General features: G+C 51.0%; 6 protein-coding genes, 1 long non-coding RNA gene and 2 pseudogenes across 16 annotated transcripts; 4 read left to right on the top strand and 5 right to left on the bottom strand.

Moving 5' to 3' along the window:
* Positions 1-4,496: 4,496 nt before the first annotated feature.
* Positions 4,497-12,355, top strand: REPIN1 (replication initiator 1). Its single transcript, XM_084860062.1, has 4 exons — positions 4,497-5,306; positions 6,795-6,921; positions 7,903-8,004; positions 8,574-12,355. Exons 1-4 carry the CDS (start codon positions 5,283-5,285, stop codon positions 10,046-10,048), a joined length of 1,728 nt encoding a protein of 575 aa, XP_084716188.1. The 5' UTR covers positions 4,497-5,282; the 3' UTR covers positions 10,049-12,355.
* Positions 12,356-12,920: 565 nt separating this feature from the next.
* On the top strand, positions 12,921-22,029 carry ZNF775 (zinc finger protein 775). Of its 2 annotated transcripts, none has more exons than XM_084860069.1 (4): positions 12,921-13,043; positions 15,254-15,318; positions 17,740-17,838; positions 19,686-22,029. In XM_084860069.1, the coding sequence occupies exons 3-4, from the start codon at positions 17,745-17,747 to the stop codon at positions 21,362-21,364; spliced, it is 1,773 nt and encodes a 590-aa protein (XP_084716195.1). In that variant the 5' UTR covers positions 12,921-13,043; positions 15,254-15,318; positions 17,740-17,744; the 3' UTR covers positions 21,365-22,029. The 2 variants fall into 2 exon arrangements, with proteins under 2 accessions (XP_084716195.1, XP_084716196.1); XM_084860070.1 differs by lacking the exon at positions 12,921-13,043 and adding an exon at positions 13,361-14,011.
* A 4,829-nt stretch (positions 22,030-26,858) lies between these two features.
* On the bottom strand, positions 26,859-36,578 carry LOC146345346 (uncharacterized). 2 transcript variants are annotated; one of them, XR_014792546.1, is made up of 4 exons: positions 36,457-36,578; positions 35,205-35,391; positions 29,917-30,019; positions 26,859-28,148 (listed from the first exon to the last, which is right to left on the bottom strand). It is a non-coding gene; the product is annotated as an uncharacterized LOC146345346 (long non-coding RNA). The 2 variants fall into 2 exon arrangements; XR_014792547.1 differs by having other exon boundaries at positions 36,444-36,578.
* LOC146345347 (uncharacterized) lies at positions 36,039-64,313 on the top strand. 7 transcript variants are annotated; one of them, XR_014792533.1, is made up of 5 exons: positions 36,039-36,142; positions 43,091-45,449; positions 48,100-48,157; positions 62,330-62,543; positions 64,263-64,313. XR_014792533.1 is itself a non-coding variant. In XM_084860110.1 (2 exons), the coding sequence occupies exon 2, from the start codon at positions 43,105-43,107 to the stop codon at positions 43,999-44,001; it is 897 nt and encodes a 298-aa protein (XP_084716236.1). In that variant the 5' UTR covers positions 36,398-36,871; positions 43,091-43,104; the 3' UTR covers positions 44,002-48,066. The 7 variants fall into 7 exon arrangements, 2 of the variants coding, with proteins under 2 accessions (XP_084716236.1, XP_084716235.1); XR_014792532.1 differs by lacking the exon at positions 64,263-64,313 and having other exon boundaries at positions 62,330-62,636; XR_014792534.1 differs by lacking the exons at positions 62,330-62,543; positions 64,263-64,313 and adding an exon at positions 58,503-58,526.
* LOC146345348 (GTPase IMAP family member 1-like) lies at positions 52,386-57,871 on the bottom strand (annotated as a pseudogene).
* LOC146345349 (GTPase IMAP family member 2-like) lies at positions 62,939-94,740 on the bottom strand. 2 transcript variants are annotated; one of them, XM_084860136.1, is made up of 3 exons: positions 81,843-82,540; positions 74,123-74,265; positions 62,939-63,022 (listed from the first exon to the last, which is right to left on the bottom strand). In XM_084860136.1, exons 1-2 carry the CDS (start codon positions 82,468-82,470, stop codon positions 74,207-74,209), a joined length of 687 nt encoding a protein of 228 aa, XP_084716262.1. In that variant the 5' UTR covers positions 82,471-82,540; the 3' UTR covers positions 62,939-63,022; positions 74,123-74,206. The 2 variants fall into 2 exon arrangements, with proteins under 2 accessions (XP_084716262.1, XP_084716261.1); XM_084860135.1 differs by lacking the exons at positions 62,939-63,022; positions 74,123-74,265 and adding exons at positions 86,248-86,310; positions 94,635-94,740 and having other exon boundaries at positions 81,103-82,773.
* LOC146345350 (GTPase IMAP family member 1-like) lies at positions 63,886-64,731 on the bottom strand (annotated as a pseudogene).
* LOC146345351 (GTPase IMAP family member 1-like) lies at positions 68,005-68,397 on the bottom strand. The gene has a single exon (XM_084859844.1). It carries the CDS (start codon positions 68,395-68,397, stop codon positions 68,005-68,007), a length of 393 nt encoding a protein of 130 aa, XP_084715970.1.
* Positions 94,741-101,297: 6,557 nt separating the features above from the next.
* On the top strand, positions 101,298-102,591 carry LOC146345352 (GTPase IMAP family member 7-like). The gene is given in 3 exon segments (XM_084859845.1): positions 101,298-102,122; positions 102,365-102,464; positions 102,467-102,591. Coding segments are annotated over 3 exon segments (711 nt in total). The 5' UTR covers positions 101,298-101,636.
* Positions 102,592-135,155: the final 32,564 nt, after the last annotated feature.

Here is a 135,155-nt window from a genome sequence, read left to right on the forward strand (position 1 = left end):
ATTATTGTAGGTGGAGAGTTTCTGTTTTACTTTGTTCTGTGATTTGGGAAGGGACTGGGTGGAAGCTGAAAAGCGCTGAGATGCTGTTGGGGACTGTTTGAGAGTGGGATGTGTACAACTAGAATAGGGTCAAAGCATTTGGGGAAACTGCCTCCTCTCTTTGCCATCATGGAGCAGCTTAGTGCCTGATGTCCTCTTGCCCACCAAAGTTTTCAGTTGGGTGCAGAAGTTCACAGTAGTCAAATCCACAAAGTTCTGCTTTGTCAGGAGCAATGGTGTGCAGCTGAAGCAGAGTTCCACCTCGAGCCAAAATTGCCTTGCTGGATCAGACCAAGGTCCAGCACTCTGCTTCCAGTAGCGAGTGGCCAGTCAGTTGCTTGCAATCTGGGCATACGATGGTGATGTCCATTCCCTGTGGTACTCCCCCCCCCCCCCGCACCGCCTGGATCTAGTATTGCCTCTGCTCACAGAGGTTCAATTTAGCTGAATCTCCTCTATTAATTTGTCTGAGGCTTTGAAAACAGGCATCTATGTTAGTGGCCATCGCAACATCCTACACTATGGCAATGAAACACATAAGTGAATAATCCATTGTGTGCTGAAATGTTTTTGTTCATCCTGGACCCACTGCCAACAAGTTCTATTGGAGCTGCTTGATCCATCAGGATTTCAGCTGGACTGTTAGGGCTTGGGAGATCTCTGCCCTCTCGTGGTAACCATTTGTGGCCTGGCGATTACTTTGCCAAGAGTATCTGGCAGTGTTTGTTGAAGAACTGAGATGTGCACACTGCAGATGGAACATGGTTGCAGGATGGACAGCCAGATGGGAGAGACTGGTGTGCCCACCAGCAGCAGTTGGTGGAAGACTTTTCTGTAGTGTTGCCAGGAGGCCCCCAAGCCCTACCCTGTGCCTGCACCCCTCTTCTCTCCACTTTTTCCATGAGCTGCCTCCTAAAGACATGTTGGTAACTTCATCCCCATTAACCCAGACTGGCCCCATAGGGCTATTCCAGATGTATTATTATAATGATAATTATTATGTTTTATTATTTTCTGAGCTATGTTTGTTTGCAATAAAGGCTTTCTTACAGTTAGTGGAATGTGTATTCTGCTTGTGTGGGAAATGCGTGGTTTCATGGATGGGTGCCTCACAGAGATGGCATCCCTGGAACCCCAGAGGGGTTGAGCTGGATGGCGTAGGAAATGGATTATAGGATCTTCCACTGCCACATGGAGCTTAGATTAATCAACACAGACTGGAGGCAGCTAATGTAGATAATGAAATGGAAGTCTTGACTGCCCAGAGAGCTTCAGCTATAGGGCGGTAAATTGAGTTCTGTGTGGGTTGCCACACATAAGCTGTTTTTGACTTGATGGGTTGTTGTGAGACCGGGAGGGCGGATTATTTTTCTTCCTGGTGGACCCCTTCTTTGCAAGGGTGCCCCAGGAAAATAATTTCTGATAAGCGGCCACCAGTCACATGAACCTCCTGATGCACCCCAGTCTGTCCAGCTGCTTGGGGGGGCGGGGTTCTGAGCCTTATTGCCAAAGACCCCTCCCTACAGCCCTAGGAAAATAACAGAAAGGTGCTTTGGATTTTCTTTCCCAAAGCCCAGAAGCACAGAACTTAACAAAACCCTCCTAAAAATCCTAAAACACAAGTGGTAGCTTTGTAACACAGCTAAATGTCCATATATAAAAAGGGAGTTTATGTAGAGGGGGGAAGCAAGGAGAAACGCACACAAACACAGAAATCCAAATCAAAAAGCCAGTCCAACTTCCCTTGTCATGTCACTTACTTGACAAGAGATTTGGGTGGGGATGTCGGAGGAATCCACAGCAGAACCAAATGAGGTCAGATTTTCATGAATCTGACCCATGGATTCTGCAGCAGACCGGCTTCTCCCGTGTTGGGCAGACTTGTGGACTGGCCTTCTAACTTTCCTGAATTTTGTGCAAAATTCTTCATAGAAAAATATGCAAAAGTTTTTAAGGCCCAAAATGTGCCTTTTCCCCATAGGCTAAAACGTGAAAATGCGCATCTGGGGGCGGGGTTGCATGTGTGAAATTGCACAAATGTGCATTTTCAGAAACAAAAAGATTCTGTCCATGGGCGGACAGTGGAATGAAAAGCGCCTGATAATGTGCAGACTGGATTTTACACAATCCATACATCCCTAGTCTTTGGTCCCAGAGCATATGCAGAGTTTGTTGTGGAGAAGATGATGGGGTCTTGGTCTCCAGTTAGATGATATATGTGTAAAGCTCTGGAAGACTGAGGGGGACAAACCTATGGAGATGGTTGGCAACCTCTGAAGTCAGAGGCTGCTGAGTATCCAGTGCAGGGTGGCTGGAGCATGGAGGTGATCCTCGCCTCCATGCTCCATTCCACCCTGCATTTTTGCTAGAAAGGCAATTTTGCCTGTCTAGCCCCGGTGCTTCTGAGAGAGAGAAGCAGGCTGGGGTGAGCATGGGAAACTGCGTAATGCAGCTTCCCTGGTCTCCTTCCCTCCCCTGGGACCACCCCCTTTTCCCTGTCTCCATGCTCTGTAGCCAGAACCACGCTGGCTACAAGGGGGAGAGTGGGGAGTGTGGTTTCTGGGCTCTGAGGTTGGAGCCCTGTTTCTCACCTCAGATCCCAGAAACCTAACAATCCTATGTCCCCCTGGATGCTGTCAAGGGGGCATAGGATTGCCGTTTGAATAAATCTTTTCTTTTATGGGGATCTCAGTTCAGTACAAGCCAGCCAGAGACTGGTGTTTGGTCTATCTAATAATGCGATATCCTCCAGTTCTGATGTTGGTGGTCTAGCCAGCAGATCAGAAAATTACTTAGTGGCTGGACATCTTTTTAATGACTGTAAGCTTACATAAAAGCCCAAGAAAGTTGGAACCAATCAGCCTATTGAAAAATGGGATTATGGTTTTAGTTGCATTTTGGGAGAACAAAAAAGTGAGCTAAGGCTAGATAAATCCCCGGCAGGGTGCCAACTGACCAGATGCTCTAGGGGGCACTGTGGACCTATGCAAGATGGCTACAGTACCGTACGGTCTAGCGTCATTTCACAGCACTTTCTTTACAGTGCACCAAGATGCATCTTTATCCCAAACGATCCCATCTCCCGCCGCCCCCAATCAGTTCACTGGATCCACATCCCCTACTTGTTCCATTACGTGGTCCACTTGGTGCTGTAAAAGGACAATTCCCCGATGAGGAAAGATCGCCACATTGTGGCTTTGTAGTTTAGAAAAACAGGTGAGTAAGAGGTGGGGGACATGCTAGAAGGGTACAATTACGCACCGTGTCGAGAAAGCGGATAGGGAGAGTTTCTTCCTCTCGCGGTACTAGAACACGGTCATGCAATGAAAATGAATGGTGGGAGATTCAGGCCAGACCCCCAAATACGTCACACAGCGAAGAATTAAACTTCGAAATGTGTTGCTGCCAGGTTTGACAGCCGCAGCTTGAGTGGCTCTAAACAGGGATTAGAGACATCTTGGAAGAGGAGGCTAGCAACGGCTACTCCCTCTGATGGCTGCATAGCTCCTCCGGCACCAGAGGCAGCATGCCTCTGAAAGCCCGTCGCTGAGGGTCACCAGCTGCCAGGAGCTATTGCCATCCCCGCCTGCTTGTGAGTTTCCCGCAGGCAGCTTGTCGGCCCCCGTGGGAACAGAACGCTGGGCTAGATAAGCTGGTCCGGTCCAGCTTGGCTCGTGGGACTGCACAAAGAGCCCAGGCGGTCTGCGGGGCGGCAGTATTCGCAGGGCTCCCGTGCAACGTGACAGCCGTGCCCCTGAGCCCCTCCCCGAGCCCCTCGGATGCTGGGCTGCGGCGCTTTGTTAATACGCCGCTAGCGATCTGACGGCTGCGCCCAACCTCTTCTGCAGCCTTGCGAGGGATCCTGGTTTTTCCCCTCGCTGTGCAGTGCAGCCGCATGCGGCGGGAGGAAGTGGCCAATGCTTTTCGATGGTCCTTTCTGCATGCCTTGCTTAAGGCAGATCTGGTGCCACAGCCCCAGGTGATTGAACTGGGAAAGGTCCAGAGCTGCTGAGACACGGATCTTGGCAGTTGAGCCTGGTCCTTCTGGTGTTGATTGTTTTCTGGCCGTTTCTGGGTGTGTCTTGAAAAGGTGAGTCGACACAGGCCTGGCCCAGTTGGTGTTTTCCCCAAGGCCATCCATCACGGGGAAAGTCATACCGCATTTCTCCCCACCCCCATTGCGATGTGATCTCTGCATGGGAATATTAATAACATAAAATGTGAACCACCCTTCACACAGGGAATATCCTTGACCGGGGGTGGGGGGGCCTAGTTGTAAAGTAAAAAAGGCGAAGTATAAAGGTTGAAAGGGAGTCTTCTCTTTCAACAGTACACAGATGGGGTAGCTTTGCCGCGCCTTTATGGAGGGAAAACCCTGCGCGGAAGAAGCCTGGGGCTGTACGGCTGGTCAGGGATTCGAACTTGGCTCTCCGCGGCCCCAGAGCGGGGCGCACTGATCCCTGCGCCCCCCCGCCCGCTCCAGCCATTTCTTGGCCCAGCAGTCGACGGGTTGCCGAGGCCGCCGGCCAGAGCGCCTTCGTGCAGCTCCACTTGAGGGATCCGCGAGCGGGCCGGGCCGGGCCGGGCCGGGCCGGGCGGCCGGCCGCACTTCCATTCCGCAGCCGAGCCAGGAAGGCGGCCGCCCGGCCTCGAGGCGCGCTCTCCCGGGCCAGCGCCAGCTTCGTCAGCTGCCTTTCTCGTGGCTGAGCGTGGAAGCAGCAGCAGCGGCCCCCGCGGATCTGCACCGCCCGACGGGCCGCTCCTCTGCAGCCGGGCGGGCTGGATTTCCTCACCCTTCCGGGCGGAGAACGCGCGCCGGCCGGAGGCGCGGCGCCCGAGGGTCCGGCCGGGGCCTGCGCGGAGCGAGCGGCGTGCCCGGCGCCGGGAGGCTCGCGCTGCAGCGGCTGCCGTCGCCTCTGCGCGGCAGAACTACAGTTCCCAGTGTGCAGCGTTGGAGCGTAAATCTTCAAAGGCTAACAAAAGAGCAGCCGGCTAACCTGACAGGCGACGGGCGAGAGGAGCAGCCGCCGCCGCCGCGCCGCGCCGCGCCGCCGGGCTGGCCGCGACCCGCTCGCCTCCGCGGGTCGGCCGCGGAGAACTGCTCCTCCCGGACCGGTCCGGCAGCTGCCAGCGAGAGGGCCGCGGCCGAGGCGCACCGCGAGAGGACCCCCGCCCGCCCCGCGGCGAGAAGCCCGAGCGGGGCGCTGGATCCCCCGCGCGCGCTCTCCCGGGGCGAGGGAGAGATGGCCGGAGGCGGGCTCGCCCAGGTAGGCCCTCGGCGCCGCCGCGGAGCCTGCAGCCGCTCGGCCCGGCGGGCGGCTCGAGGCATAGCCTGCCCGCCCCCGCCAGGGCTCAGGGTGGGCGAGAAGACCCTCCGCAGGACGGAACGGCGCCCTGCAGCGCCGGAGGAGGAGACGGGACACGGCCGGCGCAGAGCACCCGGGGCGCCCGCGCGCCGGGGCCTCTCCGCCCGCCCGCCGGCCGGGAGAGGAGCCCCGAGCCTGCCGCGGAGCGCGGCTCCTGGCCCTGCCGGGGCGTGCCGGGAAGCGCGACCATCTCCTGTCTCCCGGCTTCCTGCGTGTCGCCGGGAGACGACTCCCGGCCGCGCGCAAGGCGCTCCCGCCCCGGGCAAAGCCGCTGGGGAGCCTCGAGTGGCCCGCGGGCCCGGCCCGGCCCGGCCCGGCGTCGCCCTGCGCGAGCCCCGCGGAGACGCGCGCGGAGCGGCCGCCTTATTATCGGCCGGCGGGCGGGCATCCAGGCCGAGCGAGGCGCCCCGGGCGCGGGGGGGGGGGGGGGCGGCTCTCGAAGCAGGAAAGGCCGCTCGGCGTCAGTCACCTGGAACCTCGGCGCTCGCCTCCCGTCTGTGACCCGCCACTGCCCAGCACCTCCCAGCACTGCTGCGCGTGGCCGGGCCGGGCCGGGCCGGGCCGGCGCAGAAGCAACCAGGAAAAGCCGGGCGGGGGGGGGGGGGGAGGCATCCGTGCGGGAAGCCAGGAAAGCCGAAGACCCCGGCAGGCCGGAGGGACGCGTGAACTCCCAGAGCCCAGCACCGTTGCTCTGGAGGAAGGGCTCCTTCAGCAGCCTTATTCCGCACACCGCCTCAGCCGGCTCCAGCGCGGCGTCCTCCCAGTGTGTTGGGCTGCTACTCCCACCATCCCCAGCCAGCGTGGCTAATGGGAACTGTAGTCTGACACATCTGGAGGGCGCCAGGTTGTGGAAGGCTGGACTTGCTGAGGAAGGCATGGTCTCTTTTTCCTGGAGGAAGGAGAAGCAGCTGGCCGGGCAGTTCTTTTAGTGGCAGAAGGGAGAGGGTTATGAAGCCCCTTCCCCTGCAAGGGTCTCCCACTGCATCCGCAGCAGCTGCATCCCGCTCGTTTAAAAAGTCACGGAAGGGGCCGCCTGGCAACGGAGCGCCAGTGGAGCACGGGGCTGTGGCGCAGCGCTAGACGGCCCCAGGGCCGTCCGCGGGCCAGGCTGTGAAAAAGCCTGGCCCGCGACCCCGCGGAGCTGCTGCTGGCTGGCAGTAGTCTGACTCTGCACAGGGCAGCTCCCCACATTCCAGAGCGCGGCGCTGGGCGGCCTGTCCCTCAGCGACAAGGCCCCCGTGGGAGGTCAAGGCACAGCATCTGTGTGGCCGCTGGGCGCCAGTGCCTGGCGGGAGAGGGCCACCCCCCTTCCAGGGGCCCTTGAGGGGTGGGGCGACTGCTGCAGCTGCAGAGACGGGAGGTGCTCAGAGGGGCTGCTCCTCGTTGCAGGTGCCTGTGGCCTTTGAGGACGTGGCGGTCTACTTCTCGCCTGAGGAGTGGGCGGAGCTAGCGGAATGGCAGAAGGAGCTTTACCAAGACGTAATGGCGGAGAATTATGAGCTGGTCTCCTCGCTGGGTAACGTCACACATACCGGCTTCCGATTTCCTCTTGGGGCACCTGGCGCTGCACTAGGGCGCATGGAATCTCAAGGCGGTTCAGTATTTGACATATGGTGTTGTGACCCACCCTGAGTCCTGAGGAAGGGGCAAGTTAGAAATCCACAGAAGCAGAAAGAAACAGGAGGGCGCTGAAGTCCATCTAAGGCAATTTGCTGCTCCCCCTGCAACAACAGCGATGGGAGAGAAGGACCCCTTCTCCTCTCCAGATTAATGCACCTTGGCCAGATGTTCAATTGCCAAAATCAGATGCGTATAAGATGCTTTCGGCAAGGCCAGCTTAGTCAAGCAAGCCACAGGCTATGTGGAAAAGCAGAAAATGCGTGCGTGTGTGTGTGTACATGGGCATAGATGCACATGAGGGGGAAAGTCACTACTCTAAGCTGTCCTGGGGAGAGCTTGCTTCCGGCTTCACATGATGGCTACAAGGGGCAACCATCGAGAGTCACCATTTTGGCCCTGGCCAGGGGGCCAGTCCAGTGGGTGTTCTGTCCTATTTCTTGGGACCCTTTGGGCCAGTGGCAATTGCAGTTGTTTTACCCAGGCTGCCCTGAGGCACCCTGCAGGACTCCTTGGAATGCACCTGTAGCCCGGCCAGCCCCAGGAATTCAGCCATCTTTCTGCAGCTGTGCTGGTATGACCTGGATGGACCCAACCACACAGTCGACTCAGTTGTGTGCCTTGCCAGGGGTTCTGCGGGGACCTCCTGCATTGCGTGGTGGCGGTGCTGCTGGCTCAGGTACCAAAATGTCCTGGATCGGCTTCCCATCCAGTAGTGCTGCCGTGGGTCACGTGATCGCACATGGGGCCATCAGCGGTTGTCCCCTAGGGCAGGACCAAGAGGGGCAGAATGTGCCGGGACAGTGCTTCTCACCGCCACAGTCGGACTCGCTCCCTCTTGTCCCCTAATGTGCCCATGCGCCGCTTCTTTCCCTTGCAGAATGCCTGCTCTCCATCCCTGAACTTCTCTCCCGGCTGGCGCGAGGGGAGACGCCACATGCTGCAGCAACCCTGTGCCCTCCAGGGAGCAGCAACTCCCAAGGTAAAGGGGGGGGGGTGTCTCTGGGACCATCAGGATGGGGCTGCTCTCTCTCAGGTCAGCACTTGGCCCGGGGGTGGGGCACTCATGCATGCCTGACTGTAACTTGGCTCGTGCTCTTCCTCGAGGCCTCTTCACGGGGCTCAAAGAGGGAGAGCTGGCATCGGCTGGGAAGGAGACCCCCAGATCACTGACAGGATGGTGTGGGGAGATGGCCTCGCTGGGACAGGGTGGGGTCTATTCCTGAGCAGATCCCCTAGGCAGAGAGAAAAGGGGCCCAGCGTGCAGGCCGTGGCTCGGTGGCTGAGAGGCCATCTCTTTTCTGGAACAGATCAAATTGCAGGGTGGGGGGCTCATGTCATTTAAAAGGGTGGCCCCCACTGCCACTGCACGCAGCAGCAGAGTTGAGGGCACGGAGGAGGAAGAGGCAGGCGCTGCAGGCGCAAGGCAGGGAAGCCCAGAGGCTGGCCTGGCCCTGAGGTGGCAGGTGAGGAGCGGGGCCTTCTTCCGTGCCAGCGGCCTCCTCCGACGGGCGCAGGCTCACGCTTTGCTTTTCTGTTATCTCCACACAGTCGACGGGGTTGTGAGTGAGAAGCCGGACGAACAGAGGCCCGATGCTCTGCCGTGTTCTGGAGCTGGCTCTGACCCGCTGAGGAAGACACGCCCCCGCCATCCCCGGGCAGCCGGGAAGGGGCACAAGAGGCTGGTCTCGCAGGCCCGGCGGAGGCCAGCGGGGGCAGGCCAGGCCCCCCAGGATGGTGCCCAGGCGCCACGGCCCCAGAAAAGGGAGAAGTCTTACAAGTGCCCCAAGTGCCAGCGGAGGTTCCTGGGCCGCGTGGCCTTGACTGCCCACCGGCGCCTGCACGTGCGGAAGTGGCCCCGGGTCTGCCCCCAGGGCGCGGTGCGCCCCTCCCACACACCGGACCTCGCGGTGCCGCAGGAGGGCCAGCTGGGCACCAGCGCCAGCCCTTTCCCCGGCAGCCAGGGCGAGGGGACGCTGCCCTTCTGGCCCGAGATGGCGCTGCACCAGCAGGCCCCCCCGGCCCACAGCTTCAACCCCTGGTCCCTCGGCTACGGGCTCCAGCCCCCCTTGCCCGGCCACCAGGCTCCGGGGCTGCACGGCAACGGGGAGTTCATCTGTGACCAGTGCGGCTGGAGCTTCCACGGCTGGGAGGAGCTGGTCACCCACCAGATGGCCCACATGGCCGCCGAAGGGATTGCCGGCTCCGTGCCCAAGGCAGGGGCCCTGGCCCAGCTGGCCGCCGACCGGCCATACGCCTGCAACCAGTGCGGCAAGAGCTTCCGGCACAAGCCCAACCTCCTGGCCCACCGGCAAGTGCACACGGGCGAGCGGCGGTACCAGTGCCAGGAGTGCGGGAAGTCCTTCGGCAGCAAGGCCTACCTGGCCTCCCACCAGCACATCCACACCGGGGAGAAGCCCTACGTCTGCGGCCAGTGCGGCAAGAGCTTCCGGCACAAGCCCAACCTCATCTCCCACCAGAAGATCCACACGCGGGAGCCGCTTCCGCCGAGCCTCCCGCTGGACGCCTTCAATGGCGGGGAGGCCTTCCCGAGCCCGCGCCCGCTGGCAGAGCCCCTGGGCCTGGAGGCCTTCCAGCCCCACCGGCCCCCGGCAGACCCCCGCCTGCCTTGCGCCCAGGGCGACAGCCCTCTCCCCCCGCTGCCCGGCCTCCTGCCCGCCCCCCCGCCCCCGCTGGCCGTCGACCGGCCCTTTGTCTGCCCCGTCTGCGCCAAGCAGTTCCGCTGCAAGCCCTACCTGGTGGCCCACATCCGCATCCACACGGGCGAGAAGCCCTACGCCTGCAGCCGCTGCCCCAAGCGCTTCTCCCAGAAGTCCAACCTGGTCTCCCATGAGCGCCTGCACACGGGCGAGAAGCCCTACGCCTGCCCCCTCTGCCCCCGGGTCTTCAGCCAAGGCTCCAACATGCGTGCCCACCAGCGCAGCCACCGGAACGTCACGCCGGCTGAGGCGGAGGGCTGCCTGCGCCAGAGCTGCACGGCCCGACAGACTCAGCAGCCCAACTAGGGCCTGGGCTTCCTCGGCAGGCGGCTGTCCGCTAGCCGAGCCGCACTGTGGCCTCTTCCCCTCCCCTTGCCCCTCCTGGCTTCCACGCTTCCTGAGGGCCAGGCATGTGCGCAGCATCAGGAGCTGTGCCGGAGTCTTCCCCCACCCCAAATACCGCTACGCTCCCTTTCACGGCCCTCGACATTTCTGCAGCTGTTCCAACGGAATGGGGCTCCTCCACACCTCCCCATTAGCAGTGGAATTTTGCCTTGACAGAACTAGCAGTGTGGCTGCGAACTGGATGGAGCAGGGCGAAGGACGCCAGGGCGGCGGATCAGGGGCTGGACGCCTCATTCAAAGCAAGGTTCGGCTTCTTAAGCGACTTCTGTCCCAGGGCTCCGGCCCACCTGGAAATTTTATCTGCCGTTCCCCTGTGTGTGGGGAGAGGCTGTGGCCATGCGGCCGTGAAGGAAATGCACCCTGCACATGTTCAGAAGTATTTCTTCCTTATTGTCACTACACATTTCAACCATGGCATTATAACAGCTTCTGAGGCAGGGGTGTTGCTAGGCCTGGCCCAGGGGGCCTGAGCCCTGGACCTATCCCCTAGGGCCTCGGATCTTTTTCCACAGAGCCCTGTACGTCTGTTGGTGCCACCAGAAGGGTTTTTTTTCTCAGCTTAATTGCCATGCAGGTGGCGATTTTCAAGGGGGACCGTAACTCAGGAGGGAGGGTTAACTCTCAGCTTCCTACATACTGTATCACCTTCCCCCCTCCTCTCCTCCCCCCACCCTTCTCCTGCATGGCAATTCAGCTTAGATTGTTTTGGGATGATGTGGCTCAAGGTGCAAATGAATGGAATAATGTCTTTTTTTTAAGATGATTTCCATGAGACTGGGTTGGCTTTGCCTCCTGTGACATGTAAATACATCTTAGTCATTTCTAAATTTGCATATGTGCAATAATTGCATCATTATTGCATCATTGCATAAATTAGCCCCTGCAGATGCTATGCAGGTCTGTGTGCTATGGGCAAGAGCCTCAAATCTTTTAAGTGCCTAGCAATGCCCCTGTGCTGGGGCTAAGCCCTCCTGGCCCTGGGGTGGGAACATAGCCAAGCGGGCAAGGGCCCGTCATTCCTGGGCAGAGCCTAGGCTTTGCATGCACAGCCCCCCAGGTTCACTCCCTGGCATCGCCAGTTAAGGGGAGTTTAACCCGGAGAGGCAACAGTGCTGGGTGGACAGCTAGAGGGTCCGACTCACAGAAGGGCATTTTCATCTGCTCAGCGTCTTTTGCAGGAGCCGTGAGGCCAGAACTCCTGCGGCTGGCATGCAAGAGAATCGGCCTGTATGCCACCTCTTAAAAGCAGTCCCTTCGCTACTCTTCTGCAAACGGGGGCCAGTGGACATTTTCATGCATGGGACATGGCAGAATTTGGGACAAAGAGAGAGGAAGCAAGAGAAGGACTCTGACCCCACAAATTATACCGCATGATAGATTTATTTTTTTTAATCATCATAGAATCACCAACTGGTCCCTTTTTCATGACTTTCATCTGTAGAACAATTCCACACAGAATTGGGCAAGACATCTTTGGGAACTGCAGCTTTTTAAAAAAAAGAAAACAAGCTGCTAGTCCTTGTTGTCGAGACCAATTTGCACACGTGTCAGTGGTGTCTGCACAAGGTTTGGGGATGTGGTGAGGAGCTACTGGGTCTTCTTGCATGGTGCCCTGTTGCCCCCTCCTGCCCCCTCGTCCTGCTTCCCTACCTCTGGCCTCACCACTCCTCCCTCTCCTCCATTTACCTACTTCTGCTGCTGCACCACTGCATGCAAACGGTTCAGTAAATTCGCATACACCTGTTTAATTTGGCACTATTTATATCAAGGGCAGAATTTGGACGGGCGATTGTTTTTGGTGAGGACGTGTGAAAAGGAGATCGGATCATCAGCTCCTAATGCGAATTTAAAGAATTACAGCAAGGAAACCACACTGTTCTTTCTAGATGCCTTGCTTTGGACACAAGGAAGTTCCACTTTTCATTTCAATCAATTTCCTATTGTATACTCTTTTAAATAAATAAAGCAGTAGATGTTACTTTTGGAAACCCAGCTTTTTGCGGTGTTGCCAGTTGACCTCCAGCCACGGTTCAGCGTTCCTTGAGTTATGGAAATGCTCCCCACGCACCCCTGGGTGGTGACAGAAAACTGCTTTCAATGTGAGAAATAAAAACAAACGGGAGGTAACGGGAGCTTCGAGTCTCGCCAAAACCTTCACCAGACCCCTTTGTCCCCCACTGGCCAATACAAGCCGTGCGCCAGGGAGGTGCCAAACACCTGCGCGTGAACTGGCTCACGCCCAATGGGACAAACGTCCTCCGCGTTAGTAAAGGCGGGCTCGCGATTCCCGCGACGGGCCTCCAGGCGAGCGAATTCCGCGCAGCGCAGGCGTCGCCCCTAACAGGCCTCGCGGCCGGGCTCGCGCAGCCGCAAGCCCGGCCAGGGCGAGCGCGGGCTGGGCCGCGGGCCGCGCCGCCAACCACGGCTTGTGCCCACGGCGCCCCGGGAAGAGGCCGCGGGTCGTCGCTGGCTCGCGAACTGCGGGAAGCTCGCGTGTCGGCGCGGCCCGCGGCTCGGCGGCTCCGAGGGCGGAGGGCGGCGCCCGGGGCGGCCCCGCCGCGTCGCGCGCAGGGGCCGCCGGGAAACGCCGGGCGGGGGCGGGCGGGGCCCGCTTCGCGCGCAGGCCGCGCTGCTGCTCGGCGCCGCCCCCGGCCGGGCCCGCTCCCTCCGCGCGCGGGGGGCCCGCCCCGCCCCGCGCGGCCCGCCGCAGCCAATGGCGGGCGCCCTCGCGCCCCGGCGCCCCGCCCCGCGCCCCCTTTCGGCGGCCGAGCCCGCCCGCCGCGGCCCCGCTCCCTGGCGGATCGCCAGGCGCGCCGGCCAATCGCGGCGCCGGAGCTGCCGGGGGGCGCCGTCGCCCCGCCGTGCGCGCCGAGGGGCGCGGGGCTCCGGCCGCCAGGTAGGGCGCGGCGCGGCCGGCGGGGCGGGGCGCCGGGGGAGGCGGCCGTCTTGGGCCGCGCGGCGTCCCCGGGCGGGCGCCCGGCCCCCCCGGCCCCGCGGGCTTCTGGGCAGCCCGCGGCCTGGGCCCTCCAGAGGCGCGGGGCTCCGGCTCCGGCCCCGGCCGGCCCACCTGGCGTCGGCCTGCAGCGCCGGTTCCCGGCGGGCTGCGGGGGTGTCGCCCAGCGCCGGCGGCGGCGCCGGGTCGGGGGGTGCCGCCGCAGCCTGGAGATCGGGAAGGGCGTCGCGTGGCGGGCCGGTGTTGTCGAGTGTGGGTTGCCGGGGGGGGGGGGGCGTCTCCAGCTAGGAAGGGGTTAACCGATGGGGTTCAGTGAAGAAAAGCGGCTCCCCTCTGCTAAGGAAGTGTCTTGCCTTCAGAGCTGGGGATGATGGGACGTGTGTCTCTGTGTGCCCTCTTCCTAGTGCTGCCAACTTTTCTCCGCCCCTGGCAGGGGCCGGCAGCTGCCAGCAGAAGTCTAGCAGCTCAGGCTTTTCCCATGGCTGCAGCGCCATGCTGGGGAAAGTTGCCAACTCTTTCTCGCCTGCCCTGGGTGGTTTCTCCTCAGCAGGGTTGTGAGAATCTGCATGGAAATAATGGATGTTGTGCCTGCGGTTATAGAAGCGCCTCAATTAGGGTTGCCGCGTTCTTTCTTTTAAACAGTTGAGATGGGCCTTAGGAGTTTAGCAGCTGCATCGTGAGGAGAAACTGGACAGGTGGAGTTCTTTCTAGTGGGAGGAAACCTGCACCTGTTATGCTTACCAAGTGGCAAGATTTTTGCCCTCCTAGGCAGCTGCAAAAGTAGAGGATGCAAAGCCAGAAAGAAACACACTCATTCGAGTCCCTTTGCTGACTGAGGGTGCATCACACGTCAGCAGTTTAGGGCCGGCCAGCACCGTCTGTGTGCTCAGGCTGCCTGCGGGAAGCGGCGGGTGAGTTTTTAGTGCAGTGTGAATGCTTCTGTGCGCTGCGAACAAGAGCACACGTCTGCTGCTGTGCTGCTGAGTGCAGAGGTCCCCCTTAATAAGAGGCACATGAGAGGGGCTGTAGGGCAGGAGTGGAGAATGGCCTCCAGATGTTGTTGGACTGCAACTCCCATCAGCCCTCACAATTAGCTGTGGTGGCTAGGGCTAATGGGAGTTGCGGCCCAGCAACATCTGGAGGTCCCCAAGTTGGCCAGTCCTGCCATCTTTGTGCTGGTCTTCCATCCACCACCAACAAGCTGCAGCCTGGCCCCAGCTTCTGCCTCCCCTCACCCGTTTAGGGCCTGCCTGCTGTCTGCCATCACCGCCCTGGGTAGGCCTGTGGAAGGCCAGATGTCAGATTTCATAGCAGGCCCCAACAGTCTCCAGGGAGAGAGAAAGGAGCGTTCCTCCACAAAGGGAGTGCATTCTGGACATGTCCTGGGATGCTGCGCCTTAGGTTCTTTTGTAAATCAAAAGTAAAGCAACTGTTTGCTGGTGGAAGCTCTGCACGCGTTCAGAGGCATTCAGCCTGAGACGTCAGAATTCTTGAAAACAAAAGTTGGTAGCCCAGAGGTGGAAGAAGGCAAAGAATCATCAGTGCGGGCCATCAGTGTGTGTGTGTGTGTATATATATGAGAGTGTGAGTGAGTGAGTGGTATGCCTAAAGCTCTGGCCAAGAGTGGATACTTCAGATGAGTCCCTGGGAGGCGCGCAGGAACTGATTTTGGCCTGCAGCGGCTTTCTAGCTTGGACATATTTACCTTCCTACCTAGAATTCCTTAGGTTTGGGGTTCCTTCCCATGGGCAGCTGGTTGGCAGAATGCTCAGCTAGGTCAACTTCGGTTCTTCTGATGTTCTTAAGAGTGCTGGCCGGGGGCTGGCTAGCTCATCCTGCAATCCCTTTAAACCTTCTGCTGCACTGAGGGCCAGGAAACAATGGGGGGATCACCCCCCCCCCCGCGCTTCTGCCTGAGGTGGGGATCGCGATCCACTCTAGCAATGAGAACTGGGAGCCAGGAGTTGGTAGCCGTCATGCTGGAGGAGGCTGTGTGACCTTGTCTCTATAGCGGGAGAGGTCATGTCTAACTTCCGTGCGAGTCAGACAGATGTGTGAGCCCCAAGTTGCCAGTTCTGGACCCAGGGCTCCTCTGCCTTTTCAGGTTAGTGCCAAAGGGAAAATGTGACTGGACTCTGTTTTTCTCTCCACAGGGCAGAAGTGATGTGAGAACCTGCAACCGGTGGAGTTCTTCCCTTCTGTGGAACTCTTTTAAGAGGTGACTATTGCTGTCATGCTGGCACATATGGGGCAGATGGTTTCTCCCAGAGAGGAGGCAGTTGCACTTCCTTGCAAATGCCGTCTTGAGACCATCCAGGGAATAAAACACACTAAACACATTCTCTTTAAAATAGATTTCATTTGTTTCAACAATCGCACATAAATTCCGAACATTGCAACAAAACATTTCTGCTCATCTGTGAGGGGTGGAATGAGTCTAATGTTGAATGGGAAATTCTGGAACTTAATCTGATATATTTAATTTATTTTCTATTTTTAATTTTTTGAGCATTTATATATTTTTAAATTTTTGTTGTGTTATGTTTTAATGAAGATTTTGTTTTTAGCCTGTATTTTCATGTTAGCTGCCTTGAATGCCATTTTTGGGAGGAAAGATGGGATAAAAATTGTTGTTGTTCAGTCGTTCAGTCGTGTCCGACTCTTCGTGACCCCATGGACAATAGCACGCCAGGCCTTCCTGTCCTCTCTCTCTCCCGGAGCGTGCTCAAGTTCATATTCATTGCATCGGTGATGCTATCTAGCCATCTCATCCTCTGCCGTCCCCTTCTCCTTTTGCCTTCAGTCTTTCCCAGCATCAGGGTCTTTTCCAGAGAGTTTTCTCTTCGCATTAGGTTGCCAAAATATTTGAGCTTCAGCTTCAGTCTCTGTCCTTCCAATGAGCACTCAGTGTTGATTTCCTTTAGGATTGACTGATTTGACCTCCTTGCAGTCCAGGGGACTCGTAAGAGTCTTCTCCAGCACCACAGTTCGAAAGCGTCAATCCTTCGGCGCTCAGCCTTCCTTATAGTCCAGCTCTCACAGCCATACATTACTACTGGGAAAACCATAGCTTTGAGTAGACGGACCTTTGTCGGCAAGGTGATGTCTCTGCTTCTTACTATGCTGTCTAGGTTGGCCATAGCTTTCCTCCCAAGGAGCAAGCGTCTTTTAATTTCATGGCTACAGTCACCGTCTGTGGTGATCTTGGAGCCCAAGAAAGTAAAATCTGTTTAAATAAATATATATTTTTAAGTGTTGTGTTTTTAATTTACTTGTTTTATGTGGTGTTTTAATGACGATTGTGTTCTTAGTCTGTATTTTCTTGTTAGCTGCCCACCATTTTTTGGGAGAAAGGTGGAATGTAAAGTACATACATAGACACATACGTGAACATATTACGCAGGTACCGATCTGGGCACAGGATGGAAGCCAGCCCCTGCCCGCAGACTTGCAGTCTTTCTATGGTGGCGCAGCAAAGACATCACGGAGGCGAGCCTCCCCTCCCCTCCCCTCCCCTCCCGGATGCTGCCCTTCCCACTGAGGCAGCCCTGTGAGAAAAGCCCCACCTGCTAGAATTCCTGCCCTGTGAGTTGCACACCTCGGCAAGGGTTGCTCCTTGACCCTGGCAGGGCTCCCGTGTCTTTTTAACAGCTGCATGGGGAGCAAAATCCCGGGGGCGGGGTGGGGAAGGTCTTCCCACCACGACCTCTCCATGCTGGGAAATGTGGCTGTACCTGCTGAATTTCTGCCAGTTCTGAAACTGTTGAAGGCCCAGAGGTGGAGGTCGTGGGAAGGTGGCAGCTGCAGTTTCTGGACCAACAACAGGTGGGCTAATGCCACCAGCTGCTCTCATCTGAGCCAGGAGCCTTTGTGGGCTAGTGCAGGGGGCGACGGTGGCTGCGTGAGCCTTGGGTCAGGAAGGGGTAAATGGAGTGGAAATGGCAGTCTGTAGTTCTTGGAAATCTCTCTGTCTTTGTGGTGGGTCAAGTGCAGCTGGCAAGCATCCAACAGGTGAGGCGTTCCATACCACTGTGGGGGTGGGGGAATGAACTTTCTCAGCAACAATATATTGTTCCCTGTTGTAATGCAAAGTATTTTGGGTTGGCTGGGTCTTGAATGGGTGATTAAGACCCATTTGCTTTTCAAAAGACCTGCTCCTGGTGGAGATGAAAACTGCTAGGTTTGTTGTGGGTCAACACAGCTGCCTGCCATTTTTTACTCTCCTTTGGGGGGGTGGCTGTGGGGGCTGTCCTGACGAGTGCCTGCAGATAAAAATTGACCACTACACCATCAGTGGCTAGGACAGAATTGGGTGGAGGACCCCTTACTTATTTATTTCGTTTCTATACCGCCCAGTAGCTGACACTCTGGGCGGTTCACAAAGTTAAAACCACAAAATACTACAGAAAATACCATATGAAATTTAATAGACTAAAACGACAGAATAAAAATACAACCAGAGTAAAAATAGCAGCAGTGCAGATATTTAGAATGCGACAGCAGATTGAAGACAGCAGAGCTAAAAAACCGGAATGCTGGGAAAATAAAAAGGTCTTCACTTGGTGCCGGAAAGAGTACAACGTCCTTCTCCCCATCTCTCCCCACCCTTCACATTAAAGACCATTTCTGTATTTTCCAGGGTTTATGGAGCTGCAGAGGATGGAACCCAGGGAAGAGATTGGGCTCCTCAGGATGAGAGATTCAGGAGAAAATGAAGGCTCCCAGAACCTCTGCTCAGGTATGTGTTGCCTCTGAAATGCACCTAGGAAGGCGGAAAGCAACGAAGAGCTTTTTAGTTCCTATTGCAATCTTCCCCAACCTGGTTCCCCCCTCATGTGTTGGACGACAACTCCTGTCATCCCCCAGCTAGCATGGCCATTGTGCTGTACCTACCACCACGGAGCACGTGCTCTACCGCTGAGCTTCGGCTGCGAAATCAGGGGTCCTGGGGCAGGCTGCGCGGGAGGAAACAGACACCAGGCCCGTTACCCCTTGCACACCAAGTGGGACCTCTAGAATGTGAGCCTCCCCTGCTCCAAATTGCAGTGCAGCTGTCGGCTGGAAAATGAATCTTCTTGTGGTTTGAATGCAAAGGAAACTCAGTATCCCCAAACCAGAGCTATGCCCTCGAGCGGGGGGACACGTTTGTTCACATGTGGCGGCCCAGATGGGCCTCCGGTCTGACCCGGCAGGGCTCCCCCTAATGCCAAACAGGCAGCAACATATCCGCTGTGCTCTGCACTGGTCATCTGTGCAGATCTTTATTAGCTGGCTCCAGAAGACCACCCTGCTGATGCTGTCTGTGATAAAATCAGTTTTTTGGTCACACTTTCCTGTGGCTGGCCCACAGTACCGCCACAGCATCTGTGCCATTTGTTGGGAGTGCTGCTCACTAGGCAGTTCTCCTCCTCCTCCACGTGGGCAGGTCCTGCGTGGGAAACTGTTGCTATCTGTGAGTGAGTGTCAGTGGGCGGCTTAACACTGAGGGCTCAGGATAGAGCTGAAGATTGGTTTAAAACATATATTTTCTATTCGGGACTGATGCAAGGAAGAGCTCCTTTGCACAGCACATAGTTAAGCTTGCCACTGCGAGATCTAGTGATGGCCACCAAGGTGGACAGCTTTAAAAGGGGATGAAACAGATTCAAGAATGGTATGGCTCTCTGTGATGGCTGTATATCACCTCCAGTATCCGCTGCATCCCCCTTGCTGCGGAACACGGGTTTTGGGGGCGGCAAATTGTGCTTGTGTCCTGCCTATGGACTTCCCATGGGGGCATCTGGTTGGCTGCTGTGGGAGCCAGAATGGCGGACTAGAAAAGCCTTTGGTCTGATCCAGCACAGCTGCTCTTACGTTCCTACAGGGATAGCCTGCTGTTGCGTGGGACTCCCATCCAGGTTACTGAGTGGCTTCTCACCTGCCCAACCTACACAGGGCTGCGGCATCCAGGGTTCCGAGTCCATTCGCTGGACCCTGGGTTGGGAGATTGTAATGGGTGCTTAAGAGTGAGTAAGGAGCCCACCGTAGTTGGGGGAAAGGTGCGTAGTCTGTCCCAGCATCCTGCTTCCTACAGTGGCTAGCCAGGTGCCTGTGGGTCCCCCGAAGGAGAGAGCCCCTTCCTTTGGTACTTGGAGCACAGCGCAGGAACACGGCAGGGCGCCTCCTGCGGAGCCAGGCGTGTGTTCCATCTAGCCCAGTATTCTCAACACTGACTGGCAGCAGCGGCTCTCCAGGGTTGCAGGGAGGGTGTTTTCTAGCCCTACCTGCAGATGCTGTCAGGGATCGAACCAGGGAACTTCTGGTGCCAGGCAGGGGCTCCACCACTGGGCTCCCCCCCAGTCTACCATTCATAGCTGCGCCCCAGCAGTGTTCAGGGGTGTACTTCCTCTAAACAGTTGGTCTCCCTAGTAGCTAACAGCCGTTGATGGACCTGGACTCTGAATCTGGCCCATCCCCTTTCCAGGCCATCCGGGCTGGTGGCCCTCACCACAGCTGGTGGCTTGTGTGAAGAGTAGTTCCTTTAAGACAGCCAGAACAACTAAGCCCACGGCCACCCGTGACTCTGACCTCCCTTTGATCCTGCAGATGTCCTGCCCTTGGCCAGCATGAAGGAGGAACGTTCCCCTGGAGAAGAGCCAAAGAGACCAAACGGAGCCACCCAAAAGCAGGCGGGGAGGGAAGGTCCTTTCCAGCGGGGGGAAAGGAGGAGGCGTTTCCCCCGACGGCACAGGGCGGCAAGGAGCCAGCAGACGCCGGCTGGGCCTGCGCTGGAGGAAGGGGCCCCTGGCAGAAGCGGCCCCTGCGAGCGCAGGGGGGGCGTTCTGGGCGCCGCGTTGTGTGGCAGCAGGGTGGCCTGCAGGGTGGGGGAGGGCGAGGCGGAGGGCCGAGTGAGCCGGCCGCGGGTCTGCGCTGCAGAAGGAGACTTCGCGTGCCTGGAGTGCGGCAAGCGCTTCGCCTGGCGGTCCTCACTGAACATCCACAAGAGGATCCACACCGGGGAGAAGCCCTTCCAGTGCAAGACGTGCGGGAGGGGCTTCAGCCAGAAGCCGAACCTGCTGTGCCACCAGCGCAACCACACGGGGGAGCGGCCCTTCCCCTGCGCTCGGTGTGGGCGGCGTTTCCGGCAGAAGCAGCACCTGGCCAAGCACCAGCGCACCCACGCCCGGGCCCGGCCCAGCCCCCACGCCTGCCCCGAGTGCCAGCGTGGCTTCGGCAGCAAGGCCGTGCTGCGGCTGCACCGGCGGCTCCACGCCCGCCACCGGCAGCGGGTCTTCCGTGAGCTCAAGCAGGCCTACAAGGAGACGGTGGCGCGGCAGCGGGAGGAGGCCCGGGCTGGCCTGAGCTGGGCAGCGCGGCCCAAGGGGCGGCGGCGTGGGGTGAAGAAGTTCATCTGCAGTGAGTGCGGCAAGGGCTTCACCTGGTGGTCGTCCCTCAGCATCCACCAGCGCATCCACACCGGGGAGAAGCCCTTCCCCTGCGCCGAGTGCGGGAAGAGCTTCACGCAAAAGCCCAACCTCCTGCGGCACCTCCGGTATCACAGCGGTGAGCGACCGCACGCCTGTGCCGAGTGCGGGAAAGGCTTCACCCAGAAGCAGCACCTGGTCAAGCACCAGCGGACGCACCTGGCAGAGAAGGGCTTCCAGTGCCATGCCTGCGGGCAGGCCTTCCCCACCAAGGGGGCGCTCACGCTGCACCAGAGGTCTGGCCACGCGGGGGGCCAGAGCCTGGCGGGGGAGGGCTGCTTTCCTCTGGGCCAGCCAGAGGGTCTGGAGGCGGCGGCGGTGGGCTCGCTGGGCACTGGCAGGCCGGACGTTTTCCAGCAGCCCGATCTCTTGGGTCCACTGAACGACACGGACGGACAGCCTGTCCTGATCGTGGAACCAGGGACCCGTCCGCTGGCCCTGTCCCAAACGAAGAAGGGGGTCTTCTGGAAGCCGGCGGTCCCCAAGCCCCCTGCCCCCGAGCAGAAGCAGTACATCTGCAACGAGTGCGGAAAAGGCTTTGTCTCCTGGTCGGCTCTCACCATCCACCAGCGGATTCACACCGGCGAGAGGCCCTACCCGTGCGGGCAGTGCGGGAAGCGCTTCAGCCAGAAGCCCAACCTGGTGAGGCACCAGCGCTACCACACGGGGGAGAAGCCCTACCCCTGCACCGAGTGCGGCAAGTGCTTTGTCCAGAAGCACCACCTCACGAAGCACCAGAGGGTGCACAGGAGAGACGCTCCTCAAGGGTCGGCGCCAGCTGTGCAAACAGAGGCGCGCTAGGGCCGGCCGGGGCCCACGCGTCTCCAGACAAAAATGGCCACGTCTTGCCCTTGAGCCATTTATTTTGGAGACCAGGGTGGGAGGAGGTCCTGCCCCTAGGCCCCGAGACGTTGCACGCGGGATTTTGTCTCCTCGCCGTTACTGGCGTGCAAGTCTGAGATGCTCTTGTGTCCTCTGCGTGGAGACTGCAGGGTTGTTGCTATGCGGTGGCAAGCACAGAAGGGCTGGGTTGTACCCGCTGTAGCTCCTTGCAACCTTTCCCACCCCAGAGTAGGTCAAAAGCATCTCCTTTGGAGGGATTATGGGAGTTGTAGTCTAATGGAACTCTTACGCCACACAACTCTGACAACACGTCTGAAGGGGCAGTAGGTTTGGGAAGGGTGGCAGCAACTAAGGTTTTTGGGCATTTTTTTTTTTTAACTTCACCCGTACGTACCTCTGCCCCATCCAGCAAAAGGTTGGAAATGCCCAGCATTCCACCCCTCCTCCTCTGAAGCAGAGTCCAGACTTTGCTCTCCTTTCTTGTCATGAGTGCTGCTACCCCAAGGAGAGCCACTTCTATCACCAACCATGAGCTTCTGCGTTTCTTATCAACCTTAGCCTGGGATCTTAACTGGATGTTGTCCTGGCTGGCTCATAAATGTTAAAATAAATATCAAACACATCTTGAAGTGTGCTGCTTGCTTGGACCCGCTGAGATAATAGACTTTGTTCCAAGTAAGGGTAGATTTGCACAGGCTATATGGGTTGTGGCCACTCTGAAATGTGGCAAGCAGTACCTAAAGTGCATTTCATATGGGGGTGTCCGTAACATGAGAGCTGGGCGTTACTCTAAAATGTTCTATAATTATTCCTGGGTGGGGCAGGGGAGGAGGGGATTTCATTTCATTAAAATATCTGTGAGTTGTGCCTCGGTTTCTCTTCCCTCTGTGGTTGTGAGCTGTGGCCCCAGGAAGGGTCGTTGTCTGGCCACTGGGTGCATCAGTGGTGTACACCGGCCTCCCCAGCCTGGTGCTTTCCAGATGTCTTGGGCCGGGAGTTGCAGTCCAGCACATCTGGAGGGCATCAGCTTGGGGATGGCTGCTCTACCCGAAGGGAAACCCCATTCGGCACCCAGAAAGGCACATATTTTACGTAAATCATTAGCAAATATTTGGGTGAACTTCTGTTGCAATATCGTTTGCAGCATTTCTATAAACCAAGCCAGACTTCCTCCAAGCTGGTGTCCTCCAGATGTTTTGGACCCAGCTTTTCTGACTGTGGGCCATGGAGGCAGAGGCTGTGGGAGTTCGAGTCTGGAACTCAAGTCTGGAGGGCACCAGGTTCGGAAGGCTGACCTAGGTCCTCCACAAAAGTTTGGAAGGATACAAAACGCTACCTGAACAGGCTTGCAATCTGAAATAGGCAGGAGGGGAAAGGGAGGAAGAGGCAAAAGCGAGGGGCTGAGGGATCTGACCTTGGGAAGGTCCAGCATGGCTGGCAGTGGGGAAACGCCTTAAAATAAAAACCAAGACGTGGCTGCCAGTGACGAGGCTGTGGGTGTGCCCCCTCCCTGGGGTGGATGGGGAGGGAAATAAAGACATCCGTGATCATTTGCGGCACGTGGTGATGGCTGCCCTAGGTGCCTCTGACGCTAGTGTGACAACCTGCCCTGTGGGGAGAGCCCTGGTCGCTGGTGGCCTTCTTTCTGCCCCCCCCCCCGGGGGGGGAACAGTGGGAGCAAGTGCTCATCCATCTGGTTCAGCCTGTGGCTTTTGGACCCTCCAGTTTTGGCAATGCCCCTGACAACTCTGTGGGCCTGTTCAGAGACTCTCCTCTTCATGGTGGGGTTCATGCTGGGACCAGTGGCGCGTGCTTACCAGTAACAATGTGAAGAAGTCGTGCAGATGCACCTGGTCCAGATTCTGCTTTCCTTCCTGCTGTTCTTTTTGCAGGGGGGGGGGGAGGAGTGGCAGGATCATTGCAGAAACTGTGTGTGTGTGTGCGTGTGCGTGGGAGGGGGGCAACCGGCGAGCTGTGTGCATGCACAAGCACCTGATTCACTTTTTGCTTCTGCGTATGGTCCCAAATCTGTCCCATAATCCACCAGATGCAGGATACCAAGAGTGCCAGCTAGCATGTGGATTAGCGTTCGGATCCTCTGGACTCCAGATTTCAGTCATGAAGCTGTGTAGCCTGCCTGTACTGGAGTGCCCTGGTTGGAAGCCCCTGGGGGGTGGGGTGAGCAGCCCTCTGGCTTAACAAGCCACAGAGCCTGGTGTAGAAGAGGAGGGGGGTCATCCGGCCCAGGACTGCGGAGGGAGAGGCACCGGAAGCAACAACACCGATGCCTGCCTGTCCTCCAGAGGCAAGGAATTCCACAGGAAAGGGGCCATGACACTGAAGGCTCTTCTCCAGTGGACTGCAGTCGGGCCATAGGTTCATGTGGAACCCCCAGGCCCTCTGATGACCTCAGTGACGGGGCAGGTTTTTAGGGGAGAAGGCACTCTCTCAGGTATCCTGATTACAAATTGTTTAGGGCTTTGCACAGTAGTACTAGAACCTTAAACCGGGCCTGGTAGTGGATAGGCAGCCAGTGCAGTTCCCTCAGCAAAGGAGTTGCATGCTGAAAAGGGGCAGCTCCTGACCACACCCGAGCTGCTGCGTTCTGCACTAGCTCTGGCTTCCAGAGCAGCCTCAAGGGTAGCCCACATAGAGCACATTGCAGTCATCCGGTCTTGAGGTTACTAGCGCCTGGACCACCATGGTCATGCTATCTCTGTCCAGGAAAGGCCGTACCTGGCGCACCAGCTGAAGCTGGTGAAAGGCACTCCGAGCTGTCGTGGCCACTTGGGCTTCCAGCAACAAAGATGGATCTCGGAGTTCCCCCAGACTACAAACCCGATCTTTTGGGGGAGTGCAACCCCATCCAGAACAGGCAATGAGCCTGTCTCCCGGATCCAGGAACCACTCACCCATGGGGTTTCTGTCCTGCCAGGATTTGGTTTCAGCATATTGGCCCTCATCCAGCCCATTACTGCACTTAGGCGCTGATCCAAGACTTGCACAGCCTCACCTGATTCAGATGTCACAGGGAGATGGGGCTGTGTGTCATCAGCATACTGATGGCACTTGGCTTGAAATCTAACGACTTCTCCCAGCAGCTTCATATAGATGTTAAATAACATCGGGGACAAGATGTGGAACCCCATAGCTCAACTGCTAAGGGGCTGAGGAATGGTCACCCAATGTTATTCTCTGAAATTGTCCCCACGGGTAGGACTGGAACCACTGTAAACAGTGTCTCTGATACCCATCCCACAGAGTCGATCCAGGAGGATGCCAGGATTGATGGTATCAAGAGCCGATGAGAGGTGGAGCAGAATTAACAGGGTCGCAGTCCCCCTGTCCCTCTCTCAGTAATGGTCATCCATCAAGGTGACCAAGGCTGATTCAGTTCCATAACCAGATGGAAGCTGGAATGGGGCTAGATAAACAGAGCACCTGCAATGAAATAAAGTGGCATTCTTTCTAGGTGTATAACTACATCCACGCACTATGGGCCTGAGACAAGAGGGGAGCAGAGCTTCTGAAGGAAAGGCTCCCTGGTACACGCATGCCCCATAGTGTTTTGAGATGGAGCATGGTCTCCCTTTTGCAGTTTACAATGCTCAGTTTGGCAAATCCACCTGTTGTGTAAAGTGTGAGCTGGCACTAATTTATTTTAGCAGGAACCAGTTTTGTTTAGGTTGGTAGGTCTGTCATGAGGACTGGCAACTTGGCAGGCCATGGGCAAAGTCCAGTCTCATGAATGATTCTTACTGGCACTTGGATTTGATGATTCATCTCCCTCCAACACAGGCGCCAGAAATGATTGTGTTAGACAGCAGGACAGAGGAGGAAAGCAGACCAGATGAGGAAGTGTCTTGTGCCTTTTTCTGCTGTCCCTAGCCCTGTTTCAGTCATAAGCAGAGCTGGGTGTGGCTGGGGCTGGATGATGGGACTCAAGAGCGGAGTTATTCTGAAATGCGGATGCTGTGTTGCAAAGTGGCCGGATAGGAATATCTCTGTACTTGGTGTGCGTGCTAGGGCTGTGAGGTTTACACTGCAAATCTAGACAAGGCCTGCACAGAAGTAAGCCCCATGTAAGCAGGCATAGGCTTGCAGCCCTCGTGACTTCGTGGTTGACTAAAAGGGGCGGTGGGTGGGCAGGGGGCACAATTAAGCCAGCAGTGGATATTCACAATGTCTATGTATGTCTTTAGTGCACGACTTTACAAAACTGCAGGTGCCAAGTGCCATCTTGGAGCGGGACGGGCTGCCCTGCTATGTCCTCAGTGGTGCTGTGATAAATTTTGATGTGCAGGCGCTCACTGTGACAGTCCCCACAACTCCTCCCCCCACTGAAGATGCCAAACATAGAGGCAGCTGTGTTGAGTTATATCAACAGACCAGTTCTAGCAGTTTTCATCTCTACCAGGGCAGGTCTTTTGCAAAACACATGGGTCTTAAGTGCCCATGAGTTTGGCAAAAGACCTGCTCCTGGTAGAGATTTAAATGTGTCTATGACTTCAGGAAGAGGAGTTTAGAAGCAGAGGACAACAGGCTGGGTCCAGATTTAGTCATACTTTAGAGCAGACCCATGAAGTAGTCCACTCAGATACCAGATACTCAGATTTAGTATCTGACCCCTGAAAATAAATGGGATTTAAGTTAGTCATGACTAATTTAAGTCCCATTGTTTTCAACAGGTCTCCTCTGAAGTATAGCTAAATCTGGATCCAACCCATTGTGTGGAAGGGTAAGGCAAGGTGGGAGAAGGTACGCTCTGAGTCAGGGCTTCCAAAGCAAGGACTAGAGATGCAAAGCTGATGTGGAATGAGATCTGTCCCAGGACTTCTGCGGAGATGGTGGAGCCGTCAAAGCAACAAGGGAGACAGGGAAATCTAGTGGGAGAACTCTGGACCACAGTGAGAAACTGTGGTGCCCAGAGGGCTGGTCCAGAGGGAGAAGATCACAGCACTGCAGCAGTCAGTACTGAGGGTAGAGAGTGGATTTTACAACCAGCAGTGTAGTGGTAAACGTCGAAGTGCAGACAGTCATCGTGACATTCCCCATAGGCACCTCACTCCCCAAGGAGAGTCCAGGAATTCAGGCTGCTTCATTGATCCATATCCCCGCCAGCAGCCCATCCTTGATAAAGCCAATGGGTCTTAATTGCCCATTCAAGACCCAGCCACCCCCAAATAATTATCATTACAACAGGGAACAATATTTGGTTACTGGGAACATCCATTCTCCCCCAGCTACTGGGAGGGTTGCAGCTAAACTTAAGAGGGAACACAGAATTTTGAGCTAAGTGGCAGATGATGCCAGAGTCCCCGCTAATCCCGAAGCCGGTGTCCCGCTCCTGTGTGGCCTGTGCTCCACTCCACCCCGTAACAGCGGAAGTGCCTACAGCGCGGTGCGCGGGCCCACCTCAGAACAGAAGTGCTGTGCTTTTCTTCTTCAAAACTAATATTTTATTGGCGTGCACATTCAGAGCTTTTCTTTAAAGCTGGCCAGAGCCCAGCCTCCACCTACAAGGTCACACCCTTGTACTCCGCCATGATGGCTCCCACCTTCTGGGCTGCTGCTTCTCAACAGCCAGAGTGGGTCAGGATTCCCACTTCAGCCATAGTTCAACTTCGCTCCTCTTGCCCCATTGTTGTGTCTCATCAAGGAGGTTTGGCAACTCCACTTAACCAGAAGGGAGAACAGAGCAGTTGTGGGGCGCTCCCATAGTCTGGCTCTGGCCTGAGCCTGCAGTCTTATGCCGTTTCCTTGGAAGTAAACACCATTAAATTGGGACCCAGGTCTGGATAAGCATGCGTTAAGTGGGCCTGTTGCTAAGCAACAGCCTCTTGCAGCCTTTTGCTGCCTGTGAGTCTGCTGGCAGGAGGGGCTGTCGCTAGGCAACCACCTCAAACACGCCCTCCTCCTCCTCCTCTGGATGGGGCAAAAAAAAGTTTCCTCTGCAAGAAAGATTTGGTAAGCAAGGAATAATTGAATGCTGGAACAATGTTACTGTAAAATACCCCGTTAATCTCTCAAGAATGGCCTGAATGTGTTAATTTCCCAATGGTTCCTTTTGGCAATCTGCTTCTCTTCCCCGATAGCCACGATTAAGCTCAGGGCAGGTTTATCTTATGTATTCCTCCTTCACCTGAAGATTATATAGCTTCATTTGATATTGACACTGAAGCACATATTGCAGGCTTCCTCAACCTGGACTGCTCCAGATGTGTTGGGATACAACATGGCCATGCTAGCTGGGGGATGCTGGGAGTTGTAGTTTGCTTTTTTCAGAGAGAGAAATAACGTATTTCTTTTTAAAATGCCATTCCAGAGATCTTTCCTCCCATCTTTACTAGCTTGTCATTCTGGCCCTCAAAGCTTCACAGACATAAAACAAACATGCATCTTCTTGTTTTATTTTTTTAAACACCTGACTATATATCTGCATGTGCTCTTGAGAGTGGAAAGGCCAAAATATATCACAATGCTCCACTTGGGCTGAGGTGCGTGACGCTTCGATCCTTCTTCTGATACCAGCTAGGCAGAGCCTGCAACGTGGGACAGCTGCCAGTCTGTGGCACAGCCAGTTCTTTTCTGTCGATGCCTAGTTCCTGGATCCGATCCGCAGGGTGGAGCATCTCCCTCCACCGATGCCAGGAGGGCTGGGGACAGGGCCAGACCACAGGCAGAAGCATATGGGACGGCAATTGAGGCTCAGTCTCTCGGCGCAGTAGAACGAGGGAGTCGGCTGCAGGTGGGGAATCATGTCTGAATTAGTATAATTGCCATTATTATGATAATTATTTAATATCCTGTCTTTCTGGCTAGAAATTGATTCAAGGAAGTTTACAAGTAGGAGAAAAGATACTTTAATAAAATAATTATAAACATTTTAAAAATAAATAATGCTCTCCAACGTAAACGAAAACCTACCACCTCCACCTGCAAGTAGAAAACCAGCACAGCAGGGTGAGAACTGAACTAGCACCTTTCCCCAGTGCCCCATTTTCTTTTATTGATTTGCAGGGATTTTTTTTTTTACGCAGGGAAGCATTCAAGATGCCCCTCCGCCCCTCAGTCTGAAGTAGCGCAGTCCATTCCACCCCCTTGTCCTGCAATATGAGTAGACCAGGCCTGAGCCTCTGCCATCCCCCACCCCTTGGAGAAGTTAAGGGGGAGAGTTGACTGCTATGTAGGGGGCTGAAGCCACAGTGTCCCAGCGCTGCTCCAGAGATGCCTCTTGGAGATGTTCACAGACCGGCCAAGTTCTTCCTGGAGTAGTGCTTGGGAATGGCCCAGAAGCTTCAGCTGGGGTGAAATGCGAATTGCTGCCTTTTGGAAGGCGTTGCATATAGGCAGCACATACCACTAATGCGTCCCCTCAACCTTGCATCGATGTGTGCTACCAGTGTAGTTCTGAGCGTGATTCAAGGAGAATAACCTGCTCCCGTGCCCCTGCCAAATGAAGCGAGGCAGGCAAGCACTTGGGAGAGGGCCTTTTTGGCAGTGGCTCGCCACGTGATGGAATAGCCTTCCCCGAGAGGTTGGTTTGCTTGGCGCCATTTTTAGTCTTTTTGAATCCAGGTGAAGAGCTTTTTAATTACCCGGGCCCCTGAAATAACGTGTGCTGTATAGCACTTGTAGGGAGCCTGGGGCCCTCTAGAAGTTGGACTGCAACTCCCATCAGCCCTAGCTAGCATACCCAGTGGTAAGGGATGCTAGGACTTGCAGTCCAACAACATCTGGAGGGCCACGCTTTTCCCAACCCTGCTTTATATTACCTGTGTTTTGATTTTCATAATTTCTATTGCTTTATCTTTTATTTCACTATTGCATTTATTTTGTGAACCACTCAGAGAACTTGTGTAATGGGGCAGTTATATAAATTATTTAGTTAATACAACAAATAAATATAACCAAGGACAACCTAATATATTATGCCATTAAGAAGGCTGGGCCCAGCAAGACGGAAGGAATACTTTCTTCCGAAGGATCTCCTGTGTATCATAACCTCTGATGAGATCTGTGCATGATCTCATCATTGCTCATTGTTTCTCTGCCCCCACCTCCGTGTTCTCTTGTGTGCTTTGCACCATTAGAGGCGTGGTTGGGGTACTTTGGCCTCTTTGGGCCCTGGTCTTTATGCTCTATTGCCATTGTGGCGGCCTGGTTTGTATTTATCGGCAACAGGGCACTTTGTCATGCATGCAGATTAACGATGCACGAGTATCACAGATGCTGCTCAGCTGCTGCTTCCTGCACCTGGGATCGCTCTCCGGTCCTGCTTCTGCCTCTGCTGGGGAATGCCAGCAGGAACGAAGGAGCTCTGGCAGTTCTTGAGAACGCGTGCCGCAGGGTGAGGTATCGCTCTGTCCTTCAACCTAGAACCGGTAGTGGGGCCGCCTTCCCCGACCTGGGGCCCTCCAGAGGGGTTGGACTACAACTCCCATCACCCCACGGGCTGGGATGATGGGACTTTCTAGCATTCGAGGTAAGCGCTCTCTCCCCCCACTCACTCTTTTGGAGGTGAGGCTGGGCTGGGCTGGCACCTCACAGACAGGAATGTTGCTTGTCCTCTTCTAACACAGCTTGGATTGCTTCAAGTGCCTCTTCCAAGATCTAGGCGTCCCATATAGAAATAAGGAAATCGGTTCAAGTAAGCGTGACGTACAATATTTCGCCTCAGTTTCTCCCTTCGTGCTAAGGGGAGGGTGCTGTTGCCCTCCTGTCCTGCTTGTGGGTTACCATGGGCAGCTGGCTGGCCACCGTGGGAACAGAATGCTGGGTGAGGTGGACCTGGTTTATCCAGCAGCAGGGCTCTGCTTATGTTCCTCTGTCCTAATGGGCTTGCAGCAAAGCTCAGCCCCTCAGACCTCAGGCCCTGTGGGGGCCACGTCTCCCCTTCTCTGGCATGCTTGGGCCACGGAAGCCTGCCAGGCTCCTGGCTCCATCTCCCTGCAAGGCGACGGCCACAGGGGGTATGCTGGAAGGAGTTTCCTTCTGTCGGAGTTCCTTTACTAGAAGAGCTGCCAATGGCTCTCACTGCAAAACATCAGCAGAACACATGCGGGCGTTAAGAAATTGTGACACGCATCCGAATGGATTTGCATATTTTACAGCTTTTAATTAGCATTGCATTATGTAAGTTTTATAGCTTAGTGTGTGAACAGCCTCGAGCACTGACCGGGCCTGAAATGCAAGTGATAAACTGCAGGTGCAAACCAGCCAAGAAGCCCGCTCTGTCAGGCGGCTTCCACCGCTGCACAGGCGAAACGCAATGCAACAAGATGGAGGAACAACAGCACAGCTTGCTGGCGGATCAGGGACAAGAACAGGGCAGGGAGCCGCCCACAGGGTCATCTGGGCATCATGACCATCCCGATGGCCGCTCCCCCAAGGAGAGTCCAAAAATAGCAGGTGCCGGGGTCCCTAACAACAAACAAGGGCTAGCTCTTTTTCTCTGCTAGGAGCAAGCACTGCAACAACTTTTTGTGAAGCAAATGGGTCTTAATTGCCCACTCAGAACAAATACTAGATCCCAGTGGGGCCCTCCCCTGAAGCTAAGTGGTGGGAGATCCAGGACAGACACAAGGAAGGGCTTCTCCCCACAGCGCAGTCAAGTGATGGAACTCGCTACCACAGGATGTAGTGATGGCCACCGGTTCGGTGGCTTTAAAGGGGGGTTGGGCAAATTCCTGGAGGAAAAGGCTCTCAATGGCTACTAGTCCTGATGTCTCTATGCTACCTCCAGTGTCAGAGGCATTATGCCTCTGTACACCAGTTGCTGGGGAAGATGGGTGGGAGGGTGCTGTGGCACTCGTGTCCTGCTTGTGGGTTTCCTGTGGGCATCCGGTTGGCCACTGTGTGAACAGAATGCTGGACTAGGTGGACCCTGGGTCTGATCCAGCATCAGGGCTCTGCTTATGTTCTTACATTCTTAAAATACTGTGCATTACAATAAGGAACAAAATCTTCATCCCCCCCAAGAGCACTGCAGGAAAGCTCAGAGGAAACAGGGAATCCTGAGGGGGAGGGGGTGGCAGATGACATGGGTGTCCCTGTTGGTCAAAAGGTCTGGCACTTCGACCCTGCCTCCGCTGTGCCGCTGGTGGGCAGCAGCTCCTTCAGGCAGCGTCCACCGCCTGGCCTGCGAAGCCCCTCCCCCCCCCTCTGAATTTCTGGAGCTGAGCCCTAGGGGACCAGACAGACCTGCTTCTAGAGAGGGGGGCTTGGGCCTACCACCCGCTCCCAAACTACCCTGCAAGTTGCTTCTGATCTGGGACCAGGATAGCTGCAATCTGCACCCCCCCCCCCCAACCCTGGGGCTTGCACTCCTGTCTCTCTGCTGATGGGTCATCATGGCGCAGCCCTGGGAAGCCATGGAAAATTATGGGCCTCCCATCCCTTCATCTCATGCAGGCGTTCCTCAGCTAACGCAGGAGAACTGCCTTGCTGGATTCAGCCAAGATCCATCAAGTCAGTTTCCGGCAACAGCAGCCAGATGGTTGCTTCCAGAAGCCTCCCAGTTTGGGCATAAAAGCAGTGGCTCACCCCGTTGGATACCCCAGCAGCTGGTGCCCAAGAGTTACACTGCCTCTGGCCACGGAGGTTTCACTTGGCTGCCAGGGCAAAACCGCTGCGAACATGACAGAGGAGCAGGACCTGGCTGCAAAGTTAGATCGGTTTAACAGTTACGGCGCATTGCTCCCCCTCAAGGAACCCTGGGAATTGTAGTTCTGTGAGGAAGTGAAGGGGACTCCAGTGGAGGGTTCTCATTGCCCTCAGAAAACTACCATTCCCAAGGTTCCTTGGAAAGCGGGGGAGCTCCATGACTGTTAATGGACATCTTGAACTGGCTCTTTGGCCAGGGAAGGCTCATCGCATGGTCCTGTGGTGTGTTTGAAGGTCCCGGAGGCTGGTAAGAGCACAAGACAGCGTGGCTTTCCAGGCGGGAGGTTGGTCTTGCTGGGAAGCCCTGGGCAGCTGGATGCCAGGGGAGGCGCCCGCTCCTTCCTGACCTATCTTGACTGGGCCGGGAAGCAGCCTAGGGAAGTCTGGGCTTGAGTGTCAAGGAGGACCAATGGGGCGTCATTGTACGTGCATGCACAATGTGCAGAAGTACATGCGCGCGCACATATATTTTGCCCCAAAGCCATTTTCTCTGGCACCTTAAAGCAGCCTTCCCCCACCTGGCACCGGGGGTGTAGTGGAGCCTGGGCTCGCAGGGGCTCAGCACCAGCACACTTTGACTAGCAGGGCCATGCATGTCATCTTCCATCATTATTATTTATCTTATTTACAAAATTAATGAACTTCTCCATATCTAGATTCCTGAGCAATGAGGAAAACCCAGTCAAAATACAACAGAAGAATTTTTTTTAAACGATGGTGGGCAGCAATCCTCGCAATAGTAGAATGAATTCTCCCAGCAATAGTAGATTGCTGTTAGCTATCCCTGTTGTGATGCAAAGGATTTTGGGGTGGCTCGAGAATGGGCTGTTAAGACCCATTTGCTTTACGGGAGGCCTGCTCCCGGTGGAGATGACAACTGCTGAAACTGGCTTGTTGATATGGATCAACAGGGCTGCCTGCCGTCTGGACTCTCCCTTGGAGCGTGGCTACAGGGACTGCGGCGATGAGCAACTGCGCTTCAGAATTCATCACCCAGCACCGGGCGCCCTCCAGATGTGTTGAGCTATGAGTCCCATCATTCCTAATCAGCATGGCCACTGGCCATGCTGCCTGTGGATGATGGGAGTTTGTAGTCCAACCCATCTGGAGGTCACCTGGTTGGGAGAGGGTGCCTTAAAATGTGTGTGTGGAGGGGGACCCATGTACCTCTCCTCTTTCACCCACAGTGTCAAGGACTAAGGAGGTGCTGGCTGGGTCTTCTTTCGGCTTGCCTTACGTGTGGGGAGGCTTAGGTTATTGCTTCCTTGACCTGGGGAGGCCCAACAACAGTGCCCTCCCCCCGAAAGGAGCATCCTGCCCAGTTCTGTGGGCTCCGGCACAAATTGCTTGCATTCTGTGCTCGGCACTGAGGGGGTTGAATCGCTTTGTTTTGACTTGTGGCAACAAAAGCTTCTTTGGGGCTCCTGTACAGGTTAGGCAGAGAGTGAACCCCAACTACATCCTGGGGTGAAATTGGCCTCAGGATGCTGCTGGTGGGGAGAATGTATACAGCTGCTGTGGTGCCAGGGTTTCTGGGATGCCCACAAGGTGACCAGTCTGCTCAGAGGCACGAGTGCCAGTCTGGCCCCGGGGCAAGTGGATTTCATCTGCCCTGGTTCCAGATTGGAAGCAAGTTTGAGGTTAGTTTGGGAATGTGTGGCTGGCTGCTGCGTAGAAGTAGGATTGCCCGGTCCCCTAACAATTTCCAGAGGGGTAGCTGTGTTAGTCTATTACAGCAAAACAAGGAAAAGTCTTGTGGGACCTCAAAGTCTAACAAATGTATTCGGGTGTAAGCTTTTGTGGGCCATAGCCCACTTCATCAGATGCATGGAGCATTATGGCAGCTACCACCTGATCCAGAAACTCAGGGGGTGGAGCCTCAGGGCTAGGGGGAGGTGCTTCAAAGGCTGGGGGCAGGGCCTGCTGGGTCAGGAGGCAGTTTGACCTGGGGGGCAGGGGTCATGCAGAAACTAGCTTGGGTGTCTCCCCCTGCCCACCTGACCCTCACTCTGGCATCCTCGTCCTTCCTCTGGAGACCCTGAGGTTAAACCCCTGAAACTGCAAGCCAGAGCCTGAAATTTGGTAACACCAATCAAAACTCCAAGAGGGGATCAGGAAATCTTGCAATCATGTGAATTTGCTGTCACACGAAGAGGCAACAGCCACACATCCAGATAGCTGTAAAAGGGGGATTAGAGAAATCCATGGAGGATAAAACTAGCAATTGCACTAGCCATGATGGCTACCTAGAACCTCCAGGATCTCAAGCAGCTCATCTCTGAATACCAATTGCTGGAGACCAGGAGCAGGAGATGTGTGTGTGTGGGGGGGGGGGGAGTTGGGGGAAAACTTTCCCCCCTTCCCTGTTTTCATCTCTAGCTCCTTGTGGGCTTCCCGGAGGCATCCGGTTGACCCCGATGGGAAGCAGGGTACTGGACTAGAGGGGCCTTGCTTCTGATCTGATCCAGCAGGGCTTATACCTAGAGTCCCTTTATTCAAGCACAATCTTAGTCCTTATTCAGTCCTTACAACATCCTTAAACAGCCTCCCCAAACATGGCTCCCTCCAGATGTGTTGGAACTACAGCTCCCTTCATTCTCTAGCCAGCAGATGATGGGGGTTGTAATCCCAACACAGCCAAGGCTGAGAGATGAGAAGTGGCTTGCTTGAGGCCACACGCAGCAAGAGCCAAGCCCTATGATCAGCAGCCCCACGAGGAGGGGGCCTGAACATGAGAATTCGTCCTTCTGTTAAAAACAACACTCTTTGCAGATTCAAAACTAGCGTGTGACATGGAGAAGTCTGGGATGGTACTGGAAATGGTGCCCGCCGTATACATTTCTTTAGAGAAGATGCATTGTTTGCCGCCTGCATACTGGGCAATAGGCAACTGTGCATTTTATTGGGGCAATATTTTCTCTTCCCACTCCCAAATTACTAAAAAAAGGTCAACTTTCAGGACACGCCAGCAACATTCTGAGGTGTGGTTTCGTAACTGAAAGTAGGGCGATCCACCTTTTGTACAGCTGCCAGCCCAGTTGCACAAGCCATGCAAGCAGTGGTTGGCTTGCAGTGTGTGTGGTGCATTTTTAGGGGTGCTGGGGGAACAGCCTGTGGCCCGAGAGGTGCGCACCTTGTAATGTCGTAGGGGACACCACTCTGGGACGGCGCGCAGCTGGGGGATCCTGGGTGTGCCTCTCTCGCCGCTCGTGTTACTCGGGGGTGAGCAACCTGTCGGGCCACACAAGGCTCCCTTTGCGCAACGCAGCACCAGGAACCGATGGAATTGGCTGCCACATGATGCCAGCTTTGATGGGGGTCTAGACAAATGCAGAGCAGCTATGATGACGGCTCGCAGCAGCCTCCCCCAACCTGGGGCCCAGCAGATGCTGGGAGTTGTAGTCCAGCGCATCTGCTGGGCCCCAGCTTGGGGAAGGCCGGCTAAGTGAAACCTCCAGGCTCAGGATGCTAATGAATGCTGTTTGATGGGGGGGGGTTAGTATTTGATCCCCCCCCGCCCTGCCTGCGGGCGACCCGGCGGCGCCTGGCTGGCCAGTGCGGGACGCCGGCGGCCCTCCGGCCCGATGCGGCTCTCACGTTCTTGCGGGCCCCCGGACCTTGGGCTTGGCCTGAGCCCCCATTTCCAGCGCGCGCCCTCCTCTCCGGCGGCGGCGCAAGCTGGATGCGAGCCTGCGCCGTCACCGTGCTGCTGCTGGTCCAGGCAGCCAAGCGCCCGCCCGGCCCCCAAAGTCCGCAGAGAGGCGAGCGAAGCTGCAAGCGGGCGCAGGAGGACGAGGAAGGCGCCCCCGGGATGCGCGGCAAGCAGCCTCGCGCGGGGCTGCAGCCGGGCCGAGGGCCGGGCGGGGGCGGGGCGGGCCAGCTGCAGCGCCAGGCCCCGCCCCCGCCCGCCCGCCCGCGGGCTCGATCCTCCCGCAGTGCCTCGTGCGAGGGCGCGCGGCTGGCCGGGGAGCAGGGAGCCCGCGGCTCGCCCGGCTGAGGCCGGGGGCGCGCGGATGCGGGGGATCGGGGCGGCCGGAGCGGACCCCAGCGAGGACCAGGCGCCCGGGCATGGTGAGATCGCGCGGGGGGGGGGGGCGCCGCGGGAGGGCTGCAGCGAAGCCGCCGCCGCCGCGTGGCCGCCGCGCGGCGCGATCCGGAGCCGGCGGAGGCGCAGCCCGTCTCCGGAGCGGGGAGCCCCCGGCGGCGCAGGCTCGGAGGCCCCTCGGCCGGGCTGCTGCGTCAGGCGCACGTGGCCGGCTGCGCCCCGGGCGGCGTGATCCGGAGGGAGGCGCCGCTGCCCAGCCCGCGCCCGAGCTGCCCGCGTCGCAGGGGCCGCCCGCGCCCCCGCCCGCCCGCGCGCGCGCCTGCCTGCCTCTGCCACTGACTCGCCGCGTGGCCTTGGTCGGGGCACGTCGCCCCTCGGCGCGGGCGCGGCGCCAGCCCCCTTCGTCAGGGGACCCGGAGAGCCGCCTCGGCCCCCCCTCCTGTTTTTCAGGATTCGCAAGGAAAAGAGGCGAGCCCCGCCCTGCCGGGTGGGGCGGGGAGGATGTGTCAGCTGGCGAGCAGGATCTGCCGCTTCGCGTTCCGTTCACCCAGCACTTGTGGGCAGCAAGGCGGGCGGGGTGCGCAGAAAGCGGGAGGAGGCCGAAGGAATATTCCACCGTGCCCCCCCCCCGTTTCCTGCAAAGACTGCAGCCCCCAGGAACGCACAGCTTCCCAAGTCGACTGCGCGGGTGCTGTTTCTGGCCAGTTGCATTCTGGGGCCTGTAGTCTTTTGCGGGCTGAGCCTCCTTAGTCAAGGTGAGGCTGAGGTTTGGCTGACGTCGTCACCCCCCTCTTGGGCGTGTGTGTGAGAAAGCGAACCAGGTTGGGATCTTGTCTGGGCAAAGCCCGTCTTGAGGAAGGAGATTTTGGCCCTCTGACTCAAAAGCGCGTTTGAGCCTCCAGCGAGGCCAACCCCACATTGCAGCCTTTGGCTTGGCACAAGCGTCGCCTGCCGGAAAGCAAGTAGCTGCAGCTTCCAGGCCCCCCCCCCCCGCTTTCCTTGGAGCGGGGGGGGGGAGAAGGAGCATTCCTTGACTTGCAGGTCACTGGCAGCATAGACCTTGAAGGTGCAACTTCTAACTCTAGAACTGAACCTCTCTCTTCCCCCCCCCTTTTATTAACACTGCCTTCTCCAACCTGGCCCCTTCCAGATGGGTTAGACTGCAACTTCCATAATCCTGGTGGCTGAGGGATTGTGAGAGTGCAGCCCAACCCATCTGGAGGGGGCCAGGTTGGAGAAGGCGGTGTTGCTGCCGTTGGAGGAACTCCCTCCCGTGGGTTCTGCACTCCTGAAACGTCAAAGCAGAGCAGAACTCCTCCGCAAGGCCCCAGGGTTCATGTCTGGCCACAGCTGGACTTGGCGGAGGACAGCTCAGCTCCCCGCAGTAAAGCTCTGGCGCCCACGGTTTGCACGGAGAAAGTCCAGGTTCAGCCTGGTGTCTTCAGGTAGCTAGGCTGAGAAAAGACCCTTCCGTCTGCCTCGGATCCCAGAGAACAGCTGCTGCCGGGCGGAGCCGGCGACTCTGGTTAGGCGGATGGGCGGCCTGACCGTAAAGGCCACCTTTGCGTGCTGCTCCGCCTTGGAAGCCTCGGGGGAGATGCACCTTTCTGGGGCTTCGGCCGCTGCTTAACGCAAGGCTGGGCCGAGGCTGTGGGCCTCCTGAAGCAGCAGCTCGACCAGAACAGTGTGCCCCACCCGTGATGCTTTGCAGCTCTGCAGAGGACGCTGGGATGCAGCTGCGTGACTTCATGTGAGCGAAGAGGTGCCTGCAGTGGTGTCGTGTTGAATTTGCTAGTCCTCGTGGCCAAAAATGCAGGCAGCTTTGTCGATCCATATCAGCAAACCAGCTATAGCCGTTCTCATCTCCACCAGGAGCAGGTCTGCTGTACAGCCAATGGGCCTCAGCTGCCCACGGGAGACCAGGCCACCCAGAACACGTCGCATTCCAGCAGGGAGCGCTGTAGTGTTGCTGGGGAAATTTGCCCCCCCTCCCAGCTGTGGTGAGGACTGCTGTTCAGCCTAGAGTGGAGAGCGCGTTCTGAGGGGGAGAGGTGGCGGATGACGCCGGTGCCCCTGCTAATCCAAGAGGCCAGCACTTCCGCTCTGTGAGCCCTGGCTCTGCAGGATGCGCGCCAGCATCCTCCGTGATTCTGCGGGAGATCAGAGAGTGCAGCCTCTGGCCTGCACACGGCCGCATCGCCCTTGCCCTGCTATGGCTGGGTAGAGCGCCGTCCTGGGGCCGCTCTGTACAGGCAGCGGAGATCAGAGGCCCAGTGCTCCCGATGAAGAGCGGTGCATCGGGGTCTTGGGCGGAGCCCACGTCAAGCACAGGCAAGCAGGCCGATCCAAGCCCAATCCAGGGAGGAGCAGCGTAGCAGAAGTCGAGGGGTCAGCAGCACGGGGGAGCAGTCAAGGGAGGACTTGGGCCTGGACTCCTGCACTGAGCAGGGGGTTAGACTCAACGGTCTTGCAGGCCCCTTCCAGCCCTGCTATTCTACGATTATTTCTACGTAGGAAGAAAGCCAGACTATGAAGCACATGGTCTTCGATGTCTATATACTAATGCCCAGAGTATGGGAAACAAACAGAACGGACTTGAACTCTTAATACAAGAGGGAAATTATGACCTGATAGATAACTGAGACTTGGTGGGATGGCTCTCATGACTGGAATACAGCAGCTGAAGGATATAACATGTTCAAAAAGAACAGGAGGAACAGAAAGGGAGGTGGGGTTGCACTGTATGTGAAAAATGCATATCTCTGCACAGAAATACAGGAGGAGGAGCTTGGTAGCCCCATCGAGAGCATCTGGGTTGAAATAAGTGGAGCAAAGAATAAAAGGAACCTGGTGGTCGGAGTCTACTACCGGCCACCCAATCAAGGAGAAGACAAGGATGAAACTTTTGAAAAGCAAATAGCCAATGTTTTAAGGAAGCATGATGTAGTAGTAATGGGGGACTTCGATCTCCCCGATATTTGTTGGGAGACAAATTCTGCAAAACATGGCCCCTCCAGGAAATTCCGGACTTGTGTGGCGGATAACTTCCTCCTACAGAAAGCAGAGGAAGGAACTAGAGGATCGGCTATCCTTGACTTGATCCTAACCAACAGAGATGACTTAGTGGAGAAAGTAGCAGTTACAGGAACTCTGGGGGAAAGCGACCATGTTGTACTTGAGTTCTTGGTTCTAAGGGAAGCAAAAGCTGAGTGTAGTCAAACGCGTACCCTGGATTTTAGGAAAGCTGATTTTCATAAACTCAGAACAATGATCAGTAAGGTCCCATGGCAAGCGATGCTAGCGAGAAAAGGAGTCCAAGATGGGTGGGAGCTTTTAAAAAAGGAAATTCTCAAGGCACAATCACAAGCAATTCCAACAAGAAGAAAAGGTGGAAGACAACAGAAGAAGCCAATGTGGCTTCACAAAAAGCTTAGGGATGACCTGAAAACAAAAAAGGACACATATAGGAAGTGGAAAGAAGGCCAAGTAACAAAGGAAGAGTACAGGCAGATAGCACAGAATTGCAGGGATGGCGTCAGGAAGGCTAAAGCTTAGAATGAGCTGAGGTTAGCAAGGGATGCTAAAAGCAACAACAAGGCTTTCTTCAGCTACGTGCATAGTAAAAGGCAGAGGAAAGAAATGGTGGTTCAGCTATTAAATAAGGATGGCAAAACGATAACAGATGACAAAGAAAAGGCAGAGGTGCTCAATTCCTACTTTGGCTCAGGCTTCTCCCAAAAGAGGGTCCCTGGCAAAGGCAAAGTACAGGCTGAAGGGGCAGGATTGCAGCTTGAGATCGACAGGCATATGGTCAAGGAACACCTCATTACTTTGAATGAGTTCAAATCTCCAGGGCCAGATGAACTGCATCCTAGAGTCATAAAGGAACTGGCAGAAAAACTCTCAGAACCGCTGTCTATTCTCTTTGAGAAATCATGGAGGACGGGGGAAGTGCCAGATGACTGGAGGAGGGCTAACGTTGTCCCTATCTTCAAAAAGGGTAAAAAGGAGGAACCTGGGAACTACAGAGCAGTCAGTCTGACATCAATCCCTGGGAAAATGCTGGAGGAGATGATAAAGGAATCCATCTGGAAGCACCTTGACAACAATGCCGTGATTACTCGAAGCCAACATGGATTTGTCAAAAACAAGTCCTGCCAGACAAATCTGATCTCATTTTTTGATCAAGTAACCTCCCTTGTAGACCGTGGGAATGCTGTAGACATCATATACCTCGACTTCAGCAAAGCTTTCGACAAAGTGCCCCATGATATCCTGATGAGCAAACTAGCTCAAAGTGGGCTAGATGAAACAACGATCTGGTGGATCCACAGTTGGCTACAGAATCGGACTCAAAGAGTGCTTCTCAATGGGACCTTCTCAAACTGGGGAGAGGTCACGAGTGGGGTACCGCAGGGCTCAGTCCTGGGCCCAGTGCTCTTCAACATTTTTAGTAATGACTTGGAGGAGGAGGTGCAGGGAATGCTGATCAAATTTGCAGATGACACAAGATTGGGCGGGATGGCTAATACTTTGGAAGACAGAAACAAAATTCAAAGTGATCTGGATAGACTGGAGCGCTGGGCAGAAAACAACAGAATGACATTTAATAGGGATCAATGCCAAGTTCTGCACCTAGGAAAAAGAAACCAAATGCACAGTTACAAAATGGGGGATACGTGGCTCAACAACACTACAAGCGAGAAGGATCTTGGAATTGTTGTCGATCACAAGCTGAATATGAGCCAGCAATGTGATGTGGCTGCAAAAAAGGCAAATGCTATTTTGGGCTGCATTCATAGAAGCATCGCTTCCAAATCCCGGGAAGTACTAGTTCCCCTCTACTCGGCACTGGTTAGGCCTCATCTGGAGTACTGTGTCCAGTTCTGGGCAGCACACTTTAAGAAGGATGCAGACAAACTGGAGAGGGTTCAGAGGAGGGCAACAAAGATGATCACTGGACTGGAAACAAAGCCCTATGAAGAGAGATTGAAAGAACTGGGCATGTTTAGCCTTGAGAAGAGAAGACTGAGGGGAGATATGATAGCACTCTTCAAGTCCTTGAAAGGTTGTCCCAGAGAAGAAGGCCAGGATCTCTTCTTGATCATCCCAGAGTGCAGGACACGGAATCATGGGCTCAAGTGACAGGAAGCCAGATTCCGGCTGAACATCAGGAAAAACTTCCTGACTGTAAGAGCAATATGACAATGGAACCAATTACCTGGGGAGGTGGTGGGCTCTCCCACACTGGAGGCGTTCAAGACAAGGCTGGACAGCCATCTGTCAGGGATGCTCTGACTTGGATCCCTGCACTGAGCAGGGGGTTGGACTCGATGGCCTTGTAGGCCCCTTCCAACCCTACTATTCTATGATTCTATGATCTGTGATTCTAGGAACAGGGTCAGGAGGAAAGCCCAGGTGCGAGCAGAAGGAAACTTGTGCCAGCAGGCAGGTCTCGACTGGGAGCAGACATAGCCAGGCCTCCCAGCTCACCCCCAGGGACAGCTGCACACAGTTACTCAGGGCTTCGCCGTGTCCCAGTTCTTGAGGAGGCCCTTACTCTCAAGTAGTCTGGTTGCTTTGGGTCTTGAGGCATGCGCTTCCCCTCCAGGTAGCTGCTGGTGCCTCACCTTCTGGCGGGGCGCTCCCTAGGGCTGGGAGGTGCCTGGGCCTCCCCTCCGGCGTCACCAGGGGGAGCATGATCCAGGCAGCGGCTGAGGAGCCCATTTGCGAGTTCTCCTCCAGGGCCCTGGCCTGGCCTCTCCAGAGATGGGGGGCTGGCCTGAGCAGCGCTGGAGTTGTGTGCCTCTCACCTGTGCTGGAGGGCCTTTGGGCTCCGCCACATCCAAGTCCTCGCCGGAGAAGCCTCCAGGGTCAGGATAGTGGTTATAAGAAGGCGGTGGAATGGTGCGTGTGAATAACCTATGTGCTGCGATTTCGAGTGTGCGCTCTGAGGTGCTGCGGAGCTCCGCACCTTGGCCTGCAGAAGGCACTTGGGCGTGGGGACAGGCCCCAGCCGTGGCAGTGACTGAGGTTGCCAACGTGCGAGAAGTTTGAAAACTTGCTGCCTGTGTGTGGGGGGAGAGAGAGACGTTTTTCTCCATCTCTCACGATGCTGGAACTTGTGGGCACAGGGTGAAACTGATGGGCCCTGGATTCAGGACAGGTAAAGACAGTCGTTGTTATTATGCAGTGTGCAGTAGACTTGAGGAATTTGCCGCCCTGGAGGAAGTGTGCTTTGACAGCTTTAAAAGAGGACGAGCCAAAGGCAGGCAGGCTTTGTCTTTTTGCCTTTGTGCCATTTGCTTCTTCTGCCTGGCGTCCTCCAGGTGGGTTAGACCCATATGGGAGTTATAATCCCAGCACATCTGGAGGGCGCCGGTTTGGAGTGGAAAGCTGGCTTATGGGGTTCCCTTTGGGGGATCTGGTTGATCTTTTTTACTCTCCATCCAAATAGAGAAGAGGAGGAGCAGGACCATGTAAGCCACCTTGGGTTCCTTGCAAGAGGGGGAAAAGGTGGGGTATAAAAGTAAGAATAAACAAACTCCCAAGAATTGGGAAGGACAGGTCAACGGAAGCCATAAGGCGCACCGAACCACTCGCGTCCATTTTGAGCATGGACATTCCTGCGCAGCGCGTGTGCAGACGCTCCAAAGAAGCTTGTAAAGTTGTGCTAGCTCCTGATCCGAAAGCCTGTTTCCCCATCACTGTCAGGGCCTGTTGTCGGGGCGCTGAATTTGGCAACAGGTACTAGATTGCATGTTTTTGCCCCGATCCCAAGGTTGCTCTCATCCCAGTATCATTATGTTTTGTCTGTTTTGAAGTTCTGTGCACTGCCTTGGAATCCCGTAGATGGAGGGCAGCTGATGCATTTCAGTCATGCACGAGTGCCGAAAATATCTCCCCAGCGTGACCTAAGACCTTGGTGGCCAGCGCTCTGGTTAACTGCTCCGCTCTCTGTTTTGTCTCCCCAGGAAGCGGCAGCCCCATGGAGGGAGACCAGGAGGCTGGGGTGCGGGCCCACCAGGGCTCTCCGCCGGGCGAGCGGCCCTTCCCGTTCCCCGCCTGGGAGGAGAGCTCGGGCGACGAGAACGTCCTGGTCATCCACAGCCAGGTGGAGGAAGAGGAGCACAAGTGCCCGCTGTGCGGGGAGGTCTTCGGCCAGCCGCTGAGCCTCTTGCGCCACCAGAAGCAGCAGCACGCCGGGGAGCGGACCTTCGTGTGCCCCGAGTGCGGCCGGGGCTTCAGCCTGAAGCACAACCTCATCATCCACCAGAGGATCCACACTGGGGAGAAGCCCTTTGGCTGCAGCGTCTGTGGCAAGCGCTTCAGCCTCAAGCAGAACCTCCTCACCCACCAGCGGGTGCACGGGGGCGAGCAGCCCTTCTCCTGCCCTGCCTGCGGCACGGGCTTCCGGGAGCAGCGGCTGCTCCTGGCCCACCAGAAGGGGGAGTGCAGTGGTGGCGGCCCGGCCGTCACGGAGAAGCAGGGGGGGGCCGTCCACCAGCGGATGCACACTCGGGGGCGGCCCCGGGCGGCCAGCGCGTGCAGGGAGAGCTTCACGCAGCGGCCCTTGCGGGTGAAGCACCAGGAGAAGCCCCGCCAGAACGGGGCCGCCTTCGTGTGCCGGGAGTGCGGGGAAGCCTTTGTCTGCAAGAGCGGCCTCGTCAGCCACCAGCGTATCCACCGGGCGGAGAGGCCGCTCCAGAGCGACGAGGGCGGCAGGAGATGCTTTGGCCCAAGAGAGACCCCGTCAGGCCCGAACCAGAGACTCCAGGGCGGGGAAGCCCCCTTCCGGTGCCTGACCTGCGGGAAGAACTTTGCCCAGAAAGGCAATCTGGCTGCACACCGGAGGAGCCACCTGGGCCAGGAGATGCTCAGCTGAGGCTGCTGCAGAGGCCGCCACGTGGAGAGGAGAGCGCAGAAGGAGTGGGCTGCCTGGGCAAGACGACGCGTCGAGATCAGTCCCGAAAGCAGAGCGCTGGGAGCCAGGCAAAGGGGGCACGCTGACTGTGTGCAGAGGGGGAATGCTGGAAGGAGCCCTGAAAAGCAGGGAGTGGATGGCGTTCTGGCAGGGCAGGGCTGCCACTGGGAATTCTGTCTGTGCACTGCTGAAAGTCCCCCCAAAACATGAGATCCCATCGTATGCGAGACTGGAATGTTGCCTGGGGACCATGCTGGAAAGGACCCTTTCAGTTCCAAAGGAAAGCCCATTTGCCATGGATCAGTGCCCCCTTGACCCCCTTCAAGCTGGGATGGGGGCTACCAGTATCTTCATATCTGATTCACCACCCCCCCCCGCCGCATCCTCCTGTCTCCCTTTCAGGCAGCAAAGTTGTGTTTATCCACATTTTCATTCTTGGACAGACTGAGCTGGTTCCCACGCAGCCATATCTACCGGTATTTTCCACCGTTACATTTTCTGTCCTTGGTTACAAATGCAGGCGCATGAGTTTTTCCAGGCTCTGTTTCGTGGCTCAACTTTTCCAGATCTGCACTACATGTACAGCTGCAAGGCTTCCTGCGGAGCGACGGAGTCATTAGGTTTGGGGAGGGGGGTTGTCAGAGTTGTGCCAAAGACATCCAGTGTTACCAGGGGGCTCAGGTGTGTGAGAGGATCGGAGGGAGTCGTTTGATCAGTTAACACTACAGACGTACTTCAAACGTTGCAGTGGGGGTTCCCTAGAGACGATGCCTCATCACAAATTCCCATTACTGTTTCCTGTGGATCTGAACCTCAAATGGTTGTGTGTGCAAAGCATCCCCCCCAGCCTGATTCATCACTGACCATGGAAATGCTTCAGTTCACAGTCGCATCTTGCAAACTGCCTTGGAGAAAGAATGACCAGGTGCCTGTTGGCATCACATGTCAGGGTATCCACAGAGGAGCGTAAACACACCTGTCAGTTGTTGTTGGAAAACAGCTTCGGAGGAGAGAGAGAGATTCCATGAGGAGCCGCACCTGGTCTCCTTTCCCAAGAGCCCACCCAGTTGGAGGATGCACAAAACAAAAGATCTTGTGACCACTGGGGCGGGGGGCACCTGTTTGGAGAAGCGAAGTAGCAAGCAAAGCTCTCCATGAATATTGGGTGCTCTAAATTTTGGAAAAGGTTTTGAGCAGGGAGAGAATCGCCTATAAAACTGTAGAGCAGCCTTCCCTAACTGTGCAGGGGGCGCGGAGTTGTAGTCCAACATGTCTGGAGGGGACCAGGTTGGGAGAGGCTGCTGTAGAGACCCCCCCCCCCCATGTTGCATGTTTCTGAGCTTGAGAGGGATCTTCTCCAGGAGCCAGCTCTTCCAGCACAGCAGCGCCGATTGGAGTGGGTCTCACAGGTACCTCCACCGCCCAGGGCAAGTCTTCGACAGCTGTAGCCATTTTTCTCACACTCTGAACCTGCTTGTCCTTCCGGGCCTCTGCATCATTTGCTTCTCTTTGAGTTTGTTCTTGTGTTTGGTTCCTCTGTTACCAAGCTTAACAAGTTACCACGTTAAGTGTGTTTTAAAGCCTTTTAAGCACTCCCGTTTCAGTGACATGTCATGGTGGGGCAGGGGGACAGTTTCCTCACAGCAGAGTTCATGCTGCAGCATCACTCCAAAGAAAGGGAAGCGACCTTTTCCCAGAGGGCCCCCACTGATGCACACCGCTGATGGCTTGGATGACGGGTCGTGATCCAAAGTGTCGTACAGCTTCGTGGTTCCGCAGAGGGCAGGAGTGACGTGCAAGCTGCCCTGGACCGCTGCTTTTGCCTGAGGGTGCTGATGGAGAGGGGGTTGCCTTGAGTGTCCAGTGCGAAATGGGACACTGCAGCCTTCCCCAACCTGATGTCCTCCAGATGCGTTGGATAGCAAATCCCATCATGTTGGCTGGGGATGATGGGAACTGCAGTCCAACCAATCTGGAGGGCACCCAGTTGGAAAAGGCTGGGATAGAGTCGCGCTCTGTACTCTAGGGAAGAATAGGGAGAGGTTTCCTGGCTGATGTGCGAGCCGACAACCTGCTCTGGGGCAAGTTGCAGAGAACCCGGCTAAGCAGATGGGCTTCTCCGTAAAGAACAGTGACCTGGGAGTGAGGAGGGAGGAACAGGGGAGGAGCGCCAAGCAGGCAGCGGGGCGAAATCTTAAATTAGACCAGCTTGACACGGGACCCACAGCACTGAATACAGCCCACTGGCCCGGCCTTGTAAATAAGCCAGCCAAAGTTACTAGCCTGCAAAACCTGCCACGAAGCTTGTAGTCCACATTTCCAGGCTGGCTGTGGAAGAGGGGAAACCCTGTTTTTCGTAGCCTGCATGGAAACATGAGCTTCTAACCTCTTGGCTGGCTAATAATAATAATTAAAACATTGAAGTCCAGTGGATGGGTGGAAGACAGATCCATCCCTCCTCTGCTAGCCCTCTGCATTAACCTGCTGGCTGCAGAAGGGGCTTTCCTTCCTCTACAGTTGGCACAGAAGCCGAGTGGGCTGTCATGGGAGCAGCAGAGCAGTCCACCCTTCTGCCAGCCCTCTGCCTTGCCTGCAGGAGGTTCCTGGTTTCCTCTGGCTCCCAGGTGGGTGCGCCAGCCCACCAGGACATCAGTGAATTGTTTTTGCTGCTTGCCAGGGACTGCAACAATAAAGTGGCTGTCAAAACACCTTGCAGGCCATTTGGGCTGGGTGGTGGGCTTTGTTCAGCCTAGTGCAGGGGTAGGCAACCTGGTGCCCTCCAAATGTTTCAGACCACAACTCCCACAGTTCCTGACCATCGGCCATGCTGGCAGCAGCTGGTGGGAGCTGTAGTCCAAAACATCTGGAAGGCGCAAGGTTGCCTACCGCCTGCCTTTGTGGGTCACAGTTGTAACGTCCCACCTTAAAGGAATGAGACTTGCCCCCCTATATGAGGGGTGGAACACATAAGCACACAGTCACACCTCATGGAGGTTGCCTCCCTGTGGCAAAGTCTTCTTTGGAACAGTTTGCCACATGGAGAAGCCTCCTCACAGTAGATGAGCCACAAGGCCAGCTTATCCATCAGCTTGCCTATGGTGCACCACACAGGGGCAGACTTTAGGCCAGCCTTCCCCAACCTGGAGCCCTCCAGGTGTATTGGATTAGTTTCCATCCCCCCAACCACTGGCCATGCTGGCCGGGGCAGATGGGAGTTGTAGGCCGACACATCTGGAGGACTCAGGTTGGGAAGGTGATGTAACTGAAAGCTGCTGGTGTGTGTCACTTGTTCCTTGCCATCACCCAAGGGGCAAATAGCCACACCAAAAGGCTAATTGACGAGACCATTTTTGGGGTTGTCTTTTCAATGTTGACACGGCGAGGTGGCCATGTGAAAGGCTCTTGCATAGAACGCTTGAAAAACTAGATGGAGAACAGTGGTGGTGAGGGCACCAGAATGAAGTTATGGAAGTCACCGCGTGGTGATTCTTCCACCTTAAAAATGGCAAAAAAAGGCAGTCATGAGAGGCAGTCACTGAGGTAGGATCTAGGACCCTTAGAGAAATGCTAGGTCCTGTGGGGAGGGGTATTCTCTGGTTCATGCTGTTTTCCCCACACTTCCGATGACCCCAGCCACTTCTCCCTCTTCTGTTGAGATGCTCTGCAGGGGATGGTCCTGTTTAACATCTGCAGCTGTGCCTCCTGGGGTTCATGGATAGGTTCCCTAGGAAGGCGTGCCCTTTCCTCCCTTCCTCGGCTCCCCCAAAGATCCTCATGACAGCAGCTTAGATGGAACAGATGTAATGCATTATGGTGGATGGAAAGTAAAAATCTGGAGAAGGCAAGCACCCTTGTTGCTCAAGTAAATGTGGCCAGGCGCCTGGGCTCATTTTGGCCTGGCTGCAAATTAAGAAGCCTCTCCATGGAAGACAGTCAGTGCAAATTGCAAAGCTTGGCTGATGCACCTTATCCCCCCCCCCCCCCCCGCTTGAGCCTCTTTGTTGAATAAAATTCTGTTTGCTTTTACTTTGTTCCTTGTGGTGGTGCTTTCTGCTAAAGAGGGGAAGGAGAGAGAGATGGATTCAACTAGACTGAAAGATTGCCGCCTTCCTTTTTGGTGAGTAACTTGAGCCTGTGATAGCGGAATCAGTATCATTCCAGTGATAATTTTAATGGAGCAAGTTACACAGCCATTGAATAGCTTTTGCCTGCATATTTCCTACATGTCTGTCCCTAAGGTGGCACTTGGGAACTTGGTGGAAAGTAGTACACAGGCACTGAGAACACTTTTAAGAGTTTCTCTAAAATGTCCTTTTAGAGAAATCAGAAAGAAGAGTGGGGGGGGGGGAGGAGACAAAAGGGGGTTGAAGGGAGTGTAAAAGTGGCCAGGATGGAGTGGAAGTTGGGGTGATTCTGAGGAGGGAAAGGAAAACCTAGCAGAGGGGCCAATGCTATTAAGGGGCAAGTCCATAAAGAGGAGGAGATAACAAGCTGCAGACTTAGCAACACAGACTGAGGGAGTGTTTCATGGTGAGGAAAAAAGAGGTTGGAGTTTTTAGGGAGATACTGATGGCTGGTGCGCAATCAAGGTCAAGTGGGGACTCCTTCATTCCCCAGCGTGTGAAGTTGTGAGATAAGAGCCAACAACCAAATTTACCAAGAGAAAGAAACCTTTGTAGAACTGTGGCAAATGGTATTTCCAAAGGGGTGGTGGTGGTGAAGGCCCATTGTGGTGAAATATCAATTCACTTTTTCTGATCAGTAAGCCATCCTGGGTTACCAACTCCCCTTTCCAGAGAAAACGTGCCTTCTGCTTGGGCTCCAACTTCTTGTTCATTATGTCTGTTCTGTTCTGTTCTGTAAATGCTGGGTGAGGCATCTACTGCAAGGTCTTTAGATTTGGGCTGACTGGCAGCTTAGCTGTTCAAATGCTTGTCTTGCTTAATTTAAAAAGGAGTGAGGTCTTGTATATGAAGGTCTCAGGTATTTGATCTGGGAGTTCAAGTCTGGCAAGGATAATCCAGGTCAGCTCTCCATGAGTTGAACTTTCTAGAACAAAACAAAGTTGATCTTGAAAAGGAGCAGAAATTCGTTGTAAAATGAAGGAGCTGGACTTTAATCCAGTGTAGCACACTCAGCTTCTGCCAATAGCAGAACACATTTCGGAGGGGTAGCTTCCAGTAAAAACAACAGAATCTTGTGCCTTGAAGAATAACGTTTTGTGGCCAATCTAGTAATTCTGTTCTATGTATTTCAGTTCTGCATAGAAATGTCACAGACCCACTTCTATCACTTTCATTTTGTGGCCTTTTGCCCCATTGCTCAGAATTCTGCTCCCCCTTCCCCAAGGATACTGTTTTATGATTTGACAACATGGTTGCTAGTTCTTCAAAAGTTTTTACCACCATAAATCTCGTAGTCTTCAAGGTTCTGTAAGACTGCTGTTTCTCACTACTTAGCCTAAAATGATTAGACTGAAGATGAAGTTGGATGGTGAGATTTTTTGTTTAAAATAAACACTCAAGAAAGCACAAGTACAACTAGTTACTTCAGGATTTGAGTAAAATACTAATAATCTGCTATTATCATAAGATAGTACAGGTTTAGACATACATAGAAAATGTCAGAAAATGTTATTTTGCCCTCTTCCTTGGCTTCATGTAGACATCTCGATGTTAGCCCATATCTGCTCAAGTTTATTGCTTGGATATTGCAATATCTAGAAGATTGTTTTGAACGGAGAGATCTAAGTAAGACCATTAAGAGGTCAAGTGGCGACCTAATTTTGGAAAAGCCTTGAATGACATCAGGAACCAATGCCAGGATCGTGCAGTGCACATGCAGGACCATGGTCCCAAGTAAAGCCCCCCATCTCATTGAGTCTTTTTCCACGATGTTCCTCCCTTTCTCCTTTTCTTGCTCCACCTACAAGTGGTACCACAAAATAATAAGACTTCTGAAGTCATTAGGATGTGTATTAGCTAACTCTCCAGCCCCACCGGTCAGAGCAAAGATTTGGGCTCTGGGTTACCTGTGAGAAGCCCAGGACCCGGACAGCACCAGGCTCACAAAGCTTTGCTGTTTAGAAGAGTCCTTGAAAAGGATCCCCCTCAGGAAAGTGACTCGCCTCCTTTATTCTTTATGAAGCTGTGAGGGGAAAAAAACCACGTTCTTCATCTGATTTGATGTTAAATCTCATCGAGATTCTGGCGAACCGGTGCCCCAAAGTTTTTATTTCAGCACCTAATGCTGTACCAGCACCTCGTTCCTTGTTTTATTTTGCTTTCATCGTGAAAATTCAGGGCATGGCCCTGCATAGTTACTGCATTCTAGGAGTCAAAAGGTCCATTTCCAAAGCTGGACTCCAAGGCTTCGGAGGCAGGAAACCCGTGTGAGATCTGAGCATGTGTTATCCAAGAACAAAGGGGAGAGGCAAGGACATGGATCGCCACCCTCACCACCACCCTGCAGCAAAGGCTCCATGAAACTGGACCACTAGCTCCCTCTCCCAGGAATTATAGTAGTGGGGGAGGGGAGAGATCCATTCCACTTCTTTCCATTGAGATGGTAGTTAATCAGTAGCTTACAGGCCCTTGCAGGTGGCAAGAGGCAGGGCTTGGGCATCGCCAACCACAGACGCTTATGCCAAGAGGAGGTTTTCATCCCCCATGGAAGTGGAGGGCATCTTGGAGAAAGCGTGCGCTGGTGGCAAGCCATTCGGTAGGCTGCGTTAGGCCCTGGACTAGCTGCCACCACCCGGTGTCCTGGGCGAATCATGGAATCGGCCAACCCCCCCCCCCCCCCACACACACACACCTCAAGGGCAGCTCTAGGCTGAGGTTTCTGGTAAACTGGGAAACATTTTGCCCCTATTTTCTGTTTAATGAAGAGCCCCCCCCCCCCGCATCTTTGGAAGCAGAAATATCATTTATAGTAAAACAAACCCCAAATGGTTGTTACTAAGTACTATATCAGCACAGAGAGTCTGATAAAAGCAACAAAGGAGATGAGCGCAGCCCTGGAAGAAGGGTCCTGGTTGCATCCTGGGGGCGACATGGGCAGCAAGACACCAGCAGCCCCTAGGCTCAGCCCTCTGAGGGCAAAGGAAGCGGCTGGTTGTGGGGGGGGCTCTCACTCCCTGCCTCCAACTGGGAGCAGCAGCAGCAGACCAGAGGAAGTCTTGTGTTGCCTAAGGGATGGCCAGGTCCCAAAGGTGGGCGAGCACCTTCCCCACTCTGTCCCTCGCCGCCTCCACAGCTTCAGTCATATCCCTCTGTACTCGCACGGGAATTCATTGTTATTTTTTTGGGTATTTTTTAAAAATGTATTTTCCCCCTCAGATTTGGTGCCCCATTTAACCGTGCGCCCCAGGTGACTGCCTATTCAGCCTGTATCGATGGGCTGCCCCTGCATAAGGCAGAACAGGCTAATGTTGCAGCCTGCCCAAAATGGAATCCTGCCCCTTTCCAGTACGGACGCTAGCTATATTAGATTGGCCAAGCCTTGGCCAGTGTGGGCTCGGTTCATGACAGGGACGAAGGGAGCTGCTGTTGACTGGTCCACCCGCTCAGTATTGTGTACACGGATGGGCAGCAGCTCTCACGGATTTCAGGCAGGGGCCTTTCCCAGGCCTCCTTCAAGACGCCAGGGATTGAATCTGGGCCGTTCTGCATGCAAAGCTTTGGACACAAGGTTCCTTCCTACTCAGTGGTGAAGATGCACAAATTGTTGAAAAGGGTTATTCTTTGCTGTGGCTGTTGACAAAATGTAGCATAACTCTGAGCAGAGGAGGTATTTTGTGAAGAGGAAATGTCCTAAGGCAGCCTTCCCCAACCTAGTATCTTCCAGGTGGTTTGGCCAACCGGCATGGCCAATGGTCAGGGATTATGGGAGTTGCAGTCCAAAACATCTGGAGGGCACCGGGTTGGAGAAGGCTGTCCTAAGGCAGAGGTGGGCAACCCAATGCCCTCCAGATGGTTTAGACTGCAACTCTCATAATCCCTGACCATTGGCCATGCTGGCTGGGGCAGATGTGGTCAAAAATATCTGGAGGGCACTGGGTTGCCAGCCCTGCCCTAAGGAATGCTGGATGTGGGATCTTTTCTCTTTTGATATCTGTACTGATGTGCTTTCGGCCAACTGAAATGCGTCTGTTACTCATTTGTGGCACAATCCACCAGGGATGTCTCTTGCACAAGCTCGTGTGCAGCTCCCATTCATTTCCATAGGGTTTGCACAGAGGAACATCCCAGCAGATTGTTTCCTCCATCTGCAGTCTGTATTCAGATACAATTGTTATGTCCTCTGGGTTGGAGCATTTGATATTTACAGGGATATCTGCCGACACCAGACAAAATTACAAGGGCAAGGACGGGAGGGAGGTGGCCGGGCGTTTGGAGAGCCTTCACAGACCAGAAAAGGACCACAGGCCATCATGGGACGGGGTCTATAAGTATGTTGTGTTCTCTTCCATTGACTCGTGTTGATTGTCCCCAAATGTTTGTGGCTTTTCCTTTTCCTCCTCCGCCACCTCCTCCTCCTCCTCCTCCTGAAACACAATTTCAGAACCGGTTGTATTCGCTGTTACAGTACAGTAGGGCTTGTCTGCATTCTTCATCACCATCTGCTCAATTTTAGAGAGCAGCTCCTTAACTTGGGCTTCCTTCCTCTCTCCTGTTTCATGGTTGCTGAAACTGCGGTATCGCTCGTTTTTCAAATCCTCCGAATATCTTTGATTCAAGTGAGATAGGTACACTTCCTGGCTTTCTCTGCTCAAGTCTTCTCTCCGGGTGAACAGGGCAAAAGCCCCCTTTCCAAATACCTTGTTGACCCACTTTGCTGCCTTCCAGTCTGTTTCTGTGTAACGGCCCAGCTGAGACACCGGCACCAGCGCGTGGGGGGCCTGGGCTGGAGAGACGGAGACAGCGTTGGACCTCAGGAGATGTAAAACACGCATCAGAGTCAAAAAGAGCTGGTGTGTCAATTACAACAATCCGCTTCCCTTCCCATTCCCGGATTCCTAACTGGCAAGACTTTGTTACAGGTGTAAACTCAAGTCTGAAGTCAAACCAGTCTCCTCCGAGGATGGTGTTTCCGGTTGCGCTTTTCCCTCCCCCCGTCTTTCCGAGAATGACGATGCGCAGCTCCGGTTCCTCAGGAATCTGGTTGCTTCCTGACATGGTTCTCTTTGCTGCAAGGAAAAGGAACAGAGCTGGGAAATTCAGGAGCTTCTCCTGTGGATTTCCATTGTGACTTCTTTCTTGGTTTTAGATACCCCCCTGTACTCTCCAATGGAGTGTTGAGTGCAAGGTTTTCTACATATATCAGGATACAGCCAGCCCAAATGGTTCTGCAAGGTTCTGCAAGAGTCACAGCCAACTAGACATGATACTTGCCCCGTAGTTAATCCTAGCCTGCAGGCTTTAAAAAGTCTCTTTTGGGGGCAACTGTCGGGGGCCTGATCTGGATCAGGACCCTGGCCTGGGGAGCAGAGCAATTTTACCCTTTGCTTCTGCTGCAGTCCCAATCCGAACACCCCCACCTGTTATTTGAATGGGCGGGGGGAGTTCCCCTTAGATTTTAATCCCGTATTAATTGTGTTCAACTCTGCATTGTACACCACCTGGAGGGCCAACTGGCTGAAAGTCGGTACAGAAATATTTTAAATAAATTAATAAATAGCTCTCATAATATGGAAGACTTTCCCCCCTTGCAAACAGATGTGGTTGTGTGGGCAATATGGAATGGGAGCACAGTGGTTGAACTCCTACCCCCCCTCCCAGCCCCAGCATCCCAGCCAGGTCCCCTGAGCTTGTGATATATTTTTTAAGCCTCCATGCTAGGGTCTACTGACCCTCTTATGGATCTGTCACTGCTAAAGAACAGAAAGCAGCGAGTAGGAATCAATGGTAAATTCTCCCAATAGAGGGAAGTAAATAGTGGGGTCTCACAGGGATCTGTATTGGGACCAAAGCTTTTCAAGTTGTTCATAAATGATCTGGAATTAGGAGTGAGCAGCGAAGCAGCCAAGTTTGCCAATGACACCAAATTATTTAGGGTGCCTAAAACAAAAATGGACTGTGAGTAGCTCCTAAAGGATCTCTCCAAACTGGGAGAATGGGCATCCAAGTGGCAAACGTGGTTCAATGTAAGCAAGTGTAAAGCGATGCATGTTGGGGCAAAAAATCCCAACTTCAAGTATAACCTGATGGGATCTGAGCTAGAGGTGAATGACCAAGAAAGAGATCTGGGCGTTGTGGGGGCAGCTCAATGAAGATGTCAACCCAGTGTGTGGCTGCCATAAAAAAGGCAAACTCCATGTTGGGCATAATTAGAAAAGGAATTGAGAATAAAACCCAAAACTTGGAAAAAAGGTGAGTGAGGGAGACATGATAGAGGTGTACAAAATTATGCATGGTGTAGAGAAGGTGGACAGGGAGACATCTAATGCTAGAACCCAACGGGGTCTTCCCATTAAGCTGATTGGTGGAAGATTGAGGATTGATAAAAAGAAGCCCCTCTTCACGCAGCACATAGTCAAATTATAGAATTAAACTTCCACCAGATTTAGTGATGGCCACCACTTTGGATGAGATGGCTATATGCTAGCTCTGGTATCAGAGGCAGGATGCCCATGTGCACCAGTTGTTGGGGAACATGGGCAGGAGTGCTGTTGCACTCATATCCTGCTTGTGTGAACAGAATGCTAGGCTAGATGGCCGCCTCTCTGATCTGGCAGGGCTCTTACGTTCTTGTGCTAAGAACATAAGTAAAGCCATTGGCAGCTTGTGGCCAGTCTGACTAGTGGGGCAGAAAGCAGGTCAGCAGAGGCAGAGTCAAGGGGTCCCTGGAGGCAGGGCGGCCAACATTGTGCAGAGGAGCTTTTAAAGTTATAAAAGTTGGCCGGGCAGCCATCTGGTACAGGTTTTTTTAAGACATAAAATTGTGCAAACGCATTATTAGCCAGTTTATTTTTTATAGATTCACAAATGAATTATATACCACTCTCCTATTTAAACAAGTTTACATACCAGGATTGTGCTGGTCTGGTTTGGTTCTTCAAACCAAGCAGAGAACCACAGTCAAGCACACTTGGTCACTCTCTCATCTCTTTTCCACCTCTTTTCCAAGTTTGGTTGGCTTGGCTCCGCCAAGGAGCCAGCCAGCAATGCACCCCTGGGCAGCCACCCTGTTGCCCAAACGTCGTTCTCCTTTATGGAAGGAAGGGGTCTTCTCCTATTGGCTTGCTCAGGCCAAGATGTGACAAACCGAACTGTATATACAGTATTCCAAGTATAGTCACACTGTAGAATTGCGTAAAGACCGGCAGTTTGATTTTCAATTCCTTTTCTAGTGATCCTTGCATGGAATTTACTCTTTGCACCATTGCTGCACATTTGGTTGACATTTTCATCAAGATACCTTTCCTGGTCAGTCACTGCCAGCTAAGATGTATGTGAAGTTAGGATTTTTTTTTCTCCAATGTGTATCACTTTACACTTGCTTACATTGAACCGCATGTACCATTTGGATGCCCATTCTCCCAGTTTGGAGAGATCCTTTTGGAGCCCTTTTGTTTTAATCACCCTAAATAATTGTGTGTCATCAGCAAACTTGGCCATCTTCCTGCTCATCCCTATCTCTAGACCATTTATGAAGAAGTTAAAAAGCATCAGTTGCAATATAGGTCCTTGGGAAACCTGACTTTTAACATCCCTCCATTGTGAGAACAGTCCATTGATTCCTATTCTCTGCTTCCTGACCTTTAAGCAGTTACTGATCCAAAAGAGAACCCCTTTTCCATGTCTGCTAGGCCTTTGGCGAGAGACTTTGTGAAAAGCTTTTTGGAAGTACAAGTACACAATTTCTGCCAAATTATCCCTATCAACATGCTTATTGTCATTCTCAAAGAGCTCTTAAAGGTTGGTGAGACAGGACTTACCTTTGCAGAAGCCATGTTGATTCTTCATCAGAAAGGCATGTTCTTCTATAAGCTTACTGATTTTATTTTTAATAATGCTTTCAACCAATTTACCTGGAACAACACTAACAGCCTGTAATTTCCTGAACCCTTTTTAAAAATCCATTTTTAAATGGATTTAAATGGAGTCCATTTCCTGGATCCCCCTGGATCCTTTTTAAAAGTTAGTGTTAGATTGGTCACTTTCCAGCCCCCTGGCACTGCTTCTGGACAGACGCTGACAAGTTGTATATTTTTGATAGAAGATAAACAATTTCCCATTTGAGTTATTTAAGAACTCTTGAATGGATACAGCCCAGACCCAGTGATTTGGTAATTTTTACTTAATCAGTTAGGACTAGAACGTAATGCCTTCATGTCTAGTTAGGCTCACAGAGTAGCAGATACAGAACCTGCCAGGAGCACCTCAAACAAAACGTTAAACTCCCCACTGGCTACAACAGGCAGCCACAGACCAAACCATTCAAGTGCCAGAAGCCCATGGACAGAGAGCATATCGTGCCAGTCCTGGATCAGCGACACTGGCTGTCGGTCCATTTCCAAGTTCAAGTCAAATGGCTGTTGATTAACTATTATCACAGAAAACTCCTATGATGGAAACTTTCTCTTAAGGAAATTCTCTCTTAGAAAACTGCTAAACGAATGTTGAGCAAAATAGTGGAAGTGGTGCAGAAAATCCTCTACCTATTATTATTATTAAGAACATAAGCAGAGCCCTGCTGGATGAGACCCAGGATCCACCTAGTCCAGCATTCTGTTCTCACCCTGGCCAACCAGCTGCCCACGGGAAACCCACAAGCAGGACACGAGTGCAACAGCACCCTCCCACCCATCCTCCCCAGCAACTGGGGTACATAGGCTCACTGCCTCTGGTACTGGAGGTAGCACATAGCCATCAGGACTAGTAGCCATCGATAGCCTTCTCCTCCAGGGATTTCTGGAGTCCTCTTTTAAAGCCAGCCAGCTGTCAGAGATCGTAGGGGCTGTTGTTGTAGAGCAGGGTAGGGAACCAACTACGCTCCTCCAAGGGTCCCAATCTGTCCCTCTGGGTTTCCCCAGGGGGCCTCACCTCCTTCCCCAGACCCCAGCCCATTTCTCCCCACTCCCAATCATTTGGTGGTTTCCTAAAGTTGTGCCATTTTTTGCCCCGCTCTAAAAGGTTGAAATGCCTCTCTTAGGGCTGAGTTCTTGGCAGGAAGAGCTTTAAGCTCAACTATGGAGGCATTTTGGCCCCGCCCCTTTGGCCTACAGCTCCGCCCACCATTGGAATGCAGTCCCCTGGGAGGTGCTCTGAAATTGAATTCGGCTCTTCAGCTGCAAGAGATTTCCAACCCCGAAGGTGGTACGTCTCGCTCCTACACTGTGACACCAACCATCACCGCTCCCTCCACAGCTCCCAGCACCCTACAGGGTCGGGAAGGAGCCCCCCAGGCATGCTGGTCGCAAACAACACTCACCCTGTGGGAAGGCGCGTTCTCCCACGCTGGAGTGCTTCATTTCTGGAGACCCCGTGGCCTCCTGCTCGTCTCCCAGTTTCGGTGTCAGCACCTGGGAGCCCCTCTGTTCTCCTCCCACATCTGCATCCTGCCCTTCCGTTTCAGAGACACGGGGAGATTTCTTCTGATTCTCCTGCAACATCTGCTCCATCGTCAAGAGCAGCCGCTTTGCCTGCCTTTTTCCCAGCTCTTCATTGCTAAGTGCACAGTGCCGGCCATTACAGTGCTGGACCATGGCCTGGTGGCCTTTGTTATCCGGATGTGAGAGGTGCTCCTCCAGGGTTCTGCTGCCTAAACCTGAGGGTGGCCTTGCTGGCTTCCTGGCCAAACACTCCCGTGATCCATGCCATTGCATTCTGGTCTACTCTCCAAAATGGTCCAACTGGGTCACCAGCGCCAGAGTGTGGGGGCCTGGTCTGCAGAGACACAGAGAATGGTGGACCTCAGGGGAAATCTTGGCCTTGTCAGCGCTGAGCTCAAAATGAGTTGGCGTATTGTTGCAGAACTCAAGAGTCAGAGAGACCACGGAGTGAAGGAAAAAGAGTTTTTCTTTATTTAACGCGCGGGCTTTATGGCTGGAATCACTTCCAAAGAGCCAAAAGCCCCGATTTACATCAGCAAATTGTTTTTATAGACATTATGACACATTTGCAAAATCTCCCCCGCCCCTTTCTGTGTGGGTTTGCAGTATTCAGCATTTCCTCTCCTAGCACCATTGTTTATAATACAAGAAATGGGTTATAGGGTAGCCACGATAAGCAGAGAACAGCAGAGAACATGATATACATATCACTATGACCTTAGCCTTTGTTGACAAGATAAGAAATTCCTGTGTCTCGTCAGCTTACAAACATATTTCGGAGAGCAAGAGCTCAGCAAGAACATGAAGCATGAGACTGCATGAGGCTACTTAGTCTGACCCCCGATATGGCTGCTACAGTGTCAATGAGGACAACCCGCCTCCCCTTCCTTTCCATGATTCCCAGCTGACAAGGGTTTGCTGCGGTGCCAAGTCCAAAGCCCCCCTTGGAGAGAATGATGTTTCCTGCTGCACTTTCCCTGGATCCTGGACTCCTAAGAAGGACAATCTGCATCTCAGTGTCCTGAAGGATTTGGGTCTCGGCAGGTGCTGGCTCTGTGGAGAAACAGTTTGGTGTTAAGGGCACAGCCCAGCTGATGCAGGTAATACAGAGGCTCCTTTGCACCGGAAATTGAGAAGGCTGCCCCTTTTAGGACGAAGCCGGGAGAGAGTCCCGCTTTAGGTGCTGCACTGGGGTACAAATAAGGGGGCAGAAAATTCCTACCAGGAGTTTTAGTGGTGGCATAGATGTTGCTGGGCATGCATGCGTGTTGCGTGCTTGCATCTTAACAGGTTGTCACCCTCGTGCAGGGCACTGGGGAGGCCACATTTTAAATACGGTGCCCCCTTTTGATCCCCCAGTTAAGGATAAGTTCATGCTGGAACAGAAAAGACGGGCAACTAAAATTATAGGACTGTAGCCATTGATAGCCTTCTCCTCCAGGAATTTGTCAACTTGCCTTTGAAAGCCATCCAAAGTGGCAGCCATCACTACACCTTTGGTTAGTAAATTCCAGAGTTCAACTATATGCTGTGTGAAGAAGTCCTTTTTATCTGTCCTGAAGCTCCCACCAATCAGCTTCATGGGATGACCCCGGGTTCTAGTATTATGAGAGAGGGAGAAAAATATCATTCTCCAAACCATGCATATTTTGTACACCTTTATCAAGTCTGCCCTTTCTTGCCTTTTTTCCTATGCCAAACAATCCCAACTGGTATAACCTTCGTTGCTCCAGCCCCTTGATCATTTTAGTTGCCCATTTCTGCACTTTTTCCAGCTCTACAGTATCCTTTTTTATTGGCAGTTTTATTTTCAATTCCTTTCGTAATTATGCCTAACATGGAATTTGCTTTTTTCACAGCAGCCACACACTGGGTTGACATCTTCACTGAACTGCCCACCACAACCCCAAGATCACTTTCTTGGTCAGTCACTGTTGGCTCAGTTCCCATGGGCTTATACCTGCATGTTGGGGCAAAAAATCCCAACTTCATCACTTTACACTTGCTTACATTGAACTGCATTTGCCATTTTGATGCCCATTCTCCCAATTTGGAGAGATCCTTTTGACGCTCCTCACAATCCTTTTTGTTTTAAGCACCCTAAATGCTTTGGTGTCATCAGCAAACTTGTCCACTTCACTGCTCACTCCTAATTCCAGATCATTTATGAATAAGTTGGAAAGTCTTGGTCCCAATACAGATCCCACTATTTACATCCCTCCATTGGGAGAATTTACCATTGATTCCTACTCCCTGCTTTCTGTTCTTTAACCAGTTACTAATCCATATGAGCACCTTTTGTCTGAATCCATGACTGCTAAGTTTGCTCAGGAGTTTTTGGTGAGGGACTTTGTCAAATGCTTCTCAGAAGTCCAAGTAAACAATGTCTAACAATGTTCCTCAGACTCCTTTCCTGAAAACATCAGTTCAGGCACAGATATCTGTCCTATAACTTCTGTAGTGAAGACAGATGAAAAGAATTCATTCAGCTTCTCTACAATCTCTTTGTCCTCCTTTAGTATTCCTGTAACTCCATTGTCATTCAGTGGTCCAACTGCCTCCCTAGCCAGTTTTCTGCTTCTGATATATTTAAGGAATTCATTATTGTTGGCCTTGATGTTGTTAGTGATATGCTCCTCAAAATGCTTTTTTGGGTATCTCGTATTGTCTGCTTGCCTGTCCTTTGTGCAAGCTTCTGCCCCCTTTTGTTTTCCTCACTTTTCCTCACTTCCATTTTCTGGAAGAAGCCTTCTTTTTTCTAATATAGTAAAAATGGGATGTGTAGGGATACAAGATTATTTTGTAATCCCTACACATCCCATTATTTCAATGGCTCTGCTCTCTGGCGAAGTCTCAACTCAAGCCAATGGATACTGTCCCCAGTAAAGTGACCTCCATAGTTAAGCTCTTTCTGCTTGTCTTTAGCTGTCTTCTCTGAAGCCCTCCGGCTTGGAGGTGTGTCCCATGCCTTCCTCCCCCATGCCTTGGAGCTGGCCCGCTTGTTGCTCTGGCATGGTGGCAGGGGTGCTGCATATCGTTCATCACATGAGGAATACCTGAGGGTGAAGTGAGGATTCGGAAGCCTCGGCTGTTTCCGGGGCTTCCAGGGTTTACCAAGGGGCAAGGAGACCTCCTTCTTGACCCAAAGGATCTGGATTTCAGTCCAATGGACAGAAGAGGTTGGCTGTGCCCCCCATGCAGCTGCCGTTTCTTTTAGTTGGTCTCATGCAGAAGAAACTGGTGGTTTGGCCAAAAACATCAAGATACCAAGGAGTTTGTTACTGAATTGGCCTGCACATTCTCATGAAATTCTTCTGCTCTGTTTTCTGCCATGGATATAACTCCCCCTCCCCCAGCTCTATCATACCTAGAAGAGTGTGTGGGATTGTGCAACACATCAAGCATAATTTAGCACCCAAAAGCAACCTTTCATGCTCTTGCCTGATGAAGAGATCTGGAGATCTCAAAAGCTTGGACATTTTCCAACCTTTTGGTTGGCCTAATGAAGGAATTATTACAGCAGTTATTGAATTTTGAAATGGATGAAATGCCTCCCAGCACTTGAAATTGATTTTTCAAAATATACAAGGATCCCCACCCCATAAATTGGGCTTTTGGGAGTTATCTTTAAAGAAGCAACATTAACAGAAGACTCCCCCCTCACCAAAAGTAAAATCAAGAAAAAGAATCCATTTACATACATTTCGCTGGCCTCTGGAGCCTCCTCTCAGCAAACAAAGGTAGCACAAACACTGGAAATGCAATCAAACTCTCTCTTTAAGGCAATCAAATTTATTTTAAAGAACATTTTGTATCGTCCGTCCTCGTCTGTGGCTCCCAAGGGCTTCATCACTCAAGGCTAAAAATCCTGCAGTTTACCAGGGCGTCTGCTTCTGGAATCTTTGTGGGATCAGATCGGGTCCTTTCCACGTGGCTTTAAAAAACCCCTAAAGTTCTCAATGATATCTATGTGTTTGATTACAAAGCCACTGGGTGGCGGTGTTGTGTTATATACAATAAAAGCGCCTTTTAACTGTACACCCTCATGATTTATGTCGACTCCGTGGCGGGAGAAGGGAAAGTGCCGGGTTTCCTCACTGTGGAAAACAACGCAGTAGAGCTTGCAAAAAGTGGGAGGTTCCCTGGAGGAGGTTGCGTCATGTACAGGACCGCAGACTTCTGTGAGTAAGCAGTCCCCACAGCAGGAGAGAAACCTGGTGTGAAGGAGCCCTAAGGAACTGCAGCAGCCAGCCCGTCTGCCCACAGGGTCTCCTCTCATTGGCTCTGGCTGCATTGCACCCCCAAGGCGACCATCCCAGCGCCCTGCCGCCCTCCCTTAGGGAGGAAGTGGGGGCGCTTTTTGCTGGCTGCCAGCTGGTGGTACCCTCTGCAGAGGATTCCTTCCATTTAAAATAATGCCCAGTTGGTGGAGGAGCGCCCCCTCCAGAAAGGCTTTCCCCACACGGGAAGGGCTCTGTGCATGCCTTTCTGGTCCCTCTAGAGTCCCCAGTGCCAGTGACAGCAGCAGCTGCTGCCACCCAGCAGCCGGCACTCAATTTTGCCGCTATTTATTCGATTGGGGGAGGGGGTTGTGGCGGGGGGGGGGCTCCGAGCACCCTGCCCTGGGACTAGCACCGCCCCTGCCTCTGTTGGTGAGCCACTTACATAAGTGCATCATGGCATGTTTGCCTCCTTTTTTTTTTAGTAAACTATTTGACCCTGTGATTACAGAATTTTAACCCCATTCCAGTGCCTGTCAAGATAACTGTAACGGTGCAAGTTGCACAGCCACTGAAGAGACTTAGCCTGCATGTTACCTTCGTCCATGACCTTGTGGGAGCCGGGTGAAATGCAGCGCACAAAAACAGGCACATTTGGAGAATTCGGGAAGGGGAGAGTGAGAAGGAAACGGGGGCTGAAAGGGTCATCAGATGGAGTGATACAGGTACGTTGTTGAGATGGAGAGCTTGTAGCCTGCCACACAGAATCATTTATTTTTAAATGACTACTAAAGACAGCACGAGCATAACCAACTGCTTTAGAATTACACTAAAATACTAATATATTAATAACATAATTAGAGATAGAAAATTTCTGGGAAATCTCAACAGTTTCCCTTGAATGTCAACAAAAGGACACGTGACTTATTGTGGGGCAGAAAATAACCCATTTTTGCTTCCTTTCTTGGTTTCTTTTCAACAGCCTAATTTTAGCCTTTTGACCTTATAATACCCAATATAGACTCTCTGCTTCAGTTAAATTATGAATAGTTCTATATTTCTGTAAGAGTATAAAGACAGTATTTCTTACCTGATGATGTCCTTCCATTTTATCAATACCCTCCACATGTGTTTTTTAAATAAGTATTATGCCAATGGTTTTTAATTTGTCCTAAATCAAACTGTTACCATAATGAAACACCTCCTAAAAGATCAAGTGAAAAAAAAAGTTGATTTTAGAGAGCAATCCTATGTCCCCTAGACAGCATCTGGGGAACATAGGATTTTTCAGTTTCCTGGCTCCGAGCTCATAGATGGCGCTATGAGTTCAGAGCCAGGAAACCACACTCCCCACCCCCTCCCCCTTGTAGCTGGCGTGGAAAGAACCATGCCAGCTACCCCTCTGTGCTTATCACACACAGCATGGAGAGGGCGAAAACGGGGCATTCCCCGGGATGGGGAGGGGACCACAGAAGCTTTTTTAGACAGCTTCCTATGTAGTCTCCAGCCCTGTTCCTGCCCCCTCCCCAAAGCTGTGCTTAGATGCCTGAAACTGGGCATCTAAACCAATCTGCAAGGCAGCCAGAGCATGGAGGGAATCCTCTTCTCTGTGCTTCAGCCGCCCTGCATTGGGTAGGTGTTGGCTTCTGACTTCGGCAAGCGATTATCTTGATAGAACTGCGCCCTTAAAAACAGAGGTGACAGTCTTGGGCTCATTAAAAAAGAAGAACTCTATACCAAACATCAGGTATGCTTTTAATTGTTACCTCTAAAAAACCCACTCTATTCCTCAAAAAAACCCACTCTGTATCTTGAAACCAAAGCAAGTGTGTGAATCATCTTTATTGTTCTGAAATCTGATATCTGTTCTAATCAAGTGTTGTCTGTCATTGACTTATGACTCCAAGGGGAGATCTCTAGCACAAGCCTTACTGAAATGAACAGGCCTGTTCAAGAGCATTTACTTTGTTCCTACATAGTTCCCATTCATTGATAAATTAAAATAATTTTTTTTAAAAAATGTGCCCAAAGTTGTTCCTGGTGGATTATGAACTGGGCTTGCTGGCTGTATAGAATTATACATGTGGGACAATACACTTTATACATATAAGGAAAAGTGGAATATGGCATCAGGAGTTGATAAAATTACTCCGTCATCGATTGGGATTTCCCATCTTCCTCCTCTGCCTTTCTTTTCTTGTTTTGTGTTCTGGAATCTTCATTCAATTTTATAACACAGTAGGGCTCATCTTTCTTCTCTCTTACCATACTGTCAATTTTAGATAACAGGGCATCAGCTTGGTCTGGTTGGTCTGCTTGCTGCTTTTTTTCATTGTAGTTGAAACCAACATATCGGGTGCAGCATGCTCCCATCAATGCCTGAAAATAATTGTTATCTGAATGAGATACATACTCCTCCAGGACTCTGCAAGTCTTCTCTCCAGGTGAATACAATGGTGGTGCACTCTTTGGCCTTGCTGCCAAATACCTCCCTGACCTGCTTTGCTGCCTGAACATCTCCTCTGTGAAACAGCCCAGTTGGGTCACCAGCAGCAGAGTGTGGGGGCCTGGGCTGGACAGGCGGTGGCCACGCTGGATCTCAGGGGAATCCTCAGCAACATTGGCATCAAAAATATCAGGTGTGCTGATGACAACAATCCACTTCCCCTCCCATTCCCTGATTCTGAATTAGCAAGACTCCGTTACTGGGCTGAAATCAAATCTGGAGACAAACTGCTCTTTCCCAAGGATGGTGTTTCCAGTTGCACTTTTCCCTGTTCCTGTCTTCCCGACAAGCACAATGCGCAGCTCTGGTTCCTTGGAAATCTCTCTATTGCTTCTAGGTTCTCTTGGTAAAGATTCAGCTGTATTTCCTGACAGAGAGTAACATGGATTAATGCACAAACATTCCATTGGGAACTGTGGAAATCATCCCAGATTGGGGCCCACTCAAGACCTCAGCACAACCTCTATCCAAAGGGTGGGGAAACTCTTTCAGCCAGAGGGCCGCATTCCACTTCAGAGAAGCTCTAGGGGGCCGCATTCCAGTGGTGGGTGGGGCCAAAGGGAAAGGGGGCGGGGCCAAAAACACCAGCGTAGTGTAGGTTAAAGCTCCTTCTGCCAGCGACTTAAACCTTAGGAAAGGCATTGATGAGGAGAGGCATTCTAACCTTTTAGAATGGGGGGGGAAAACTGCCGAGGAAAACCAAATCATTGGTGGTTGGGGGAAGGTAGGCAGGGCCTAGGCCAGTGTCATCTGGGGAAACCTGGATGGCTGGATTGGACCCCGAGAGGACTGGAGGTTCCCCACCATTGCTCTAGAACAACCTGAATCCCCCAATAAGTGATTTCCCTGCACCCCTTACGCCATTCTGGATTTTCAGACATATCTGTGACCTTTTCAGCTAGGTGGTGATGAGAATGAGGCTTCCTACATGGCAGGTTACAGCCAGATGAAATGGAACAAGGGCCTGTAAGAAAACCTGCCAGGCACATCCTCATCAAAATGACTAATTTCCCTGTGATCACAGATGCAAACCAAACCATTTAAAATGCATGGGGTCCACAGACTGTGGAGGCCAATCTCAGCATGTGGTGCATAGGTGAGATCAATTCCCACAACCAAACTGATAAGAACATAAGAAGAGTCCTGCTGGATCAGACCAAGTGTCCATCTCATCCAGCATTCTGTTCACACAGTGGCCAACCAGCTGTCAACAGGAACCCACAAGCAGGACATGAGCGCAACAGTGCCCTTCCGTCCATGTTCCCCAGCAACTGGTGCACATAGGCTTAACAAGATCAGCCTCGGATGGCCTTCTCTCTGCCCAATCAGCCAGGACAGCTAGGCTGGTGAGGATGAGGGAGAGGGCCTTCTCTGTGGTGGCCCCCACTCTGTGGAACTCCCTCCCTAGGGAACTCCACCATGCCCCCTCTTTAATGCACTTCTGCCATGCACTGAAAACATGGTTGTTCAGGCAGGCATTTGGGGTGGGTTAGGGTATTTTTAGAAATACGATGTTTTAAAGTAGAATTTTATTGTTTTAAAATTGTATGCTGTACATCGCCCAGAGTGGCCAGGTGACCAGCCAGATGGGCAATTAAGAAATTCAATCAATCAATCAATCAATCAATCAATCAATCAGTCAATCAATACTGGAGGTAGCACATAGCCATCAGGCCTAGTGGGATAGCCTTTTCCTGGAGGAAAAGGCTATCTTGCCAAAAGTTAAGCCTAGTGATGTGGATAGAACACCCCGCCCCCCCTTGCTGGACTGCTGCTTTCCAGGTCTGTGGGAAAACAGACAGCCACAAGAAAGGCCAAAAGTATTTTAAACGTCTAAAGCTGATAGTGCCACCCTTGTATCACTGCCAAGCCCTAATCCTTATTGTGGAACTCTGTACCTGATCATACCTGCTCACTTTGACCACTAAAGGAATTATGTAGAAATGGCACATTACAAAGGGAGGGACAGCAGTTATTTAGCAGTGGGGAATGGGAATTCTTTAGGATGGCTGAGGATTTACAAGGGAAATCAGGAAGACAAAAACACAGGAGATCCTAGAAAGGCTTTTATGGTGGAAGCTGTCTTTTAAGGAAAGCTTCATTCAGAAAAAGTGCTGAACACCAGTTGAACACTACAGTGGAAGATGGAATATAAAAGGGCAACAAAAATGCGCCCCAGTGTGGTTTTAAGCTTACAGGCAAAATCAGTGGAAAGGTTCTTTGCGACGGCCCTGAACTCAGTATATCTATAGCTGGAATGTTGGACAATGTCAGCTTGCGATCTCATTGCTTGCCATTCCCTCTGTGGCTGCTAGATGTCACTGTAACACTAAAGACCAGGGGTCTCCTTCGAACTTGAATCCTAAACCGATTTGGGCAGATTTGGACAGATTTGAGAGATGCCCAAATCAAAGAGAGCTCCTCTGAAGCAGGCTGAATCCAAATCTGAACCCTCTGAAAGGTTTGTTAGAAGTGTAGATTCAGAGGGACCCAGAGACACAAGAAGTGTTTCGCAAAAGTTGATGCATTTCTCCCTATTCTCTCCATATAAGGAAAACCCCAGGGTGGGGAGAGGGGGAGGGAGAAGATGGGGTGTAGTTTTGTGATTGGCAGCTCTAGCTTCTAATTGCAGTAAATGGTTTTGCCAGGGCTCTCCAATCCCAGTGCTTTAAGGGAAGGATGTTGAAATAATATATCACAGTGGTGTTTAGTGCTCTTTGCTAGTTCTCTTTTCCAGGAGCAGGAAAGTTAAAAGAGCTCTGGTGGAATCGGTGGGACCTGGTGCTTGCTTGGAAAATGCTAATATTCAGGTCCTTCTGCCTCTGCTGCTGTATGCTCCAAATCCATCATCCATCCCTGTCCGTGGCTTTGGTGCCAATTGAGCAGAAAACAAAAAACTGTTTTTCATTCATCATAACTCCCTAGCCCTTGTACCTATCCTTCTGAAATGTTGCAGTTTTCTTGCCTAGGGACTCCTGTATGCCAATTTTCATACAAATTGCCCAAAACCAAACCAGACCCCAAATTGTAAATGTTACAATTAGGAGGCCCCTGCACCCATTCATCTTAAACTTGTTAGGTATGATCCTCACAGAAGGGGTAGCAACGCTTGCAAGTTTCATCCAATTCTTCCAAGAAATATAAAAGTTATTGGCAGTTCCCTTAAAAAAAACTCTAGGAGCATCTATCACAAACCCCCATATACCTATTTCTCTGATATTTAGCGGATTTCATCCCCTCATAAAGGGCTATTACACCTAAAAATTGCATCCAATTCTGTCAAGCAGCAAAAATGTTATAATCATTTATTGATTTTCAATAATAGTCAATGGGCTAATCAAGTCGAATGGAACGGCTTCTGAATTGTTTCAAGAACCTCCGATTTGGTGATGGGCTAAATTTCTATTCAGTAGGCTGTTGTCAAGGCAGAACAAAGCCCATGAAAAATGGTGGCAATGTGCAAGTAATTGCATATGGGCTTCACTCCTTCTAAAGTGAAAGACAAAATTAGATCAGCCAAAAATCAAATGTAGGTTCATGTGAACCCAGCTAGACCAAAATCTCCTGCCAAACATGTGAGCCCTTACTCTCAGCGAAGGGGGATTCATTTCCATCTGCACATCTTTTTCTTCTTTTCCCACATCTGTATCCTGTCTTTCCAGTGCAGGGATTCCGAGAGGCTAGTTCTGCTTATTCTGCTCCATCTCCTCAACCTTCAAGAGCAACTCCTCTGCCTGGCTTTCTCTTGACTTATCATTGTTAAATGCACCGCATTGGCCTTTACGCTGCTGGACTGTGTCCTTGCAGGCTTTGTTATCTGGATACGATAGACAGTCCTCTAAGGCTGTGCTGCCTAAATCTTCTCCAGTGAATATGATGATGGGGAACTCCATGGCTTCCTGGCCAAATACCTCTGTGACCCACTTTATTATCTTCTGGTCTGCACCACAAAAATGGCCTGACTGGGTCACCAGCACCAGAGCATGGAAGTCTGGTCTGGAGAGATGGAGACAGTGCTGGACCTCAGGGGAAACTGTGGCTTTGTCAGTGCTGAACTCAGACGTAGCTGGCATGTCAATGAGAACAACCCACCTTCCCTTCCATTCCCTGATTCCCAGCTGACAAGGTTTTGTTGGGACTTCAAATGTTTCTGAGTTAAGAATGGTGTTCCATGCACTATTCCTCTCTTCTAGCTCCCCCCAAAGGGCAGTTCGAATCTCCATGTCCCCTGGCTCCAGCTCTGTTGGGAAAAACTAAGGGTGTTCAGCCACAATATGCAGAATACACAACCCCCAAACCTCATCTGGTATACCATCATTTTGCAGTCTCAAGAGTATCAGAATGAAGGCCCTGCTCCAGGAGGATGTCAGCGGGACTCTGTGTAGTGGAAGTGCTTGGAGCAAGGCCTTTTAACACACACACACACACACACACACACACGCGCGTGCGCACGTATTCCGTTTCCATAATAGGTAATGCAGAAAACAAACCTTTAAACTTTTTATTTTAATGTTTTAACTTTTGTAAACTGCCCAGAGAGCTTCAGCTATGGGGCAGTATAGAAATGTAATAAACAAATAAAAAGAAAAGTAACAAAAATATTATTATTACAATTACCTTCACTTTTGCTCTCGTTTATTTTGGTTCACTTGGGCTCTAATCCTATACCCGCTTACCTAGGAGTAAGCCTCACTGAACTCAATGTGGGAATTTTTATTCCCAGGAAAATTAGCAAATTATTTAAAATAAATTATGGCCCCTTTATAAAAACTATGACCAGGAACCTAAAGAGTTAGAGTAAACTGAATCTGTCAGTTTTAGGTCAAACTGCTGCAACACAAATGTCTTTGATTCCTAGGTTTTTATTTCTATTTCAGGTCCTCCTCCAGCCAAACTCCTCGCGACGTAAGCGTAATTCATTTGCTTCTCAAGCCAAAGCACCTCGCCAGGCACTAAAATGTATTAGAAAAAACCAGGCAGAGGAGGCTGGGGACTCCCACACCTTATATCATATTACGAAGCCTTTCAGTTGCGGCAGCTTCATCATTATGAGGCAAATAAAAACTGGATATGTTTGGAAGAAGAAAGGTTGAATGAGGGCCCATTATGGGCCTTGCCATTTCAATCTACACACATGAAGGAGTTAAACAGTATTAAAAACCCATATTCCAAAACTATACGATGTGGGAAAAGTGGCAAGCTGGGTTGTCCCCGGTGTGGTCTCCCCTCACCCCCTTATAAACATACCCAGGTAATCTGGATGCAACTGCCATAACTAGGATTCCTGAATGGGAAAAGAAGGGATATTTTCGGTTGAGGGACTTCTATGCCCAGGATAAACCTAAGTCAATAAGTCAACTCTGAGTTGACTTAGGAGTTCAAGGCATAGGATGGTTGCAAGAACTATAGTTATCACACTTCTTCAAAGATCCGTACATAAAGACATAGGCATGTAGAACCCTGACAGGATTAGAAAAAGCTATGGTAACTGTAGGGAAGGGGGTGGTGGTGAGGGAATTGTATCTCTGTTTTATACCATCTTAATAGACACCCAGGTGGGTTTGATGGTTGGCTTGAAGAAAGTGTGGGAAGGTGATTTCGGCGGGGAACTAGAAGATGCTAGTTGGAATAAATTATGGGACAAGAGACTATTTAGATCAGCATCAGCCTCCATCCAAGAAACCTCCCCAAAAGTCCTGCACAGATGGGAACGCACACTGATCCAGCTGGCGCGCATCACCTCAGTGTGCAGCCTCCTCTGTTGGAGAGGCTGCGGGGCAAAAAGCACATACTTTCATTTGTGGTGGGAATGTCCGCAAATACAGGGATTCTGGACACTGGTACATAGAGAAATAATGACTATTACCAGCGAAACAATCGTATACGGACCAGAACTTGTAAAATTATGGTTGTATAAAGGATCTAATGGAAGTATTAAATGTAAGGATTTAATATCATTTTTGTTAACTGCTGCTCATCAGACAATCACACAGCAGTGGAAAAAACTGCATAACTTGAATTTACTTGCATGGTATCGAAGTGTATACTCAGTGAAGCCATAAGCTATGCTGTGCAGGGCCACCCAAGACAGACAGGTCATGGTGGAGAGTTCTGACAAAATGTGGTCCACTGGAGAAGGAAATGGCAACCCACTCTGTAAGGTCAGTTTACAGTCCAATCTCAAAGAAGGGCAATGCCAAAGAGTGTTCAAACTACTGTACAATTGCGCTCATTTCACATGCCAGCAAGGTTATGCTCAAAATCCTACAAGCTAGGCTTCAGCAGTATGCGAACTGAGAACTACCGGAAGTACAAGCTGGGTTTCGAAGAGGCAGAGGAACTAGAGATCAAATTGAGCTTCGGCTATTGGGCGGTATAGAAATGAAATAAATAAATAAATAAATAAATTGCCAACTTTCGCTGGATCATGGAGAAAGCAAGAGAATTCCAGAAAAACGTCTATTTCTGCTTCATTGACTACGCTAAAGCCTTTGATTGTGTGGATCACAACAAACACTGGAAAATTCTTAAAGTGTTGGGAGTACCAGACCACCTTACCTGTCTCCTGAGAAACCTGTACGAGGGCCAAGAAGCAACAGTAAGAACTGGACACGGAACAACCGATTGGTTCCAAATTGGCCAAGGAGTACGACAAGGCTGTATATTGTCGCCCTGCTTATTTAATTTATATGCAGAGTACATCATGAGAAACGCCGGGTTGGATGAATCACAGGTCGGAATTAAGATTGCCGGGAGAATTATCAACAACCTCAGATATGCAGACGATACTACCCTAATGGCAGAAAGCGAAGAGGATCTAAAGAGCCTCTTGTTGAGGGTGAAAGTGGAGAGTGCAAAAGCTGGTCTGAAACTCAACATTAAAAAAACGAAGATCATGGCATCTGGCCCCATCACTTCCTGGCATATAGAAGGGGAAGAAATGGAAGTAGTGACAGATTTTACTTTCTTGGGCTCCAAGATCACGGCAGACGGTGACTGTAGCCATGAAATGAAAAGACGCTTGCTCCTTGGGAGGAAAGCTATGGCCAACCTAGACAGCATAGTAAGAAGCAGAGACATCACCTTGCCGACAACGGTCCGTCTAATCAAAGCTATGGTTTTCCCAGTGGTAACGTATGACTGTGAGAGCTGGACTATATGGAAGGCTGAGCGCCGAAGAATTGATGCTTTCGAACTGTGGTGCTGGAGAAGACTCTTACGAGTCCCTGGACTGCAAGAAGGTCAAATCAGTCAATCCTAAAGGAAATCAACCCTGACTGCTCATTGGAAGGACAGATACTGAAGCTGAAGCTCAAATATTTTGGCCACCTAATGCGAAGAGAAAACTCCCTGGAAAAGACCCTGATACTGGGAGAGATTGAAGGCAAAATGAGAAGGGGTCGGCAGAGGGTGAGATGGCTAAATAGCATCACCGATGCAATGAATATGAACTTGAGCACGCTCCGTGAGAGAGTGGAGGACAGGAAGGCCTGGCGTGCTATGGTCCATGGGGTCCCGAAGAGTCGGACACGACTTAACGACTGAACAACAACAACAATCGAAGTGTATGGTCGGTGGCGATATCAGAAAAAATAACATACGACTTACATTTGATTGAAGGAAAGACAGAACTGCTTGCATGTTATGCTATATGGCGGAGTTTTATTCAACATACATCACAACCGGATTTACAACAATATATGCCTGCTTCTGCTCTGAGCATTTGGACATTATAACAACTAAATGAAGATTTTACAGCACACTTATTATTAATTCCCCCCCCCTTTTTATTGTTTTAATTCAGTCTTTTGCAATTGCTCATTGTGACCCAGTTGTTGGGGGACTGTTTCCAGGGGTCTTCCTGTTATGTTGTTTTTGATTTTCCTGATATATAATAAAATTCTTTTTAAAATATTTGTAAAATGTAGTTCACAGCCAGTACAATACCGATGTACTTCATGCACCAATAAACAAGATGTCCTTGATGATTTATTAACAATGTTAAATGAAAACTATATTACTTATTTGCATTAATTGTAAAAAATGCCTATTTTTAATAAATAATGTAATAAATCAATAAAAACTTTCACAGTTTTATTTATGGCCTTTTTTATACACTCGCCAAATATGGCCGCCATTTTGAAAATGGTGGCCATGGCCCTACTTCAAAAAATAATCTTACATATGTATAGAGCACTTATGGACAGTTTCATGCTTTTTTCTGGAAATGCATGGTTTCCCTACTATCCACCGCACTACCATTAACGCTGTAATATTATTAATATATTGTTACGCTCCTGCGCCCCACTTCTGAGAGGTGAGAACTTTCAAGGGTTCCAACACTTACTCAGACTTCAGTTTCTTGAGAAGGAGGACACTGGAGACTGGTGGTGTTTCTTTCATAAAAGGTTTATTTACACTGATCTTAAGATGAGGGTCTGCAACATTACCAGCCCAACCGATCTCTGCTCCCCCTCAGCTTTCTAGAGATTGACTTGCAGAGATCCCAAATCAGCTCTCTCTTCTATCACTGATCCACTCTCAGCCAGCCTGACACAGGCCTCCCTTGGCCTAGTAGAACAAAAGGTTGCCAACTAAAGAATTACAGAGTTGGGGGGAAATCCTGAATCTCTTTGTAAAATCAGAGGCACTGAATTGTAAGAGACCTTTGGAAGGTAATTTAGATTGACCCCAAACACAGAACAATATTTTCTGCTAGCGAATTGTGAAAAAGGTGACCAAATGTTTTCTCCGTTACAGTAATTTGCCATGCATTGCTCCACTAACCTGTAGGTTTTGGAGGGTCAGCCTGGTTTGTCATGTAAGGACTTCAGGGTGATGTGAGGCTTTGTTTCCCATGTTCTGGTAACCTTCCATTTGGATTAGTATAATGTACCATATGTGTGGCTGCTTTAAAAAACTGTTTGGAAACTGCAGCTGGCCCAAAGTAGAGCTGCTAGATTATGAACTGGGGCTGGACAGTTTGAACACATTATACCTGTCCTTTTTCATTTGCACTTTCTCCCAGTCTGTTTCCAGGACCCTTTCCCCATGACAATGGAAGGAGAAGTGAAGGGAGGCTTACCTGGATTTTTTCAAGGAATTGGCTTTGGTCCATGCAGGGCTCCATGAGCGAGTGGACTGCTCCAGTATAAGTCGCTTCACAGAACATACTTCTGGGTGGGGTGGGGGGATTGGAGTAAACGTCATCAGACTGGCGGAGGCTGCTCAACCAATAAGAAAGCCTTCCCCCGTCCAGGCTCTCCTTTGTCCTTCCCCTGATACTCCCGTAAAACGATGGATGGAAGCTTAGCCTTCGATGGGAGTTACTTCTGACGACACCCCTTCCCCGAGCTATGCCTGAGTCTGCCAATTGTTTTTTATTTCTCCACCTCTAAAACCACTATCTCACTTTGTCACTATCATGCAATAAAGCTCATGTGTGATAGAGTCATAGTGAAAGATAGGGGGCATAGCTATTGCTAGACAAAGGTGTGATAGTGACATGAGTGACATTGAAAACCCCTTTGTAGGTGTTATTTTTTAACTTTTTCCTTTCTGGATGGGTGATTTCTTTCATGTCTCTATGCCTCTATCATGCATTTGCTCTATCGCGCAAGTGCTCTGTCATGCAATTGAGCAATCACATATAGCACAATTGCACGATATGTGCGCGCGCGCGCACACACACACACACACACACACTCAATCCCATCAGGCACCTCGCCTGAACCAAACTACTTGCGAGGCCTAGTCAGGCCTCCTTCACAATCCCCCCTTTGAGTCTATCAAGCTCACCATCTATGCTTCTATTGTTATCAGTTGTTCAGTCTCTTTACTTTTGTTTTTCTCAAACAAAAATACTTTACTTTTCTGTTCTTTTCACATTTTTCTTTGCATTCTACTGACCATCTGGTGCAGTTCAGCTTTATGTATAGTTTCTGTAAGGAATTTGATACATTTAATCAAAGCAATGATCATATGGAACAAAACAATATAAACAACAGTTATGCTTATTACATTGCACATCTTGTTAGGTGGCTGTTTCTGGTAGATTTAGATAATGGGGTTTAATCATTTTAGTCTCATTTTGTGGAATTGGGATCATTGGTGTGCTTCTATGGGCATGGACTGGCACATGGCTGCAGATCTAGCCGCTGGATACATTCAAGTCTACTTTAATCTGGTTCACTACTTTCAGGAAAGTGCTCTCTGCTTTCATGCAACTAAAGATGTCACGCAGGAGCAGGATGCAGGTGGGCCACATCAAGAGAATGTGCCTCTGGTGGAGGCTGAGACAGCCTCTGGGACAAAGGAAGCTGCCTTATGCTGAGTCAGACCATGGCCCTGTTTCCACAACAATGGAAGGAGAAAGAGGAGTGCTCACCTGCATTTTTGTAGGAGCTGCTTTCGGTCTGGGCAGGGTTCCACGAGGGTGTACATTGCACCGTTCTAAGTGGCTTCACCTAACTTACTTCTGGGTGGGGTTGGGGGGTTGGAGTGAGCATCATCTGAGTGGCAGGGGCTGCTCAACCAATAAGAGAGGCTTCCCCCCTCCAGGCTCCGTGAGGAAGGTTCAAAGTAGTTACTTCACCTTGTGTCCATTTGTAACACAAGCCTCCTGAGGAGCCCCAAGCCTCACTGAACACAGTGGGTGTTACTTCTGAGTAGACACACATATGCTTGTGCTGGGAAAGAGGGGGAGGGGAGAACACAGGGATGGGAAACCAGCCCTCTTTCTAACCAAACTGATAATGTGCAGGATCTGTATAACGAAGCTGTGAAGGAGTTACTTCCTAAGGCAATAAACCAAACAATGGAGAATCGGAGCCTGGAGATTGCGCTTAACCACACTTAGGGAATTGGGCTTTAAACCGTGCCATTTCAATTGAGGGGGATCTCTGTAAGTTCTGATGTGGGCCTTCAGGGGAGAAGCCTCATTGACCACAATGGGAGTTATTTCTGAGTAGACACTAATTGGTTTGTGCAGGGATGGGAAACACCCCTTGACACGGATCATGGTGAAGGGCACACCCCTGGGCAGGGCTAGCCTACTCGAGGTCAATGCAGGGGTTGGGGCACACAGCAACTACACCAGGGAGAACCCGACTTGAGGAAAGAACCGGCCCTTAAGCAGTCTCAGGAAATCCATTTTTCCCCGGATAAGTTTCGGGGTGACTGCTGGGTGGCCACGATGTCATGCATCCCTAACGACTTCCACACGCAGCCAGTTTGGGGTAAATCACTCATGGAAAGAGGCCCGTGTGGTCTCGGATGGGAGTGGAAGAAGAATGAAGAAAAGTACTTTTAAAAGTAAGAGTGACGTTTGAGCCCGGCCAGGAAATAAACAACAATTAAGTAAGAAATGGTATATTTAAGAAATTCGACAAAAGCTGGATCCATTCAAAGTTGTTCATGAGCCAAGCATCCAACCCCAAATGGCTGGCTCAGAAAAGACGTCCAGGAGTAGTTTCAGAGACTGAAGGAGGGATGGGGTCAAAGGAAGACACCCCGTCTCCGGTTTAAAAGAAGGCAAGACGCGAGCTGTGCCTGAAAGGCCTCAAAGGGGGCAAAGTTACAGTAGCAAAAGCTAGATCAAATCAGCAAGGGGAAACAAAAAGGCATAAAACCCTCTGCTAGGGAGCCGTCCCCTTCATGGATCACTGCCTTGTTGTGGCGAAGGGGCTTGCGTAACTCAGTGAAGCCATAAGCTATGCCATGCAGGGCCACCCAAGACGGACAGGTCATGGCAGAGAGTTCTGACAAAATGTGGTCCACTGGAGAAGGAAATGGCAACCCACTCCAGTATTCTTGCCAAGAAAACCCCATGGAACGTATCACAAGGATAAAAGAGATGACGCCGGAAGATGAGCCCCTCAGGTCGGAAGGTGTCCAATATACTACTGGGGAAGAGCAGAGGGTATTTCCAAGTAGCGCCAGAAAGAGTGAAGCGGCTGGGCCAAAGCCGAAAGGACACTCAGCTGTGGACGTGTCTGGTGGTGAAAAGAAAATCCGATGGTGTAAAGAACAATATTGTTTAGGAACCTGGAATGTCAGATCAATGAATCAAGGTAAGCTGGAGGTGGTCAAACATGAGATGGCAAGATTGAACATCGACATCTTGGGAATCAGCGAACTAAAATGGACAGACATGGGCGAATTGAATTCAGGTGACCATCATATCTACTACTGTGGGCAAGAATCCCTTAGAAGAAATGGAGTAGCACTCATAGTCAACAAAAGGGTGGGAAAAGCAGTACTGGGGTACAATCTCAAAAATGATAGAATGATCTCAGTACGAATCCAAGGCAAACCATTCAACATCACAGTAATTCAAGTCTATGCCCCAACCACTGATGCCGAAGAAGCTGAGGTTGATGGGTTCTATGAAGACCTTGTTGTTGTTGTTGTTCAGTCGTTCAGTCGTGTCCGACTCTTCGTGACCCCATGGACCATAGCACGCCAGGACTTTCTTGGGCTCCAAGATCACCGCAGACGGTGACTGTAGCCATGAAATTAAAAGACGCTTGCTCCTTGGGAGGAAAGCTATGGCAAACCTAGACAGCATAGTAAGAAGCAGAGACATCACCTTGCCGACAAAGGTCCGTCTAATCAAAGCTATGGTTTTCCCAGTAGTAATGTATGGCTGTGAGAGCTGGACTATAAGGAAGGCTGAGCGCCGAAGAATTGATGCTTTCGAACTGTGGTGCTGGAGAAGACTCTTACGAGTCCCCTGGACTGCAAGGAGGTCAAATCAGTCCATCCTAAAGGAAATCAACCCTGACTGCTCTTTGGAGGGACAGATAATGAAGCTGAAGCTCCAATATTTTGGCCACCTAATGCGAAGAGAAAACTCCCTGGAAAAGACCCTGATGCTGGGAAAGACTGAAGGCAAAAGGAGAAGGGGACGGCAGAGGATGAGATGGCTAGATAGCATCACCGATGCAATGAATATGAACTTGAGCACACTCCGGGAGACAGCGCAGGACAGGAAGGCCTGGCGTGCTCTGGTCCATGGGGTCACGAAGAGTTGGACACGACTGAACGACTGAACAACAACAACAGGGAGCCGTCACTGTTTATTCCCCTGCCAGCCCTAAACCAGCCGCCTTCGGAGTGGCCTCTTTTCCACCTTCCCCCTTGCCAGCTGAACTTTCACCCTGCATAGGTGAATAGCATGTTGGGGGCCCAGAAACCTGCAAGACATTTTCCCATTATTTTGGAGGACTGGCATCTTCCCAAGTACTCCATTTTCTGTCTTTCTTTCTCACATACCAAAATCCAGGCCGAGGCCTGCCCTGAGAAGGACAGGCTTGCTTTGCTGACAAAGCCCTGAGCCGGACGTCCTCTTGACAAGTTTTTCCTCCATTCCGTTGTATATATCCTGTGGGCCTCTGTTACCTGAACCCACAAAAACCGACCAGAGGAACACTGACCAGGAATTGTTGGTAGCACCTGTGCTGGGTAACTCTACACCTGGTGTGTAAAGCTGGGAGCTTTAATAGCATTGATTGGTGGTTTAATTGATGATCAGTTAAAAGCTTAAACAATCTGTGGGGATCAATTTTAATCAAGGAGGGCAGATTTCATAAGTGGGGTGAAGAGTACCTATGTGCCAGAGGTAACACATGAGCCCAGGTGCTCTCTTTGAATTTTTGGCACTTGGCTTGAGAGCTACTGAAAGTATGCTTAGATGGCCTGTCACCTGTTAATTTAAATAAATGTTAGTATTCTTAAAGCCGAAGGACAGCTGTCATTTTGAGGATCCTGAAGGATCCTCAAAATGCCTGAGTATCATCGTCACCTATTGGGTGGAGCCTCTAACGTCACTGATGAGAAATGTTTCCAGCCAAAGGCACTTATTGGACATTGACTGTGATGCTTTTACTAGCAAAGAGTGCAGCTGTTTTGCCCGTACATTTTTTGCTGTCCTCTTCTCTCTGGTCTGTGCCTTGCACCCCCCTCCCCCCCCGGCTGCATCTGGGTCATTCTTAGAATATAGCGGTTCAAATTTGTGGATGAGCACAAAGCCACTGCAAAATTTTGCAAGGCACAGACCAGAGAGAAGAGGACAACAAAAAATGTATGGGCAAAGCAGCTGCACTCTTTGCTAGTAAGAGCATCACAGTCAATGTCCAATAAGTGCCTTTGGCTGGAAACAATTCTCATCAGTGATGTTAGAGGCACCACCCGATAGGTGACGATGATACTCAGGCAACCCTGTGCCAATCACAATGGCGGGATGCACGCGTTGAAGGAATGGGGAGGTTGGAGCAGCGTTCCTGTCATGCAAAGCGCATCAGAACAGCCTTTGCATGTGTACCAATGTGCAGATGCAGGCATTCTCCACAGGAGGGAAAATCCTGATTGGACCAAGAGACTCCCTTGGGGGGCTGCCCCTTGGGGTGTCTGGCTGGCCACTGTGCCAGGTACGCCTGTGAAGGTATCAGGCCTATTGCTGCCAACCATCATGGAGTCCGTAGCGTCTGCCTGCCACCAAGCCACCTGCGGACCGCGTCCAGTATGGGAGGCAGCGTGCCCATGTGCACAACTGCAGGGGAGTACAAGCAGGAGGGGGCAATTCTCCCCATGACCTACTGCGGGGCTTCCCATCGGGGCTCCTAGTGGGCCGCGGTGCAAAGGGGATGCTGGGCGAGATCGGCCTCTGTGCTGGTCCAGCAGGGCTCTCCTTCGGTTTTTAATTCCGAGCGAGGCAGTTCAAAGGTCTGGCTTGATTCAAGGGCAGGTTCCTTATGGCTGGGAAAGGGTCACAGCTCAGGGGCGAAGCACGTGCTTTGCATGCAGGAACTCCCAGGTTCCAGCCCTAGCACCTCCAGGTAGGGCTGGGAAAGACAAGAACAACAGCAACAAGAATGAACTTTATTTTATTTCTTTGCAAATCAGCCCAAGACAATGTGTTTATTCTGCCCTGCCCTTTGTAGTCTATATGGGAGAAAAAGAGAGAGGTTCTACATTCATAGGAGGTGGTCTGAGGGCTTTTTTACCATTTTCTTTTAGAAAATTTATTTAACTTCCTGAAAGGTGGCACAGCTGGCTGGGGATTGCTGGGAGTTTTAGGACTTTTTCCTGCCTGAACATGCATAGGATTGCGTCTTCACTGCCTCAGAGGTAAAAGCTGCTCCAAGAGGCTAGGAAGCACTGCTCCCCCTGCATGCCTTCAAAGTGGGGGTGGAATTGCCCCTGGAAACAGGCCCACTGGGGCAGCCATCAACTTCTCCACACAGCCCCTGGAAATGACCTTTTGTGATCGTGTCATGCCAAGACCAATGGAGGACCTCTCTCATAAGGATGCTGGGAAGGCAAAGCAGCACAGAGCGAAGCACTTCCTTTCAAAGTGGCACCGGGGAAAATGGCTCATGTAGATGGGGCCCAGGGCAAAAAGATGTTAACAGGGAGGGGAAGGCGCAGTTTTGGAACAAGCATGGCTCTGAATGATGGAGTGCAAAGGAGGACTGGAGGAGGGGGTGTCTAGCTTTCTTTCACAAATCTCCTTCCTCTCATGATTGCACACACTTTGACGACTGGAAGGGAAGACTGGTGTTAAATTAACAGGGCTGGCAGAAATAAGGGCACGTTTTAGTTTTCCACAAGATTGTTGGCTGTGTGCAGTCTATAATTCTGCAAGCACAGAATTCAGACTGCAGCGCACACTTCGGTGCCCTGGGAATCTCAACATTTATGTCGTATAAAAATTTCTAATCTCCAAGGCTGCCAAGGAAGGCTAGGAAATGTGTGGGTAAAGATGCCTTGTGAAATCTCAGTGTCAGATCAGGGGTAGAGCAGAATTCGATTTCAGAACTCAAGGGGAGACTGGGGTTTCATAGGCCACATGGCCCTTTGCCCTGCCTCCTGAGGAGCATAAGCAAAGTGAGATTCTACAAAAAGGGGAAAAGCAGACATAGGCACATCTTCTTACTTTGCAAAATGGACATCAAGTTGTATGATTAAGCTTTTGCTAGGTCTGCATTTGGATTTCCTTTGTGCCTGTCCTCGTACCAGGGTGACCGTGTTGGGTGGGGGTATATGTGGGCAATAGCTGGTGGGTACACCAAACAGAAATCTTAACTTGCGCTGCAGCGTTCTTGTTTCAGCTGTGGGCTACAGCATACGACAGAGCACGAGAACCTCGGCAGAGTAAGTTCTCACCATACGGATGTAGATGTTCTTTTAACCATATCTGTACTTCAGCATATTAAAACAAGCGGCATCATTCGATTTACAGAGTGATGCCATGCACTTTGCATTCAAATAGCTTGGAGTCTAATTTGAAATTCCACTTTGCAACCATCTGGTTACATGGAAGAAAGGAATGTCAAAAATTCAGATCTCTGGAGCAAATACAGCACTTCGTGTTACCACATTTTGCCACCATCTACTACAGTTCTTCAAACAGCAATTTTTTTGCTTTTCCTGTCTCTGACCTACGGATCAGTCCTGCCAATAATGAAAAAACATTTGTCGGTAAGACCTCATGAGTACCGAGAAGACCTGTTTCCAAATGTCGGAATAATGAAGGGAATATCTAGAACAGTTTCCCCCAACTGCTGCCACATCAGGAGGGCAAGAGGCTGAGAAAGGCTGTCACCGATGACTATGTTCCTGGGCAGGGCGTGGTGCCAGGCAGCTCCACGCAGGACCTTTTCAGTGGAGCCCAGGAACCTGCGGCTAGAGCCACTACGGTCGCTCTAGGGGAGACCGCTGTCCCCAAGGGATTAAAGAGAAGGACACTGAGTGGCCATTGAAAGGCATTGGTTCATTCTAAATGGCCACGGGACATCATTGGAAGATTTTAGGGATCATGTTCAAATCAAAATACTTAAAAGCAGTAGGGATTTATTTTACATAGAAGAACTCCAAATCAAAATACTTACTAATGGAGTGATTTTAGGAAATAACTCCTATGACCCCAAACAGCAGTTACTAGGGATCATCTCCAAATACAAAAAGAAATTGGAACGCAAGAAACAGAAGATGGCGGCAGACTTACATAATGTTATATAAGCACCACTTTCACATGGCCTAGACATGTGTCGGGGGATGGGGTCCCAAAACTGCCCAAGAGCCATTCCTATGGAGCACGATTCATATTAGAACTCCTGGGATGTTAGGGGGTACAAACTATCTCACCCATGTGTAGTTTCGGGGCTCCTATCCTTTCTATGTGGCTTCTTCTTTCAGCCAAGACATCTCTATGGCTATTCTGAAGGACATGTCAACACTGAGGCCATGTGGACCGAGGGGCCATTCCTACAGAGCATGCATCAACCCAGGCCCACTGAGTGCAAGGGGATTTATTCCCATGTCAGCCAGGAAAGGTCTTCAGCCTTACTTGTATAATGCAGGCAAGACTGCTTTTCCTGGTGCAGAACGTGGGCTTTCCTTCTACGTTCCAAGGAGGCCGAGGGAACTTTGGTGGGGCTCCTTAGCAAACCCCTGCAACTGAACTTAGCGGTAGGTGCACCCACAGTATCGTGTTTTAGTTTTAATTTATCCCTACCTGCAGTGACCATCCCCTGCTCTGCTTCATTAGGACAGCGCATGTCGACATGCCTTTCATGTGTCTTGGGCATCCCTTGGGGTGCCTTCCGCTTTGTCTCCTTGAGAAGCTGCTTGTGACGCCACTGGTCCCAATTCTCCTGCACCATCTCCTCAATCGTGGAGAGCAGCTCCACCGCCTGGAGGGCCCTTTCCTCTCCTGCCACTTTGTTGTTGAAAGCACAGCAGCGGTTCCCACACTTCCGGACCAGATCCTGCAGGGCCTTGTTGCCTGACTGCCGTATGTGCTCCCCCAGGCTTCCCGTGTCTATGTCTTCCTTGCGGGTGAACAAGACAACCATCTTCTCAGTGGCTTCCTCGCCAAAGATCTCCTCCACCCTCTCCACAGCCTCGCTGTCTTCTTCTGTGTAGCGACCGAGCTGCGTCACAAACACCAGAGCGTGGGGCCCTGGGTGAGAAAGAGTGAAGCACTTCTGGATCTCCTGAGAACACCGAGTCTTCAGCGCTGGTGCCGAAGGTGGCTGCTGTGCCGGGGCCAACACCTCGGTTTCCCTGCTGCTTCTGTGCCTGGGCCACTCTGCTCCCACCCTGGCTCCCTGGATTTTGGGGAAGTGTGGGCCCCCGGGCATGTGAGCTTGCCCCAACTGGAGAGGAGCCCCTCTGCCCCCCCTGGGAATACTGGGGCTCTTCAGGGCTTGTCCCAAAAATTGCTGGGGTGTCAATGACAACAATTTGCTTCCCCTTCCACTTCGTTGCCTGTTCCTCAAGCTGGCAAGTTGTGGTCACTGGCTTTTGGGAAAGTTTGGACTCAAACTTCTTTTCACCCAGGATTGTGTTTCCCGTGGCGCTTTTCCCTCCTCCAGGCTTCCCGACAAGGACGATCCGTAGTTCTGGGTCCTCGTGAGAGCGCCAGCTGTTGTCCCCAGACCCTGCTGAGAAGAGAGCAGACATTTAGCACCGTGGGAATAGCACTGTTGTCTCGTCTTCGCAGTCTTTTGAAAGGCCCCCCTGTAGCTAGTTCCCCCTTTGTCGCTCCTCCCAGGAGCCCGTATACAGCTACATCCAGTCCTTAAGATTCAAAGTCGGAGGATGCCTTGTGGCAGCGCTGGGCACATCTCACACACTGCAAGAAGGGAGAAGGGAAGGTGACCAGGGTTCTTTACCCAAACACATGTGTTTAGCCCTGCGATTTTATATCTCTGTGTCTATATCACCCTTGGAAGGTCCTGATTATCTAGACGCATTGCAGTCTGGGTTTCGACCTGGTCACGGGACTGAATCAGCCTTGGTCACCGTGATGGATGAGCTTCATCGAGACAGGGACGGGGGGAGTGCCACCTTGCCAATTCTGCTCGAGCCGTCTTCCTGGACTGACTCCCTGGGACGGGCATTACAGGCACCGCGTCACAGTGGTTTCAGTCTTACATACAGGGCCGATCTCAGAGAGTGACATTGGGTGACCATTCCTCGGCCCCTTCGCAATTGAGCTACAGGGCTCCGCAGGGTACCGAGATGTCCCCGATGTCATCCAGCATTTATGAAGCTGCTGGGAGCGGCCATTAGGGGATCTGGGGACAAGTGCCATCAGTATGCTAATGACAGGCAGCTCTGTCGCCCTGTGTTGTCTGTCTGACTCAGGTGGGGCTGTGCAAGTCCTGGACCAGTGCCTGAACTCAGCAGTGGGCTGGATGAGGGCTAATGAACGGAAGCAGAATCCTGGCGAGACGGAGCCCTGTGGGCAAGTGGTTCCCGGGTCCGGGAGACCGGCTCATTCCGTGTTCTGGATGGGGCTGCGCTGCCTCCGAAAGATCGGGTTCATAGCCTGGGGACTCCGAGACCCATCACTGTCGCCGGAGGCCCAAGTGCCTGTGGCGGCTCGGAGTGCCTGTTACTAGCTGTGGCCGCAGTTCCAGCCCCTCCGGACAGGGATGGCTTGGCCACCGTGGTACGGGCAGGGGCGGTGCGAGGCTCTTGGAAGTTCCAGGCCACAGGCCCAGAGCACAAATCTCTCTCTCTCTCCATATATCCGAGTCTAAGCGCACCTCTAACAGCTGTCTGTCTGTCTGTCTGTCTGTCTGTCTGTCTATCTATCTATCTATCTATCTATCTATCTATCTATCTATCTATCTATCTCCACACACGCAACACACACACACACACGTGGTGTGCTTGTGCGTGTGTATGTGTATGAATAGATTACATATATGTACATGAGAAGTGTGCACTGACCCCCCACCTCACTTCAACTCAGATCCCGATGCACCGTTTCGGAAAACATCCTGCTTCTGCTCGGGCCAATTTGTAGTCGGACCACTTCAGCTCAGCACCAAACCTGAGTCAAGCCCTGTGGGTGAGTGGTTTCCAAGTCAGGGAAATAGGCTCATTGCCTGTTCTGGACAGGGTTGCACACCCTCTGAAAGGTCAGGTTCATAGTCTGGGGGCTCTCCTAGATCCATCACTGTCACTGGAGACCCAAGTGGCCATGGTGGCTCTGTGTCTTTTACCAGCTTCGGCTGGTTTACCAATTAAGGCCTCTCCTGGACAGGGATAGCTTGGCCACAGTGGTACGGGCATTAGTAGCATCAAGACTGGGTTACTGCAATGTACTCTCTGTGGGGCTGCCCTTAAGGCTGCTCCGGAAGCTGGAGCTAGTGCAGAATGCAGCAGCTCGGTTGTTGTCGGGAGCTGCCCCTTTCCAGCACGTAACTCCTTTGATGAAGGAACTGCACTGGCTGTCTATTCGCTACTGGGCCAAGTGCAAGGTTTTGATACTAGTGTACAAAGCCTGAAACAAGTTGGAACCAGGATACATTGGAGAGCACCTTCTCCCCTATCAACCTGCCCGGTCACTGAGGTCATCAGAGGGCATGCTCCTGGTGGTCCCACCTGGACCTATGGCCCATTTGGAGTCTAACTGGAGAAGAGTCTTCTGTGTGGTGGCCCCCTTCCTGTTGAACTCCCTCCCTCTGGAGGTCAGGCAGCTGGAAACACTGTGTGGCTTCCTGTGTCTCCTGAAAACATCTTTATTTCAGGAAGCCTTCCTTGACTGACCAGCCACGGTTTTATTGGAATTCTGTTTCTTTTAAAAAATACTACTACTACTAAGCATTGTGGGAATAGCGCTGTCGGTATTGTTTATTTGGACTTCCAAAAGGCTTTTGACAAAGTCCCTCACAAAAGGCTCCTTGGCTAACTTAGCAGTCATGGAATAAGAGGAGAGGTCCTCTTATGGGTCAGTAACTGGTTAAAGAATAGAAAGCAAAGAACAGGAATAAATGGTCAATTCTCCCAGTGGAGGGAAATAAATAGTGGGGTCTCACACGGATCTGTATTGGGACCAAGGGTTTTCAACTTGTTCATAAATCATGTGAAATAAGGAGTGAGCAGGGAAGTAGCCAAGTTTGCCAATGACACAAAGTATTTAGGGTAGTTAAAACAAAAGGGGATTGTGAGGAGCTCCAAAAGGATCTCTCCAAACTGGGAGAATGGGCATCCAAATGGCAAATGTGGTTCTTTGTAAGCCAGTGTAAAGTGATGCACGTTTGGGCAAAAAATCCCAACTTTAAATATAACCCGATGAGATCTGAGCTAGTGGTGACTGACCAAGAAAGAGGTCTTGGGGTTGTGGTGGGCAGCTCGATGAAAATGTCCACCCAACATGTGGCCTCTGTCAAAAAGGCAAATTCCATGTTCAGCGTAGTTAGAAAAGGAATTCAGAATAAATCTGCCAATATCATACCTCATTGATACAAAGCTATGATGCAACCATACTTGGCATATTGTGCACAGTTCTGGTCACCACACCTAAAAAAAGATATTGTAGAGCTGGAAGAAGTGCAAAAAAGCATCTCCCCTATGAGGAAAGGGTACAACAGTTGGGTTTGTTTAGCTTGGAAAGAAGGAGGGTAAGGGCAGATATGGTAGAGGTGTACAAAATTATGCTTAGTGTGGAGAATGTAGATAGGGAGACATTTCTCTCTCTCTCAAAATTCTAGAGCCCAGGGTCAACTCATGAAGCTGATTGGTGGGACATTCAGGGCAGATAAAAGGAAGTCCTTCTTCACAGAGCACATAGTTAAACTATGGGATTCACTACCACAAGATGTAGTGATGTTCACCAATTTGGATGGCTTTTAAAGGGGGTTAGATAAATCCCTGGAGGAAAAGGCTGTCAATGGCTACTAGTCCCGATGGCAACGTGCTACCTCCAGTGCCAGAGGCAGTGAGCCTATGTACCCCAGTTGCTGGGGAACATGGGTGGGAGGGTGCTGTTGCACTCATGTCCTGCTTGGGGGTCCCTGGTCAACAGCTGGTTGGCCACTGCGTGAACAGAATGCTGGATGAGATGGGCCCTTGGTCTGACCCAGCATGGACCTTCTTATGTTCTTATGTTACAAGGCGCTTACCTCTCATTTGGGAGAAAGTCATTTTCCCTTTCAGTTTACTCATGATCCAGACAGATTTTGGAACTGGAAAATAATCAGAAAATGGAATTAGTTAGTTACTATCCTACCAGGTGAATGGGTGAGGCCATAGCTGGCTTAGTATTGCACCAGGAAAGAATATTTGAGGTGTTAGCCATGGTAATCCCATAAAATGAGAGATAAAATTATATGTTTTATCAGACCTTCAGTGATTCTACATCTGAGCTCAGGCTTTAGAAGGGCTCAGGATGATGGCTGTTCTAAGTAGGTCAGAGATTGTTGGTCCTTATCCACAGGCTCCGAGAATAGTCTGAGATCTGAACTGCGGATAGTCGATGGCGAAGGAAAAGGACTCTGAACATACTCAGAGGCACTTTGCAAGTTCCAAGACTGAATCCTACCATAAAGGCAAGTTTGGGACTGAAAGTTGGTGTCAGGGCTAGGCTGCTGGCAGCAGTCGGGAGTAAGCCAAGAGCAGGGACCAGGGGTCTGAGTTGCAGAGCAGTCAGGATCATGGGGCAAACCGGGAGCAGGACCGAAGGCGAGACCCGAGACATGCTGGAGCTCAGGTAGACCTTGTTGCTCAAGTGAGACTCCACTGAGACAGGAAGTTTTCTTCTACTCCTTCCTGCCCAGGAGGCTCGCCAATGGCGAGCCTGGGTTGGCAGAGTCAGAACAGAGCCAGAAAGTTTGTTACTGAGAAGCTGCAGTTACTGTTACAAAGTACCCCAAATTCCCGGAAGACGAATCTCACATCTGGAAAGAGGCTGCATTCTGGCCTTGGAAGAGGCATAGAATCAGCCTCCATTAGGAAAATCCAGACGCTGCACATCCCAAGCAGAACTGTGAACATGACCTTTTCCAAGCACCTTTCTGGTGAGCCTGTTTCCTCCCGATGTCCTCCTTGCCTCCCTGTTAACACTTGCAAAATGCAGACCTTTCCTCCGGGCAAAAGCTGCAGAAGCACCCACCAAGAAATACTTTAATGATGTTTAGCTTCCTGTTAGAGTCTGCATTCAAAATGTACAAAAATTGGGGCCCGTGGTTCCTTGATGATACAAGTATGAGCGAGGTACCAATCTTCTCGTTAGAGCATGGGGAATCACGTTTTGAATGGTGAGAGGCTCAGAACCTCTTCAGTTACAAGTTACAGCGCAGGTGGAAAACAAAATGGCAGCTAGAACTTTTAAGACTGGTACCACATTCATACCTGTATCATCCAGGAACCCATGGATAAATGGGAAAAACCGGTTTAGGCAGTGGCCGTTTTGTTTTCTCCTTGTAAGTTGTAACTGAAGATGTTCTGAGCCTCTCACCATTCAAAACTTGATTCCTCAGGCTCGAACGAGAAGATTGGTACCTTGCTCATACTTGTATCATCAAGGAACCACGGATGGACATTTGACAACAGACTATTAAGACAGATGAAAGGAAACATTTTGATTCTTGTGAACCACCCAGAGAGCTTTGGTTAATGGGCAATATAGAAATATAATAAATAAATAAATAAATAAATAAAAGTTGTTTAAATTTTAAACTTTTCTATATAACTTTTGAAGGTTTTAAACCTCAACATCGTATCAGAACTGAACTGGAAGGAAAATCCCGAGCAATTTTTGCCTGAAGAAGAGACACAGAAAACCTGCCACTAAAGTAGTTTAGTTGTGCTAGTAAAGTTGCAGTCCTCTGCACATTTACGTTAGAGTAAATTGCATTGATCTCAATAGGACTGACTTCAGAGCAGACATACATTGGATTACAGTATAAGTGGCTGTTGCTGATGGAGTGGTGATTTTTATTTTGACACACTACTTGTTTTATCCACAGTCTCTTTTTTTTGAGCCACAGTGCAGAGAGTTAATCAGGCTCATGGTCGTACAATGGAATTGCTGTCATTTTAATTTATTATTATTATTATTATTATTATTAAACAGCCATTTGGCATTATAGGGTTCTATTTCGGGGGGGGGAGGATCTAATTGGATTGTGAAACTAGTTTCATAGTACTTTGATCCATGTGTGTGTGAGTGAGAGAGAGAGAGAGACAGAGAGAGAGAGAAAGAGAGAGAAAGAGAGACAGCCATAAAACAAAAGAGAGCAAGTGAGGGTTTCTCCACACCAAGCTTTTATCCCGCACCTTTACTGGGGCTTCTGCTTCCAGATTCCTTGCAGGATTAAGATCAGCTCCTTTACATATGTTTTTTCTGGGGATTTCCTTCCTCTGCAAGTTCTATATGTTGCATTATACAACCACTAGATGGTGCTGTGGTATAGCTGCAATGTAGTGGAATTCCGGAAATTGACCAGCTATTGGAGCACTTCAAAGCGTGATTAAAATTTATTGCCGCATTCTCCCAATAAAGAATAAAGCTGCTTGTAACATATGCATAGTCATGTAAAGGTCTGAGTTGTAAAGATTTTATCCAGGTAAGACAGAGCTAATGGAACATTGGTGTGTGAGTGACTGGTCAGAGGGGTGTGTGAGCAAGGAGAATTCTAGAGAGTTTAAAAGGGGAGTCCTGACAGTTTAACGGTCAGATAAGTTAAAGGAAATCAGCTAAAGCGTTTGCTGTCTTCTTTGACACAATATACTGACCTTTAAAACCCTATACGGGTCTGGCCCAGCCTATCTTAAGGAGCGCCTCCAGCAACACCAGGGATGCCACTCAACGAGATCGGCCTCAGAAGGCCTTCTGTCTGTCCCATCAGCCAGGACAGCTAGGCTGGTGAGGGCAAAGGAGAGGGCCTTTTCTGTGGTGGCCCCCACTTTGTGGAATTCCATCCCTAGTGACCTCCGCCATGCCCCCTCTTTGATGAGTTTCTGCTGGGCTTTGAAAACCTGACTGTTCAGGCGGGCATTTGGGGTGGGCTAGGGTTTTCAGAGCAATGTTGTTTTGTTCAGTTAATTATGTAAATTTGTTGTATTTTGTGCTGTTATTTGTATTGTATGCTGCCTAGATGGGTGTCAGGGTGGAAACTGAGCCAATAGAGCCCCAGAGCAGTTCTGATTCTGAGGAGGAACAGCAATCTGTGGGAGAGGAGCATGCTCATCTCTCACAAGCACAGCAGCTGGCAGAGATTCCTCCTGCCAGCATTCCTGGGATAGATAGTGACCCTGGCAGCAAGAGAGCACTGGAGGGGGGCTTTCTGGATGCTCGGCGCAGACGTAGGGAGCGACGGCAGATGGAGGACGCAGAAAGGAGGCATAGAGCTCGTTTGGCACGCAAACAATGGTCGTGTCCCAAGGACCCAAGGGAAAGAGGGAGGATCTCTCCCTAGCCCATAAGTTCAGGGTCATCCTGTGGTTCTCCTTCAAGCAGGGACCAACTGCCTCACCTGGAGCTTAGGCTACTCTGCTATCTTTCCCCAGTGCTGTTCCTTGCTTAGTTGCTAGTGATTAGTATCTGAAAGAGTCATAAAGTAATAAAGGAATAAAGTCCCGGAAAGAATTCCTCGTCGTCTGTGTCCTGAGTTGGCTTTTGGTGGGGACTGCAAGAGGCAGCTAGGGCGCTCCTGACAGCGGGCAGCTAATCAATCTAATCAATAATAATAATAATAATAAAAGGGCTGAAGCTTTGGGGTTCAGTGTGGACAACTGGCCGAAGCAGAGGGAGATGTCCTGGGGGTGGTTTTTCAGTTTCCAGTAGAAACTGGAGAGAGAATAACCCAGAGTCAGAAACGTCACACCGCTGTAATGGCCAGAAAGCACGGGAGAGGGCCTGGAGGTTGATGCCATAATGTAAAAGACCTGCAAACTTCCGTGAGTGGCCAGTCATGAGCGCATGATAAAAGCCTCGTGTGGAGAAGCCCACAAGACAGAGATAGCACAAGAGGGGGGAAGCAAGAGAGAGAGAACAAAACAAAGAGAGAGAAAATGTAAGGAGAAGAGAGAGAGGGAGCAAGAGTGAGAGAGCAAAAGAAGATAACGAGAGAAAACGATAGTGTGCAAGACAGTAAGAGTGCAAAAGTGAGATTGTGCAAGAGAGTGAGAGAGCTCAAGAGAGAGTGAGGGAGACCAAACAAGCAACAAGAGAGCTACAGACAGGCTCTTGGCTTTCTCTAACCCCAAACAGTGAATTGGCTCTCATGGATGGGGCATTTTTGACAGCCTTCATGCTGGTGCTGTGAGGAGTGATTTGGAGGGATGTGGGTGGCGTGGAGGAGACATCCAGAGGACAACACAGCCTCACCCACAGTGAAAATGAACACCATGTTCCTTGCAGGCCCCCCGTCTCTCTTGTTGCTGGCTTGTTATCGCCCACCCTCTCCTGGTTTCTCTCTCTCGCACAGTCTCACTCTTGTGATCTTCACTGCGTTGGGTTAGAGCACACGAAGGGCCAGCTGAGGCTCGCCCACTTCCCTCTTTAGCATCCGCAGCAGGCTGCATGGCAATGGCACGGCTGGACTAGTGCTGGTTGCCTCTGCTTCCCTCCTTCTGCCCTGAGGAGTGGGTGCTGGGAGAGCTGGAGGGGTCACTGCTGTGGAATGCTGCTGAAAGCAACCTGAACATCTGCCCCTCCCAACCATCATCCTAGTATGTCTTGTGGATGTCCTAAAGCAAAGGGGAAGCCCACTGGGGAAAAATGGGAACGATTTGTAGTTTGCATTGATTTCCAGTGGAGCTCAGTCATATCAATAGTCACTCACATAGAGATATGACAGTGCTGTTCAAGTCCTTGCAAGGTTGTCACATGAGGAAAGCCAGCATCTCTTCTCGATCATCCCAGAGTGCAGGACATGGAATAACGGGCTCAAGTTGCAGGAAGTCAGATTCCGGCTGAACATCAGGAAAAACGTCCTGACTGTTAGAGCAAGACGGCAATGGAACGTCTTTCCTAGGGAGGTGGTGGGCTCTCTCACCCTGGAGGCAGTCAAGATGAGGCTGGACAGCCATCTGTTAGGGGTGCTCTGACTTGGATTCTTGCACTGAGCAGGGGGGTGGACTTGATGGTCTTGTAGGCCCCTTCCAACCATACTATTCTGTTTCTATGACTCGCAGCTCCTGTTATTTCCTACCTTCAGATAGCTGGCATTATTTCCAATGGACATCTCTGCCTTTCATTTTAGTAGTACATCGCTATGTCTTGGCACAATTTCTCTCTCTTCCATTCTACATTCATTTACAGAGTGATGAGAACACCTTACCAGCTTAATGTGTGTGTGGGGGGTACACTTTGTATAGCATCTGTACTACAGATGGGTCTCCCCAGCCCCAAGAAGGAAGGCGCCAGCTTGCCAGCTTGCCCACTTCTCTGTATTTGCTGTTGCAGGGACGGAATTAGACAGACTCCCATTGTATGTATGTATGTATTTTTACTCTGGGCCGGGGATTGAGAGATTTTCCCCTCCCTCTTTTGCTGCACATGCAGGGAGGAATCTCCTCTAAGACCTGGATCTTTGGTTGAGGGGGGAGGAGAAAGTGTGATGGGAGGAAGGCAGGCTGGCAGCCTCTTATAGCTGCCTTTGCTTGACAGAAAAGCCTCTTTGGCCAGGAGTGGGGTGGGGGGCAGAAAACAGCAGCAGCAGCAGCTTTGGTGAGGAAAAGCAAGCTGTAAACACAGCGAGCCGCTCACGAGCCACTCTGCAACGCCACCCCACTTCTCTCTCTCAGTTAACAAGTTCCACCCCCCAGCCCTTTTCTCCCTCTTCTATGCCAGTTCTCTCATGGGCACTGAGTCGGGCTGCAGAGACGGGCACGGGGTCTCATGACAGAGCCCAACTACGTACACAAAAGCCTGGAAGAGACACACTTCATCTTCTGGTTTCTTGCCCTTTGGGTAGAAAGGAGAGGAACTGGATGGTTCATTCTATAGGACCATGGTGGTGGGGATGGTGGTGGGAACACGCCTCAGTTGGGGGCTGAGCGAAGGGTGGGCAACATGGTGCCCACAAGCCCTGACGTGCTCCGGACACCTTTCTTTGCACCTGCCAAGGTACCCTGCCCCTCCCTCCTTAAAAACAAAGCAAGACATCTTCTTACCGGCAGCTGGGATCGCTGTGACATAGATTTGTTTGTTTGTTTATTTATTATTTAATTTATTAATCGCCCATCTGGCTGGTCACCCAGCCACTCTGGGCGATGTACAACATACAATAAAACAATAAAATTTTACAATAAAAACATTTTCTAAAATACCCTAACCCACCCCAAATGCCTGCCTGAACAGCCACGTTTTTAATGCACGACGGAAGCTCATTAAAGAGGGTTTCTGTTGGCGCTGAACATTGTGGGCTCAAAGGAGTTGTTCAGTGTCCTGGGGCTCAGACCCCACCTCTGCCTTGCACTCAGGGTTTGGGGCAGGTGACTTGTCCTTTGCTGCACCTCCCATGGCACCCATTTTGTGGTGGTGCCCCGGACCATTTCCCAAATTCCCAGCTGTGCCCCCAAAGGATGCCTGCGCCTGGGTTTGGAGCCAGGGCTTTGAGACCTCCATCCCCCCTCTGAGAAAGGAGTGTGGCCCAGCGGTCAGGCAGAGCAAGGAGGCTGGGCGGTGACCACGCCACGCTCTCAAGACTCACCAGCTTTCCTTCGGCTAACTCGCCTTGGTCCTGAGAGAAAGAGAGCTTAGGGAGCAGCTCACCGCGGGCGCACCTCCGCTGGCTCAGCCCCATTCCTCAATTCCTAGTTGTGAGCAAGCCTCCCCCCCCGCCCCCCGCCCCCCGGAGGGAGAAATCCAGCACTGCCGGGGATGGCAAGAGCAAGAGACATGAGAAAAGAAGACATGACAGCAGGACAGAAGAAATGTGGACCTTTTTAGGGCTGGACATTGGATCAGCTGGTGGAGAGTGGTGCGGTGCCCATGTCTGGTTGCGGCACCCCCCCCCCCCCGCACACACACACTTGCATAGTATACAACTTATAGTGGTGTGGTTGCTACCTGACCCACGGAGAAAGGCGGGACGGGGCCACCGCTGATTTGGCTCTGCGGATTTACTGGAAGAGGCCCCTGCTCTGGATGGCCTTGGGACACCGCTCCGGTGCCTAGACCCCTTCCCCGCCCCTGATGCCTGTGGGGCTTTTATTTCGGAATGGGGCAGCCAGGGGGTTGGGCTGCCCCGGGCACCCTCGCCGGATGCCTGAAGAGGGACTTCAACGGAGGGGAGGGGCGCACGCCCCGCCGGCCCCCGGCGCACGAGCCGCCTGCGGTCTGCGGAACAGCGATCCGGTCGGAGAGGCAGCAGCTGGGCCCGCACGGCCGCAGCCCCCCGCCGCGTTGGCTCTTTCCCCGCAGCCGGTTGCGCGACCGCGTTCCACGTGAGCCCCGGCAACGCGGCGCGGGCCGCCCCGTCGCGCAGGCCGGGCGCACGGCACGGCGGGGCTGCCCTTGCAGCGGGGGGCGCGAAGCCCCTGCGCCGCGCCGGCGGCCGAGCGGTGGCCCCGGTAGCCGCCGCTCTTGCGCGCGCTGCCGTCCGCTGCGCCGCCGCGCCGCCCCCAAAGCGCCTGGGCTTCGGAGCCCCCTGCCAGTGCCGCCCTGCCGAGCCTCTCCAGCCGTCCGCGCTCTTCAGCGCCCTTCGCTCGCTCCGCTGCCCAGCTGCGCAGCGCTCGCGCATCTCCCCTCGCCGCAGGATCGCAGCCGCCACTCCCCAGTCGCCTTTCGCCCCTCAGACGCCAGTGCTGCGTCGTGCCGGCTGCTGGAGCTGCGGCCGTTCGCCCTCCGCTTCAGCCCGGGAGAGACAGGGGCGCCTGAGCCTGCGGAAGCCCCCGACCTCCGCGTCGTTGGGCGCGCTGCTTGGGATCCGCGCTCGGGCCTGCTGAATGGCGACGCTTGGCACTCGTCAGCAGCGGCGCAGCCGTTCAAATGCGCGCCGCACGTCCGCGGGCTGCGCGTCTGAAGGCAACGCCGCGCGTGAAACAGACTTCGCCGCGGCGAGAAGCTCCGCGCCTGGGCCGAGGGCAGCAGGTGGGCGGCTGGAGAGCCTCGCCTCGCTGCCCAGCGCCCGGTTCGCTCTGCGCTCCGCGGATGCCGCTGCCTCCCAGGCCGCGGCGCTTTGAGGAGGGGCGCATTACTCCACGCATCCGTCCCATTCATTCATCGCACCTCTACACCGCGCTCCGAGCAGTTCAGAACAATGAAGACCGGAGCATCCAGCGTGATGCAGCCTAAACACCCCGCGGCGCAGCGTCGGCGCCTCAGGGCGCCGCTTGCCGCTGCCGCTTGAGCAGCGGGGCCTGCTCGCCCTCCTCTCCTAGCCTGCCCCCGCTCCCGAGCTGGTCGGCCCTTCCCTTTCCAGAGAGCGGCCCTGGACCGGGAGAGCCGGAGGCCCCAGCGGATCGGGACCTTTGACACAGCGGGCATCCGCACACCAGCGCTCGGCTGGAGGGCATCGGAGCCTGGCGACCAAAGAGGAGACAGGGAAGCCAACGGCACCTTCTCGCGGCCGTCCTCGGGCCTTGACGGACACGGCCCTGCTGGCCGGTCCCTCTGCTCCGGGCCCCGCTCCGTCCCGCTCCGTGGAGGGTGGGCGCGCCACTGCGCCGAGGGAAATGGGCTGGGAAGGGTCAGCCCGGGCTCGCCTCTCCCTCCCGAAGTCACTTTTGGCCAGCAGCCAGAGCAACGTCGAGGAAGAGAGGAGAGTTCCTCGGGAACGCCTCGCGTTTCGGCTGGCTGAAGAAGAGCTGCCGAGGGAAAACTGAACCCTTCTGGCTCCGATGAATTCCGCATTTGATGGTCCGCTGAACTCCGGGAAGCACCGAGCGCTGCAGGAGGAGCCCCGGGCAGACAAAGGAGGAGCCCCGGGCAGACGGGCTCCGGGCCGGTGTCTGGCCCGTGGGCTTGGCTTGGACTGGCTTGTGGCCGCGCAGCGCAGAGCCTCCTCAAAACAAGTGGGTGTTGCACGTTTTTCTGAAACTAACTTCACATTATGGCATTTCAACAAAACAAAACAAAAACGAGGAAAAGAAAAAAAATGTAGCTACAGAGGTTGAAATTGATATATTCAATGCCTGGATATGAAACGTGTATAAACGTATGTGCAAGACAGAAAGACTAACAACAGAGTCTTAGAAGTGTATTTTGAGGTAAATGTTTTGGCTTCCACCAGCTTTGCTGTTCATATATATATATATATATATATATTGTTCAGTCGTTAAGTCATGTCCAACTCTTCGTGACCCCATGGACCATGGCACGCCAGGCCTTCCTGTCCTCCGTTCTCTCCTGGAGCATGCTCAATTTCATATTCATTGCATCAGTGATGCTATCGAGCCATCTCATCCTCTGCCGTCCCCGTCTCCTTTTGCCTTCAATCTTTCCCAGCATCAGGGTCTTTTCCAGGGACTTTTCTCTTTGCATTAGGTGGCCAAAATATTTGAGCTTCAGCTTCAGTATCTGTCCTTCCAATGAGCAGTCAGGGTTGATTTCCTTTAGGATGGACTGATTTGACCTCCTTGCAGTCCAGGGGACTCGTAAGAGTCTTCTCCAGCACCACAGTTCGAAAGCATCAATTCTTCGGCGCTCAGCCTTCCTTATAGTCCAGTTCTCACAGCCATACATAGCTACTGGGAAAACCATAGCTTTGATTAGACGGACCTTTGTCTGCAAAGTGATGTCTCTGCTTCTTACTATGCTGTCTAGGCTTGCCATAGCTTTCCTCCCAAGGGGCAAGTGTCTTTTAATTTCATGGCTACAGTCACCGTCTGTGGTGATCTTGGAGCCCAAGAAAGTAAAATCTGTCACTGCTTCCATTTCTTCCCCTTCGATATGCCAGGAAGTGATAGGGCCAGATGCCATGATCTTAGTTTTTTTAATGTTGAGTTTCAAACTAGCTTTTGCACTTTCCAGTTTCACCCTCAACAAGAGGCTCTTTAGATCCTCTTCGCTTTCGGCCATTCGGGTGGGATCGTCTGCGTATCTGAGGTTGTTGATAATTCTCCCGGCAATCTTAATTCTGACCTGTGATTCATCCAACCCGGCGTTTCTCATGATGTACTCTGCATATAAATTAAATAAGCAGGGCGACAATACACAGCCTTGTCATACTCCTTTCCCAATTTTGAACCAATCGGTTGTTCCATGTCTGGTTCTTACTGTTGCTTCTTGACCCTCATACAGGTTTCTCAGGAGACAGGTATGGTGGTCTGGTACTCCCATCTCTTTAAGACTTTGCCACAGTTTGTTGTGATCCACACAATCAAAGGCTTTAGCATAGTCAATGAAGCAGAAATAGACATTTTTCTGGAATTCTCTTGCTTTCTCCATAATCCAGCGAATGTTGGCGATTTGATCTCTAGTTCCTCTGCCTCTTCGAAACCCAGCTTGTACTTCCGGTAGTTCTCAGTTCGCATACTGCTGAAGCCTAGCTTGTAGGATTTTGAGCATCACTCTGCTGGCATGTGAAATGAGCGCAATTGTACAGTAGTTTGAACACTCTTTGGCATTGCCCTTCTTTGGAATTGGAATGTAAACTGACCTTTTCCAGTCTTGTGGCCACTGTTGAGTGTTCCAAATTCGTTGGCATATTGAGTGCAGCACTTTAACAGCATCATCTTTTAGGATTTTAAATAGCTCAGCTGGAAGACTGTCATCTCCGCTAGCTTTGTTGTTAGTAATGCTTCCTAAGGCCCACTTGACTTCACTCTCGAGGATGTCCGGCTCAAGTTCAGTGACTGCACTATCATGGCTATCAGGGACATTAAGATCTTTCCTGTATAGTTCTTCTGTGTATTTTTTCCACCTCTTCTTAATCTCATCTGCTTCTGTTAGGTCCCTGCCTTCTTTGTCCTTTATCATGCTCATCTTTGCACAAAACGTTCCCTTGAGATCTCCGATTTTCTTGAAGAGAAGAGTCTTTCCCATTCTATTGTTTTCCTTGATTTCTTTGCATTGTTCATTTAAGAAGGCCTTCTTGTCTCTCCTTGCTATTCTCTGGAACTCTGCATTCAGTTGGATAGATCTTCCCCTTTCTCCCTTGCTTTTCACTTCCCTTCTTTCGTCAGCTACTTGTAAAGCCTCCTCAGACAGCCACTTGGCTTTCTTGCATTTCTTTTTCTTTGGGATGGATTGAGTTGCTGCCTCCTGAACAATGTTACGGACCTCCGTCCATAGTTCCTCAGGCACTCTGTCTATCAGGTCTAATCTCTTAAATCTATTCCTCACCTCCACTGTATATTCATAAGGGATATGATTGAGGTCATACCTGAATGGTTTAGTGGTTTTCCCTATGTTCTTCAATTTAAGCCAAAATTTTGCAATAAGAAGCTCATGATCTGAGCCACAGTCAGCTCCAGGTCTTGTTTTTAAGACATACACATAAACTTCAATAAAAGCAGACCAGATATTCAAATGAGCATCCATTGACAGGGGGCATCTATACATCACCTGTTCAAATGCTGAAAGCGTTGTAAGGTCCTCAGTCCATTGCATTAGGTGAGCCTTTCTCCTTCCACTGTTGTGGTCTCAATCTTTCAGCTGTCAAAAGGGTGCAGAGAATCCATTTGGGCTCACTGTGCATTAACCTCCAGGAAGCAGGTAGATAATTTAAGAGGACACGTACGTACATCAGCAAATATTAACGAGTTTTCCAGTGCAAGGTGTAAATACTGGCAAGTTGTATTTAGCTCACAAAGTCAAGAATGATAAAAACTCGTCCCTGCCAAGAGGGTCTTAGGGGTGTCCCGTTCTGGGGTGTTCTGGGGCAAGAGCTCGCACAGCCTGATCAGAACTACGTGGACTGATTTCTCTGGGAATCTATTGCCAAGTAAGTATGCTTCGCATGAGTGGAAGAAAGAGGGAGAGAGAGCAGTTTGATTGAGGTTTTAGACAGCATTTGTGCAGGATTCTTTTGTACTACGATGATCATCTCTTTTGCTCTTGCCACCCCCATTCACTCCTGGGAGATGCCACTGTGCTCTGACTCCAGCAACAGCTCTGCAGTAGCACTTTTCGGCATGCCAAGCAAGCAGCAGGCAAGCCCTGAGATTGCCAACGTACCGTTGAGTCCGTGTGAGCCCTATGTGCCATAACAACCAGTGGAAATGCGGGGGGGGGGATGTTGGGGGAGGTTTGGCAGAATGGCCGTTAGCCCAGAAGATAACCCCCTCCCCCAGACAGCACCCCAACCCTCCTGTCAGGGCTGAGACAGACAAGCATGTTTATTATTTATTTATTTATTTATTTTATTTCATTTCATTTCTATACCGCCCAATAGCTGAAGCTCTCTGGGCGGTTCACAAAAATTAAAACCAAACAACACACAATAAAACAATTTAAAATATATAGAACATTAAAACCACAATATAACAATACAACCACAATAAAACCTAGCAGCAGTGCAAGAGTTTAAAATACAGATTTAAAAGAGCAAAGATAAAAATTTAGAAAGCTAAAATGCTAAAATGCCTGGGAAAATAAAAAGGTCTTCCCCTGGTGCCGAAACGAGTACAATGTAGGCACCAGGCGAACCTCACTAGGGAGCTCATTCCAGAGCCGGGGTGCCACAGCAGAAAAAGCCCTCCTCCTAGTAGCCACCCGCCTCACTTCCTTTGGCAGGGGCTCACGGAGAAGGGCCGCTGATGATGATCTTAAGGTCCGGGCAGGCACATATGGGAGGAGGCGATCCTTCAGGTAACCTGACCCCAAGCCGTTAAGGGCTTTGAATGTTAACACCAGCACTTTGAATCGGGCCCGGAAATGGACTGGCAGCCAGTGCAGCTGGAAAAGTACTGGCGTAATATGAGCTCGCAGGCCAGTCCCTGTTAACAATCTTGCTCCCCTATTTTGGACCAGCTGAAGTTTCCGGACCGTTTTCAAAGGCAGCCCCACGTATAACGCATTGCAGTAATCCAGACGAGAAGTTATCAGAGCATGGATAACTTTGGCTAGGCTATCTCTGTCCAGATAAGGGCGTAGTTGGTATACCAGCCTAAGCTGATAAAAAGTGCTCCGTGCCACTGAGTTCACCTGTGCCTCAAGTGACAGTTCTGGATCCAAGAGCACCCCCAAACTGCGAACCTGATCCTTTAGGGGGAGAGCAACTCCCTCCAGAACAGGTTGAATATCACCTAGCCGGGCAGACGAACCACCCACTAACAGTACCTCCGTCTTGTCTGGATTGAGTTTCAGTTTATTAGCCCTCATCCAGTCCATTACCGTTTAATTAGGTACACATCAGTGCAGCATGTGGGGGCATTGCTCGGGACTTTAAAGATCTGGGGCACAGACCCACGGCCCAAATGCACATGTGCAAACCCTTCCCCTCTCCCCCACGCCCTCAAAAGAAGGAAGAAAGGAAGTAGACACCCTTTAAAACTCCCTTGCTGTTTCAAAACAGCAGCCCTTCGGATCCTGGTGAGAAGCTTCAATTGTCAGAAAGAAAAGACCCCTCTCCCTCCCTTCCTGTCCACACACACGCACTCCGCGCTTCCTGTCCTCACTCTTGCTGTCAGAGGTATGCTGGCTTCCAACACAGGGGGGCTTTGGACCTTTTCAAGAGAAGCATGACTATTCCCCTTCTCTTTTTTCCTAAACCGACATGTCTCTTGGCGAGGGGTTAAGGCTGCAATCCTAGACCCACTTAACTGGGAGTGGAACAGACATTCTGAAAAGACAGCACAGGAGCGCAGCGTTAATCTATAATCTCTCCCCGCAAATGACAGTATGAGACTTTTAAGCCTCTGTGGCTGAGATTCAGTAACACAAAGCTAAAACAGAATTCATTTAAAGAGAAGTTGGGGGGCAGGAGAGAGTGAAACTCAACTCAGCCCAGAAAGAGAACTATACAGGCCGGAAGAAGGAGGCACACACACTGACGGATGTCTACCAGCATGTCTTCGGAGCATTTACTTACTTTAAAATATCCCAGCCTGTTTTTCTGTCCTGTGCTTGCTCAGTACCTCTTCACTAACCTTCCAAGCTGGCAATTCTCCCAGCAGATATCCCTGGCAAACTAGGTAGCCATTTTGTTTTAGTGGCGGTGGCCACGGTGGTTCCCTCTAAAACACCAGAAAATGTGGCCTGGTAGGAAAACCAAACTGGCTGCCACAATGGAAGCAGGGCCTAGAAAGGCTGCAGGGGTTCCCCTTCCCCCTCATTATTCTAAGCCAACAGCTGAGAAGTGCTACTGAGACTGCACAGGCTTATGGTGAGCGCCAATGACTCTCATTACCTGTTAAAAAGCTTATTTAAAAAATGGCAGTTTAAAACAAGGTATTCCACCAACCCCAATACACAAGGAATAGGAAATCATCAATGTTGAAGATAAAATAAATTTGGTTTTTTCACAAATCTAAAGCAAAGAAAATCATAAATATAAATTGTTGAAAAGACATTTGTCCGAGGGAGGGATTTTTGCTTTTTCTTGTTAAACTGCTATTTCTCCCTCAATATTTCACCAAACAACCACAAGTTTTTGAGATAGTTTCCAGAAAGAAGTGTTGATTGTACATGACAATTTTGGAAAGGTCAGTTAAACTGTTTCAATTTTATAAAGGTTAGAACAACTCACCCCCTGATCATCAGGGCAGAATGCTCAGTTTACTGACCGGCCTTAGCATTACTGTTACTGCTGTGATGCTAATAATGATATAGACATATAGATATATAAGCACATGCAAATTTCTGATATGGGCCTGTGCCCTGGATCTTTAATGTACCTAGCAACACTCCAGCTTATCCTCTGGGGTTTCACTAAAGCCTGAGGTTAAGCATCTTTTGGAAGAAGCAGAGATGCATGCCTCTCAGATGCAGATATTTGTTTTCAGTGCAGACCTGGCAAGCATCATTCTTGACCCAGCGGGATGTCACAGAATTATCAATATTGGCACATACGTAAAACCAAATGCTGCATGGTGCCAGTGCTTAGGACATTCTCCGTAAAGCAGAACATCCACTTTCTATATCTGTGTCAAATAAATCATGTGGAGCCGAATTCTGTGAGGCACATTTCTCCAGTCATCTGGTGGGATTCCCTTTAGGTGATTCTTTGTTTTGTCTTGTTTTTTAATCTAGAAATTCCAGCTTTTGGCTAGTGGCTTATCTCAGTTGTGTGAATATGGCTGGAAGCAGTCAAGGTAAGTCATTCAGCTTCCTGACTTTACATCATTCTCACAGGGATCTGAATTGTGTCAATCAGCTCCATCTTTATTGCACTGCAAAATGTTGCATTGCATATTCATTCTTGTGTACTGTTTACTTAATGTCTAATTCCTGTGGAATACCCAGCAGTATAATGGAGGTGTGTATGGGGTTGGGGGGTGAGAGGTATATTTCTGGGGGAGCCATGTAAGGAGCTTCTGTTCTGTGCACTCCGAGCCATGGCTACTGTGCAATGGAGATTAGCAGCAGGGAAGGAATATAGCCCTTTCTCTCCATTCTCCTCCTGGCACCTGCCTGGCCATCATCACTAGCAATCACTGAGTTTACCTGCCATGACAGATGCCTACATTCTTTCACATATTTGTCATAGCAAATGAACTGAGGATCGTCCTCGTGGGGAAAACTGGCGCTGGAAAAAGTGCAAAAGGAAATACCATCCTCGGGGACAAAAAATTTCTATCTGCCACATCAGCCTCTTCAGTGACATCAGAGTGTATAAAATTTGAAACTGAAATTTATGGTAGGAAAATTGTGGTTGTCGATATCCCTGGTTTCTTTGACACCAGCGTTCCAAAAGAAAAGACATGCGAAGAGATTAAAAGATGCGTGTTCTACAGCTACCCAGGACCCCACGCCATCATACAAGTCGTTCAGCTGGGTTGTTTCAGCCAGGAGGAGAAGGAGGTTGCTCAGTTAATCCAGCAGATTTTCAGCCTCAGAGCAAAGGCGTACATGATCATCTTGTTCACCCGCAAAGAGGATCTGGAGGACAAATCCCTCAAAGAGTTCTTGGCGGAGGGAGATCGAGACCTTCAGCGTCAGAGAGTGTGGTGTAGTGGTTAGAGTGTTGGACTGGGAGCCGGGAGATCCGGTTTCTAGTCCCCACTCAGCCATGGAAGCTCACTGGGTGACTTTGGGCCAGTCACAGACTCTCAGCCCAACCTACCTCACAGGATTGTTGTGAGGATAAAATGGAGAGGAGGAGGATAATTTAAGCCGCCTTGGGTTCCTTGCAAGAGGAAAAAAGGCGGGATAGAAATAAATAAATAAATAAATAAATAAATAAGATCGCTCAGTGTGGCGGCCGGTGCCTCGCCTTCAACAACAGGGTGAAAGGCAGGGAAAGGGCTGACCAGGTGGCGGAGCTGCTTCGAACGATTGATGCCATGGTGAGAACAGAGAAGCCCCGCACTATACTGAACACATGTTTGAGAAAGACAAAGAGGAGTCCGTCAAGAACCACACGCTCCAGAAAGGCGGACCTCTTCTCTACTGGGTGTGTAACATAGTGTAACGGGTCTAGTGAAGACCCCCCCTCCCATTAAAGACCAAAACATATGATAGAGACCAATTTGACTTGTCTTTCAGTAAAATGCTTATCTGGCTGTAATCGCCCCAAGAGTGTGACCAAGCACCTGTAGTTTCAGGGGGGCTAGAGATCCATAATGCTTAGCTGGCCTAAAGCCAAAGTAGGCAGGAATGCCTCTCCAGCCTCTTGTTGCTGCTGCTGCTAAACACAACCATTGGTGGCAGGCAGTTTGGACCGAGGAGTAGCCTCCAGGCACCAGTCTGCCCCCACACCCCTTCCTTGGTGCCCACTGAGGCACCCTCGTCCTCCCAATTTCTATTTAAAAGTATTTTTATATGTTCTTTCTGGCAGCAGGGAAAGCTTCAGAGCACAGTGAGAGCCGCTAGCTGCTGCCAGCTTAATTTCCCATGGAAGCTGTTACAGGAGGGGAGGGACTGTGGCTCAGTGGTAGAGCCCCTGCTTCCACGCAGAAGGTCCCGGGTTTGATCCCCGGCAGCATCTCCCGGTGGAGCTGGAAAGATTCCTGCCTGGAACCTTGGAGAGCTGCTGCCAGTCGGTGTCAACAGTGCTGGGCCCAAAGCACCGATGGTCGTTTCAGTAAACAGCAGCTTCTTATGTAACCTTTGGGCAGGTTACTTTTCCTCTGTGACTAGCCAGGCCCAGTCGTGGCAGCCATTTTGTGGTTGTGCCCAGGACAGTTTCTCAAATTTCCAACAGTTGCCCATCCTGACCTATCGTGGCTCTACGTTTTCCTCTCTATGTTTTCCTTCCTCCTCTCCGTGAGTTAGATTATGATTTTGGGGTAATGGTTAAACTCCCTGTCTTGCCCACACAAGACACTTGAGAGCCAGTGTGGTGTAGTGGCAAGAGTGTTGAACTAGGAGCTGGGAGATCCGGGTTCTAGTCCCCACTCGGCCATGGAAGCTCACTGGGTGACGTTGGGCCAATCACAGACTCTCAGCCCAACCCACCTCACAGGGTTGTTGTTGTGAGGATAAGATGGAGAGGAGGAGGATAATGTAAGCCGCCTTGGGTTCCTTGCGAGAGGGAGAAAGGCGGGGTATAAATGCAATAAATAAATAAATAAATAAATAGCCCCTATTCCGCTCCTGATCCAGATCAGCCCCTCCTCTCCATGGCTGCTTTTAGCAAACACAAGAGCATTTTTGGAAGCTTTTCCCTATAATACTGCCCTTCTCAGTGTTACCTTCACTGCCATGTGCATTTTTGTGCACACATTGGCCTGATGGGCACATTTTTTAAAAGTGGAGGGCTGTCACGCTAAGTTTGGGGAAGTGTGAATTTCAGTGTGCAACTCTGTTCCTATTCATTTATTGGTTCTACAGGTGCAAAGCTGCTAAATTTCATTACATTTCAAATTAATATTAATCGAATTAATATCTCACCCATCCCTACCTGTCACACACAGAGAAAGCCCAACCTACGAGGCCTGATTTATTGGGAGAGGCAGGAGCAGATGCAGTAGTCTGAGCAATATGACGGTTGTCCCAGCACCCAAATCTGTCATTAATAACCAACCATCACCATTCCCACAGACCAGTTTTGGAAGCAGGATAGAAATGCAGGAGTGAAACGGTAGTGAGGAGATAGTTCACGTGAGAGGCAAGCAGCCCTCACAGCTACAGGAGTTTGTATAGGGTTCGGGTGTGAGCACGGAGTTGTGGGTGCTAAAGGGTCAGGGCCAGGGTCTAGCTGCCTGGGAGATGCTACCCTTTCATCTGCCTTCAGAGGAAGGTCTTCAGAAGGTTGCACAGGTCAATAAATGGGAATTTTCAGTGAACACGGAATCAGAAGAACACACTTCCTAGACCACGAGTGATGACCAGGCTGCTCAGAAGTAGGACTAAAGAGGTTCCTTCATACCTGCTGACTCCAAACAATTCTCTGCTGGATGAGCTGAGTTCCTGAGAAAAAATATTCGGTTGCTTCCTTACTTTTGGGTGCCCTGGTCATATAGCTGGGGGAGGTACAGCTTAACCAATGCCAGAATACTTTGATTTCTGCAATGCTTGTCTTTGATGTATGGCAATTTCATTAAATGCTTTCCTTGTTTAAGATACATAATTGAGTCTTCAATTTTTTTTTTTAAAAAAACCATATTTAAGGAAAGTTCCTTTGAGCATGAGTGGAGTGCGCTTGCTATCTAAGAAGAATGGCAGGACTGAGTGAAATGAAAAGGCCATTTGTGCCCTGCTATAATGCAAAGAACATAAGAAGAACCATGCTGGATCAGACCAAGGGTTCATCTTGTGCAGCATTCTGTACACACAGTGGCCAGTCAGCTGTCTGTGGGAAGCCCCCAAGTAGGACATGAGCGCAGCAGCACCCTCCTGGTCATGTGCCCCGCAACTGGTGTTTCCTTCAAGCTCCCTTCCAATTTTCTCATTCTATGTAGGTGGAATTGGTTGCCAGATGAGTGCTAGTAATGTGGAATGGTAGCTTCAGTTGCATGATAGCTTCAGTTGCATAGACTACATGTGTCCATTCCAGTGAGCTGATAAATCTGGGACTCAGGTTCACCCCTCCGCCACTGACAACCTTCCATCTCCAAGGTGCTGGTGAAACTGGAACTAACCACAGCATAGGCTACAATACCATATGTATATTGCCTAAATAAGGCATTTGTTAAGGGAATGGCCCTTGACAGCCCTAATTTCCTGGCATTTCGGAGATTGCGTGCACATGGAAAGTCCTTAACAGAACATATTAAACTGAAAGTTTTTTGTTTATTGAATTTCATTAAGCTTTTGAAAAGGCTATGCCTACAATACTAGATGCCTGGGACATTTAGGATAGCAGATATCAAACATGTTCACCTTCAAAAAGTTAGTATTTGGCAGATGTTTTCAGGAGGCGCCAAAAAACGTGTTGGTGCCTGCCTGACCTCCAGAGGCAGGGATGTCATAGAAACGGGGCCACCACAACGAAGCTCTTCTCTGGACAGAATCCAAACAGGCCATAGGTCTATGCGGAAAAAGCAGGAGCAGGCCCTCTGATGACCTCAGTGACCAGGCAGGTTGATAAGGGAGAAGGCGCTCTCTCAAGTATCCTGGTCCCAAGTTGTTTAAGGTTTATGCACTAGTACCCAAATCTTAAACCTGGCACAGTAGCGAATAAGCAGCCAGTGCAGTTCCCTCAGCAAAGGAGTTGCATGCTGTAAAGGGGCAGGTCCCAACAACATCCGAGCTGCTGCATTCTGCACTAGCTCCAGCTTCCGGAGCAGCCTTAAGGGCAGCCCCACAAAGAGTGCGTTGCAGTAGTCCAGTCTTGAGGTTAGTAGCACCCACTTACCTCCGTCTGCTTGGGTGCGCAGCGGGGGGAAGGCGATCCGGTCCTCCCCCCGGCATCCTCCCCAGCCAGCTCCGCTCTGCAGTGAGTCCGCGGAGCCACTGGCTGGGCCCATCTGCTGGCGGACTTCTGGCCGCCACCGCCGACACTCTGTGGACACAAATGGCGTCTGGTGTGGCTGACGCCATTTGCATCCGGGCTGTTAAACATGATAGGCTACGTATAAATTTACATAGCCTATCACGGCAAAGAGCAGGGACGCAAATGGCATCCGCTATGCCATTTGCGTCCCTGCTTTAGCTGTGATAGGCTACGTAAATATTTACGTAGCCTATCATGTTTAACAGTGCAGACGCAAATGGTATCGGCCACACCAGAGGCCATTAGCGTCCTCATAACGGCGGCAGATGGACGGCGGATCGCAGTGGCCGGACCCGACCCGCTGGAGGCAGGTAGGATCCGGTCCGCTCCGTGTTCGCGGTGTGGTGGTGGGGAGCAGTCCGTTCCGCCATGGATTCCGGGGGGCTGAATTCAATGGAATTCGGCCTCATTTGAGTCCATGGCAGATTCCGCGGACATCCCTACCTGTACCACTGTGGCCAAGCTATCCCTGTCCAGGAGAGGTAGTGGCTGGAGAACCAGTCAAAGCTGGTAAAGGGCACTCCAAGACACCACGGCCACTTGGGCCTCCAGTGACAGTGATACCCCCAGACTACGAACCTGATCTTTCAAAGCTCTTAGCCCTCCGTTACACAGGCTGATCTTAGGGGCACGTTATATATTTTTGTTAGAAGATAATCTATTTCATATTTGAGGTCTTTAAGAACTCTAGGATGGATACCACCTCAACCTGGGGATTTATTGACTTTCAGTTTGTCAATAAGGTTGAGAACTTCGTCTTTTGTCACCACTATTTGCCTCAGTTCCTCAGACTCCCTTCCTGAAAACATCAGTTGAGATGCAAGTACCTGTCCTATATCTTGTTGGTTGTTGCAGGGAGGAAGGCCAGGATCTCTTCTCGATCATCCCAGAGCGCAGGACATGGAACAATGGGCTCAAGTGACTGGAAGCCAGATTCCGGCTGAACATCAGGAAAAACTTCCTGACTGTTAGAGCAATACGACAATGGAACCCATTCCCTAGGGAGGTGGTGGGCTCTCCCATGCTGAAGGCATTCAAGACGAGGCTGGACAGCCATCTGTCGGGGATGCTCTGACTTGGACTCCTTCATTGAGCAGGGGGTTGGACTTGATGGCCTTGTAGGCCCCTTCCAACCCTACTGTTCTGTAATTCTATGACTCTTCTGAGTGAAGACCGATGAGAAGAATTCATTCAGCTTCTCTGCCATCTCCTTACCCTCCTTTGGTATTCCTTTAACTCCACTGTAATCCAACCATCCAACTGCCTCCCTAGCTGGTTTCCTGCTTCTGATATATTTAAATAATTATGTATTGCTGGCCTTGGGGGTTGGACTTGATGGCCTTGTAGGCCCCTTCCAACCCTACTATTCTATGATGCTATGATGTTAGTAATATGCTCCTCAAATGCTTTCTTGCAACACTTGTTCTTGACTTCTTGGTTGTGCTTCCTCACAGATCCGTGGTGTCCTTGTCCAGTTGCTGTACAATGTTTGCTCTGCCTAAAACTGCCAGCTGCACCTGCTGTCTGTGTGGCTCCGGGAGGCCTCGTGCTTCTGGGTTTTCTCAGTCAGATGTTTCAAGTCTCTAACACCTGTGTGATGGCAGACCTGCTGAAGCTGCTTCCATGGCGTCACCTCTGTGTGTGTGTGTATGTGGAAAATACCGCAGTCAGCCCTGCCAGTAAAAGAGGGAACGCCGCCCGAGGGAGAAGGCCTGGGGCCTGGGTAGGGATGTACGAAAGTCCCTTACCTTTCACGAAACTTGATTCGCGGTGGGGGGGAGGCGCTCCGTCCTTCCCCCTGAAATTCTGGCCGGGGGGGAGGCGCCCTGTCCCTCCCCCCCGAAATTCTGGCCGGGGGGGAGGCGCCCTGTCCCTCCCCCCTGAAATTCTGGCTGGTCTTTTTTTGTTTTTTTTTTACTGGAAATGGCGGTGGCGGCAGCCGGTCGGAAGACTGGCTGCCGCCACCGAACCGCCACCGAACCGCTGCCGCCAGGGACATTCGCACAAGGTAAGTCCCGTCCCGTGGGGGGCGGGGGGGCAGACCGTTTCGCCACCAGTTTCGGGGGGCCGAATGCGCTGGCATTCGGCCTCCCCGAGATTCGTGGCGAAATTCTCTGACATCCCTAGGCCTGGGACTTCCCGAGAGGCCTGTCCCTGCTCTTGCAGAAGGCAGGCCCAAGCTGCAGCGGCAGCAAGAGGGGCCCTCGTCAGCATCTCTGTGGGAGAAGAGGGTCATCTTGGACTCAGGACTCCGAAAGCATTTGGTGTGCTTTAGGGTTTGATCCCTAAAATCAGTGGATTTCAGTCCCCCCCCGCCCCTCTTGTTTTTGTATGCAATATTCTCTCTTTTAGGGGTATTGAAGAAATTGGAATTGTACTGTTACTTAACACATGTTGCAAGTTATTTCTGTTCACAAATTTATGATAAAAACACCCATTGAATATTTGATATCACACACACACACACACACACACACTGTATATACAAACATATATATATGAAGCAACTTTGATTTTAGAACCACAAAGCATACAATATCTGAGCTCATGTGTGACCTGCATTAGCTAGTCAGCAAGGTTACAGAAGGAATGAAATTTGCTGCAGAAAAGCACCGCCAGGTCAGGCACCTTCATTCAGTGGCCGCACACCTGGGCACTGTCGCCCACCATGGCAGCGCCTGAACTATTACATAAACCCACACGAAACTGGTGCCTGTGGCTGGGGTAATTTTGGCCTTTCCTTTGCTACGGCTGGGTTCAGGCTCTTCCTCCAACCAGTGCTTCTGGCTGAGCAACAAAAGAAAACCCGCCAGCCCCAAGTCGACCCCACAGCTGACACAGAACATTTTATTGGCTGTCTCCTGACTGGCCCAGCCCCAGTCCAAGCCCTTCGGAGGTCAGTGCAGGCCTTACCGTTACCCATTCTATCCCTCCCCACCGCCTTTGTTCAGACCGTCCAGGGGCTTCTGGGCATGTGGCTTCTCTCTCTCTCTCTCTCTCTCTCCAACGTCCTGGGTATCAGGAGGAGTGCCCGGTAAGGTTGGCCTCCACCTGTTAGAAAAAGAGACTCCATAACCGGTTGGCGCCTCAGTCACGTAAGAACCCGAGCGGCGGGAAAAATGTAGGCGGAGCAAAAAGGGAACCATACTGACGCGCTCATGACTAACGGCTTGGTAAGCTGATACTGACTGTTTATTGGCTATTGACTTGGTAAGCTGATGTACTGACTGTTTCATTGGTTACTGGCAAGAACAATAGAAGTGATATGGTATAAAAGGCTTTTGCACACGTGTCTCGGGGTCCAGACTGCTCTGCACCCGTTTTGCAAAACGATCAATAAAATAGTGTTGGATCCACTGCTGCCTGCCTGGCATCCTTTCCTTCTAAACCGAAAGCAAGAACTTTTTATCTAACAATTTGGTGCCGTGACTCGGATCCTGCTTCGGGGCGCGTCCCCTTCGCGCTGAGCCGAGGGGCCGCGGAGGAGAAGTGGCCACAGGCAGTTGTTTTACACTGCCTTCTCCTCACGATGGTGGCGGCAGAGGCGCCTGGGGACCAATGCCAGAGGAAGAGGGAGACGTGATCACTCCTTTTTGGCACCGGCAGTGGATCAATAGGCAGCTGGACGCGGCTGCGGGTGGGACAGAGGAGGCCTTGGGGTAAGTGAAACAGCTTACTTTAGGGGATACACGCGGGACGGTGGTACGTCTGTGATTGTGTGAGACGCCTATGGGCAAAGCGAGTGAGGAGCCCCGATCTGCATTTCCCTACCCTGGTGACAGGCTGGGTCAGAGGAGGGCAAAGCGTGAGAATTGTTGATTGAAATCCCCACCGTCATGGGCGGGTCCCAATCCAGGCCTACAGGAGAGTCCCATATGCCCTTGGAGTGTTGTTTGCGCAACTGGTTACATTTTAAGCAAGATTATGGAACTAAAATGATGAAGGATCGACTTGTCCTTCTTTGCACCTGGGAATGGCCGGTATTAGAACCCAAATGGCCACCCGAGGGGTCTTTTGTACCCAACCCTGGTATCTGCTGTGCATACAATAGTAACACAGACGGAAAGTCGGGATCAGTTCCCCTATATTGACCTGGTGTTGACCTGGTGTTGAATGGGGTACGGCTACCCTTGAAAGACCAGGTCTGCAGCCTGGGGGTCATTTTGGACTCCCAGCTGTCCATAGAGGCTCAGGTGTCAGCTGTGAGCCGGACAGTGCTGTATCAACTCCATCTGATACGGCGGCTGCGCCCCTTCCTTCCCGACCATCTGCTCCCATCGGTAGTACATGCCCTGGTCTCCTCTTGTTTAGACTACTGTAATGTGCTGTACGTGGGGTTACCCTTGAAGACGGTTCGGAAGCTGCAGCTGGTATAGAACGCGACGGCTCGCCTGATTAAATCACATCACTCCAGTGCTGAAGGAGTTGCACTGGTTACCAGTTGTTTTCCAGGCCAAATTCAAGGTGTTGGTTTTGACCTTTAAAACCGTATATGGTTCCGGCCCAGCCTATCTTAAGGAGCGCCTCCAGCAGCACCAGACAGGCCGCTTAACAAGATCAGCCTCGGATGGCCTTCTGTCTGTCCCATCAGCCAGGACAGCTAGACTGGTGGGGACGAGGGAGAGGGCCTTTTCTGTGGTGGCCCCCACTCTGTGGAACTCCCTCCCTAGGGAACTCCGTCATGCCCCCTCTTTAATGAGCTTCCGTAGTGCATTAAAAACGTGGTTGTTCAGGCAGGCATTTGGGGTGGGTTAGGGTATTTTAAAAAAAAAATTATGGTAGAATTTTATTGTTTTAAATTGTTTTATGGTATGTTGTACATCGCCCAGAGTGGCTGGGTGACCAGCCAGATGGGCGATTAATAAATTTAATAATAAATAAATAAAGAATTATATTGATTCATGGGCAACTTGCGTACCCCTCGGCAGCAGGCCCGTCCCGTGGGTAGTTAAATGTATGTCCTTGGCCCTCCCTGTGATAACTGAGAAAAAATTGACGAGGAAGGGAACACCTAGGGTGGTAGCTATGGCCCCCGAGGATCCGTTGCTTCCTCCTCCCTACGGGACGGCTGTCGGGAGGGGACCACGCCCGCCCCAGCCTCCATTTCCCCCAAGGGAGCCTGCCCAAGAGTTGCAACCGTTAAAAATTCCCGAGATTGGGTCTATGACTGAGTTCGAGGACACTCTCCAAGATCGTTTGGTTGCCCTCGAGAAAGATTTTAAAGAGATGAAGGGGAACAGAAAAGGGCCTCCCTTAGGAAAAGATCAGTGCCTTCTGTAAAAAGATTGGACACTGGAAGCGAGACTGTGAAGCCCTAAAACAGAAAGAGAGAGAAAGTAGAGGGGAAGAGCAAAGAGTATTGTATGAACAAGAGATTAGGACAGACAGGGGCCCGGCGCCCTCTTGGCCGTCTCCGAGGCAAGAGGGGACCCCATGGTCAAAATTAAAGTTGGGGGCCGCTCCTACGATGCCCTTGTAGATACAGGGGCCGCCTTGTCCATCCTCCCCCTTAGCAGGCCACCAACAGGAAGTGGGGGATCTACCACCATAATGGGGGTCGAGGGAAGGGCAACCCGAGTGCCCCTTTCTCATCCCTTGCTCACCAAGGTTAGGAAAACACACCTAAAACACATGTTTGTCTGTACCCCCTCCTGTCCGGTGGCATTGTTAAGAAGGGACTTATTGACTAAGCAGCCAGCAAGCAGTAAAGGCTCCCCCTCTTTTGGATTCTCCTGATGCAAGCAGGGGGTCTATTGCAAAGGTCTCAAGCAAACTGGGCTCCGTCAGTCTGCGTGCCATCAGCCATTCCAGCTCTTCTGCTGAGATTGGGGCCAACAACTTCCATGGCAACTACGCCTTTGAGGGCATTGGTGATGAAGACCTCTAGGGGCCCTGCCCTGACGCAACTCTGTGAGATGTAAAATCTCCTCCTGGGTGGATCTCCATGTGCCTCAACCCCAGCCAGCTGCCCACCCTCTTGTCTACATGGATGGGGAGACGGCGCGACCGCTGTATGAGGCGCTGCAAAAAGATAAATTAAATAAATGAAAATGGACTAAAAAGAAATAAATAAGTCTTTCCTCAGTCTCAAAGCTGCCCTTGTGTCGCCACCTGCCCTGGCCATACCAAATCCAAGTCGATATCGCCACACTGCTGCTGACAATACAGGGCAGGAGTAGACCGGGGCTCCCAGATCATGAAGGCCTCGAAGTACTAGACCTAGACACCAAAGTCCGGCCAGATCTTGAAGATGAACCAATAGAGGGAGCCGAAGATCTGTTTGTAGACGGGTCTAGTTACTAGGAGTGCTCGAAAGTCACTTACCTCGTCTTGCAGCTTGCTTCGCGGTGGGGGGGAGGCGCTTCGCTTCTCCCCCCGAAATTCAGGCCGGGGGCGAGGCGCCTCGCCCGGCCGCGAAATAAAAAGTAAAACAAAAAACGCCCCCGTGATAGGCTACGTGACGATTTACGTAGCCTATCACGGCTAGATCTGCAAAGTCAGCCGTGATAGGCTATGTAAATCGTCACGTAGCCTATCACGGGTGATTTAAAAAAAAAAAAAAACGCGTACGGCTAATGGCAGCCCCCATAGGGAGCCGCCATTCGCGTTCCTTATTTGGTCGCTGTAGTCTACGTAAATCTTTATGTAGACTACGGCGAAAATAAGGGCAACGCAAATAGCGTTGCCCTTATTTTCGCCGTAGTCTACGTAATCTTTACGTAGACTACAGCAACCAAATAAGGAACGCGAATGGCGGCTCCCTATGGGGGCCGCCATTAGCCGTACGCGCTTTTTTTTTTTTTTTTAAAGTCACCCGTGATAGGCTACGTGACGATTTACGTAGCCTATCACGGCTGACTTTGCAAGTCTAGCCGTGATAGGCTACGTAAATCGTCACGTAGCCTATCACAGGGGCGTTTTTTTGTTTTTTTTTACTTTTCTTGGAATTGCGGCGGCAGCAGCTGGTCGAAAGACCGGCTGCCGCCCCTGCCCCTGTCGAAGCCTTGCCGAACCGCCGCTGTGACCCGCCACCGGGAGCGACATTCGGGAAAGGTAAGTCCCATCCCGGGGGGGGGGTGCGGGGTGCGGGGGGGTGCGGAGAATTTCTCCCCGAAACTACTTCGGGGGGCTGAATACGTTGGCACTCGGCCCCCCAAAGTTTCGGCGAGAAATTCTCTGACACCCCTACTAGTTACATGTTAGATGGAAAGTGTTACACAGGACCGGCTGTCGTTACCCAAGACGAGAGTGTACACGAAGAACGACTGCCTCCTCATTTCTCCGCCCAATCCGCTGAGTTGGTAGCTTTAACAAGAGCCCTGCAGGCAGGCAAAGGGAAGCGAGTACACCGACAGCAAAAACGCCTTTGCCGTTGTGCATGCTCACAGGCAACTGTAGAAGGAGAGGGGATTCCTTACAGCAAATGGATCCCCGGTAGCCAATGGCGGCTTAATAGTGGACCTTCTAGATGCCCTCCAACTACCCTTGCAAGTAGCTGTTATCCACGTCCGAGCCCATGGAAGGGAGAGAGAAGAAAAATGGAAGCGGGAAAATCAAAGGGCAGATGAGGCCGCAAAGAGAGCAGCCAAGGAAGGAATCCAAGGGACATTCCTTGTCTTACCCAGAAGGGAAGAGCGCCCCACATACTCCCCCTCTGAGTTGCAAATGGCACAAGAACACAAAGTGAGTCCCCGCGACGATGAATGGATCCAGATGACGGATGGAAGACTGCTTCTCCCGCAGACCCTGCAGGGAGTTATCCTAGAACAAGTGCATCATTCTCTTTGACACCCTGGGGCATCAGCCATGATGGACTATTGCAAGAGGCTATTTGTCTCTCCTGGCCTAACTGTGCGCGCCTATCGACTAGCCGCAACCTGAGAGGTCTGCCAGAAAACTAACTCCCCCAGGGCACCCCCTCCACCAAAAGGAGGGTGACCATGGGCGTACTATCCCTTCCAGAGGGTACAGATTGATTTTGCTGAAATGCCACCGTGTAGGGGTTACAGGTATTTGCTTGTAATAGTGACGGGGTGGGTAGAAGCGTTCCCATGCAGAAACTGTCAAGCAAAAACTGTAGTTGCTAAGTTGTTACAGGAGGTGGTGCCCCGGTTCTCCTTGCCTGAAGTTATAGAATCCGACCAGGGCTCACATTTCACCTCAGCTGTTACGCAAGGGTTGGCACGAGCCCTGGGGGTAGAGTGGCACTTACACTGCCCCTGGAGACCCCAGGCGAGTGGGCAGGTTGAAAAAACCAATCAAGAGTCTCAAGGAGACTCTAACCAAGTTCCAGCAAGGGGTAAGACTCACTTGGGTTGAGGCTCTGCCAATAGCCCTAACAAAGTTTTGAAAAATGCCAAGAAAAGACATAAAGCTGTCCCCCTTTGAGCGAATGTTTGGATTCCCGCCTCGGGTACACTGCAGAAAGAGGGAGGAGGTCAAATGGGTGATGGGAGATCAAATGTTAAGGGGCCAGTTGACTTCTCTACAGTCTGTTCTTTCACAGCTACGAGCCTACTCTGTCCCGTTCCAGAGATTGCCGCTGGATGCCCCCATCCATCTCTTCCAACCGGGAGATGAAGTATTGCTGAAAAAGTAAAATAAAGAAGCTTTAAAGGAAGGGTGGGAAGGGCCCTACCTAGTGGGACCAACCAGCCATTCATGTATAAAACTTGTAGGTTCTAGCAAATAATAGACACATTGCAGTCGATTGGAGCCATTTAGACGACCCCTGCCTCCTCCTGTCACCCGGAGAGAACAGGAGGACACGGGCAACGGTCCTCTGCTCCCTGGCACCCCACCGGAAGCTGCCAGGGACACAGGCGAAGAAGCCATCCAGGAGCCACAATCGCCTCTTGTTTCTAAATCTCAGCACCTAAGAAAGGCCAGGATCTGACTCAATCGGGCTTGATAACATAACCACTATTGTTAAAATAAAGTGGCTGTGGATCCTGATGTTGCTCTCCTGCATAACAGCCGGGGCAACAAGGAACTGTTGCCAAGAAAATGGGCACTGGGGAGAGGCATTCTATAGGTCCTCTTTGGGAGCGGAGTACTATAAGTCCAAGAAATCCACCACTTGTAATGGGATAGGGGTTTATGAAGTACAATTGATTAAGCCACTTTACACTGGTGAAAAGAGAGGCACTCTACCAGTAAGTAGCACAGTTTGCCTCCACAGAGGGGAGCTACCAGAACCAGGGAGTGTGAGGACTATTTCTCAATGGGGGTTAGGTGAGTGGAGTCCATCACAGGTTCACCAAACCGTCAATCAGCTAATACGGAAGGCAAAAGAAAAAGAAGGTAAACTAAACCCCGTCAAAAGAGACCCTCGACCACCTGCGTCTCCCAAACCACCTTTGGTGCAAATTCCTGAGGTGGAAAAGCGTCCCTGGAAAGCCAGACTAGGGATCCCAATAACAAAAGGGACTGATGTGTGGTTAGAATAGGTAAAGTATACCGCCAAGTCCTTAAATAAGTCTGACTGTTTTGTTTGTGCCGCAGGAAGATCGGTAGTGAGAGTGATGCCTTTTCCTCTGGGGTGAGACACTCCTTCCCTCCTCACCTGTGTGATCCGCTTGTTCCAACACCCTGATGCGTGGGGAGAAGAGGCGTGCCAGACTCTCAATAAACTATACCCGTGATGCTGTAAAGGGATTGGCTGAGCAACTAGATGCCACTAGCCAAATGGCCTAGGAAAATCAGCGTGTTCTTAATATGATGTTAGCAGAAAAAGGAGGGGTATGTGTTATGCTAGGTGGGCGATGTTGCACCTTCATCCCTAACAACACTGCTCCAGACGGCACAGTAACAAGGGCCTTGCGGGGCCTCACCGCCTTATCCGAGGAGTTAGCTGAGAATTCAGAAATTAACAACCCCGTGACCGCCTGGTTAGAGAGATAGTTTGAAAAATAGAAACACCTAGTGGCCTCAATCCTTATCTCGCTTGTAGCGATGGTAAGAGTTTCAGTATTATTTAGTTGTTGCATTATCCCCTGCGTCAGAGGCTAATCCCAGTGATTAATTGAAACCGCTCTGTCAAAACAGATGCTCTTGCTTTATTGTGCTGATAAAGAAACTCTGTTTTAAACGCTTTAAGACATGAGTAAAGACTTAAAGGAGGGAATTGTTAGAAAAAGAGACTCCATAACCGTTGGCGTCTAAAGTTACATAAGAGCCCGAGAGGCGGGAAAAATGTAGGCGGAGCAAAAAGGGAACCATACTGACGCGCTCATGACTAACGGCTTGGTAAGCTGATACTGACTGTTTATTGGCTATTGACTTGGTAAGCTGATGTACTGACTGTTTCATTGGTTACTTGTAAGAACAATAGAAGTGATATGGTATAAAAGGCGTTTGCACACATGTCTCGGGGTCCAGACTGCTCTGCACCCGTTTTGCAAAACGATCAATAAAATAGTGTTGGATCCACTGCTGCCTGCCTGGCATCCTTTTCTTCTAAATCGAAAGCAAGAACTTTTTATCTAACACACCCACACCCCTTCCACGTTTTCCGCAGCCGCTGGGCATGTTCTGCACTTGTGCATGCATAGTATGACACAGTGAAACTGGCTGAAGAGCTAGCAACAGTGGGATGCCGGGGCAGCGCAGCGCACGCGGAGAAAGGGGAGGGCTTTGCACACCAGTTTCTCAAACTGTTTTCTACCCCACAGCATGTCGTTCCCATTGCCTCTCCAGGGTTCCACCCTGAAGGCAGCCTAGAAATAACTGTAGATGAAGAGAGTCTTTTGGCTGCTGTGTGTTGTGCTTGTCCGATACCTCCTTGTGGCACTCTGCAGCCTGAGAACTGTGGCAAATCAGGAAATCTTCCATATTTGTGTCACGTTATCCATGCTGCCCCATTAGGAAATTCGATAATTAGATTCCTCCAAGAGAATTCTGGACTAAAATATGAAATTCCATACCCCAAGCAACTCAGTTTGGCCTCTTGGTACAAGTGTAATGAAACTTGTCTTATCTTTGAGGCTTCCCAGAAGGCAGCAAAAGTGGCGAACTGTCAGTAATTGATGACTGGCTCAATGACACTCTTTACTGATAAGAGGAGAACCCAAACAGGAGGTGCCAGGTTTTCCATCTTCCTGGATTGAGCCCCAGTTTATTGGCCGTCACCCAGTCCATTACCACACCCTGGCACTGGTTCAGAACATCCCCTGCCTCACCTGGCTTTGCTGAAAAGGAGAGGTAGAGCTGGGTGTCATCTGTATATTGTGTCACCTCAGCCCATATCTCCAGATAACCTCCCCCTGTGGTTTCATGTAGATGTTGAACAGCACAGGGGGATGAAACAGAGCCAAGGGACAAGGCAATAATCCCCCAGCACCGCCTTCTGCAATCGGCCATCCAAGTAGGAGTGGAACCCCTGCAGTGCAGTGCCTCCAACTCCCAGCCGAGACAACCTATCTAGAAGGATAACATGGTTGATGGTATCAAAAGCCACCGAGAGGTCCAAGAGAATCCACATGGTCACACTCTCCCTGTTCCTCTCCCAGCAAAGGTAATCCTGCTGGGCAACCAAGGCAGTTTCTGTACCAAAACCAGGTCAGAAGCCCAATTAAAATGTAGCTAGATAATCCATTTCATTCAAGAGTGGCTGGAGTTGGTTGGCAACTACCTGTTCAAGCACCTTGCCCATGAAGGGGATATTAGCAACAGGCCTATAGTTCATAGAATCATAGCATTATAGAACAGTAGGGTTGGAAGGGGCCTACAAGGCCATCGAGTCCAACCCCCTGCTCAATGCAGGAGTCCAAGTCAGAGCATCCCTGACAAATGGCTGTCCAGCCTCGTCTTGAACGCCTCCAGTGTGGGAGAGCCCACTGCCTCCCTGGGGAATGGGTTCCATTGTCGTATTGCTCTAACAGTCAGGAGGTTTTTCCTGAGGTTCAGCCGGAATCTGGCTTCCTGTAACTTGAGCCCATTATTCCGTGTCCTGCACTCTGGGATGATCGGGAAGAGATTCTGGCCTTCCTCTCTGGGACAACCTTTCAAGTACTTGAAGAGTGCTATCATATCTCCCCTCAGTCTTCTCTTCTCAAGGCTAAACATGCCCAGTTCTTTCAGTCTCTCTTCATAGGGCTTTGTTTCCAGTCCTCTGATCATCTTTGTTGCCCTCCTCTGAACCCTCTCCAGTTTGTCTGCATCCTTCTTAAAGTGCGGTGCCCAGAACTGGACATGGTACTCCAGATGTGGCCTAACCAGTGCTGAGTAGAGGGGAACTAATACTTCCCGGGATTTGGAAGCTGTGCTTCTATTAATGCAGCCCCAAAGAGCATTTGCCTTTTCTGCAGCCACATCACATTGTTGGCTCATATCCAGCTTGTGATCTGCAACAATTCCAAGATCCTTCTTGCTTGTAGGGTGGTCGAGCCACGTGTCCCCCATCTTGTAACCATGCATTTGGTTTCTTTTTCCTTGGTGCATAACTTGGCATTTATCCATATTCAATGTCATTCTATTGTTTTCTGCCCAGCGCTTCAGGCTATCAAGATTTGAATGTTGTTTCTGTCTTCCAGGGTATTAGCTATCCCGTCCAATTTGGTGTAATCTGCAAATATGATCAGCATTCCTTGCACCTCCTCCTCCAAGTCATTCATAAAAATGTGGAAGAGCACTGGGCCCAGGACTGAGCCCTGCGGTACCCCACTCGTTACCTCTCCCCAGCTTGAGAAGGTCCCATTGAGAAGCACTCTTTGAGTCCGATTCTGTAGCCAACTGTGGATCCACCGGATCGTTGTTTCATCTAGCCCACTTTGAGCTAGTTTGCTCATCAGGATATCATGGGGCACTTTGTCGAAAGCTTGCTGAAGTCGAGGTATATTATGTCCATGGCATTCCCACAGTCCACAAGGGCGGTTACCTGATTAAAAAATGAAATCCCAGGGACAATCCAGCAAGAACTTACAGGACTTGCAGCTTTGCTCATACAGAGATTCCTTAGTGGTTGAAGAGAACCTCAACCTCAGTATTTAAACTAGCCCCAAGCTTAATAGCTTAAAGCCAAAGCTTCAAAAGGGGCAATACAAGCCATTCATAGCTCTGTATTGACAATAGCCACTGTACAGGACTAGGTTGTGGAAGAGTCTGCTTAAAAACAGAACAAAGCACAGGCTAGCTTCCGTGTGGGTCAGTGTGGGCTCCAGTTTTAGGCCTCATGGAGCAGTTCATTAAATAAAGCACAGAAAAAGTCGCATCCCCTGTAGGAGAGTTCAGCTTATCATTTTGTTTTTAAAAACACATGAGATAAGGGAGCCATCACAAGCCTGAGAATTGTTACAAAGCACCCCCAAGTTCTGCTGTTCTGAGAAGACAGAGCCCTATCTGGAAGGGGACTAGGGTTTTTTGATCTCGGAGAAGAGCAGCAAAGAAGGTCCCATAGAAAATTGAGGCCTTGTACAACCGAAGTAACAGAAGCAGAAGAGATCAAGAAAAGGTGGCAAGAATATACGGAAGATCTGTATAGGAAGGATAATAATATCGGGGAGAGATTTGACGGTGTGGGCAGTGAGCTAGAGCCAGACATCCTGAAGAGTGAGGTTGAATGGGCCTTAAGAAGCATTGCTAATAACAAGGCAGCAGGAGATGACGGTATCCCAGCTGAACTGTTTAAAATCTTGCAAGATGATGCTGTCAAGGTGATGCATGCCATATGCCAGCAAATTTGGAAAACACAAGAATGGCCAACAGATTGGAAAAGGTCAACTTATATCCCCATACCAAAAAAGGGAAGCACCAAAGAATGTTCAAACTATCGAACAGTGGCACTTATTTCACATGCCAGTAAGGTAATGCTCAAGATCTTGCAAGGTAGACTCCAGCAATTCATGGAACGAGAATTGCCAGATGTACAAGCTGGGTTTAGAAAAGGCAGAGGAACTAGAGACCAAATTGCCAATATCCGCTGGATAATGGAGAAAGCCAGGGAGTTTCAGAAAAACATCTATTTCTGTTTGACTATTCTAAAGCCTTTGACTGTGTGGATCATAACAAATTGTGGCAAGTTCTTGGTGGGATGGGGATACCAAGTCATCTTGTCTGCCTCCTGAGGAATCTCTAATAACGACCAAGTAGCAACGGTAAGAACAGACCATGGAACAACGGACTGGTTTAAGATTGGGAAAGGGGTACGGCAGGGTTGTATACTCTCACCCTACCTATTCAACCTGTACGCAGAACACATCATACGACATGCTGTGTTTGATGAAGCCAAGGCTGGAGTTAAAATCGCTGGAAGACACATTAACAATCTCCGATATGCAGATGATACCACTTTGATGGCTGAAAGCTAGAAGGAGCTGAGGAACCTCATGACGAAGGTGAAAGAAGAAAGTGCAAAAGCTGGGTTGCAGTTAAACCTCAAAAAAACCAAGATGATGGCAACCAGCTTGATTGATCACTGGCAAATAGAGGGAGAAAACGTGGAGGCAGTGACAGTCTTTGTCTTTCTAGCCGCAAAGATTACTGCAGACGCTGACTGCAGCCAGGAAATCAGAAGATGTTTACTTCTTGGGAGGAGAGCAATGACAAATCTTGATAAAATAGTTAAGAGCAGAGACATCACACTGACAACAAAGGTCCGCATAGTTCAAGCAATGGTGTTCCCCGTAGTAACCTATGGCTGCGAGAGCTGGACCATAAGGAAGGCTGAGCGAAGGAAGATAGATGCTTTTGAACTGCGCTGCTGGAGGAAAATTCTGAGAGTGACTTGGACTGCAAGAAGATCAAACCAGTCCATACTCCAGGAAACAAAGCTGGACTGCTCACTTGAGGGAAGGATATTAAAGGCAAAACTGAAGTACTTTGGCCACATCATGAGAAGACAGGATACCCTGGAGAAGATGCTGATGCTAGGGAAAGTGGAAGGCAAAAGGAAGAGGGGCCGACCAAGGGCAAGGTGGATGGATGATATTCTGGAGGTGACGGACTCGACCTTGGGGGAGCTGGGGGTGGCGACGGCCGACAGGAAGCTCTGGCGTGGGCTGGTCCATGAAGTCATGAAGAGTCGGAAGCGACTGACTGAATAAACAACAACAACCCAAGTGCATCTCTGGATTTCTTGCACTCAGCTTCCTGGCCAGCCATTGTGCTCTGACGACCTTAAGTCCTCTGTGTTAACCCTTGCACATTTCAGATCTTGCCTCAGGAAAACCACCACCAAAGCCCCCACCGTGGGATACTTCACACTGATTTCTAACTGTATTTAAAAATAATGAATTCAATGGCTTTTAAAGCTGTGAGACCCTAAAAACCCAACATTGTGTAAGCAAGCGTACCTACATGACCCTTCTGTCACCTTTGTTTAAGGCCATCACCAAATTCCCCCTGGCTATCTTGCTCTCCTGGACCGAGAAAGCCAGAGATATGCACCCATCATTCCCCATCTTTTCCTCACATCAGGAAAGAAAGAGAATCCCCTTTTCTTTCTTCCCTCAATGTCTGACAGCTAAAAATCCATTTTCCAACATCCAGGAGCAATCTTCGAAGAAAGACTGGTTTTATTTTGATTACTAAATCCTGAGAGAAGAAGGATAAAAACAGCAACCCAAATTCATAGAACATCCAGAGAGGGAGAGAAGGAAAGAGGATTCCTTCCACCCTTTCTGCTCAGAAGAGCAACCCCCCCCCCTGCTTTCCTCCCCTCTTTCTCCCCTTCTTTTCCAGTGAAGGAACTCAACAGAGTTTCCCATCACTTGACTTCCCATCAAGTCAGCAGATAAGAAGAGGTAAATCTTTGCATCATCTTCTGTTTTCCTCCCTTTTCCTAATATTCCACCCCATACCAAACTCCAAAACTCCTAGGCTTTAGCTCTTTCTCCATCCGCTTTTTTCCCAAAAACCCTGCCTTTGTTCTAACCCCTCCTCCAAACTCCCCCAAAGAGTCTGTTTATCCACCATTCAACTCATCCCAAGCTGAAACGTCTTTCCCCCACTTTCTCCCCTTCCTCCATGGACAACCACATGTGCGCGCGCGCACACTGCCCCCCTTGCTAAGAGTCAGAACTGCTCTTTCAGGTGTGACACCTCTATCAACCTCCGTTTATGTGCATTTGCGCACACACACACACCTCTATCCATCCAAGTGCACCTAGCTTAACTTGACATTAAATGGTTGATTATCTTTAACCTTCTCAGTGTTAATGGATGATTCTAATTTCCCAAATGTATGTATGATTCGAATTCCCCAGATGTGTGTTTTAAATTCATTTTAAAGTCTTCTTTAATAAATCAAGGAATTGCTTTCAAAGACCTTGCTGTGCTCTCTGCCTCTCAGCTTTCTGGGGTATCAGGTTTTCTTGAGCGCCCAGAGTTCAGAGCCAAAAGATCCCTCATATATGTTTTTGGTTTACATGTATGTGATATGCATGTCCATGTAAATTAAAGCATACTTTGTAACAGAGTTCAGCTTATAATTTCATGGGGGTTTTTTGTACATAGGAAAAAGGACATACCCCTTCATGGATCACTGCCTTGTTGTGGCGAAGGGGCTTGCGTAACTCAGTGAAGCCATAAGCTATGCCATGCAGGGCCACCCAAGACGGACAGGTCATGGCAGAGAGTTCTGACAAAATGTGGTCCACTGGAGAAGGAAATGGCAACCCACTCCAGTATTCTTGCCAAGAAAACCCCATGGAACGTATCACAAGGATAAAAGAGATGACGCCGGAAGATGAGCCCCTCAGGTCGGAAGGTGTCCAATATGCTACTGGGGAAGAGCAGAGGGTATTTCCAAGTAGCGCCAGAAAGAGTGAAGCGGCTGGGCCAAAGCCGAAAGGACACTCAGCTGTGGATGTGTCTGGTGGTGAAAAGAAAATCCGATGCTGTCAAGAACAATATTGTTTAGGAACCTGGAATGTCAGATCAATGAATCAAGGTAAGCTGGAGGTGGTCAAACATGAGATGGCAAGATTGAACATTGACATCTTGGGAATCAGCGAACTAAAATGGACAGGCATGGGCGAATTTAATTCAGGTGACCATCATATCTACTATTGTGGGCAAGAATCCCTTAGAAGAAATGGAGTAGCACTCCTAGTCAACAAAAGGGTGGGAAAAGCAGTACTGGGGTACAATCGTAAAAATGATAGAATGATCTCAGTACGAATCCAAGGCAAACCATTCAACATCACAGTAATTCAAGTCTATGCCCCAACCACTGATGCCGAAGAAGCTGAGGTTGATTGGTTCTATGAAGACCTACAACCCCTTCTAGAACTAACACCAAAAAAAGATGTCCTCTTCATCATAGGGGATTGGAATGCTAAAGTAGGAAGTCAAGAAATCACCGGGATAACAGGCAGGCATGGCCTTGGTGCACAAAACGAAGCAGGACAAAAGCTAATAGAGTTTTGCCAAGAGAACATGCTGATCATAGCAAACACTCTTTTCCAACAGCACAAGAGGCGACTCTACACATGGACATCACCAGATGGTCAATATTGAAATCAGATTGATTATGTCCTTTGCAGCCAAAGATGGAGAAGCTCCATACAGTCAGTAAAAACAAGACCTGGAGCTGACTGTGGCTCAGATCATGAGCTGCTTCTTGCAAAATTTCGGCTTAAATTGAAGAACGTGGGGAAAACCACTAAACCGTTCAGGTATGACCTAAATCATATCCCTTATGAATATACAGTGGAGGTGAGGAATAGATTTCAGGGATTAGACCTGATAGACAGAGTGCCTGAGGAACTATGGACGGAGGTCCGTAACATTGTTCAGGAGGCAGCAACTCAATCCATCCCAAAGAAAAAGAAATGCAAGAAAGCAAAGTGGCTGTCTGATGAGGCTTTACAAGTAGCTGACGAAAGAAGGGAAGCGAAAAGCAAGGGAGAAAGGGGAAGATATACCCAACTGAATGCAGAGTTCCAGAGAATAGCAAGGAGAGACAAGAAGGCCTTCTTAAATGAACAATGCAAAGAAATAGAGGAAAACAACAGAATGGGAAAGACTAGAGATCTCTTCAAGAAAATTGGAGATCTCAAGGGAACGTTTTGTGCAAAGACGGGCATGATAAAGGACAAAGAAGGCAGGGACCTAACAGAAGCAGATGAGATTAAGAAGAGGTGGCAAGAATACACAGAAGAACTATACAGGAAAGATCGGAATGTCCCTGATAGCCATGATAGTGCGGTCACTGAACTTGAGCCGGACATCCTAGAGAGTGAAGTCAAGTGGGCCTTAGGAAGCATTAGTAACAACAAAGCTAGTGGAGATGACAGTATTCCAGCTGAGCTATTTAAAATCCTTAAAGATGATGCTGTTAAAGTGCTGCATTCAATATGCCAACAAGTCTGGAACACTCAACAGTGGCCACAAGACTGGAAAAGGTCAGTTTACATTCCAATTCCAAAGAAGGGCAATGCCAAAGAGTGTTCAAACTACCGCACAATTGCGCTCATTTCACATGCCAGCAAGGTGATGCTCAAAATTCTACAAGCTAGGCTTCAGCAGTATGCGAACTGAGAACTACTGGAAGTACAAGCTGGGTTTCGAAGAGGCAGAGGAACTAGAGATCAAATCGCCAACATTCGCTGCATCATGGAGAAAGCAAGAGAATTCCAGAAAAACATCTATTTCTGCTTCATTGACTACGCTAAAGCCTTTGATTGTGTGGATCACAACAAACTCTGGCAAATTCTTAAAGTGATGGGAGTACCAGACCACCTTACCTGTCTCCTGAGAAACCTGTACGAGGGTCAAGAAGCAACAGTAAGAACCAGACATGGAACAACCGATTGGTTCAAAATTGGGAAAGGAGTACGACAAGGCTGCATATTGTCACCCTGCTTATTTAACTTATATGCAGAGTACATCATGAAAAACGCCGGGTTGGATGAATCACAGGTCGGAATTAAGATTGCCGGGAGAATTATCAACAACCTCCGATATGCAGACGATACCACCCTAATGGCAGAAAGCGAAGAGGATCTAAAGAGCCTCTTGTTGAGGGTGAAAGAGGAGAGTGCAAAAGCTGGTTTGAAACTCAACATTAAAAAAACTAAGATCATGGCATCTGGCCCCATCACTTCCTGGCATATAGAAGGGGAAGAAATGGAAGCAGTGACAGATTTTACTTTCTTGGGCTCCAAGATCACCACAGACGGTGACTGTAGCCATGAAATTAAAAGACGCTTGCTCCTTGGGAGGAAAGCTGTGGCCAACCTAGACAGCATAGTAAGAAGCAGAGACATCACCTTGCCGACAAAGGTCCGTCTAATCAAAGCTATGGTTTTCCCAGTAGTAATGTATGGCTGTGAGAGCTGGACTATAAGGAAGGCTGAGCGCCGAAGGATTGATGCTTTCAAGTGTGGTGCTGGAGAAGACTCTTACGAGTCCCCTGGACTGCAAGGAGGTCCAATCAGTCCATCCTAAAGGAAATCAACCCTGACTGCTCATTGGAAGGACAGATACTGAAGCTGAAGCTCCAATATTTTGGCCACCTAATGCGAAGAGAAAACTCCCTGGAAAAGACCCTGATGCTGGGAAAGACTGAAGGCAAAAGGAGAAGGGGACGGCAGAGGATGAGATGGCTAGATAGCATCACCGATGCAATGAATATGAACTTGAGCACGCTCCGGGAGAGAGCGGAGGACAGGAAGGCCTGGCGTGCTATGGTCCATGGGGTCACGAAGAATCGGACACGACTGAACGACTGAACAACAAAAGGACATATCCCAAGTCCGACAGTTCAGCTTTTTGTTTCATTTTTTTTTTTTTAACGACAGGATAAAGGGCCCACCCCAAGTTTAAGAATTCAGCATATCATTTAGTTTAAAAACAAACACAGAAAAAGCACTCAGGCTTGCAAACCACATCCCTTCCCAAATAACCTACCCGTTGACTGATGTCCCCTCCAATGACCCATTGAACAGAGAATCTCCTCTAAATATTTTATTTATTTATTTGCAATATTTATATATCGCTCCACATCAAAGGTTTTGGAGCGGTAAACAACAAGATAAAAGAATAAAACCTCATAATTAAAATAAACAAACAAAATGTCTCCCATTCACCCTTGTCTTCCTTCCTAAATAGGGACCTCCATTCCCAGGGGGCTCAATTGACTTACCTTCCCAGCCACTGAAAGCTACTGATGACCTGTGATTCACACACAGCCTCCCTTGCTTTTCAAATGAGGCCCTCCAATCAGATTTGCTGCAGCAACAGTTGGGCCTCTCTATATAAGGAGGCAGGTTTGTGAGGGAGCTAGCTCTCCGAGTGCGAGGGGCCCCAGTGACAAAGCGTCAGCACACAAGTGAGTTAAGCACCTGTGCAAGCTTAGTGAGAGGGTGAGGAAGCTAGGGAAGTATGAAAGTCACTTACCTTTTCGCGGATTCTGTTCATGGTGGGGGGGAGGCGTTCCGCCCCTCCCCCCGGAATCCTCGACGGGGGGGAGGCGATCCGGTCCTCCCCCTGGAATCCTCGACGGCTGGCTGTGCTCCACGGCGGCTGCGCAGAGCAGCCGGCCAGGCCCAGGCCAGGGCTGTCCGCAACCAGATTTCCGTCCGCAGAGGGCTCTAGGTAAAAAAAAAAAACGCGTACGCAAAAGGGGGCAGCTATGGCCGCCGCCATTTTCGTTCCTTATTTTTGGCCGTCTTAGTCTACGTAAATATTTACGTAGACTATTACGGTGAAAATAAAGGGGAACGCAAATAGCGTAGTGGGCGCTATTTGCGTCCCTTTTTGATTTGACGTTTTAGCCTACGTAAATATTTACATAGGCTAAAACGGCGAATCAAAAAGGCAAGCAAATAGCGCCCACTACACTATTTGTGTTCCCCCTTATTTTTGCCGTCTTAGTCTACGTAAATATTTACGTAGACTATGATGGCAAAAAATAAGGAATGCAAATGGCGGCGGCTCTAGCCGCCGCCTTTTGCGTACTCGTTTGTTTTTTTTTAAACCGGGATGTGATAGGCTATGTAAGTCTTTACGTAGCCTATCACGTCTCTGGAACCCCCCCCCCGACAAGACTGCAAATGGCAGTGGCGGCAGTCGGTCGGAAGACCAGCTGCCGCTGCCGCCAGGAACATCTGCCCCAGGTAAGTCTCATCCCGGGGGAGATCCGCGGGGGGGGGGGCGGGGAGGTGGCAGGCCGTTCTGCCACAGATTTCGGGGGGCTGAATGAACTGGTATTCGGCCTCACCAAGATCCGTGGCAGAATTCTCTGACATCCCTAGAGGAAGCCAGGGCAGGGGATACTCCCCTCCCTACTCACAGTAAGTAACATAAATAAATAACTATAAATTAACTCCCCACCTTCTCCTAGTAACAACTCAGTTTTGAGGTAACAAACACAATAATAGCAACAACAACAACAACCACAACAACAACCAGCAATGAAGGTAGAAAGCCAGCAGGGAGGCGGGGGCTATCCAATGTATTGCACTGAGTGCCACATGTATGACTATCTACCTGCTGGACCAGAGTCATGGGTGTGTGCTCGGTGTAATGAGCTCCTGGCTTTCAGGGAGCAAGTTCGTTCCCTTGAAGCCAAGGCTGCTGATCTGGAGGAGCTAAGAGAGGCAGAGAGGTTGGTGGATGAGACCTTCAGGGACCCATTAGTGGTGCCCCACTCCGAAGGTGACAGCTCCTCTGCTGTCACAGAGGGTGGGGGCCTTGGGGAAGGAGGGTGTCTTTCTGAGGAAGAGGGAAATGATCCCTTAGAAGGGACCCAATCCTCAGAAGATGAGCAAATATCCTCTCTCACAGAGGATGTGTCTCCAGGGGGAGGGGGGTTTGTGGTAGTGGACACATTAGACACATGGACAGCTGGGTTTGTGATGGGTGTGTAGACCGCATGGTGAATTGCCTGCCTGGTGCAAAGGTTGTGGATATCACGTGCCATCTAGATAGCCTAGTAGACAGTGCTGGGGTGGAGTCAGTGGTTGTGGTCCATGTTGGTACCAAGGAGGTGGAGAAATGTAGTCAGGAGGTCCTGAAAGCCAAATTGCTAGGTAGGAGGTTGAAATCCAGGAACACTAAGGTGGCTTTCTCTGACATGCTACCTGTTCCATGCACAGGGCCAGGTAGACCAGTGAAGCTGAGGAGTCTCAATGCATGGATGAGATGGTGGTGCACCGAGGAGGGGTTCAGATTTGTTGAGCACTGAATGTTTTGGGACAAGCCGGGCCTGCACAAGAGGGACGAGCTCCACTTGAACCAAAATGGAACCAGACTGCTGGCGCTAAACATAAAAAGGGGTGCAGGGCAGCTTTTAAACTAAACCCTGGGGGAAACACCTACAGGAGCTGGGAAGCACCCAGTTTGGGTCAAACCATCCCTAAGGGACGAAGATGAAAATGTTTTTGATTGCCCAAATGTAGAAGGGGAGGAAGTAGACCATGAGCATATGGTGGAGCACGATAGCCAATCAAAGAGGCCTAAGTGGCATAGCAAAAGATGCACACCCCAGAGACATCTGGGGAGGGATGCCCTATATGGGTGTTTCTATGCAAATGCTAGAAGCCTGAGAGACAAAATGGGAGAGTTGGAATGCTTGGTTTTAAAGGAGAACCTGGATATAGTGGGCATTATAGAAACCTGGTGGAAGGGAGATAACCGATGGGATGTGATCATCTCTGGATATAAACTCTACAGGAAGGACAGGGAAGGGTGTACTGGGGGAAGTGTTGCTCTATACATCAAAGAGGTCATAGTGTCGAGCAGACTAGAACACCTAAAAGGGGCAGACTTTTCCACAGAAGTGCTGTGGGTGACAATACTGGGCTCCAAAATGAATTTCGTGCTAGGAATGCGCTATTGTCCTCCACACCAGAATGCTCAGGATGACCTTGAGATGGAAAATGAAATCAAGGAGGCCTCCAAATGAGGAAGTGTTGTAATAATGGGTGACTTCAAATTACTCCCACATGGATGAATGCATATTCCAGTGACGACAAAGAGGTTAAATTTCTTGATGTCCTAAATGACTGTGCCGTAGAGCAGTTGGTCATGGAACTGGCCAGGGGGAGGTGACCCTGGATTTAAGCCTAAGTGGTGTCACCCAGGACCTGGTACAAGATGTAAACGTTGTTGAACCAATTAGAAACAGTGACTGCAGAGCTATCAGATTTAATATATATTTAAGTGGAAAATTGCCCAGGAAGTCCAATAGAGTCACATTTGAATTCAGAAGAGGAACTTTCTCTAAAATGAGGGAACTGGTGAAAAGGAAGTTGAAAGGGGGAGTCAAGAGGGTTAACTCCCTTCAAAATGCTTGGAGATTACTCAAAACCACAATAATAGAAGACCAGCTAAAATGTATACCACAGGTTAGGAAAGATAGCACCCAGTCAAAGAGGTCATCACCATGGTTAACAAGCAGTGTGAAGGGAGCTATTAAAGAAAAGAGGGTTTCTTTCAGAAAACGGAAGTCTTGCCCAAGAGAGGAAAACCAAAGGAAGCATAAGCTTGCGCAGAGGTGATGCAAGCAGACAAGAGATGCAAAAAAGCATTTTGAAGAGCATATTGCTATCTACATCAAGGCCAACAATAAAGAATTCTTTAAAATATATCAGAAGCAGGACACCAGCTAGGGAGACAGTTGGACTGCTGGAAGACAATGGAGTTAAAGCAGTACTGAAGGAGAACAATGAGATTGCAGAGAAGCTGAATGAATTCTTCTCCTTGGTCTTCACTGCAGAAGATATAGGACAGATACCTGTGCCTGAACTGGTGTTTTCAGGAAGGGAGTCTGAGGAGCTGAGGCAAACAGTGGTGACAAAAGATGAAGTTCTCAACCTTATCAACAAACAGAAAGTAAATAAATCATTGGGCCCAGATGGTATCCATCTTAGAGTTCTCAAAGAACTCAGATATGAAATATGATCTTCTAACAAGAATATGCAATGTCCCTAGGATCAGCCTCTGTACCAGAGGACTGGAAGATGGCCAATGTAACACTAATTTTTAAAAAAGGATCCGGGAGGGTTCTGGGAAATTACAGGCTGGTTTGCTTAATGTCTGTTCTGGGTAAATTGGTTGAAAGCATTATGCAAGTAACATTAGTAAGCATATAGAAGGACAAGCTCTGCTGAAAAAGAATCAACATCGCTTCCATCAAGGTAAGTCCTGTCTCACCTTTTAGAGTTCTCTGACAGTGTCAATAAACATGTAGACAGGAGCAATCTGGTCAACATTGTTTTCTTGGACTTCCAAAAGGCTTTTGATAAAGTCTATCACCAAAGACTCCTGAGCAAACTTAGCAGTCATGAAATAAGACGAGAGGCCTTCCTGTGGATCAGTAGCTGGTTAAAGAACAGAAAGCAGGATAAATGGGAATTCTCCCAATGGAGGGATGCACATAGCGGGGTCCTGCAGGGATGGTTATTAGGACCAATGCTTTTCAGTTTATTCACAAATGATCTGGAATTAGGAGTGAGCAGTGAAGTGGCCAAGTCTGCTGAGGACACCAAATTTAGGGTGGTCAAAACAAAATGGACTGTCAGGCGCTCCAAAAGGATCTCTCCAAACTGGGAGAATGGGCATCCAAATGGCAAATGGTGTTCAATGTAAGCAAGTGTAAAGTGATGCACGTTGGGGCAAAAAAATCCCAACTTCAGGTATAACCTGATGGGATCTGAACCAAAAAAGAGAACTGGCGGTTGTGGTGGACAGCGAAATGAAAATGTCCACCCAGTGTGCGGCCACTGTAAAAAAGGCAACCTTGATGTTAGGCATAATTAGGAAGGGAATTGAGACTAAAACTGCCAAGCAGCTTACTTCCACCATCCAGGGTGCTTGAAAGCTGCCAATGGCCCATGTCTCCTCGCCAAGATGTTGGACATGCCATATCCCAAGTGCCAAAACTCTGCCCCTAGAGATGCTCCAGCGCCTACCCATACCTTGTTGGGGGAGCCTCCTGCCCTGTCAACCCCCTCCCCTGTTTCCGCAGGGTCTAAAACGGAGATAATTCCACATCAAAGCTGGCCATCTGCCAAACATCCTTGCTCCTCACATGGAAGTTTAAGATTCCACTTCAGGATTGTCTACAGCAGGGTATTTAGTGTTCGTTTCTTTTGATGCTGCTTATCTGTTTCCCTCTGCATTCCTTATAACTCCCTCCCTAATCTCAATAAATCCTCTTCATTTGGAACTTGGGCTTAACTGTATACTTCAGACAACCCAGGATGTTTCACCTGTGTGCTGGACGGCACTTCCCCCTCAGTGCTTCAGCCAAAGGGAGGTACAGGGATAACAGGCTGAACTCACTCAGCAATGTAGAAACAGCCAAACTGAAAGGGATCTGTGGAGTGCCATTTCGAGGAATTCACATGATTAGAAATAGCACCCCACCCTGTTACCAGGGCTGTGTTGTTTCCATGCTGATACAAGGGGCGGAGAGAGTTGCTTCTTCAGGTTGGCCATTTTAAAGGCTGTTCCTGATGCTGAAATGCCTGGGGCTGAGCCCCCTCTCTTGATATGCAAATCAAATGCTAGGGTTGCCAGTTGACTAGCAAACTACCCGCCCCCAGCCCCCCCGCCAGATGAAAGAGGCAATAGGCAGGTTCCCCACGGTTGCCCGTTTTTGCTGTGTTTGGCCCATGCATGCACAGGGAGCCCAGCAGTGTTAGGTCCAACACCCGGCATCCCTGTAATTCACAGGCAGCGGAAGAGGCTGACTGGCGACCCTGGAGGCAGCAGGTGGAGCCATGCTGGGCAGGGCTGGCTCGCTCCTGCAGCCGACCAGCACTGGCCCAAGGCAAGCCAGGGACACGAAGCTCCGGGGCCGCAGCCAGGACGCCCGGGCCCCTGTGCGCTCTGTGTGGTGGGCTGTTGGAGACTCCAGCACCCGTCCGCCTCAGCCAGCATGAGCAATGGCCAGGAATGCTGGGAGATCAAATCTATGATTCTGTGATCTCTAGGGCACTTCTGTTTGATTACTTTCATTTGTATACTGTATTTCAGACTTTTATAATTGTATTTTATTGTCTTATATTTTATGGTTTTAATTGTTGTGAACTGCCCAGAGAGCTTCGGCTATTGCGCTGCATAAAAGTGTAATAGAATTAAGAAAGGTCATCTGTTCTCCCCTTTCAAGGCACTTCCTTGAGGCAATCTGCCTTCTCAGCTTGCAGTGAGCAAGAGAAGGGACACTGGAGGGAGAGGCTGAATGTGGAGGTTCTCTCCCACCCTAGATCCCCCCCGCCAGAGAACTTTGAGGCTCTTAGGCTTCAGAACTGATGATCTGGTGGTACCGACCTATGTCTACCTAAAGTGGAGGGTGTGGCTGGAGTGGACAGAGAGGATGTCAAGACGGAAAGGTCAGGTGCAGAAGAAGGTGCTACCAAGGGACCACTCCTTCCAAGAGCTCACTGTCTCCTCTGTGGCCCCCTCTATGAGTCCCCAAGAGCCAAATGCCTCCAGTATACTCTTAATTCTTTGGAAAATAGATCCCCTGTGGAACAGGTTTGCTCTTTGCTGGCAGGTAATGATGATTACATGACGCTACAGGTTGCCAAATTTGCTTGTGCTGCCACCAGGAAGCTGAGGGCAAGGCATTTAACTGCTCTTGCCAGCCAATCTTAGGGGAAGGCTTGTGCCTACGCTATTGTCCTGGGCAGGAGTGTCACTTTCTTGTTTTATTATACACATTTTAATTCTCCTCCTTTGTATTTTTACTGTAATGTATTTTATCTGTTTTCCCCCCCTTCTTTTTTTTTTGGTCTCTTACTCATGTATTGTAATTGTTATTTTAACTTGAAATTGTGATGGCCTTTGGCTTTAAACAATAAAGATCTAAAGCTCTATCCTTCTAAAGGCAGGCTCAAATCATTATTGACAGAAAATGTGGAAAAACAGCAAGAAATACCTGACCAGGTTGGTGTGTATGGGGGGCAGGGGATGGGTTCATGAGCTGTGAAAGTGAAAGGAGAATTCTGCCTTTCTGGGAGATGCTGTGACTGTGCAGAATCGCTCTTCGGGGCGGGGGGGGGGGTTTACAACAGCCAGCCGTTGTTTTGTGACCATGTGTCAGGGAGGCAGAGGAATTTCCTCCTTAGGCTGCGCCCACGTTCGGTTTCCTGTGCTTTGAACCAGCAGGGTCATGTGCCCAGACTGGTCCCAGACAGGACTGCTTTTAAAGCACCATGGACAAAAGAAAGCCACTGGGGGGGGGGGGTATGTGTGTGGGGGAGTGGAGTGGAACGAGAGCGAGCAAACAGCAGGCAAGGAAAAGGCAACGTGACCCCCACTCCCAGCCCCACCTGAAGTGCCTGTCCCTCATTGAAATGGCCCAGTTCTGTGTGCCATCTAATTTCGACTTTTGTGAATAGCCAAGTATGCTTGTTCTAGCACGGTACATGCTGCCTTCCTTAGGGCAAAGCCGTTCATTCTACGTGCCACCCAGAAGGGGCAGCCATCTGGACAGGAGTGCAGCGACCCTCTCCTGTCAATATCTGCAGAAGAGGACATTTCAGCAAGTGCAGCTTTTCTCACCCCAGTTTGACATGCTGCACCTCCTAAAATTCTTCGTCCTGCATGTTTTTTGGTGGCATGGGGGAGTGATGCTCATTTCCTTTGCCTGAGGTTATGGTAGGAGGGTCTGCAAAGAATCCCCCATCCCTGCATCTCCATATCTGGCCAAAATTATGCACCACTGCTGATCGCTTGGCTCAATCCAGTCTTGAGTGACCCCTTCAGTACCCGGATCTCCTGGGGCCCTGCACAAGTGTAAGCAGTTTATACTGAGCTCTGCCGTTTTGGAGACAGCGACAGCCACGCTGTGTATGGGCCTAGATTCTGCCCTGGGATCTCTACGCTCCAAGCCAGTGCCCAGCTCCGTCCCCCCTTGCTCTTCACTGGCTTGCTTAGGAGGTGAACAGTGCCTGGTCTGCTGGTTCTTTGATTCCTGCTTCTGGACTAAAGGAAGCTGCCTTGTCCTGAGTCTGAACCCCAGTCCATCTCACCAGTATTGTCGCCACTGACTGGCAGCAGTGGCTCTCCAGGGTCTCAGGCAGCAGTTTTTCCAACCCAACCTGGAGATGCTGGGGATTGAACCTGGGACCTTCTGCGTGCAAAGCAGGGGCTCTGCCCTGAGCTATGGCCCTTCCGCTCAAAAAGAGCCTGCAGTACGTGGTATTCCCAGGCAGTCTCCCATCCAAGTTCAAACCAGGCCTGACCCTGCTTAATGTCCAAGATCAGACAGGATCGGGTGCTTTTGATGGGATTATTTGGGATTGCTGCCTCCTTAGAAAGGCAGCTAGCAGAGAAAAAACAAAAAGGCAAAACAGAATGAGTGTTTACCAGTCCCACATGCACACAAGGCTAAAAAAAATTCCACACCTTTCTTTAGTGAAGGAACGAAAACAGCTTTACTCACAAATATTCTTGCATACAAATGCACATACAGCGGAGGGTTTCAAAAGGACTTTGTTCTGTAACACCAGCAGAGTGAGAGAGAAGAAACACATCTGCTCCCAGCAATGGAGGAGCTCAGACAGAGAGGGGAGAGGGGAGGATGGGGTGGAGTAGCAAACCACACTGAAGGCTATAGAGATCCTAAGGCTAGCTATGCCCAACTTCCCGTGAACAACAAAGCTTGGGCCCAGGCAAAGGCATGAGCCTGTGATGTGAGCCAAAGGGCAAGAGCACAAGGGCTCTCGTCCTGCGGCTCTCAGCCAAGGCGGGAAAGCAGGGGACGCAGAACACAAGATGGAGCTGGCATTGACTACATCTGATGCCCTGCTTCCAAAGGAGCGGTCACTCTGCTAGCCTCACCAAATGATTTCTGTGGGCTATTAGCTGTGGTTCTCCTGGGTGAGAGCCAGGCATGCCCATGGGTGTGTGTGTGTGTGTAAGCTTTCAGCCCAAGCTCTGGTGAGACCTGAGTTTGAGGGGACAGTAGCGAAGGTGAGGGCTTGGCTTCTGAGGCTGCACTGGAAGACAAAGAAGGGATGATGGAGAGAGGGGCTAAATTTGGAGGTTCTCAGACTGTCGATTTGGAGCTTCTCCCCCACCCTGGATTTGTGACCCCCCCCCCCAAAAAAAACTCTTGAGGCTCTTAGGCTTCAAAAGTGATGATTTGGCAATGCTGAGCTATGTCTAGGTAAAGTGAAAGGAACAGGGTATGGCTGAAGAGC

Source organism: Heloderma suspectum, chromosome 5, assembly GCF_057233095.1.
Source record: "Heloderma suspectum isolate Gila_16-S chromosome 5, 16-S_ref, whole genome shotgun sequence".
Taxonomy (NCBI): domain Eukaryota; kingdom Metazoa; phylum Chordata; class Lepidosauria; order Squamata; family Helodermatidae; genus Heloderma; species Heloderma suspectum.

Coding starts and splice junctions, on each gene's coding strand:
- REPIN1 (XM_084860062.1), top strand. CDS start 5,283: ATGGCCGGAGGCGGGCTCGCCCAG. Junction 6,922..7,902: donor TGAGCTGGTCTCCTCGCTGG/GTAACGTCACAC, acceptor TTTCCCTTGCAG/AATGCCTGCTCTCCATCCCT. Junction 8,005..8,573: donor AGGGAGCAGCAACTCCCAAG/GTAAAGGGGGGG, acceptor ATCTCCACACAG/TCGACGGGGTTGTGAGTGAG.
- LOC146345349 (XM_084860135.1), bottom strand. CDS start 82,470: ATGCCCGGGGGCCCACACTTCCCCAAAATCCAGGGAGCCAGGGTGGGA.
- LOC146345351 (XM_084859844.1), bottom strand. CDS start 68,397: ATGCCAGCTACGTCTGAGTTCAGCACTGACAAAGCCACAGTTTCCCCT.
- ZNF775 (XM_084860069.1), top strand. CDS start 17,745: ATGGAGCTGCAGAGGATGGAACCCAGGGAAGAGATTGGGCTCCTCAGG. Junction 17,839..19,685: donor CTCCCAGAACCTCTGCTCAG/GTATGTGTTGCC, acceptor TTGATCCTGCAG/ATGTCCTGCCCTTGGCCAGC.
- LOC146345347 (XM_084860110.1), top strand. CDS start 43,105: ATGGAGGGAGACCAGGAGGCTGGGGTGCGGGCCCACCAGGGCTCTCCG.